Genomic DNA, 144,179 nt, shown 5'->3' with positions numbered 1-144,179 from the left:
ATAAAGATATAAATTTTTTATTTTATGTGAAGAATCACCAACAAGTGGGACACAATTGTGAAGTGGAACGAAATCTATTGGATTTTTGAAACTTTTTTAACTAATAAAAAAATGAAAAGTGGGGCGTGCAAAATTATTCGGCCCCTTTACTTTCAGTGCAGCAAACTCACTCCAGAAGTTCAGGGAGGATCTCTGAATGATCCAATGTTGTCCTAAATGACTGATGGTGATAAATAGAATCCACCTGTGTGTAATCAAGTCTCTGTATAAATGCACCTGCTCTGTGATAGTCTCAAGGTCCTGTTGAAAGCGCAGAGAGCATCATGAAGACCAAGGAACACACCAGGCAGGTCCGTAATACTGTTGTGGAGAAGTTTAAAGCCGGATTTGGATACAAAAAGATTTCCCAAGCTTCAAACATCCCAAGGAGCACTGTGCAAGCGATCATCTTGAAATGGAAGGAGTATCAGACCACTGCAAATCTACCAAGACCTGGCCGTCCCTCTAAACTTTCAGCTCAGACAAGGAGAAGACTGATCAGAGATGCAGCCAAGAGGCCCATGATCACTCTGGATGAACTGCAGAGAACTACAGCTGAGGTGGGAGAGTCTGTCCATAGGACAACAATCAGTCTTACACTGCACAAATCTGGCCTTTATGGAAGAGTGGCAAGAAGAAAGCCATTTCTCAAAGATATCCATAAAAAGTCTCATCTAAAGTTTGCCACAAGCCACCTGGGAGACACCCCAAACATGTGGAAGAAGGTGCTCTGGTCAGATGAAACCAAAATCGAACTTTTTGGCCACAATGCAAAACGATATGTTTGGCGTAAAAGCAACACAGCTCATCACCCTCAACACACCATCCCCACTGTCAAACATGGTGGTGGCAGCATCATGGTTTGGGCCTGCTTTTCTTCAGCAGGGACAGGGAAGATGGTTAAAATTGAGGGGAAGATGGATGCAGCCAAATACAGGACCATTCTGGATGAAAACCTGTTGGAGTCTGCAAAAGACCTGAAACTGGGACGGAGATTTATCTTCCAACAAGACAATGATCCCAAACATACAGCAAAATCTACAAAGGAATGGTTCACAAATAAACGTATCCAGGTGTTTGAATGGCCAAGTCAAAGTCCAGACCTGAATCCAATCGAGAATCTGTGGAAAGAGCTGAAAACTGCTGTTCACAAACGCTCTCCATCCAACCTCACTGAGCTCGAGCTGTTTTGCAAGGAAGAATGGGCAAGAATTTCAGTCTCTCGATGTGCAAAACTGATAGAGACATACCCCAAGCGACTTGCAGCTGTAATCGCAGCAAAAGGTGGCTCTACAAAGTATTAACGCAAGGGGGCCGAATAATTTTGCACGCCCCACTTTTCATTTTTTTATTAGTTAAAAAAGTTTCAAAAATCCAATAGATTTCGTTCCACTTCACAATTGTGTCCCACTTGTTGGTGATTCTTCACATAAAATAAAAAATTTATATCTTTATGTTTGAAGCCTGAAATGTGGCAAAAGGTTGAAAAGTTCAAGGGGGCCGAATACTTTCGCAAGGCACTGTATATGTGTTGTTCAACCCCTTTTCTTGAGTCCTACTCCTGCTCCATTCTGTACTGAACTTCGTGGTCGTTACAATATTGAATATTACTGGAATTTTGTAAATCTCAAAAACATGTTTATTCAGATTCAGAGAATGTTTGAAGTGTCCAACACTTGGCTTAAATAACATCTAATAAAAACTGAAATACAACTATAGGCAAAGGGAGGGTAACCTGGCTGAATTTTAGAAATAAAAATAAAGTGCCTTTATCAGAAAGCATGTAGTTCATCAGAAAAAAACTGGGAAGAAGAAAAACATCTTTTCATGTCATAATTTTGATTGTCCTTTTATTTCAAGAGGTGACAGTGCTCTTTTCAAGCAGGAAATTCTACATTCAAACATAGTTTTAATGAGATCATGAAATAACTGTCTAATTTGAGGGTTTTCTCAAATTCCCTTTTATTCCCCTTTTTCTCAGAAAACAAAAAAGAGCAAAAGCTCTTCAATCTCAAAGTCTTAAAGGTTTCAGAGAAGAATTCAAAATGAATTCGCTCAAATCAAACTGCTGTACTAAAACAACAGTCCTTGTGCTGTATACAAAATAGATTATCATAAAACATTGTGTCCTTTATATTAATAAATAGAAAATAGTAGTTAAGAAAAAAGAATGGTTCCAAGAAGTGCCATTCAGTTGATATAGCCCAATTAGCTGCTAATAGTTAAATGATCTGAGGATGTCTCGAAGGAAGGTGGGGTACTGGCTTCAACAAAATGACTGAATAGCTCGTTCCATACTCCTACAACCCTTTACATAAAGACATGCCTTCTATTGTCAGTTTTTATTAACTTATTTTCCACGTGTCCTCTTGTTTGTGGTCTGTAAATTCTGAAGATGTCCGATGGGTTAACATTAGGGCTATGTGTTGCTTGGCGTTACTTTTCTTATTAATCTGTTGATCACTGATATAATAATAATAATTGCTTACATTTACTGTATAAAGTGCTTTTTCTGGACACTCTACAGGTAATGGGGACTCCCCTCCACCACCACTAATATACATTTCAGAAGGACGTGCAATGGATAACAAATGGCATACATATAAACTTTGGTAGACGTGCACAGATTAGAAGAGTGGTTGTTGTTGTTGTTGTTTTCTTGGTGCACTAATAAATTTACAAAGGTAAAAGGTCTTCAGAACTAATCCACTCACAACTTTTATGTTGACAATGATTTACAATTATGCAAATCCTTTCAGGAGTAAGCATTAAGATCTTATCCATCCATTTTCCAACCGCTTTATCCAATACAGGGTCATGGGGGAACTAGAGTATATCCCAGAAAACAACAGGATACCAGTTGTACATTGTTGTGCAGGGTAAACAAACAAAAACACACACAGTTTTTTCACACACGCACTATTTTTGCTTTGGACTTTTGGAGGAAACCAAAGCAACCAGAGGAAATCCATAGGAACACAGGGAGAACATACAAACTCCACACAGACAGCACCCCAGGTCCAGAACTGATCCCAGGGCCATTTTAACCACTGTAACACCATACCACCCATTTTATGTTAAATAACCATTAATGTTATGTAAACCATCTCAAAAAAACCCAGAGATTCACACTCTTCCACCTTATGAATCATTTCAATCCTATTTTAAACATCATGTATCACAGCCCGAAGTTCATCCCAGACTTTCTTATGACAGCCACCTGGACTGCTCCACAGGAAATCACAACACATGGTGTTATCGTCATCTGCTCCATTGTGTTCTGCTGCTCATTATTGATTGTTTCTCTGGGTCTAGACTAGACACATGTTCCATCATGTTCCACTACAAATGTGAAGTTGCTTTACGGATGTAATCAAAATGGTTTCCCAGGAGACTTGCAGGCACACACAGCACAACAGCAGCTGTCATTTCATCAGCAGTTCTCTTGAATAACCTATACCTTCCTTGTCCAAATCAAATTTTTCCCTCTCTTCCCAGAGCTGCAATTTGAGAGAGGTATTAGTAATGTTATATCGACTGCTGTAAAACCAGTGCAGCATAAGCCCAGTTATCCAAATGTTAATCTGAGGAATGCAGCTTTTCTGTTGAGATAGTAAATAATATTTACCCCATCTGAGTTTAATCATTCAAGCACACTACACATCATGTTGTGTTAAAAAAGGTTTGAAGGGAGCTTGCAATGTCAGTGTCTGACAATAGCCAATGCTTAACAATTTCGAATCAGAACATGGTTTGTTTGTTCCTTTTTTACTTCCAAGTATTCTGTCCAAGTTAATTGACAGCCATTATGAAATCCAGTTCTTTAGGCTTTCCTGTGTCAAACAATATGAATGTACTTTCAAAGCAGGATCAACTGTATATTTTTATTAATTAAAACTAAATTAAAGGGAATTATTAATGGGTAATTCCCTTTCATCTTCCTAGGCTTGGAATGAATGATATTGTACACATACTATAAGTCAAGGGAAAAACACAACAGGTGTGGGGGTGGATCAGGGAACTGTAGGAAATGCAAATCAGCCACATTAGTTGTTGTGCACCTATAACATCAATATGACATTTTCTATTTATGTGATATTGTAAAGGCTCTAGACTTGTGTTCCAAAGTCCAGTTTATAAGGCCAACTCTTCATTTTCTTTTCTTCACTAGTGTTTCAAGAAGAAGCAGAGTGAAAATACCAGGCCCATAAATGCGAGAGCTCATGGACTTTTTAATGCAATAGTTCAAATTTCAGATTTCCCAGGATTTATGAGTAAACACTCGAATATTTCCACATGGCTATTCAAGACCATTTAAAACTGTAACAGGAGGCAATGCTTTACATTAAGGCTGAGGAGTATGGAGCACATTACCCAGTCATGTTGTTGACACTGATACTCTGGCTTCTTTGAAGAACCTGCTGGTTGAAATCCATGGATCAATTAACTACGCTCTACTTTATGGGATAAACAGGCCAAAAGGCCTCATTTTTTTTGTAACTTTTCTTTTGTTCTTATGTTATGTTTTTATTATATAATGCTCTGGATTCTTATGCTCTTATCTAAATAATGGTTGTTGTTGCTATTACAACTGATTCCAGATTCCTAAAGCAATGACTATTTTCCCTGCAGCACCATACTTCTTTTAAATTCCCAAGATTTCCCTTATAACCTGTTTAGAAAACCCTTAGGGAAGTCCGAACATATGCTCGTATCCTATGTCTTTCCCTACTCTGCTAATTCTGCTCTGCATGGGTCCACTCCTCTGTGTTTTAGTATTGGTTCCAGGACCCTTAAAAAAATCATTGCATTAAACCATATTGGACTTCAAAATAGAGAAAAATCTGACATTTATAATCCATTGCCCAGTGAAGGTCTTACATTGTTTTGGATTTAGATGTGTTTGGGGGGTCTTAGTTTAAAGATTGCACCTTTAAAGTGTCAAATATTCTGTTTTAAAAGGACATCTATTTAAAACAAACCCAGGGGTTTATTGAATGGCATTCAGTTCTGTCCTCAAATGCATTACTTCCCTCTAGCAATGCTTGATCCAAATGAAAGAAAAAAAAAATCTAAATGACAACTTCAATTAATTTCCAGGGCTTTATGTATTATAAATCAGAAAACCGATTATTTTTTTTCTATTCTTGTCATGTACTGGTATAAGAAAAGGTTAGTTCAATGATGAAGAGTAGAAAGAGAAAACATATAATTTTGGCTCTTAAGCCTTCCACAAATGTGGAAGAAAAATTGTTTTGTTCTCCTTTCTATTTTGCAGTGTGGAATTAACTTCTACATGTTGCTTTGTAGCCTACATACTGACACAGCTCCCAGCTCAAGTTTTCTTAATATGCTGTATAGCATATGTATATTATTTCTGTCTGGGAAAAATGGATCTAGAGAGGAAAATCTCTACAAAAACAATTCTGCAATCAGAATTGCAGTAACCTTTAAAACACAGGTCGAATTAACTAATGTTTTGCAAAGTGTGACAACAGAAACAAAGCAATACACACAAAGTAAAAAAAATAGGTTCTTGCTAAAAAGATCAGGCATTTATTTAATCTATCAACAGAAGACAGCACTATATTTCATATTGATTCAAGTTTGCCATTAGAAACAACAAAATGAAAAATGAATAATTAAATTGAAACATGCTTAGGGTAAACATTGTGAATCAAATAGCTTGTGACTGCAAGTCTTGTGACAATTAAAAAGCTATGAATCAGAATGTCCACAGGATACTGCAATTTCTTCTAAGGTATACTATTTAAAAAAACATGCATTTTAATAATTCCTTGTATTTGTATTGTATTGTTTTTGAAGAGCTTTTTGCTCCAAAGGATCCCAAAACATTTTACATGCAACGAGGGTCTCACTTAGTCCCCCAAAGAAGCGTAGCACCCACCCAAAGAAGTGACTTATTATAGCATTAAGGTGGAACTTCAGGAAGTCCATTGCACAAACTCTACAAGGACTTTAGCCAGGGCATTAGGGTTAACACCCCTGCTCTTTTGAAAAGTGCATAGGATCTTTGGTGAGCAAGTAGCCAAAATCCTGGTTTAACATTTGATCAGATGGGTTGTACTACCTAAGCAAAACGTCCTCTGTCTCTATACTGGGGCCCCATTTTGGGAAATTTGGTCCAAATAGAAAAGAACCATCTACTGGTATGGTTTCTTGATTCATATTTTTTAAAAATATGTCTAATATGTCTGCCTTCTTTTATGCATCAAAAGGTCTTAGGAATTAGGGAACATTTGAAGAAATGCAGTGCTAACTGATGTTCAAAGACAGGACCAGCATTAACTGGGAGGACAGTGGGCACTAATGCAGCCCACACCTTCATTGGCCCTGTCCAGAGACAGTCATCCCAAAAGCTTTAAGAAAACAACAATTTCAGATGTTTCTTATGCAAAAAGTTAGTGCTACTAGTTAATCATAATTGTAGAACTTCTCAAGTCCAGATAAGTGGAAATTTGAGAAGTGAAAACCATCTAACTACTGGCAAAGAAATCTAAAACAATTACTTTGTGAAGGTAAACAGTTTTCTTTATTATACAACAGTTATATAATTTCACTCCAGGTAAAAAAATCTTAATTTCAAGTAGAGATACAAACTCTAGATGAGGCCACCTGAAACAGAACTGAAAAAATACTGACATCCATAGAAGTCCAATCAAAACATGTGTTATGTTATTATTAAAAGCCAAACATACTTTGTAGCTTCTGAAGCTTGACTGTTACATCTACAGTATGTAATATACAGAGGTGAACTGAAGGCACTAACCTGTGGTCTAATTTATTGAACACCGTAGTTAGTAATATTGTGGCAATCAACTCAGATTGTCATAATTGATAATATTATGTGTGTTAATTAGCAAAGTCTTGTATGTTTATTTAACACCGATTTGGAGAGTTTGCCATTTTTTTATTTTATTGATCAATCTGTATTATGACCTCTTTTAAAAAATAATTTATTCCGCAAATGATGTAGCTGTTCTCCAGATAGGTAGCTTATTAGAGTGTCTCACTTACCTCCTTTCTGTGTATGGAGGAAAACCACTGCTACTGTATGTATATTTTTATACATCTCTTAAATTGGTGACGGTATGGGGAGAGGATGCGTGTGACAAGTAACAAAATCAGAATATGCATCCAGAGTCTCAATGTAATATTTAATTTCATGTTGACAAACCTATTCAACTACTTGTCTTGCTATAAATAGCATCAGTATATGCACACAAGAAATGGCTCTGTATTATACTTTATTAGATTTCTGCTCTGCAGTTAGCACCACAACTCATCTTCTCAGTTATTATAACTAAATTCAACCCAGTTTTGGAGCGGTCTTCTGCAGGCATTTATTACACAACCTGATTAACAGAATTGTACACCACAAAGCAATCAGCAAAGCCAGGCTTGCATAATGAAGTGAAGTCAGTTTGCAGTTGTTTGAAAAATTGTTTCAAATAGATAAATAAACAGTAATTGTATTAATTGTAGGAACAAGGAACTTAAATAATGCTTTGCAGTGGAAAGATAAGTAACATTTCATACAAATAAATCTGGTGGATAAATTGGAAGCCAAGTACAGTTAGCTACATTCATTGACTGATTTGATTGTTTTGGCCGACTGATTACAGAGCGGTTAATCTAAGCAAAGTGAAATGGAGCATATTTTGAGAGATAATCGCTATATTTTCAGCCCTGAGTGTCAGCACCTCTCTGTTAACAGCTTCCCCAGGTGCTGCCTGCTTCCATTTTAACCACCTGCCCACTTGCCGCAGGGGAGCTGCAGCAAACCTCCTCTTGTTTCAAACGTCTCCATGCTCTGTCAAAAGGAATGATTTGTTTTTGATCTTTCATGGCCGATGAAACAAACCCAGCCATGCAGCAGGCTGCAATGAATTTAAATGTGAATTAAAGTCAGGGGGGTGAGTGGGGAACATTAAATGAGAGGATTTAGGAGAAGCACAGTACAGTAGAAGACAGTAGTGTTTTATTTTTATCTATTTGAAAGCCTTACTTCTCTGCGGGGTGTCTATCTCATGTCATTTTAGATGTTTTTCATGAAGGAAATGCAACAATGAGCTAGGTTTGACAAAGATCTTATGCAAATCTACTGTAGATATGCAAATACATTTAGAAAGAACTTTACTTAGCCCGATGTGTCTAAAAGTCACCATTTTTGTGATCAATGCAGAACCTTAACAATAGGAATAATTGTGTTTGTCTGTTTGATTTTATAACCTTTTTTTAAATTGAAATCAACTGATCAACTGAAATTCTTCACAGAACCAAATAAATTCCAGGAGATCCCAATCACATACATTCCAGCTCTATTCAGTATTAACAAACGTCTATAAAAGTTTCCAAATCTATGGTATTTGGTAGGAGAGAATGACATTGTCAATGGGCAGGAGACTTCAGATAATAAGCTTTGATTCCAAAGTGTTATTCAAGCATGAACATGATTGGTTGCAAGTTTCACTTGTCTTCCAGGAAGAATTAAAGTCTATGGGATCTGTTACCAGGGGCCATACATATTCCTATATTTCTTTTTGAGATACAAATTTACGTTATGTGTGTCCAGTTTTGTTGTCTCCTGTTTTTTCAGCACAGAAGGGATCATTCAAATCTCTTTAACTCTCCTTATATGTGGAGTGCTGGTAAGATGACAGGAATGGACAAAATAAAGGAGGCCCATCTAGTTAAAAGATATGTAGATAAAAGATTGTTTCCTCCAAACTCTTCATCTCAAAATATTATTGAACTGTTAGACCTGATGACAGTGCTCAACTCATGGAACTCCACCATCTGCCTGCACTAAATGTCTTGTAGTTTAGCAGTGGTCAGAACACACCACTGGAGCCAGTCTGGCAAATCCATTTTTTTGTAAACACACTGGGTCCAGGTAAAGACATATATACTTTATTGTATCTAATATTTATGAAATCTAGGTACAATTTTTGTATCATGTATAATAAATATAGAATATGTATTACTATTCAATATAAACTTTCCAAACTACTGATTGATATTACTGCAAAAGCAATTAGTAAATCAAAGTGAAATCTTAAATTCAGTCACCGGTCAAAAATTATCTCCTTAAAATTTAAGGAACAAATGTCAACAAATGCACGAAGGCTTGAAGCATTGAATATCCTTGTCTCTAGTTTCTTACCCTTATCGCTTTTTATTTTAAAAGTCAGTTACTGCCTGTGTTTTACAGTCATTATCTAATTATATATTAGATTAAAATGTATCTTGGTGGATTTGGAAATTTCACTGAGGTAATACTTTAAAATGTGCCATATACATGTTTAAAGTGTAGTGTTGGTAAGAACATAAGAACAGTTACAGATGAACAAGGCCTTTGGAGCCATCTAGCTTGTTTTATTTCCAGTAGTTAATTGATCCTTACCAGCCATTTGTGTAGGAAACCAGGAACTCAAAATGTCTGTGAAGCTTGTTCTAAGCTCCCACAACCCTTTGTGCAAAGACATGGCAATGTATAAAGAAATGTTCTTAGTTTTAAATTGATTTCAGCTTGTGGAAACAGTTACCTCAGGTCATCATTCTGGTGAATTCTGTTGGTTTTACTTTACCAATGCTTTTGTTTGGAATATTTATTAAGTATTATTATACTTATTAATCAGATCACCTTGTAGCCCCCTCTGTTTATGCCTAAAATTATTTAGTTCCTTTAGACTTTAGTCTAGGAGCTCAGGAATGTATTTGGCTCTTGTTTGAAGTGATTCTAAAGCAGCAATATATTTTTTTTATCTTGGTGACCACAATTGTGCACAATATCCTAAATGAAGTCTTACAAATTTATACAAATTTAGAATAACCCTTGTTTAGTAGTTTATGCATTTAAAAATGTATTTATATATTGTTACAATTAGGAGGTTATGAAACTAAAGATTTATGTAAAATAGAGTGAGCGGGATCATAAATAATAACTTCCAAACTGTAACTCACAGATATTAACTGTAACTCTCACCTCCTTCCTTTTTCAGCTCCTTTATTTCCTTTGTAAGTCTTTGTGCTTGTTTTTATCCTTTGTTTCTCAGCTGTTGATGACTCTTGCTTAACCAGTACTAAATCAACCAAGGTAATCCAGTTGATTCCTTTGATCAGTGTCTCAGACACTAGAAAACACGTCTTGTTTTGACGCTGCTCAGAACTACACATGTTTATCTATTGTCCCTATATGCTTGAGACACCTCAACAGTCCCTTCCAACAGCTGTAACAATATCTTAACATAAAATCGATAAAAATTATGTTAACAGAAACACCTAGATCTTGTTCATAACAAGCCTATTCAAAGTCAATGTTTCCCATTTTCCCCATTTCAATTTGTAATTTACATCTCTGCTACATACATGCAGCACCCTGCACTTAACAGAAATAAGTGTCATTTGCCAGGTGTTTGTTGAGTTTTGAAATGTGGTCAAAATTGTGGTCAAAGTTCCTTTCCTTCAAATTTCCTTTACAACTTCTAGAGTTTTTGCTTTGTTTTTTAAAACCCCCCTTTCTAAAATCACAATCTTATGACAGGACTGCAGTTCAATTTACAGTTGAAAACATTCATTTTCCATTTTTATCAGTCTCATCCAAAAGTGCTCATACTTATTTTTTTAACAAGAGAAAGAAATCTAATCAGAGCCAAAAACTTCCCTAAAATCCTAAGAATCCCTAAAATTTGGTATATACTGTAAGACCAACTAAACCTTTAATGGCACTATAATAATAAAGTGGAAAATGATAGTATGAGTGCCAGTTGTAATTTTTTTAAATAAAATAAAACCACAAAGAACTTCAAAGACAGTTTTCTATATTGAGTCAACTGTAGCACTGAAAAATAATTTTAATATTCCAATTGATGCGTTATATCCTAGAATATGACAGATCTGTTTTCAGCGACACAAGAAAACATTTTCCTTTCTAGCAGAGCCATTGTAAATTTGTAGAACAAGCAGGTTCTGCCTTGAAACTGTTTTAATTAAATTTCTCTCACAATAATCTACAATTGGTAATGAAGGAAGCTGGAAAACTACTTTTGATCTAATAAACATTGATTCCATCCACCTTCCCCAAGAGAGATAGGAAAACGAGCCTGCAGAATATATTATTGGAAATCAGAAAGCAATATCAATCATTAATAACTGTAATAATAATAAGAACAATAATAATAATTATTATTATTATTGATGTTATTATTACTGTTGATGTGCACTGTTCATTAATCAAATTACGTTCTTATCTTCCTCGTCATCCCCCAAATAATATTATTACAGTATAAAGGTTTGTAACCATGTCAATAGACTTTCCTGTGTGGAAGTTCAAACCAGTAGATTTGTATTTCTTGCTATGCTGTAAAATATTCCATTGAATTATTTCCATTGTTAAACAATGGCCACTCATGGCACTTGAACTATAAGTTTGTGTTATTAGTCTCAGAGATGTACATGCCATGTGTGTGCTATTACTCTATTTACTCCTGACTCAATATTGCCCCAGTGGCCTCATTATAAGCTTCATTCATTGTTCACTCAATGCAGGTAAGGAGCATCTCTGGCCTTCATAAATCTATTACAGTAGCTGAAATCAGGAGCTGACAGTATATCACAGAGAATAACAACGGCGGGAAAAAAAAAATGCACAGAAACACACAAACCCAATACATGAGCAATGTCTATGCTGGATAAGCTGACATGGTGCTTATTTTCAGTCAGTGCAACCTTGCTTTCTAAGTATTTATTAAGGCAATGTGAAATGGTGATTTCCACACAGGCACTTGGAGCAATTAAAAGGGCCTGTCAATGAGTTCTGCTACATGGCAGATCTCAAATGCAATTAATCCATGGGTACCAAAGTGCCAATCCCTGTGAAGATGGGGAACCTTGGTGCTTTATTTATTTATTTTCTATTCTGTTTTTTGACATTTATTATTATTTAAAGCAAAGCGAGATGGACCAATCAAGAAAAGGCTCTGGAGACTGGGAACAGGAGCCTATTTGCATAATTAATACTAAAACGAGTCCCTGGTCTGTCATTATGATGGAATGGACCTGTGGAGAGAGGCTGGCTCTTGCTGAGAGATATTAATCTAGGACAGAGAAGCCATTGTATTAAACATGTAGTAAAGCATGCAGAGAACACTACAAGCAGAGAAAGTGAGATCACATACAGAAGTGAAAACCAAAGAACTGCTTAATTCCTATTTAAATAGGTAAACAAAGCACAAGATCATGAGAATTTTCAAGTGATTTAATCTTAAAGGATAACTGCAGTCCCAATTTCTCAGACCGGTTATTAAATCTCTAACAAAATCATTTCATTGACGATATAAAACATTTTTACAAATTTCTAATTAAGCACAAAATCATGAACTGTAAGTTCCCATGTTGTTACAAACCCCTGGTCTCCTTCTAGTCTAGAGCGAGAGTTCCTACAAATTGTGATGTGATATGGCCCTTCCTGCTCACTAGTCACTGTAATAACCAATGTAATGCGATGTATGATTGAATTATGTACAGGTTGTGCAGCTGACATTTCATTGCAGAAGTTAACAAGTACGTTCCATTTATCTGTAAAACTCGGAAGTCAAGAGAAATACTTCTATAGGATTAAAAGAGATATATTCACAAGCTTACTTGTTTACAATGTTATCGGGCCTTTTCACAAAGTTTTGTTGCCGCGTTCTGAATATGGTACTGTGCATACCAGGAAATTTAATCTGTTTTTAGGTTTTACAAGTTAACAAGTGTACATTTTACTATTATTACGGTTTGAAATGCACTCGTCAATGCTGATTCTTTCTAAAACCGAAATATAAAAATAACATTGCAGTTCCCCTTTTCCAGGAAAAAAATACAACGCACTGTTTGATTTTGTAGGAAAGTTTATTATATGAGGTGTACTTTTATATAGTATTATATCATACATTAACCATTTAAAAAAACAGATCTTGTAAAAAACAAACTAAAAACATTATATTATACAGAGATAATGAAATAACTCAATTCACTTGGAACAGAATGTTTTCAAAGTTGAACTAAAAACACTTTGATTTTAATGGACTGGGGAGCTGGACAAATCCAACAACGGGGCTGCCTACTATATGCCAATGGTGATCTGCACTATTACAAACTGAACAAACAAAGTCTAAAACAAGTACTTCCACAGACCATTATCCGGGTTTACCTTTATATTTCTTATCTCTAGGCAGCATATTCAGAATAGCAAGACAAGAAAAGTGGAGAAATCCGCTCTCTCACTGGCATGCAATGCTACAGCAGGAAGGTCTTTGTGGTCTTTTAAAATTTGGAAAGGTTAAAACTCTCTAGGGAGATAACGATGTGTGATTTCTTTGAGGATTTATGTAGCAAAGAAATCGCCAAAAAATCTAACCGAACACTTTCATTAAATGCTCTGACAGCTCCGATTTCATTAACCAGGTCTCATCTTCCATGACTGACAATTCACATTGCACAGCCCACAATCCTAATTATAGACAGCATAATGCTTCTTCCCTGAAAAACATTACTTTTCATTACATTTTGGCATGATTAAATTAACTTATTTAAGTAACTGAAAATTAAGTTCAAACCATTCACAAAGCACTGTTACTTGTCTTCTGAATTCTAGTTGTAATTTCTAATAAAATGGTATCACTGTATTCAAGTTCAAATGTAGTGTCATTATACTCATATACAGGTATACGGTATAAGGAAATGCTATTTAGCTAGCTCTCAGACGGCAAGAAGTACAAAAAAAACAACAATACAATTGTATAAGAAAAGAAAGACAGAGACAACAGGCAGTGTGCAAAACAACAACAGGTAACAGGTAATGTGCAAAAGAACATCAGATGTACAAAATCATACAGTACATAAACAGAATGAAATAAAGGATAGAAAATTATGGGGAGTGAGCTTCTTGACGTGGGGTAGAGGTAGGTTTCAATGTGTGTTTGAGTTTTGATAAAGAGAGAAGGCACTGTGAGGGTTCAGATCATAGGTGAGAGGCTGGGAGTTTAATAGTTTGATAGTGCGGAAGTAAAAACTGTCTCTGAGTCTGGTAGTCCCGGTCCGAATGCTCAGGTACCGTTTTCCAGATTGTAGAGGGTCAAACAGTCTGTAGCTGGGGTGTGTGGGGTCTTGAATGATGCTTAGAGTTTTCCTCAAGCCTTCCATCCTGTCATAAATGTCCTGGATGGATGGGAGAGCAACCCCAGTGATGGACTGGGCAGTTTTCACCACCCGCTGTAGGGCTTTGCGGTCAGCAGTACTACAGTTGCCATACCACACAGTGATGCAACCTGTCAGTATGCTTTCTGTAGTGCATCTGTAAAAGTGGATCTGGGGACATATCTTAGCCTTCTTCAACCGTCTTAGGAAGTACAGGTGCTGTTGCGCTTTCTTGATCAGACAGGTGGTGTTGAGAGACCATGTGAGATCCTCAGTGATATGGACGCCAAGGAATTTGAAGTTACTGACCCTTTCTACTTCAGTCCTGTTGATGTGGATAGGGGCATGTCCGTTTTGCAGTTTTCTGAAATCAACTATTTATTGTTGCAACAAGAATTGCAACTTAGAATATTATTCATGCACATATACAAAAACTTCATTTTCTTCACATCTTTGCAAAATCTTACTATAAAATAATAATATATAAAGTTTTTGAATAATTCTTAAATTAATATTTAAGCCTACAAGGTAGAATACTTTTTTTCATTAAATCTCTACAAATGGGCCAAGACTAATCCATTTTGTAATGTCTGAAATACAACAGTTTCATAAAAAACACTCACCAGTTTTACATTTAATGTGATTTTATCAGGAGTACTATTAATCCCACATGTTTTATTTTTAGCTTTTTAAAAGCAAGACATTAATTACAGAGAAAGAAGAACACACCAGTAATATGTTTACTCATATTTTATTTCTTCTAGGTGCTCCATAAGTGCACATAAAAATATAACACAGCTGAATTGTCTCACTTGCTCTTTTCTGTGAAAAAACTATTTTAAGATAAGCACTCTGACGCACAAATAAATATTTACATTTGCAGCAAAAAATAAAGATGAGACAGAATGCAGCTAAAAATAATCTAGATTTGTAGATTTAGACTGAACTGCCATAGATTTCTGGGAACAATGCCACTGAAGTTGAACAAATGTTTGTTCACAGACAATGTGAAAGAATAGATCTTAACTATTTCTCTTGTTGTTCAGTTTGTAAGGGTTTCTCTTTTGTGTTGTCTAATTTCCAGTTCCTCCTGTAAAAATATTGTAGCGTATCCAGGTTCTTTCAGGACAAAGGACTAGCAGAGACGCGATAAATTAACCAAGCGACTGCTTTATTCTTTTGTCGAAACCACACCAAACCAAACACAGGATATACACACACATGAGGAGACTGACAGAACACGTACACATATATAGAGTGGTAATTACTTAACAACAGGCTATTCACTTATAAGGCTACACAGGACACTAAAACTACTATGACACTATTTACATATGCAGGGTCAGCTGCTGGTCATCGTGCTGACCTTCAGACTCCCCCCGGCTACAACTCCCAGCCTGCTCCGCGGTACTATGAGCGCCTAGGTGAGCTTCCTCCTCGCCACCAGGCGAGGGCCCCCACCAGAGCTTCACGTAACCGTCCGAAAGCCGTCTCGCAGCCCGAGTCCCAGTCGACAAGTCCCGGCCCTTGTTGGTGAGGCGGTGCAGCGGGGCAGCAATGGTGGCAAAGTCCCAAACGAACTTCCAGTAATACAAAGCCAACCCCAGAAAGCTGCGCAGCTCCGCGACGGTGCGGAGAGTCAGCCAACCCCACACTGCAGTTACTTTACCTGGGTCTGTAACCACCCCTCGCGGTCCAACAACATGTCCCAGGAAGGTCACCTCCCGCCGCAGGAGCTTGCACCTTGAGGTTCGTCAAGGCCTGGTAGAAACCCCGGGCATGAACCAGCAGATCATCCAGATACAGCACACACTGGTTCCGCGGGACCCTCTCCATCAGCCTCTCGAAAATCGCCAGGGCATTGCACAGGCCAAAGGACATGACAGTAAACTGCCAGAGGCCCTGGCCGATGGAAAAGGCTATCTTCGGGCGAGCATCGGGAGCAAGCAGTACCTGCCAATAGCCGCGGCGGAGGTCAAGGGAGCTGAACCAGGTCGACTCAGTGATGTAGTCCAAGGCGTCGTCTATCCTCGGCAGGGGGTAGGAATCTTTCTGGGTGACCTCGTTCAGCTTGCAGTAGTTCACGCAGAACCTCCACGAGCCGTCTTTTTTTCGGACCAGTACAGCTGTCGCCGACCACGGGCTCGCGGAGCTCGCTGCGGCCATCACCCCCACTGCGGCCATCTCCCGGATCTTTTCCTCGGCGGCGGTCCGCTTGGCATGGCCATGCGTCCCGGTGGGATGCTGATGGGCCGAGCGTTGCCTGTGTGATGTCGTGTTGAACCAGGGCAGTGCGGGTGCAGTCCTCATCTCTCACCGCAAAGAGGTCCTCGTTTTGGGCAAGTAGCACCTGGAGCCCGATTGAGGCCCTCGCAGCTTCGCTGGTAGAGGTCCTCAACGGTGCGTCCCGCTTCCACGCAACGCTCGGCCCCCACTGCTGCCGCCTTGTCTGGCCCCCCGGGTGACTCAGGGGCAGAATCCGTCATGCTCACTCCCCGGCTCGCAGGCCTGTTCCGCCCCGGCGACTGCTGCTGCCGCCGCCGCCACTGCCCCTTTTTCCCCCGGCTCCAGCAAGCCTGCGTCCCTCGGCCTTTGCCGGGGCTGCCCTCTACCAGGTGAAGTCGCTCACCCTGCCACACCAACTCCCGCCGGCCCAAGTCCAAACTGGCCCCCGCCCGCTGCAGCAGGTCCAGTCCCAGGATGCAGTCCTCCTGGATGGGTGCAAGGTAGCAGGGGTGGCGCACCATCGCTGTACCCAGACGAAAGGCAAGCATCTTTTTCCCCCGGACTGCAGCAAGCTGTCCCCTCATGGTCCTCAGCCGCAGGCCGCAGGTTAGTGCCCTCGGTGTTGGGGAGTACACCAGGCCGAAGTAGGGTTACCGATGAACCGGTGTCGAGCAGGACTAGGCAGGGTTGGTCCTCGATTCGGTAGTGGAGGTACAGGCCCCGGCTACAGCCGACTTGCCCCACGGTGGCGTGTAGGGCACCGGTCTTCCCAGCGCTTTCCGGAGCAGGGGTTGAGGTGTTCAAAGGGCGGCCATCCCCACGCTGAGCCGCCCCGTTGTCGTTTCCCAACGCCTATCTAGGAGTGCGAGGCTCTGTTCCGCGGGGGTCGCTGCGCAGGCCGGCTCCTCTTCCCCCTCGCTGGACTCCTCGTCGCCGCCTCAGTCAGCAGGCAGGGCGCACTGTGTCTGCTGGCGCTTCCAGCCACCCCAAACACGGCCTCAGCCCATGTGGCAAGGGCCAAGGCCTGCTCCAGCGAGGCCGGCGCAGCCAGCTGTACGTGGCGCCACAGCTCCTCGGGTGAGAGGGCCTTGAGAAAGGCCTGGAGAGCCATCTCCTGCTGCGCCTCCCGGGGGAAAGCTAGGTATCCTCGGCAGGTGCGGAACATGACATCAGCGGCGACCAGGCCCAGTCGCTCTCCTGGTCGGCGCCGCCACAGGGCCAGCCTCTCCCGCATCAGGCCCGGCGCCTCCTCCACGCCGAAGCACAGCCAGAGAGCTGCTGCCAGCGCCACATATTCCCCTTGGTCCTCTTCCGGGACCGCTCCTTCCAGCGCCGCCACCAGGTGGCCGCCCATCTCTGCCTGGCTCCAGCCATTCGTCCGGGACACAAGCTGGAACTGCGCCTCGTAGGTTTCCCAAGGCTCTTCCCCATCATAACGACCAGGTCGCACGTGCGCCGGCGGGTGTAGGAATAGCTGACCAACTATAGCGGGGAGAGAATCTCCTCTGTGGGGCATCCACTGGGCGGGATCCATTTCTACCGGCGGGACCACTACTGGGTAGCCCTGGTAAGGGCTGTGGCCACCTGTCGCACCCAGGAGTTGTTCAGGCTCCGTATGTGCGCTGCCGGTGAGTTCGGTCTCTTTTAGGGTCAGCCGGTGCTTGACAGAATCAGCTAATGTCTGCCACGGTTTGTCCATCCTGCCCGCTTCTGACACCAATGTAGCGTATTCAGGTTCTTTCAGGACAAAGGACTGGCGGAGACGCGATAAATTAACCAAGCGACTGCTTTATTCTTTTCTTGAAACCACACCAAACCAAACACAGGATATATACATACATGAGGAGACTGAGGGAACACTTTTACACATATTTAGGGTGGTAATTACTTAACAACAGGCTATACACTTATAAGGCTACACAGGACACTAAAACTACTATGACACTATTTACATATACAGGGTCAGCTGCTGGTCATCGTGCTGACCCTCAGACTCCCCCTGGCTACAACTCCCAGCCTGCTCCACGGTACTATGAGTGCCTAGGTGCGCTTCCTCCTCACCACCGAGCGTTACAATATATAGTAGCAAATTATATTGTATTTAAACAGTTGTATAATGCTTTAATTCATCAATGTTATTGATATGGCTGTTTTCCTCAAGTAATGTAACCACTTGAAACTATGGCTGCTATGCCAAATAGCAGCAACTCTTTGAGGTAGCCATTAAATCATTCACTTTAATCCATTAAATAATTTAGAGATCATTTGAAATGAAGATCAGAATATCCTTCAGCGCCCAAGGACTGGTATTCTCTTCATTGAAACAGTCTGAACAATTCTTTAAACTACTGTTCCTGATCTAAACAAATGTCTAAACAGGTGACTGATATCAGGTGAATTAGAGTAACCTATAGGAATAACTGGATTGGTACTCTCCATTACTCCCCTGCTGTAAGGCATCAGCATCCCAGCTCAGCAGACGTCCTCCAATCAAATACCAGCTTGGAACAAGCACTAGTAGGCACTGGTAAACTAGACCAGCAAAAATATAACTAGTAGAGACATTTAAACTTAAAGGAAAAATGTTACTTTTTGCATTTTCCTATTATTCAAAACCCTGTCTTTCTTGGTTCATGAATTACTTCATATATAGTACCTCAATCACTGTCACAAACAATCATGGTTATCCAGGAATGCCCTTAATTCACCGTTGATGAAAGGCTGCATGTACAACTGCACATCATACAAGAATGTAGATCAATCATGGCCCCTTTATGTGTAGTAAAAATACTTTTGGCACGGCACAATATTTCTGGATAAAGAATGCTACATCACCATCCCTCCACATGCTGATCAGTCTCAGGACTGAATATCTGGAGCCATCTGCTGTCTCCTAGTGGCATTTATGCTTTTTCAGTACAGGTCTCAAGGTTGCAGTTTGGAATCTGCAAGATTAACAATGCCTGGAAGACATCCAAAATCAGATATCTCTCCCTTAGAAAAACAACATAAACTGGCAGTAAATACCAATAAAATAAGCCAGTTCCATGGCCAGGGGCAGAGGTAACTTCTAGAGGTTAATGCTGCATACTCAAAGCAAGTTTTTCTTCCTCTCAGACAGCACTTGTTAAATTCACATACAACTTTGTGAAATTCCAAAATCATGTTGCACACTGTACAAATATAATATTCACCACCCATCTGGCTTTATTATTTATCAATAATAAAAGGTAATTTGATTTCTTGATTTTATTTCTTATTTATTTTTTATCGCTTGATTTTATTGACTCTACTGTTCTGCTGATACTTATGTAATAGTTAAAGGTAATAGTTAAAGAAGTATAACTTAAACCTAAAGGAAAAGAAAGTCCTGATAGCAAGTCAGTCATCACACTGACTAAAGAGCAATATTGTGAGGCCTAAAAACACTCTTTAGCAAACCTGAGCTGAAGAATATTTATTCATACTGCATTTTAACCTCCTTTTGCATTAATCCACACAGCTCTTCCAAATAAGACAACAGTATTTTTACAGACCGCTGTCATCAAGGAAAGGTGTTATGAGCCAACTGCTGTCAAAGAGTAATATTTATCTTGTTACTACCTGGAAGGTAGATTTCTAGGCATGTTTGATTGTGTCAGTCCCAATACTTATTTTATAGAATTTAATAACTTTAGTCTTAATATTTCCTTTCTCATAAGTAGCAAGATAAAGAATGTTGTCTCCTGCAAATGGTGTTGATTACATTCCTACATGAAATATTTGTCATATACATTATTACTATGGAAAAATACAAGAACCTAAGAGGACATACATACAATTTTATTTTGTTTTTTCTTTTATAAATGTTCTTATGGATCATGAAAAACAGACAATGGAAAGCATATTTTCTTCCACTTACATATATAGCTGTGCACATAGAACCACCTTGTGGTAGGAAAGGAGAACTTAGAGTGTTCTTTCAAATCCGCCATTTGTATCATAAGGCATAGAGCCAGACAGCAGGACATACAAAAGACCAAAGAGGACAAAATAGTTGATAGGTGATTAATTCTAATAAATGTTGTGACTAAAATAATTAAGTTTATAATTTACTGAATTGACACAGATCTCGTGCAGTATGCGCATTTTAAGATGCATAATATCTAAAAAATTAATCTTACATCTACTTTAATACAAAACAATTCTATTTTTTAACACAAGACAAGTAGAAATAACAGATACACATTTCAAATTGTCTAACAATAATGGAAAAATATGTCATTCTAATTTTCAGAAATAAAAGCTGCATGTCACTACAGTGTCAGCTCCAGTGCTTTGGGGAAGATAGATCACACTCTTTGCCTCTGAGGTCTGCTCTACAGTACTTTAGTGTGGGTTACTGCTCTAGACTATAAATAATAACATTTTCTGAGCAGCTCAGCAAGAGTTCTGTTCAAGAACACAACACATCTGTATGTTTTAGCCTTCCTATTTTGCACATTGGAGACTTTACATTTAAAGGGATTTACCATGCAATATTTTCTACAATCAGTAAAATGGTGTTAGGGTTCTTTGTTATTTATTTTATGCATGTAATTAATAAATGTAAAATAATTTACACCAAACATGTATATCATCACCATCAAATTGTAATTAATTGTATCTGAAATATTTCAAAGAAAAGGAAGTTCACCAAGAAAACACCAAGTTCTATTATTAGTTCTACTAGAACAAGAACAAGCTTCCACTGCTGAAGTTTGCAAGTTGGCAATTGTATTACTGTTTCATTAAGGTCATATTAACTTAGTGGTTAATACCAACATATAGTTCCCTCAAAGCTAATACCAGTACTAGTACAGTTACTTTATGTGTCTAAAGCACAGAACAAAATACAATCTATATGAGGACCTACAATACAACTAAGCAGTGTTTATCCACCCTTTAGTGGCATTGTGTTCTTTTTGCAATTCATTAGCATGAAAAATGAAGAACCTTAATGAAGAAAAATGTGCTAAGTTACAAGTCTAAACGTAATTCCCTGTATTTACAAAACTTGTAAACTGTCCAGTGACCCACAGCAGATTATACAAAGCACATGCCACGAGTACCCATTTATTCCTCATCTCTGGATCCCCCATGAGATATACTGTAGGCATTTAACTACTCAATTCCTGCTTGACGTAAGTGTACTTAGAAGGGCCTTCTGGTGCATTTCTAGAAAGCATGTGATTAAGTGTTTAATTTCAGCTTCAACTGTAAAGTCACAGGAAGACAAACCCAAACAAACACAAAATGATCAGTCCACTGAAGCTATAAAGACTGCATTTCTGCACTCCAGCTTCACTGCATATTTGTTTTGCTTGCAGTACCCTCACACTGCATATTCTTTACTGCATTCTAGGACAGTTGAGCATATATACACTAAAATATATGAAGCTTTTAAAACAAATAGGCACTTCCTGAGACATTAACTGCATCAAAAACACTGAAACAGGGCTACCCTCAACTATTGTACCTCTTTTAATACTTTGCAACTTGTGAGGCTGACAGCATTTTCTTTTTGTGTGCGTATACATACAGCTTTTTTTTTAATTTGGAACACTTGTAAATCTACTTGACTGAAGCGGTCGGTCAGACAAATGAATAAATAATATATACTATCCTATCAATAAATTGAGAGTCACTCCACCTCAAATCACAGCTACAACAGGTTGTCCCATTGTTTCCACTAGATTGTCAGAGCTGTCTGTGAAGATTAGGACTTACCTGTGGTGTTCTCAAAGGCACAAAATCAGAACATACTAGGTGCTAGAGCAGCCCAACTACTTAGGGCAGGATGGGTCACTCCTAATGGAAACTACCATTCTTATTTTGTTAGGGCATCATATAGTAATAAATATCAAAACTCCACCAAATCAAAAGTACCCAATTTTAAACAGAAAGGGTTAAAAGTTTAAACTGGGAAATTTAAAACTTGAAACAAGTGAATAAAAACTATTAATGATGTATTTCAATGCCAGTCAGATCATATCCTTAAAATTATTGCTCACAGTTGAAGGCTATTATCACATAACACTTCTAATAAGTAAAGTAACAGGCTTCTGTTAGCTACATTGACTTTTAAACATAATAGCTTTGAGCTGTTCATCTTTTTGATTGCCATACCTGTTCATCCGTTGATCATTGGGGAGTGAAATTAAACCATTCATCTTTATATGGGCTAGAACTTAAATTAATTTAATTTTATGGATAAAGTTACAACACATAAAAAAGATTACAGATTGTCCTATGTTTTAGAAATGTTCTTGCATTATCATTATTGTTGTTATTATTACAATATTTTCTATACCAAATGGCATTTTAATTTTCCACCACAGCTGAAATGTGTTAATAGTTGTTATTCTGCATGCATCTATAACTAGTTGGTCTTTGTTCATATCTCAGTGACTGACCTTCATGCCAAAATATATTACAGGACTATCAAATGGAACAATTTCTATGATCGACTTGGATTCAGAAAAGGAAATAATGAGGATTAGGGCCATCACAATAAGTTTTATTTTCAGCACAGGTGAAAACACAGCTTCTCTGAATGAGACACCACATCACTCCTCACGGAATGCTTCACTCTACCTTACGTAATAAAATCCTAAATAATTTACACAAAGAGCCAGCCCTGTTGTTTCATTAAACTGAAGATGATTAAATTAATGTATTACATAGGGCAAGTGGACATATGTCAGTTTAAATAAATAGGCAGCTTTTTTCTTTAGATATACTGTATACAGAACTGCCAAAGTACAAAAATACACATTTCTACACCCTCCTCAAGATATAGAGCACTCACTATATAGAGTATATAGCAGTATAGAGTGGAGTTAACCAAAGAAAATCCATGTTTTTATGAACCCCAAGCAGTGCTACCACCCATGTGTTTTACATTTGTCTCCACAGATGGCAGTACTTTACAATGTCTTGATACTCTATGCCAAGTGCCTGTTCTATTGGCTTTGACAGATATGGAAATGCTCTGAAAAACAACAACAAACCTGTCAGTACTTGAAAACAGAATATCCAGTGTCTTGGAGGTTTCTAATCTCCCTTTGAGCTACAATGTTTCCACTTCCTAATGTTTCTATCTCCTTTAAAAAATGCCTTTGCAAACTGAAGATTATTGCGGCTCACATTTATTCTTAGGTTTTAGAAATTAACTTATTATACAACCAAAAAAGCTGTGATGGAATCACGGGGAATCACAGATGTTGGTGTGCTTTAGTCAAGACTTTACATATCTGCCCTGGGTTGATAAGCATGCACATATAAATATCAGATGTTTAAAAAATATTGTTCCAGAAATGTTTCTCTGAATCATCTCATACAGTACATCAAGCACAAACAGAAGGATTATTAAAGGAATCAAATTTAAATGTATATATATATAGGTTTCAAACTGCTCATGTGATTGAGATTTAGTTATTTTTTCACATATTTTCAGTAAACACTTTTCACGTCTTTACTTTTAAAGACAGGTGTCATTATTATAAAAGGTAACCCTGTACAGTACTAATTTATTGGGACTTGCACTCTTTCACTGGGTATACCAATTTCTATAATTCTATAATTCTATAATTCTAACTATATTTTTACATAACATTGGCTATTATAATAAATCTTGATTTCTCAGTGTATTTTTATTAACTATAAAAAAACTATTTTATAAACCCCATTAAACTATTGGACAAATGTCTAGAGTAATCTTCTCTTTTTATTCAGTTAAGGAAAATCATCTAAACATATTCCTTGCTCTTAATTATATATGATTTTCTGTATATGATATTTTATACAATTAGTCTATTTAATACTGTTTATACTCTATTGTTTTGTTTAATACAATATAAAGCATGAGGTTATATTTTGAATATTTCTGTTTCCTGAACGGCACAGTCCATAAGCCTTCTGTGAATGTGTGGGAGGTACAGAGGCCTGTGAATGCTGATGCTTGTTGGTTATACTGTACATAACAAGTATTTATATAAGCTTTATACACGTTTTGGATCGTTTTCATCGAGTAAACAGAATATCACTTGTGCTTTTTTATTGGGCTTTACAAAGTTTTTGGCACTCCAAAGCATCGTGTTGCTACTTAGAAATCAGTATATGTAAACTTGATAAACGTATGCAGTTCAATTTCGTGACACGTATCACTTTAGAAAACACTAAAACAGGAAAAATAACTGCATTCCGCAAGCTTACAGGCCTACATTTTTCGCTGACAGTGAAATACTTTTTAAAAATTACGTTTTTTTACCTCATTACTTGTATTCTTTAATGATAATATCGAAATTAAAATATCAAAAATCAATAATCCTAGACTATATAAAAGTCATTAAAATATGCACGTCTTAATTGTTTAACTGTAACTTGAATATTCACTTTCTCCGATATTTAAGATGCTGCGGGGTTGCATATTCGAAACCGTGAAACTTGGTCCAATATTAGTAATACGAGTAAACTGTGCCTTTAACTGTGCCTCCTAAGGTTAGTGGGCTGGCTGGGGGTGTTGGGTGCTGTGCACTCAGTGCGCGTACCCGAGCGGTGTGTGGACACTTGAAGTCTCTAAGCAATTAATAAACGGAGGAAATACACAAAACTGCTGAAACAACGGAACGAAGAGAACTGTAAACGAGGTATATTTTTGAGGGGTCTACGCTATATTGCAAAATAAACTCAAACTCTAAAGCCTATGTCGTTGTTGGGGTGAAAACAGCGATTTCATTGCTGTAAATTTGCCGGTGTTGAGTGTAGTGAAGAGGCCCGTGAGTGTGTGTTTAGACATGGGTTTAGGTGGCAAGAGAAGTTTTAATTTCGCGATATTTTTCAAAAATTGAAGAACGATGTTTAAGTATAACTTAAAATTCAGGAAGTCCAGCGATTTAGGGCTTTAAAGAAGTGACAGAATTCTGAGTGGCCGGGTAGGACGGAAGCTGATTTCACGGCGGTGTCTCTTAGTGATACTCACCGGGCATCAGAGCAGTCCAAGCCGCTAGAAGGATACGGGGACATCCCGGTGCGGCGTTGCGACTGTGGGGGCAATGTTTTCTGAAGAAAGGATGTAGGAAGGTGACGTCAAAAAGACTTGCTAAACAGTCAGAAGGATAAAATAAACTGTTTTCTCAATTGCATGCGACCACTTTATCAAATCTTTTTTGATTATTTTTAAGCAGGTGTTTTTATGTTTATGCTAATTAAATAAAATGCGTTCTGTGTCGGGGTTTTGCATTGTTGTCGTTAACGAAAACCGGGGACTCCAGACCGGCTGATGTTGATGTTTAGGAGGAGAGAAGACTGGCGATGCAGAGTCTTAAGGAGATAAGTTTGTAGATCTGCACTGTCCACATCGAGTCGGTATTCTGGGCTGCATGTTTTGAAGCGAAAAAATCTCACGGCAACATAAACAAAAACGCGTCTGCTAGTACAGCGCCGCATGTGACAGCTCTCCACACCTGCTGTACAATATTAGACAGTCACGACTGGGCAACAGTTTATCATTCGTACTGTTGAACTGTTTCTAAAAGAGAAAAAATAAAAGTATTATTGTCACAGGGGCAAATTTGGATGAGTTCATTGGGAAATTATTCTTGATCGTATGATGTAAAATTTGTGCCATATTAGAAGTATATATCGGCATAACGTAACTTATTAAAACTGTGAAGTTTGAAACTTTTTCGTACCGCTACAGAGCGCACCTGAATGTTTATTGTATCGGCTTAAGTTTTAAATATGAAATGTTAAACTACACATGGGGTTGTAACTTCACCATATGCTTATAGCTTTTCTCATGTTCGAACTGTGAAAGTTCATATATTATGTTTTAGTATGCATGTGTGTATAAATGCAAATGCACATGTAATAGGTAATCTTTTGTGTGATTTGTTTTATTTAGATGCGCTAATAATTCGTTTGTTAAGAACATAAGAAAGGTTGCAGACAAGAGGAGATCATGTGGTCTATCTTACTCGTTTTCCTGTTTTCCCCAAAAATATTTTCTGTCCTGTGAAGATTAGTCTTTTTTAAAAATATAATGAGTATATGCACAATTTCTCATTACTGAAGAACTACAATTATAATAATAACAAGGTTTTATTGTCTTTTTTTTTAGAATGTGAATGTATATGGACCTAGCATTCACATGTCTGCACTTCAACGCAGCCCGCTAGAATGTTCCTGAAGAATGTCCCACCTGTCATTGCTCTGCATACAGAATGGAGGTCTTATCGGTCAGCTCAGACCTTTAGCCTGCCAGTGTGCTTTAATGACTCTGACAGTGACATATCTTCCACTGGCACCCCAATCCCAGAGAAGGTCCAGATGATCATAGAAAGCCTGAGAAGCACCCAGTCCTCTCTCGATACAAACAATGACTACAGGGACAGTATGCAGATGAATCAAGCCAGAACAAAGTGTTGTGATGGGAAGACAAAGAATGAAACTCACAAGGTGAAACAGAAAATCACAATGGTGGATGCCAAGGCAGTGAATGAAAGGTCAGATGCTGCTGAAATGGAGTCCTTGTTTCGGGACTCAGACAGCGATGACTCGGTGGACAGAGGAATAGAGGAAGCCATTCAAGAATATTTAAAAGAGAGAAGTGATCATGGAGGATCATTGACAAATAATAGTGAACAGTGTCACAAAACACCCAGCAGAGGTGATGTGGTCACCCTGGAACAGGCTCTGAAAAAAAACGAAAGCTCCCTCCAGTCTCTTAACACAGCACCAAAAGAACTGGAGTCATTACACTATTCACAGGATGTGAAAGTGAATGCCAGTAAGCGATCAAGGTGTTCCTCTTCTTCCAGTGCAAGTAGTGATGATTCCTTTGACCAAAGCATTCAGGAAGAAATCAGACGCTTTTTAACTGAGAAGAAGGAAAAGACTGCAGTTGTTCCCATTGCCAAAAAACCAAAGTTAAGTCGAAAAGATCTGTCCCATCGAAAATCTAAAAGGAAGATAGAAGCAGCCTCAGGCAAGTTACAGGTTTCAAAGCAGATTCGAAAAGATGCTCCTAGTTTTGACTCAGAAAAAAAGACTAATGGCAATAAAGTTTTAACTGCAAGCAATCATTTGCAACAAATTGTAAAATCCAGTCAGTCAATGTCCACAGACAAATGCAGAAGAAGGGAGAAATCTCCAGGCAGTAATCTTAAAAAAGCAACTGTCAGCAAACCATTTGTGTCCAAAAATCCTGCTCTCTTCCAAATTAAGAAAGAATGTGTTGGCTTCTGTCCAAATCAACCCAGACCCCAGCATCATCGTTCTTCTGTGAAGGAGGAAAATGAAACTGACTCCAGCAGTGATGATGGGATTGAGGAGGCCATTCTGCGCTATCAGCTGGAGAAGCAAAAAGAGAAATGTGAGAACTCCTTGAAATTCTCAAGACCCTCAGAAACCAAACAGCCCCATGTAAGTTTGGAGCCCTCTTCTGTTGCAGATATTCAGATAGTTAAAATCCAGAAGGGATTAAGTAAGAAAAAGAAGAAACAAGAGAAACAAACTACTTTGCTTGTACCTAGCAGTTTAAACAAACTGGGCAGTCATGAAATCAAAGGAAATGATGTTGCTTCAACATCAGGAAACGATCCAGATCCAAATGTCAGAGGTCCTCTGACAGTGAATACAACTGCAGAACTAATGTGTGCAGAAGCCATTTTAGATATTTCTAAAGCCGTCATGCCACCAAACTTTGACCATGTCATTAAATTCACAGATCCCTGTGTCAACCCCACTTCTCTACCCCAGGAGAATATGCCTTATTCCTCAGAGAATAGTAATAACAGCTCAGTGGACAGTGATGATGGCATTGAACAGGAGATCCGTAAATTCCTGGAAATGAAGGCACAAATGAACAGACAAGAACCTGATACTGGCATCCTTACACAAAAGGAAAGTAGCATGGCACCACAGCAGAAGAAAAAACTTGACTCTTCCCAGACCATGAAGCATAGGCTCTCCCTGACACATAAAAGAAGACAAAAGGAAGAAGAGCTAAATTTGTGTAAAGATGTGCATAGTGACCATAGGTTGAAAGAAGATCTGCCTCAAGTTCCTGTGAAGTTGTGTGTTAGAAATGACAGTGCTATGCCACTGGCAATTAGCAGGGCTGGAGAGGTTTGTGAAAAATCTGCTGTGCCTTTAAGTGAAGAAGTTGGTGTGAATAATGAAGATCAAAAATCTTACCCTGTTAACCAGAAGGATGCCAAAGATTCTGAAAACCATGAAGGAAACTCCTTGCATTCGTGCCAGACAAAAAATGAAGTATCCAAGGCTTCATACTGGATAGAAGGAAAATTACAAGTTGGTGACAAGAGCAGCTCCTTAGATAGTGACGAGGACCTAGATGCAGCTACAAAAGATTTGCTTAAAACAAAGAGGAAGGTGAAAAGGAAGACGAGAGACTTGAAGTTGAAGTCTAAGAAAACTGTTCACTTTGGAGCAGTTCAACTGTGCTCTTTGGACCTTCCAGAAACAGAGAAGAAGAAAAACACCTTGTTACAGGAGTCAGCTGGTGCCAACCACAGGACTAAAAGTGGCATAGCAAAAAGAAGCAGGATAATGCCTGCACACCATACAGCTGATAAAAATGTAAAATCAAAACTGAAAAGAAATACTTCGAAGCATCTTAACAGTGCAAAGAAGCAGAAAGCTTCCAGTCAAGCAGAGCAGAGCGATGCAGCAAAAGGACACAGGGCTTTTGAAAAAACATCTGACAGGAAAGGAAAGGTAGCAGCTGAGATTGTTGAAGACAGCAGTTCAGTGGACAGTGATGACAGCATTGAGCAAGAGATCAGGAGATTTTTGGCTGAAAAGGCCAAAGTTTCTGTAGTGAGATCAAGAGAGGAAGAGGTTAAAAATGAAACCAAGGAGCTCAGTACCAGTACCTGCATTTCTGTGTCAGTTAGGGAACCAAAGCTGGAGCCTCAGCAGGCTGAGTTTTCAGCTAACAGAGAACCCAAACGTGTGAGTCTCTTACATTGCAGTGGACAAAACCAACAGGCGTGCAGAACAAATGAAGATGGCCAGAACAGCACTTTAGGTTTCCAGGGATGTGTTATACAGACTGTGGATAAGGGACCACAATCTCCAAAAACTGTGTTTAATAGTTTTTTTTTGAATCACCAGGCAGATAATGTTGCAGAAACCAAGCAAATGCATGAAGGAAAGAAATCATGCAGTGAGCAAAACAGGTTTCATCCCTGCACAGCTGAGTGTGAAGCAAATAGAGCTGACTTCCTCACCACATCAGTGATCTTAAGTGCAAAAACAATATCCAAACATGCACATAAGAACTCCACTTCACAAGCAGGCCAAGAGGCACTTAAATCGGAGAGTAAAAAACCATTCCAGATCAAAGCATTCACTACTAATATCATCAAGAGGATTCAACCACTGAATGCATCAGACAATTCTAATTCCTCTTGTTTTGGTCAACAAAGACAGGCAAGGCAGCTGAGTGAAACAAAGACTTATGACGCTACAGAAGATGCTTGTAACACTGTGCGTTTCTTGTCAGGACATGAAAGCAAAGAAAATGCACACACTGCCCTGGAAGTAAAATTTGTAAACTCTTCTAACAGCTCTGCAGAGCACTCCAGTGGGGGAAATTTGAGATTCCCAGGAATGGTTAGGCAGCTAGGTGAAGCCTGTACATATGAACATGTGAGGGAGCCCAGCTGTGCCAGTTTGCCATTTTCTTTTTCACAAGACAATGGTCATAACAATAAAGACCGAAGCATAGACACTGGGAGGTCCATAAGTCAGGGCTGCAGTGTTCAGGCTGGAGATAAAGGATTTGATCAGGAAGGAGCTGAACTCAGGAAAAAAAGGGGAGAAGAAAATAAAAAGTTTGAGATCAAAGAACAGACCACAGGTGATAAGAAAGATGACGACTTAGAAGAGACTTTCCTTAGTTCAGATGAGGAAAGAAGTGCCAGTAAAAGGTCAGATATAAGTGAGGATCAGCCTCGTTTGTGAGTATAGAAAATTTGTTTTAACTTAACATGCTTTATTATTTTAGGTCTTTATGCAGTGGTTAGCCATTGAGTAAGCCTTCCTCTGAAATGTAAATTCCATTAGTTTCATGCCTAGATAGCTAGGAAACTCAGCTTAGTTTGTGAGTCTGTTTTATAGAAGATTACATTTTAGTTTGCTTTCTTGTTGTACATTTTTTTAAACTATTTAAAACACAGAGCAATGTCATTAAGAAACTGAGACTGAAGGAAAAAAGTTGTTTTTTTCATCTTGTCGTATTTGTATAAAACGTTTATTGAAGAAAAGTCTTTCTCACTATGTTATGTATTGTTTTTATTTCTTTTTTTCAGCAGAGGAAGTAATTGATCAGTAGGCTTCCTGAACTTCCATTTTTGCTGTTAGTTATGCATCTCCACCAGATTAAATAATTAGCACCTTGTTAATGTTTATCTTTATTTAAAATATTGGGATTTGTAATATCTGATTTCAGACATCCCGGGTTTTTTTCACTGAATTAAAGACCCTGCAGTATTTTCATTAAATTAATCATTTTCAAAGTACCAGTCTGGCTTGTGCTGCTCTGACCTGGGCTACATCTGACTGAATATGAATGTGGTGCTGTAAATCTAAGTACTATAGCATAGTGCTGGAGTGGTTAAATGAAGATGAATGGGGGTAAATTAATACATGGAATGAATACGTGGATAATTTGATTTAGCATTTATTCATCGAAAGAGAAAGATTGCTTTTGCACTAAGTAATTCAACTTTTGATCAACAGTGAAATGCAAACAGTTTGCATTTGTGTGCAGTAGTGTTGCAGTTTTATTTTTGTCATACTTTCGGGGATAAACTCTACAGCAGTGCTTAAAACCTTTTCACATTGCTTAATCCCTTTTACAAAAGATCATTGTCATTAATCTACTTCTCCATTCTTATGAAGAACACATAATTCAATAATTTTATGAAGGTGTGGTATATAAATTAAAATGTGGTCACCCTATTTGAACCTAAACTGGGCACACATTATTTGGTGATTTTAAGATACTGTAAACTAGTTGCTTAGATTTTTTATTGAAATACTTAATTTGTAAATGTATACAGAAACTAATACATCTCAGTCTGGAGATGTGGCTGTTGTCCATTAATCTTTTTTAATATTTCTATGAAACTGTGTTGAGTGATTTATAAATGTCTTTTTTGTGGTAATCATGTTCCTTATTTGATATCACCAATCATATGTTTTTTGAAGTTATGGAGGGACCATGAACCAATTTGCATTTTTCATAAGCATTGTTTAGTTCTTACATTTAAGCCTCCATTTACAAGGGGTATCAACAGAGTTTAATTAAAAATGTTTTCCTAAGGAACTAGCTGTCTCAATTCCAATGTACATGATCAACAGAAAATGATTCATGTGAAGAAAACCAAGACAAAAGACTGCTTAGTTGTAAGTTCTTTAAGGAGAATAATTAAATGTCTTATTTTAAAAAAGTGATCACTGAAAAGGCAACATAAATGATGCCATGTGCATATCAGGGATTAAAGAGATTTCATTAGGGAATCGGTCTCATTCTTATTTAAGAGCCTTAACACGGAAACTGACTTCCAAAAATCATGATATGTTGCTCAAAAACCTATAGCATGTTTGGTTTTTAAAACTGAAAGAAAATAAAAAAGACTCACCATTGTAGACAGAGCTGTTTGTTAATAATATAGGCACCTTAAGATAAGTGGGAGCTCATGTTTGATCGTTGCACATCTAGGCATAAAGGCATAAAGCTGTTAATATCTGTTAAAGATTTGGCTTGAATTGTTCATTATTAATACATAAATATGATGCTCAAACTGTTTTCCTGTCATCATGAAACAACCTGCTTTTGTTTTGTAACCTGAAAAAAATTGATTTTATTGAACCCTTTCATCAAAGTTTAGGACTAGTTTACAGGGAAGGAAATTATGGATAGCATCCTTTGCTTTCTGGATATGGACAGATTAACACTCTTTGTTTAAATAGATCAATTTAAGGGGGAAGATTCCTGTCTACATTTAGTGAACCTGGCTTTTGATGTTATTAAAGATGGGAGCTCATACTGTTTTGCTTTTGGCCCCTAAATCAGTTGTAATATTCTTTTTTAGTTGATAACCTTTACTGCATTGATTAAAATAAAAACATACATTTCCTTTTTTGTTGCTCCAAGATCTCAGAACCATTCATTAGAAAACCTTAACCTCTTGGTCAACCCAGTGTCTGTTCTGGAAGCAGTGGGCACATAGCAGGGCCAGACCCTAGACAGGATGCCACTTGATTTCAAAACCAGGTCAAGACAAATTTACACTCTGTGCTATTTAAATGGTTTAGAATGATGAGAAGAAGTCATCTAAAATATTTACTATGTATTGAGCAAAATATTAAAACTGTGAAAATTAACTTTGGCTTCCATTTGAGAACTTAACAGCTGCACATTGATTGGACATTGGAAAAAAGTGTTTGAAAAATTAATATTTATGTTTATGAATGTCTTTCTAAAACATACAAACATGTAACACTCTTGTCTTCATTGCCCTTGTATTTCAGGACTTAAATTACTTTTTAAACTCTCTCTTCCTGTTATATGCCTAAGAAAGGTAGTAAAGCTATCATTGTATGGCATCTTTATTAATTTCAGAATTGTGAACTGCAGAATCTTATTTTAGTCAATACCAGATGCTGGATATTTCACTTGGATTTTTTAAAAGAGTAAATTGTCATTGCAGAAATTTGGCAGTGTGGAGTCAGAATAATATGGAAGATACCAATTATATGTTTTTCCATACAATTTAATAAGAACCCACTGCTCATATTATAGACCTATGCAGGTAAGGGGGCTATTTGTTGCCCTGTGTTATTGAAGCAGAAAGTATTTTCTTTTGTCTGCAAAGTTTAAGTTGTATGGTCCTTCTTCGTCTGACTTTGTACCAATGAATGCAGTGAAAGTCACACTTATAGCATCCCTAGTGCACAGCACATGTGTTGTGTCATGAGAAACAAACCATGCAGTTTGTGCTCACTATAATGGCTGGTGCAGTCCACTTTCAGGTAGGAAGCCCTTTGACAGCACATTGTTCTACTATTTCAGAAAAAAGCAGACTTTGCTTTAGTTGGCTAGTAATTATTTTGACTGTGTTTTGTCATTAATCTTACTCTTGTCTCCCTGTCAGAAATGAACATTTTAAAAGTATATTTATAAGTAGCAGAAAGTTGCTCTTTTGTTTTCTCCATATTGTCTTTTCCTGCCCTGTGATCAAATAATGAAATTTCCATTCTAGGGACACAGCTTCTGTAAGCAGTTAGGTCAATCCCTTTTGGCACACTTGGTTTTTTGACACCACTTTCCTCAGTTTCCCTTTTAACTTTTTTGGGGGGGCTTGTGTGATGTCTTTGGCAAAGTTTCCTTGAATTTCTAATGTGAAAAGAATGTTATTTATTTTTGTTTATAAAAAGACTTTACTGACTTTGCTGTGCATTGCCAGTTTTCATAAATATTTTGCAAAAAATGATGCTTCTCCCTTTTTCCTGTATGAGAAGGAGAGAATGTTTAACTGTACATTTAAAGTGCAACTGTGTAATAAAGAGTGTATTTCAAATAAAACACATCTGTGACTTTTTATCTCAAAGGGCAAAAAAGTGTGTTTGTATTTAACATCTCTGAGACCCAACCCCCAGAAATGTATGGTAGCATCCTGCTCTCACACAAAATAATAGGAAAGTATCTGATTTCTAAACGTTTTATTTAATTGAACCAAAATCCTGATTTAAAAAAGCCGTTGACATTATTCCAATATAAACACCTTAAGGTTTTACATGAACAAGAAACGCTTATATCAAAATGAAGTTCAAGTCAAGATCTGCCTGAGTAAACTTGATTTGTCTTTGTTTATTTGCTCTGTGGAGGATTTGGATGGTTAAACTGTGGGCATTCAAAATATCAAGTTAATTCAGGTAAATTACAAATCTTCTTCATGGTACATGGTTCAGAAACTGAAATCTTAATGTCGCTGGGATTTGTGCTCATAAGGAAGTTGAGAGTCAATCCATCAGGCTTAGTGGAAATATTAGATTATGGTGATTTATTTTCTTTTAAACTTGATTTTACTGAAGTACACCTGCTGCTTATTTTTACATCCTGGTATTAGTTTCTTCCAACAATAACATCAGGTTAGGATATTAGACTAATGTTAGTGAATTTGACAGAAAAACATGTAAATAAGCACTTTTACTCTTGGAAAATATCAAATTAGTCCTACTAGAACATAAAATCCAATTTGAGGAAGCAAAGATATTTTCAGAATGTAATCTTTTTTATTATATATTGAGTCTTTGACTCCCTGTGGGAAACAGAACAATTGTAGACTGTGCAATATACAAAATTAAGTTTAGATTCCTTAACAAAAAATACATTTAAATAATCTATGCTCTCTGTATACAAAGGCAGAAAAAATATTCACTTACTTATTCATATTATTTTTGCACATGTTTAATTTTTTAAGTCTTTATAAAATAAAAACATTTTAAATGGGAAAATTATACTCCCCAAGTTTGTGGTTGAAATTGTAATAATATAGATCTGTTGATATTCTGACAGAACTCAAATATTTACTGTTTTCAAAAAATGTTGTCTGTCACTTCAATACCTTTTGCACAGAAAAGTATCCTACAGTGGTCCAAGATAAATAGAAGATATTTAAAGAAATTAAAACTAGAAATGTTTACTGAAAAGAATCTAAATCATTTTAAAGGTCCTTTCATTTGCATATTTCAGCTCCCCATTTCAGCATATTTCAGCCTGACATCTTTTATGGCTGGTCTGTCTCTGTTTGTCCAGGTTGCTGTCATCTTCCATTGATCCAGGATTGATGATAACTCCGTACATTGTTTTGAATTCAGCTGAAAGACTTCAGAAATATTCTGTTCCTAGGAGGCAGATATTGAGCCAAACCTGTCAGGTACTGTCATTGTTTTAACAATAAGACCCTAAGGCAACAAGCTGGAGGCATGTGCATGTCATGTATTTCAAGGTCAAATTTAAGTATTTCAAGATAAAGTTAATTGCATAATAATACCAACCAGTGAATTAATATTTTTGAAAATGAAGACAGATATCCTCAGTTGTACTGGTATGCTGAATATGAATGTATTTTCTGTTTTCCATTGAGTTGTATTTTGTGGCTATATTAAAGGCAGCAAAACAATTATTGTAAGCAGTTGCAAAAGTGTTTCATATACCATTCAGTAAAGTTGGTCTTTATATAGTTAGACCAAGTACTTATCCCTCATTTTCTACTATTGTAGTAATTCTCATTGATTAGTGAGGTTTTAATTTGTTCAATGTGAAGCGAAAACAATGGAAAATTATTGTTAGGATTATAGGATAGTATAAAATAAATACTATACACCATTGTTTGTACCTGGTAATAGACTGGCACCAGGAATCAGATATAAAAAATTGTAGGAAATGGAATACTGTTTTTTTAAATGAATAGAACTGTAGTTCATTTCCAGATTTGATTAGGAAAGTTTTGTATTCTATTTTGCTAGCTGCCATAAAGCTCAATTTTGTTTGTGTCATATGTATTGTATTTTTCTTTTCATAGATAGAGAAGATAGAGAAAACCAGAAATGTGCAAAATATCATCCAGAACAAGCTCTCAATTGATGTTGGGATGTTCTATAAAAAGAAGAACAGACACTGGAATGTAAAGCACAAAAAGGTTAGATTATGTATAATTATATGTAGTACAATTAATGGGAGATGGTTTTGTTACTATATTGTGAAATATTATTGCTGTCCCTTACTGTCATTCCTAGGAAATATAAATAGGTTTCCTAAAATCTTTCTATTCACGTCAGTTTATTATCTTCTCAGAAAATGAAACACTGTTGTTATTAAACTTAAATATTTGGGTAGAGGACAGTTTGTAGACAACTGTCTACTGATGTACTGAGACACATTATATACAAATATATATATAATAGATTTAAACAGAAAGATAACAATATGAAATGTCTGCCTTATTTGTCACATGACATAATTCATTGTCTCATTAAATCAAAAGTCTGTCCATCACACCAATTTAAAGATTATAAATTACATATTAGCCAGCAGTCATATCACCCTGCAACTCACAACTGGCAACCCACTGAAGCTAAGCAGGTGTGAGGCTGGTCAATACCTGGATGAGGAGACCTCCTGGGAAAATCTAAGGTTGCTGCTGGAAGAGGTGTTAGTGGTGCCAGCAGGGGGTGTTCACCCTGCAGTCTGTGTGGATCCTAATGCCCCAGTATAGTGATGGGGACACTATACTGTAAACAGGCGCTGTACTGTAAACAGGCGCTGTCCTTCGGATGAGACGTAAAACCAAGGTCCTGACTGATTGAAAATCCCAGGGTGTTTCTTGTAAAGAGTAGGGGTGTAACCCCGGCGTTCTGGCCAAATTTCCCATTGGTCCTTACCAATCATGGCCTCCTAATAATCCCCATCTATGAATTGGCTTCATTACTCTGCTCTCCTCCCCACTGATAGCTGATGTATGGTGAGCGTTCTGGCACACTATGGCTGCCGTTGCACCATCCAGGTGGATGCTGCACATTGGTGGTGGTGGAGGGGAGTCCCCATTACCTGTAAAGTGAAGTGTCCAGAAAAGCTCTATATAAGTGTAAGCAATTATTATTATTATTATTATTATTATTACATTACAAATGAACCTGAAAAGGCTGAGCGATTTATATCGGGAGTGTTCACAGTTTTTAAGTGAGATAATAATCATATGTTTTATGGGTTTTCTTGTAGAAGAAGAAGAAAAAGAATATCAAAAGGAAATTACACTTTCACCCAATTCTCAAGGTAAAGAATGGCCCTGGGAGAGCCAGAATAACTAAGGAGAAATAGTATAGCATTACAGGACCTTGTTTAAAGTACACATTCTGTAAATTTACAAAAAGGGTGAGCAAAATAACAAATGTTTTTACCTAGGAAATTACTAGTACAATAACTCAGAGAAAAACAAAAATCTGTCATACTGAATCAGAGCTACTGTGTCATAGTAGTTCTGTGTACCTGAAAATATCAGATGCTCAACTGTAATTGCAAGCAGGTTTGAGAGCTTTAACCAGGTTTCATTGTCCATGAAATACTATAGTAAAGCAATGTTGCAGTAAGGTTTTCAGTTACTTATAAAATACAGAAGTGAGGCAATGTAACAGTTACAGTAGGTTTCTATAGAATGGGTGTTAAGTGTAAAACTAATCAATTTAGTATCGCCTGAGAACTGAAATTAAGTAAGACTTATAGTGAGAAATATGCATCTACTGTAGCTCATACCAAGGACATTTATTGAACCCTTACAAAATTAGACTACACTGGTGTTTAATGCAGTAATTATACTTTATACAGATATTAAAACTAATGACAAATACGTTGTAAGTATATATTGTAAACTGACACATTTCTGTTTAAAAAATGTTAACTGTTACAGTATATAGAAGAGTTGTTTTTTAAAGAGCTGTTTTTAATGCTGCAATGTTTCAATTTAATAACCTATAGAGGTCAGTAAAGACTTAAAAATATTTGTGTACTTTAAGTATCACATCACAAAAGTTCATTGTGTAATTTCATTGAAAATCAGCCTTTCACAATAACTAAAATATTATAAATTACATTAAAAGTAATTAATCTGAGGAGGCTGAATGATTCCTATAAGGTCACAGTTTTATATACAACAGTTGTCACCTGTTTTATGGGATATCTTGCAGAAAAAGAAGAAAAACACTAAAAGGAGATTTCAGTTTAACCCGAATCACAAGGTAAAGAACTGCCTCGATAGAACAAGTATAACTAAGGGGAATTAGTATAAGATTGCAAGACCCTAATAAGGTAGTTATGGAAAGGGGGGTTAGTACAGTGTCCAAAAACACATGAAGCACCAACAAACATCAGTTATCAAACAATGTAGTAAGGCAAAGCTGCACATGGGTTTCTATTGAATGGAAGATGTTTGTAAATGAGGTGTAGATGTGAAACAGCAATATTATTATGTTAATAAGCAAGTGCCTGGGATTTGGTAACTTGCTAGTTTTGTTATTCAATAATACTTCAACCAGTTTGTTTAAAAGTTTAGAATGCACCGTGTTTAAGCAGAAGCCATACACTATATACCAGGTATTGAGAGTTAGGTTTGGAGGTGATGGGTCAGACAATTGTGGACAGGAGTTAATGGTATAGTCTTAACCATTGGAGATGTATTGAAACCAAAATAAATTAAATACTGGACTTGTACTGTATCAATCTGGGTTTACACAGGAATCCCATTTTGATGATTTCATGTCTGGATTAAAATCATATGAGCCAAATTTGGAGTTAAATGTCTTAACTGTATTCGAACAGTAATAGTTTGCATTTTGATCCAATGTGGGCATTACATTTATTATGGGAACTTGTTAGGTACAAGCTGGTTTTTGTTGAAATCTGATGAGTTTCAATAGTGCAACTATTTGTAATCCTAAAACTTTTGTCATGTAGAGTAAATATTAAAGTTATAGAAACATTCAAATACTATTGTTACTGTACCTTAGGAAGACACAACTTTTATAATAACAGAATTCTGAATAATACATTACAAAAATATGCAGCTGTCAATAAAGAAATTATATGCCAATTAATGTTTTACAGTCAGACTGTTAGACCACATAGGTCTATCACCATAGGCTTATAATTTGCTTTTACATGCTACATTTTTATATTTATATGAGCATTCATCAGACTCTGTGTTAACTGCGATGTTGATTGTTTCTAAATTGTTTTTTAGGAGAAGCACACTGGGGAAGGAATAATGTTATAGATTTTGTTTAGCATAAATCAACCACACATCATTTTGATTGTTTTAATGAAACTGGTTTTAATAAATAACAGCAATTGTTGTGCTGAACATGGAGGATACAATTAATATACCTGGATAAAATAAAAGATGGATCTTAATAAAAAGGAAAAATATTAGCACTATTAGTTTGTTAGAAAAATAAATATCAAAACTCCTAACTGGTCTGTTCCATTACCTATAGAATCTTCTAAACCAACTAGCATCACATCTAGAGAACAAAAAATTAACAACAAATTCTTCAATTGTGTAAGGTATTCTGTCCCTGGTAGGGTAATTGTCCAGATATGACTAAAATCTTGAATCAGTCAGCACATAAAAAACAAAAGGCAATGAATTCCAGTTTACATATCCAAGTTTACTCCTCCCAGGCATTTTCATTTAAAACGTTGTAAAACACCTGTTTACTTAGAAAAAAATATATAAACATTGTTTATATTTTGAATATGAAGTTGAACTTGCTCCTCATCTTCAGAGGTTTTTTGTATTTGTAATCTCAGATTCCATTAGAGAATTTAATAGTCCCCAACAGTTGCTTGGGTTTCTATTGTACTTGAAATAACTGTTTTCTGAAATCCTACCAAAAACTGCAAACTGCAGCATATGACAAAATAGCATAATTAAGGGATATCATATATATTTTCAAAGGGTTTTGGAGTTATGTTAATTACTTCTGCCTTAATTGCTGTGATACCTTTAACTAAAATTGTGAGTTCTGGTTTACTTTTTTCATATTTAACATTTGTATTTATTATTGTGTTTTTGATAAGACTGCAGTTTAAAATTTGCTGTGACAGACAATTTCAAGATGTTTTTCAAAACCATCTGTTCTAACTTGCTGTTAACAAAAATAAGTTTAGAGGAACTTATTTGGAGAATGTTGTGATGTCTCTGTAAACAGATACAGATGTTGTTTCTTAGATCTACAATTCACAGTAATTGCCTTCCAAGTGTTTTTACAGAACTGTTCCAATGTTTACCATCACTTTTATGTAATATAAAATAAAGGATATTTTATTTCAGCATGTGAGACTTTTTATTAGCACATGGCATTTCCATTGGAACTAAATTAAAAGGGAAACAAAAATTATTTTAAAACATCGCATTGAATACCCATTATATGACTGAAATCTGAGAAGGTCAGTAATATCACTGAATAAATGTTTAATTGTGTTACTAGCAGTTTTGAATGAATTACCCAGTGTGAGAAGGTCCATTCATATTATAGGAAGTTTGAAAATTCAGTCTGTCATGAAATGTAATGAGGTTGTTAGGTCCAGTCACATAACTTTTCTCAGTTGATGTGTTGAAGCCATTGTCTTTGTACATTCCACATTTACTTAGGTATTCTGTAAACTGCCGAGTACTCCCATTAAAAGTGGTCTATTAGGAAAAAGAAAGAGAGGTTTCTTAGATGTAGATTTCAAATATAAACTTAACACACATTACCATATTTAACTCAGGGTTAAATTTTGAAAGTGTATTGAAAAAGCTTATTGTTATCTGGAAATACAGGGTATTGGTTAGGAATCTCGAGTGGGAATTGTCACAAATTCCAACCATGGGTAGGATGCTGCTATAAGAACATGAAAATGGCTATAAATAAGCGGATATTATTCAGCTCGTCAAGCTTGTTTGGTTGCTAGTATCTTATTGGTCCATGTATCTCATTCAACCATTTCTGAAAGGAAGCTAGACTACTGACTCCAGAAACATGGCTGATTAGCTTGTTTCAGATTCCTTTTTGTAAAAGAGTTTGTGCCTGCTGTTCTAATTTTTTAAAATATTTGTATGCTCGAGCAAAGTTTTTCATTAAAAATGCTAAGTGCCCAGCTGTTTACATGGGTCTTCAGATGGTCATTGCAAATCAGAATTTATTCTTAATTTACTTACCTGGTTCATTTAGAGATAAAATAAAATGCAGGGTTCTATTTTATATAAAATTGGTACATTATGCTAAATGTTATTTCTGGCACGAATAGTTTATAGCAAACATTCAAATGTTTAAATCTACATTTTAAGGAGCAGGCCTGCCTATATAAAGATCAACTGAAATCTCAGTTTTGCATTCATTCTGTTTATTATCTGTTTAATATCCATGTATTAGATAACCTCACCAAGCTGTGCCAAGTTTGCTGTTGATTAAATCTCATAGTAGACCATAATAATAAACTATTTTTGAATCTCTTACACCAGGCGAAATATGATAATTGATCAGTCGAGACCTTTGCCAGATACCAATCTACAGCTTACCAGAACAGAGAAGTACTGTGTATGTCTTTATACTAGTCATGCTTCTGAAATAAGGTTACTCTGAATTAAACGGTGCTTCTTCAGACAAAACATTATTTGAATAGTAAAAGCAATGCTGAATACTTTAATAAATATATGTCTGACAATCAGATTGATAAAGGACGGTAATTTTCAACTTACTGGCATTTCATGTACAGTGGGTCTCTTGCCCCCGTAAATTTGATTCGTTGTCCTGTATAGCGGGTTACGTGGCTTCTCTCTGAAATGGATTGTTACAGTATGGAAACTATAAATGAGTGCTTTAAAACTCTTACTTTTCACTTTATTAGCTAAGTACAAGCATTTAAATTACACTATTTAAAAATGTAAGTATCAAGAACACGGGCTCACCTGTACCCTTGGAACCAGTCGGGGTTATCAAATCTTTTCGGCAGATTTTTTTGCACTTTGTACACATCGCTCGTTTTGATGGAGACTCTGTTAGCTTCTTCCACTGTGTGTGTTGTATTTTCCATGTTTTGCTCAGTGATAACAAACGATGGAAAGTTGTGGGAGCCTTCGTCCACCAGGAAATATGCAGTTCAAGTTCTCCTTGACAAACAATCGGTTGCTAAGACACAGTAACCTGGTAACGTAGGATAATTGGTAAGTGATACATTCAATGGATCGCCACAAGATTGTCCACACTGTTTGAACCCGAGAGATAAAACTTGATAGAGGAGTCGTCAATACCATGTTAATTGCAAAGCAGGATTCATTCATTTCCTTAGCAAGGTAGCATAGTGCAAAACATAAATATTAATATAGACCCTCGCTGGTAATTTTAAGTGCGCCAAATCCTTAGAAGGATTACCTTAATAAAGGTATTTAATCCAAAGCATTCCGTGAATCCTCGAGAAACTGGCAACTATTATGACATATATCACCTTTAGTGTTAGCTGTTAGTAAGTATATAAAACCGTTCAACGGATGACGTTAAGAATTAGCTGATCTCTTTCGTCATACAACACAAATATAATAAAATACAATGATGTGATGATGTGCGTATTAACAACCTATTTTTAATGAGTAGGAAGTGTCGTTATAACATTCTTGTATCTACGATACACAATTAACAAGGAAACATATTTATCATATTACTAAGAAGACAGGGGCACTAAGGCGCGTGTTAATTGATATATATGGTAGTTCAGGTGGGTAGCTGCGTCAGCATGCGTAGGCTGCAAAGGAACAAGTAGGTTTATTCCATGCTGAAAAAAAGAAGAAAGACAAAACAACGTTTCGGCCGTGGAGCCTTTTTCAGATGTGAGCAACCTGAAAAAGGCTCCACGGCCGAAACGTTGTGTTTTCTTTCTTCTTTTTTTCAGCATGGAATAAACCTATTACTTGTTCCTATGTATATGGTATACGATGCTCAAACGGTAATCACATTTTTGCAACTGCTGAGTTTATAGAGATGGCTATTCATAGCCACACCAGTAGAGGACAGCATAACTCTGGAGACGCTGGACTTAAAAAAATCACTTGATTTTAATAAAGTTTTTTGAAAATACCCTCTGACCTCTACAAGGAGGAATAAGTAGGCATGGCTGCAGGTTTACTGAGAAAAGGTGAGTTTAATTGGTGTTCATTTGTAGCAACGACAATGTTCAAATTGTAATCCTCTTTCAAACACAAAAGAATAGACGTTTTTTCAGGTGTGTACTTAAATGTGTTTAAAGGATATGATAATATACTTTTTAACGTCGCAGTACGACGTAGTTGTAATGTGACTTTATTATAGGGCATGTAAGTGTAAATCCGAACCTTTCCCTTGAGCAATGTATTACATCTTGTAACCTTGAACACTAAACCATATTCTGTTGATCAATTAAGTTTTGTACGAATATGAAATAACAAAGCGTTATTGTAAATTGTAATATATTTAACGCAAAGCACAGTAACTGGGCACACACAATATGTGTTTCATACAAACATTTAAGCTTACTTTATGTAAGTATTAATTAGAATAAGAACTGATGATTGAAACTGTTTTTTGTCTTTCAGCTTTTCCCAGGCTCGGGAGTCCCGGCCTAGCGGGTGGGGTGGCGCCTGGGTCATCGGGTATCTTAGGTCGTCTATATGGTACTGCAGCTCTGCAGATTCACCAGACTCATGCTGACAGTTCAGGTAAGCCGATTTCTCAACGCTTGTTGTTACGATTCCCTCGACACAGAGTACAATATATGATCCTTTTTATGGAAAAAAAAACATATATAAATTTAGAACTATAATGTTTACATGCTGAAAAAATGAAAACTGGTGTCATTAGATAATTGCTAAAATAATGAAATGTTGTACACCCAGATTAATGGTATCAATAATAGTTATTGAAACTGGCCTTACATAAATTGTCTGTTTTTCTCCTTTTTGGTGTTTTCTGTAGCTGGAAATGAGAAATTATTAACAGAGCCCCTGAAACATCCTGACTTCTTTCGTGTATCAGAGCTGTTCTCTCTGAAGGATCTTTTTGAGGCCAGAGTTCACTTGGGTCACAAAAGAGGCTGTAGACACAGGTAATGAAAATGAATCCTTCAGGAGTAGCCTTAGCTGGATTTATATATTTGAAGTCACCTTTACTTTGACATTTACAGGGGTTCCAGGTATATCTCAGTGATTCCGTTTTATATTTCTGAGAGGTTGTACTGTACCTTTATTGAAAGTCAAACAAGATTATCTTCTAGCCTTTCATGTGTTTGTTTAACAGCAATCCTTAATTTACTTGGACAAGGCAACATGTTGCTTACTCTTTTCCTTGTTAGTTTCTATTTTTCACTTAAAATGTCAAGTTTTTCTGGATCCAAGAGTTGGCCCATCTAAACTACAAACTGAAACCAATCCTGTTTTTGCTGCAAAAGGGTTACAGTCTGACAGTCAACAAACTTTGCTGCTTTAAAAAATGACAAACAATTATCAAACTAATGTTCAAAATTGTGTATCTGTACCATTACTTTTGGAATACTTGTGTAGGTTATGGGTTCTGTGAAATAATTATAAAAAAAGACTTATCATTTTAAAACATTTTTAGTTGCATTATATTTAAAATAATATTCTTGAGAAAGTCAGAAACTGAAATCTTTTTGCAGTGTAGAATGTTCTTCACCACTTTCCTGTGTTTTTTTTCCACAGGCTGATGGAACCTTATTTATTTGGCTGTCGTCTGGAGCAGGACATCATTGATCTCGACCAAACAGTGGAGCACCTACAGCAGGCACTTAATTTCACTGCGCATGTGGCATATCGTGGGGGGGTGATTCTGTTTATCAGCCGCAACCGACAGTTCAGCCACCTGATCGAGAAAATGGCAAGGGACTGTGGCGAGTATGCTCACACCCGTTACTGGCAGGGGGGGCTCCTTACTAATGCCCCAGTCCAGTATGGGAAGGGTGTGAGGCTGCCTGACGTCATTATTTTCCTCAGCACACTCAACAATGTCTTTCAGCAACATGTGGCCATCCGTGACGCAGCCAAGATGAACATCCCTACATTGGGCATTGTGGACTCCAACTGCAATCCCAGTCTGATCACATACCCCGTCCCTGGGAATGATGATACGCCAGCAAGTATAGAGCTTTACTGCAAGCTCTTCAGAATGACTATCAACAGAGCCAAGGACAAAAGGAGGCAAATGGAACTCCTCCATAGTCTGAGTAATCAAAGTCCATGATCTATGAATTGTTTTTTAGATTGTATCAATTGACATTGGCATTGCCCTTTGCATCTATGTACATTGTCCCCCCTTTCTGCATATAAGTATGTTTTTTAATAATGTGATATTCTTTCTTTTTTTGTTTGCAATGTTCCTTTCAGAAAGTTTCTTTAGGAATCCAGAATACTTCACTTTTGTATTTCTGTTTATGGTTTCATAACTGGTGTTCTGCAATCAATAAATGGTCCACAAAGCTAAATTGTCTGCCATTTATTCAAACTTGGAAAACAGCAGCCTTAAGAGCTGCATCTAATGTTGTAAAGACTGTGAAAGGCAACAAAGTACCATAAAAAATATTTGAACCTTTATGACAGTACAGTATCTGTTTCTCATGGTTAGTACCCCACATGTAACTTTTCAGGTGGATGTATGACTGGATCTGATGGCTTAAAACTATTTGAATTTTAAAAATAGCTCTGGTTAAATTTCAATGGAAAGGCTGTACATTAATATTGTGAAATCTTTTTTGATAATTCAATTAATATTTATATAGTGCCTTTCAGAACAAGGTTGCAACAAGGCACTCAACAAAGCATACATGTGAATACAGAACAGAAAAGACCAGAAGACAATGGAGGAGAGGAACCAAAAACTATAGAATCGGTCTTATTTGTAAGATAAGCTATTGTCTTAAATAGGTAGCGAGGGTTAATTTTATTGGTTTCAATAAGTTCAGAGTAGTAGACCAAACAAGCTCTATATAGGTCTTTCTTATATTGTTATCCATTCTGACTTGAATACTTGTAGACCAGTAGACCTCCATTTGCACTCTAGTTTGCGGCACTCCTGTTTAAGGGATTGTGTGTGATCATTATACCATGGAGAGTGACTAGTGGCTTTGACTACCTTAGTCTTTAACGGGGCAATTTCATCAAGAGCCTGTCTGACCACTGCATTAGAATAGTTGTGTGATTTCATCAACATTATTATTGGAGATGAAGTTAACATTGTTCATTGTGTTAATAAAATTTAATGAAGTACCTCCGTTGATATGTTGTGTTGTAATAGTCTCCTACTTGGCAGCTATCAAGAGCAGTCAAATCTCAAAAGTAATTAAAGAGTTATTGATGAGATGGACTAGTACATGATGAACATCAGCTCTATGAGTGATAATTAAGAGTCTAGTGTATGCTTTTATACGTGTGTAGGTCCTGTTATATGCTGACTACAACCTACAGAGTCAGGAAGAGACCAGAAATATTTAGTGAAGGTGTCTGGCTGTATGTCCATATGTATGTTAAAGTCACCTAATATAACAACTTTGTTTAAATTAATAACTAAGAGAGCAGTTCACCAAATTCGGCAAAAAAAAAAATGTATATGGTCCTGGGGGTCTGTACACTAAAAGAATGTATGTAATGTGCTTCAAATGTGTGAAAGTCATTAATAGTTTTTAATTCAATTATCAGACTCACTGAAGATGGCTGCTAGGCCACCTCCATGCCCTGAGAAATGAGCTTTCTGTAAAAAAGTATAGCCATTAGCTGAGGCTTCAACTAAAAGGAATAGTGTCAGTGGGTCTAAGCCAGGTTTCTGTTACTAGGCACAGGTCAGAGTTGGTGTCAAGCACCATATCATTAACCAGAACTGATTTGTTGCCTAGTGAGTGAACATTTAACAGTGAGCATTTTACGGTGGTTTTATGTTTGAACTGATTTAGGTTTACCAGTGGAATAGAGATTAAATTATCAATACAAGAGCCCCTAAAGGAACGTATGAATTCTAGTCTAGGTCTAGTGATACTTGCAATACTCTGTCTATTCATACTCATATCTGGTTCTGAATAGTAATGTGATTGATGGGGTGCCATGTGGTAGAGAACCTGGGTAGGTACAGGAGGTGAACTAGAGGTGGGAGTAGAGACAGCATGTGATTTAAGATCACATGGCTGAGACCTGGTTGGTGCTCTTAGTAGTCAGGCAGACAATTGCTGTATTTTGGGATAGAATTAATAATTCCTCCTGGTTAAGGTGGAGATCATCCTGTTTATAAAAGTCAGGCCATTCCCAAAAAATATCCCAATTATTAATAAATGTTATTCTATTGGATGCACACCCAGTCTCTAACCAACGATTTAGGGAGTATAGCCTACTATAGGGTACGTCCCCTCTGTATAGGATTGGTAAGGGACCAGACACAATTAAATTCCGACATTTTCTTTGTGCTCTTGTGCACAGAAATGAAGTTGCTCTTTAATACCTCGGATTGTTGGTACTTTATATCATTAGTTCCAGCATGAACAACCAAGGTGGAGACTTCAATGCTGGAAAATGTCTAGTTTTGCCTCAATGTCAGAAACTCTGGCCCCAGGGAGGCATTTTACAGAGACATCATAAAATGTCATGACTTACACTATAAGCGATATATTGATGACTGCGTCGGTGCCGCCACATGCTCCAACGATCAGCTTGAGTGCTTCCTGCACCATTTCACCAACTTCCACCCATCCCTCAAATATAGGGTTAACATATCTTCCACTGCTCTTCCGTTTCTGGACATCACGTTCTCCATCAACTACCCCCGACTCTCCACTTTGGTTTATTACAAACCCACAGATTCACACAGCTATCTCTTGTATAGCTAATTTCACCCCAAACACACTAAAAACTCTCTTTTTTTCACAGTTCCTTTGGCTACGACAATTATGCAGGGACGACATCAACTTCGAGAACCAAGCCCTCAAAATGTTCTCCTTTTTCATCAACAGAGGATACCCAAGCGGTGTTATTGACAAGGCCCTTGCCCGAGCCAAAAACACCCCCCAGACCATCAACCCAATCAGGAACTCCCGCCGTAACAACCGCATTTCTTTGGTGCTTCCCTACCACCCTAACACACTTCCTATCCCCAGGACAATTAACGACAACTTTTCCATCCTACAGGATGATCCCTCCATTGGGGCCCTCTTTTCTGACTGCCCCATCATCTCATATCCCCGAGCACCTAATCTGCGCAGCCTTCTTGTTCACAGCTCCCTTGACTGCCCTCAGCAGCCATCCACACCAGGCACTCTCCCTTGCAACAGAGCTCGCTGTTTCACCTGCAACTAAACATCCAACACCACACTCATAAAAGGGCCTTAGGACAATTCTGCACCACCCAGAGGGCATCTTGTACCTCCAGAAACCTTATTTACTTTATCTCTTGCAGTAAATGCCCAGCCATCTACATTGGAGAAACAGGAAGGAGACTCGGAGAACGCTTCAGAGAACATGTCAGGGCTGTGAAGATTAAAGATCTCTCCAAGCCTATTGTTTCTCATTTCATCTCTGACGGCCACAACCACTCTAATCTCTCCGTCTGTATTCTCAAAGACGGTTTTCCCAACTCATACATCAGAAAGACTACTGAAACCAAACTTATCCTGCAGCAGGATCACACCAGCAGCCATATCACCCTGCAACTCACAACTGGCAACCCACTGAAGCTAAGCAGGTGTGAGCCTGGTCAGTACCTGGATGGGAGACCTCCTGGGAAAAAAAACTAAGGTTGCTGCTGGAAGAGGTGTTAGTGGGGCCAGCAGGGGGCGCTCACCCTGTGGTCCATGTGGGTCCTAATGCCCCAGTATAGTGACGGGGACACTATACTGTAAACAGGCGCCGTCCTTCGGATGAGACGTAAAACCGAGGTCCTGACTCTCTGTGGTCATTAAAAATCCCAGGGCGCTTCTCGAAAAGAGTAGGGGTGTAACCCCGGTGTCCTGGCCAAATTTCCAATTGGCCCTTACTAATCATGGCCTCCTAATAATCCCCTTCTATGAATTGGCTACATTACTCTGCTCTCCTTCCCACTGATAGCTGATGTGTGGTGAGCGTTCTGGCGCACTATGGCTGCCGTCCCATCATCCAGGTGGATGCTGCACATTGGTGGTGGTGGAGGGGAGTCCCCATTACCTGTAAAGCGCTTTGAGTGTAGTGTCCAGAAAAGCGCTATATAAGTGTAAGCAATTATTATTATTATTATTATTCCCCCTTGTCATAATCACAGACTACTCTTCTTTAAAATTTTCTCAATTTTCATTTCATTTCACACCTCTCTACACCTATTCTGACTTCACACCTCTTGATTGGCCTCTCTTTCTGTCCCCTGCTCCCGCCTCTCACTCCTCCTCCCTCCCAGCCTTTGTTCTCCCACTACTTTACCTTTGCCTACTGCCTTGTCTCTCTCACACCTGAAGAAGGCTCCACGGCCGAAACGTTGTGTTTTCTCTCTTCTTTTTACAGCATGGAATAAACCTATTACTTGTTCCTTTGCAGCCTACGCATGCTGACGCAGCTACCCACCTGAACTACTATGACTTAATTTTACCTAGTCTTTGTCGAGAGTGTGCAGGGAGTACTCAGAAGAACAATTTTAATTGTATAAGATAAGATCACTTTATTGGCCATATACAATTTGTTGTATTAGGAATTTGTCTTTTCGCTTACCCCAGCTTGCTGTCTATGAGACACACAGACAGGGAGAGAAGCTTAGGGTCAGATCACAGCTGACCCAGCCATTTATATGGCACCACTGGAGCAGTTGGGGTTAAGGGCCTTGCTCAGGGGCCCAACGGAGTAGGATTCCTCTGCCAGTCGAAGGATATGAACCCGAAACCAGGCGCAGATCCTTAGCCACAGAGCACCATGAAATGTTTAAATGAAAAATGTTTATTAAACAAATGGTAAAGACAAACTTAGCAAATAAATGTCACAAGATTTTATGTAGAATGGTTTTGAGTTATGATAAGTGATTTTGCATTTTGTTTTATCCTTCTCTTGAACAGAACATCCATTGTTTTAAGCAGTGATAAAAGTTTTCACTCATGGTATAATTCTCTTTCAGTTAGATAGCTTTACTAAAAACGACTGTTCGAACTGGGGCAATATGTTGTTCCTTCATATATGTAGAAGGATATTTACTGAAACTGTTTTAGGTAGTACCTCGCTCAGGGTTTCAAAAGCAGCACCATACCCCACAATTCCGGATTCAGGATTCAGGATCCCTGTTCACTACTCCATGTTATTATTTATAAGAGAGTGAAAGACGTTTTAATACAATAAAGGCGGTGCAGAATTCTTTATATCTAGCCCCCTTGACCTTAGTTGAAAATTGGGCGGTGCTTCGAGGAATATTTGTCCTCTCTGTCAAAATGTATTTAGTCCTGCAACGGCTTCCGTACTCGGCTACTGTATATAAAAAGTGCCCAACAGCGCGTTGTCTTTCTCTTTCCATCGTCTGAGAAGTGGAAAGATGTTGGGGTAAGTGGTGATCCTTGTTTTCCCCCCTTCTGTAGAAGTTTTTTAACAATTTTTTTAGGGTAGTTATAAATGTTAATTTTCCATTGAAGATTTTTTTTAGATGTTTTGAGCCAACAAGTTGTAGCCATGTTTTTTTTTTACTGAAGTTTAGTACTGCCGTGTCCATCGATTTACTAGTGCTGATGATAATTGAAAATTCCACGTGGCACAATTCCCACCTGAATCTCCGAATAACTTCTGCAATTAAGATATTCATCATAATCATTCGACTTTTGTATTTCCTTACAGTTTGAACCAGTGTCATTTACCCCCTCATTTCCTTTAGTTAACACGCAACCTGGAAATACAAAATATTAAGGATTTTTTTTAACGGAATATTTAAATTATGTAGTTGCGAGTACGCCACTAACGCAGTTCCAAGCGGTTCTCTTCTGATCGACTCGTGTAAGGTTTTATAAACTCCATTATAGAGCTGTTGCAGTAGCAAAGAAAGCTGAGCAGAAGGCGCTGCAACCACATGAAACAAATTGTCATATAAGGTTTATTTTGTTGCGTTAAGCTAAAAATAACACCTTTAGCACAGCAGCTGACCATAGGAGTCAAGACTCTGGGATGTGTCTTGGAAAAGGTAATAATAGAGAGTAAAACATGAGCTGTGGAAATGAAAACTACTAGTTATTAATGGCAACAAAGAACAACGCTTAACTTGTGGAATAAATTAATTTTCTGATATTTCACACAAGCCAAGTTATGAACTTCAGTCGTGACCCAGTGGGGAAAATAAGGACCAGTTCTTAATGTGAATTGATCGTCGCCATGTGCTCCGATTAACAAACGCCGAGGTGGAAGTGCTGCAGTGCCCTTAGAAGGCTCTGCGTCGCGACCGCATATATCGTTATCTGCCGAGTAAGAGACTGTTTTCTGTGGTCAGTATTGGAAACAGCTGGGTGGTAGGTGTGGTTAATACCCTGGTATGTGTCGTTTTGTAAAAATATGCGTTGGTGGTTATTCTGTCATCCGTTTCTTTTAGGTTGTGCAGGAAATTGTGTAAAAAAGTTCCCGTTGAGGCAAGAGGATTAATCCAGCTTCCTTTATGGGTAAGTTTGTACCTTTTGATTTTGACCAAGGGTGTTGGGTTAATTGCATACATTGCAGCTTGCATGCAACCTTCAGGACAGATTACTGATGTCCTAAACTGTTAACCCTGCTATCTCCCAGCAGAAGATATAAGATTTGGGTGGGGGAGTCCCAAACAAAATTAGTGTTGTAAGTGATGCAGGAAATTGAGTCTAAGATGTTTGGCATAATCAGTGTTGTCTGGAATCCACTTGTGGAAATCCTAAGTCAAGCACTATTTTTGCACTGTGCATAAGTACTGCATACACTTGGAAAGTCTCTTGTGACTCAGAAAAGCACCTCTAGATGTACAGTAGCTGTGCTACAGAATGAGTGTTTTGTAAATATGATGTGATTGCAGACCCTTTATTATATAGACACATCTGTGTCATTATCTTGGGTTCAGAAATTGCAGTATATTCGCCATGAGCATGTACGATTTACTTGGCGCCTTCACTTTGGTTTTTTTAGCCATTACCATATTTATTTTAGTTTGGGTGAGAATCTTTAATTCACAGATTATAATCTTGCAAAACCATATCGAAGGAAACTATCAAATCTAACTCTGTCAAGATGGGAGGTAGTGAGAGTTGGTATTGTGAGACTGCTACCTGTTAATGGAAACAATATCTGTGCAATAAATGATTGCATAATTGGCATTCAAAGGGAGGGAGGTGCCAGGTATGAGAAAGCAACTGATCTGATAGGCTCATTTGGAACTAGGCACTCCTTTGTACTAATTGAGAGGCTTACAAGAACAGTTAAGAAAAAATGTTTCAGTCCGTATCTAGACTTTAGTTGGTTAGGAGAGAGTGAAGGACAGCTGTCCTGGAGGGAGTTCTCATTGCACGGTTGCAATCGGACATAGCATCTGAAATTTTGGCAGCAAATGAGTATGACTGGAGCGTGCTATTCAGTTTTCAAGAAGGAAATTTGAAGACGGCACGATTTCAACTTCCAAGGGTGTTGCGTTAAAGAATAGAAAAATGTGCTCAGCCATGCTTAATGTTATGAGGACCATTGTGTAACTTTTCTGATTCCTTCTTCCGTAGGGAACTTGCAAAAGAACCATACAGGGACATGTACAACAAATGAGCAGGTACGAAAGGTTTGAGGTAGTGTGGTAGTGGAAACTCAAGTAAATGCAGTTTGTGCATCCCGTAGTCCGCCTTTGTCTTTAAATGTTATTTTCCATTGTGGCCTGCCCCTAGAGGCGTTGCATCACGACTGCGAGTGTCGTGCTTGTGTCAGTAGGTGGCAGAGAGAAACGGGCTATGTCTGCACTCGGTGTTCCAAATAAGTGGTTACTCAGAATGATTATTGGCCTGACACTAATCCTGTAAAATGTAAACTCCACTGGTACAGTCTTCTACTGTACCAGTAGAAGACTTAAAATTTGTGTGGGGGGATTTCCTAAACATAAAATTAGTGCAACTCCTAAGTGATCTTCTTTAGTAATATCTTTACAAAAGCTTAATATGGGAAGATTTAAGGGTTGTGTGACTTAGTTTAATGTTAGTGATTATAAAATGACTCAACAGCCTTCTTGCATAGTCAGACTTGGATTAACCCTTGTCTGTACATAATACATCGCAGAAAGAAGACGTGATCCAGTGAAAAAGCATTGTTGATGTGACTTTTGCAGAATGAGGTAAGTACTCCCTTTTAGAAAGCAATGTGGTCTCTTACCAACTTGTAAACCACTGCCATGCTATCCCCATAAATACCCCAAGTTAAGTGTCATTTGAAAGCTTAAAAGCTTAGTTAAGAAAAATAATTTATATTAAGGTTGAATGGTTTGAGATGAAAGGAGCTGTACAAATGTTAGCTGCTAATTATGCAGCCAGTGCCTGAGATGAAATTTGCCCCATGAGACGTAATCATGGTTTGAGTGCCATGTTTATGCCATAAGAGGGCAAACAGGAACTGGCCATAAATGGCCTTGGGCTTCTGCAGAGTGAGCTCCAAGGACGGTACGTGGCCAGATAAATTCCAGAGCATTGTCTCCGTTTTTTTCTTAGTGTCTTCAAAGGGAGATAATGTTCTAGCCACACTTATACACTGTAGATGGAGAAATTACTTTCTGTGTTTGAATTGGGAGGGGTTTACAAGGCAGCCAGACTGAAGAAACACAAAAAATAAATTGGTTTGGATACCAACATTCCTTTCTTATTAATAGTGCAGTAATGTTTAATGACTACATACTGGGGTGTTGATTTGATTTAATGTCTCTCCCAGAAGAGTTTTACAGCTCCAGTTGCCAAACAAAGGCATTGATTTTGAAATTCTGAGAGGGTAAAGTGTGCCACTTGCTGGTAGATTGTCAACAGAGGTCTCCCATCTCAGTACAGACCAGACCCAGGCTTGCTCAGCTGTGGACATCTTATCGGGCTATAAAATGGTAGCAGTGTTGTATCCCAGAATCCCACACTACAATCTGAATATTGGGCAGAGAGGTATCAAGAGTTGCTCCTGATTAATGAGATTGGATACCCCATTGACTTTATGTAGCCAGTTTTCATACCAGCATGTTTGTAATTGAGCAGGAACTGCATTGCTCAGTGGCAGTCTGTGTGAACACCAAAAAACATTAAAATTCCACATAGAATAGAGCCCATAAACCCAAGAGGCAGTAGTACTCCTTCAGTCTGCTTGGTACAAACTGTAAAAACCTGACCAGTTATGCATGCTGTTAGTGAATCTCAAAATTAATTATACTTGATATAGGGTTTGCAGTTGGTGCTGCTGGAATACAAATTCCAGCTTTTTGTCTAGGACCTCATACCAATGCTAGACTACAGACCGTTTTCTTTGCAGTTCCAGGTTTCAAATTTAAGAGATATTGGTGGAATGTTGTCATGGAAGTATTCATTGTTAAAGTAACCCATTAAAGCTTGGTGACTGGGTTAATATTCTTGTTGAACTGTTTTGTTATGGATAAAACATCCAAGTTAAAGTGTTAGAAATATGTTTGATTTCCATTAGGTAATTTTAAAATTCTCTCCTTGGTTCTAAAAACATGTAGGTGCTTAAATTCCCCTTGTAGTCTCCAGTAATTGATTTGCCTTCCCTTGGAGTGACCCAAATCCTGACATTGCTAGACTCACTGTTTTTGTCACTTCTTTGCCAAACATTTACAGGTAAATAAGTGGTCATAAAGATACAAATCGGGCAGAAGATCTAGATGCTACCTGGTGTTTGGAAAGAGTGAGTATACCCTTTGTGGATTTTACTGTGCCTCGGTTTCACCATAACATCCTAAGCATCTGTTCTTGATTGCTCTGGGTTCCAGCCCCTAGAGGCGTTGCATCATGACTGCATGTGTCGTGTGTGTGTCATTAGGTGGCGGAGAGAAATGGGCTGTATCTGCGCTCGGTGTCCCAGACAAGTGGGTGCTCAGAATGATTGATGGCCTGACAAAAAGCAGTACTGCACAATTAACATTTCTTTACACACTTCCAAGAGTGTGCTCCCTTTTTCTGTAAAGTAAATGACTGCTAAAGTTCCTTATGACAGGTGATCATTTTTTTTTTTTTTAGAGGTTATCTAGCATGCAGGTGAAACAACGTGCAGATTCTATTTTAGCATGTTAAATTTACAGGCTTGAAGTTAATGATTTGTAGTCTAACTAAACAGTTGTACTAATTATGCATAGGCCTGTATTAGGGTTAATTGCATTGATTTTTTTTTTTAGTTACGGTCATGTAGTCTCAGTTCAGTTTGTCATATGCACAGGTGCAATAAAACCCTTGTTTGCATGTATGCTCCAATACAAAGATGGTAAATGTACCATGCTGAAGCAAGTTCTGACCCACTTCAGTGGGTATCTATTGGAATTCCACTCCTAAAACAAGACATTCATACATCCTGCTGTCTGAAATCTATACACAGTGCCACACAAACTGCAGTGAATCTAATGTGATTTTATTTTATATCAACATGCTCCTTGTGAGTATAGAAAACAAATGAGGAAAATGCCCATTTAAGATCGTAGCCTTTCACTCCTCCCTCCACAGACTGCAAAAGTTATGTTAAGGCGGTATTAGAAAGGGTCAGATGTCCAATTTACAGTACTAGCAGGAAATCAGCTCAACTGCTATTGGCACACCTCTATTCTTGAGGTAGAATAGCAGCTGGAAAATGAATTCTAATTATTCAGTTTCACCATGGGCTATTTTGGGTGTAAAGCTCAACTTCATCTGAGTGAATCATTGCTTTTTGTTACCTTTTACATTGAATAGGCACTGGTGGTAAGACAGATGTATAGCATTGATCCTTTTCTTGAAGGAGTACTGCCAGTTGTTGTCCAGTCCTGGCTTAATGACCAGTGATTTTAGGAACTGTGCCAATGAGGGCTTTGTATTACAACAGCGATCAGCTGAGCTCAGGGCGGTCCTCTTCACAAACACTGCCCTTCAGAGAGGGGAAAAAACATTGTGTACCAATAGCTGTCAGTTAATTGTCAAGCCTGTACTTCCAAGACAAGCTTGGTTCAATTAATGAAAATCAGATGCTAAAAAAATGCAGGTGCTTTTTTTTACTAAATTTTCAAAGGGTTGTTATTCCAGTCTATTTTTGCAAATAGATGTGTATTCTAATTAAGAAAGAAATTGGTTTGTTGCACTGGATTAAAATACTGTTGATTTGTCACTTTGTAAGTTTTGAAAATTGACTCATGTAACCATGGTGGTGGTAGTGTGTGAGTATGTCAGTTGATGGAATAGGTGATGTGACTGCTTTTTCACTATCTTCATTCAGATTGTTCTGTTTTTGTAGGTTTGGACTGGCTGCAACCTTGTTTCCTGAGAAACCTCACATCTTGACTGGACAGCCTTTGACTACAATAATTGCAGAACATGTTACACACAGCCTTGCTTGTATAAGTAGCAGATGCAGATATAATCCTGATGTTTTGAACCATATGGTGAAGGCTTGAACTGGCTCCCTAGTAAAGAAGTTAACGTGATGACCTATTTGCCCAGTGTAGCAAGACTTGTTTGATCATTGAGGGATCTGGCTAAATTGCTGTACCCATTCCCTAGAGAAAAGTTGAGAACAGCTAAGCCAAAAGCAGTGGGTGAAGAGGTTGTTCTGATAATACCCACTGGATTAAAGCCAGGATTGTCAAGCATGTTTCTCTGCAAATTTCTGTCATTCACTATTTTTAAAGATGTACTATAAATTATTTTGAATTTTCAGATTTCTGATGTAAAGACCTCATCAATTTATGTAAACCTCTGTTAAAGGAGATTTTGTTTTGATCTATATTGTAAGGCATTATTTTATAATGTTGGTGATGAATCTACCTTAATTTAATGACGGCAAAGGTTAGCGCCATCGCCTCATGCAGTGAGATGGCCAAGCAAATGGACATGAGTGTCTAACAATGATGTACTTTCTGCTGAGGTTTTATGTGCTGAAAGTAGGTAGCCATTTAAAACTATGTTCTGTGACTACAAAATTGCAGCTAGATTTTCTTGTGGCAATGCAAGATCTGCATATTTGACCACTTTCAGAATTTGTTGCACTTACTATGTTTTGGTTTTTTTAAGAGGTTGAGGTACTCGAAGTTATTCAGACCGAAAAGAGTTTGTGTTTACGGATGAAAAAGGCCATATGTTTTCTTAGCCTATGTGGGCTGGGAGGGAACATGCTGTTCAGGTAAAAGAAAAGTAATGCTATGCAAGAACGTATACTGGTGGGGAAAAGAAATGCAACTTTTCTGGAATGAGAGCTTTTTTTACTTTCACAAAAAGTTGGCAATTTGTTTTAAGCCTTCTGACCAGCAATACAGCTTGTACAGTGAGACATTGCAACTTGCCAATCGCACAAAAGTTTATTAGGTGCACTTTAACCCAACGAGGTCCAGGTGGAACAATGCCAGATCCAGGTCACCTTTAAAAAGACCTTAATCAAAGCTTAGGTCACTGCAAGAAAAGGGCCACAGTCAGTTTTCTGTGCATTCCATAATGCCTCAAATGTCACCAGAAGCAAGGGAGAAGGCCATTGGCATGCTGAAGGCAGGAATGTCATGTGCCAGCATGGCCAGACACTATGATGTAAGCCTCTCCACTGTGTTCCAACTGCAGTGAAGGTTTCAGCAGACCGGCAGGACAGATGACTGTCCAAGATCAAGTCACCCATCTGAGAGATTGTTTCAGATCTGCTACCCATACTGCTGCCAAAACTGCCACCAGACAGAAAGCCTGCATTAGTGCTGGGGCAGTGAGGCTCCATGCTGCTGCCCTTAGAGCAAGGCGACCTGTCAGAGGCCCTCTGCTCACAGCTCCTAGATGTGACACCCGACTGGCTTGGGTCAAACAGAGGCTGCGATGGACTTAATGTGGCATCAGTTCCTCTTCACGGATAAGTCTCTCTTCAAACTCTTCCACACAGATGGGACGGCCAGAGGGTGGAGGAGGTGTTGTTTCTTTTTTCTATCGGTATATTTCAAATGAGAGTTTTGTATCTGGAAAATCTGTAGCTTTTATTTTGATTTTTTTGTACAAATTTCCTATGAAATAAATAAGGGTGGCCTTACACTTAAGATATTTGTCATTCTGTAAATTGTAATTATGGTCAGTGGTATTGAACTGGCCCATGTATTTTTCCTCTACCCAAGCTTTTGCATACCTGAAATAACTAATAATCAAATCACCAAACCCTTATCAGGTGTGCAAGAGTTGGGTTAGAGGAAAAATGTGTAGGCAAGGGGCTCCCAAGGAATGAAATAAATACCACTGCACTAAATCCCACAAATTGTAGCAATTGTAAGGTCAACGTATTCATGAAAGTGCATAAATATAGTAATGGACATTTGGTTAGAAATCATGAGAAAGTTTTTGGATTTTGTTGGTAAAAATGAGTGGGAACCCTGTGGTTTTTCAAGATAACTTCTTGCTCAGTTCAAGACTGTGTAAATCATAATTCAGATATTCCTGGAGACTGCAGTATTGATGCATTTGTCACATTTACTGCATATTTAAAGTTTTATCCTTGAGATGGCCATATTTGAGACCGTTAACAGATAGAAGTAAAAATCTTTAATCTTATGGACCCCTTAAACTGGACCTGGCTTTCACATAAGTGTATCCATATGTCAATCCCTTTTCACCAATTTATAATCTGACACCTTTGGCAAGTGTAGTGTTTGCAGAGAACATCTCCTTTGCAAAGCAAGGAAAGAAAAGACCAGAAAGTGGGGTAAGAGCCAAACAAAAGCATTAAAATTGCTTGTGTCCATTTAATACAGCAAAGGGAGTAACTGGGAATGTGCACAACCTTTACAAATGAAGACACTTCAGAAAAGCATAATGTATTTAGAAGAATTTCAAGTCTTGCATTTGAACTACAAATTTTAAAAACTGACCAGTGGTGAGCAATCGTCGTGCTGTGGAAACGCTGGCTTCATTCTTGCTGTGCTTGGTAGTCCTGCTGGCAAAGACCATATTTAATCATTTCAGTTCACAAAAAAAGATTTTAAAGTTGGGTGGCCCACTAAAACAGGAGAATAACTGTTCTCCTGTTTTAGTTAACAGGACTATTCAAATATGTTGTGAGGACAACTCTGGGGAGGAATGAAACTGGGGTACTCAAACATAGTGTTGGGAGGGCACCACATCAGTTCAATATGCCCACCATTTGTGTCCAGCTGAGCCTGCATACATCCTCTGGTGTGTACTATTGTTTTATACAAAATCTGTCCTTTTTTTTTGTATTGTTCTCTCTGCTGTTTTGTACAATATAATTGTTGGAACAGGCCACTTACTACAAAATCACACTCTAAATGTTTTGATTTCATAAACAATGGTCATCAGCATTTATAGCAGGGATGGGCAACACCAAGTCTTCAGCCTTGAAGATCCTCTGGTTTCTATACCTCTCAAGATCTTAATTACTTAATTTACCTAATTATTTGTTAGTGCTGATTTGGAAAGGTAACACCTGCAGGACTCAAATCTGGGGAAAATGGATTTGCCGATTCCTGCTGCAGCTTTTTTTGTAGAGTTAGTTTCATGAAATGAGAATCACGGTTATATTTACTAACAATTATTATTTGTTTACTTAAAAATCCGCAAAAAAGTATTCACATTTTCTTGAGATTGTAGTTTTCTGTTAATTCGTTAGTGCCACCAGAACAGATTTGAGAGTGGATTGTCAGATGTATTTAAGCCTCCATTTTTTTAATGAATGCCCATCTGAGCTGATGCTGATGTGCAGAATAGTGCGGCCAGCTTGTTTGTATAAAGTAATCTTTAAAAAGGTTAGTTCTTAATAAACCTAACCTCTATTTAGGTTAAAATTAGGTTAGGTTAAAATTAATTAACATCAATGCACTATAATACAAGGGTAGTTGTTTCTGCTATAGAATCTGCTTGGAAAAAGAGGTTGTAATAATTGCATGTAGAAAGGAAACCCCCTTCTGCACAATACCATGAGGGACACGAAAGATTACTGGATCTTCTGACACACCCAAATGAGAACTAGAAATCCAGTAGAACATTACTACTTAAACAGTTCATTAACAGCTTTCTGTTGGGGGCAAATGCAGGGTGAATTGGTCTATAGTGCAGGATTTATATGTGAAACGCTTTGACATTTAACAGTGATCAGCCCCTAGTTGAACAGGTCTATGTTTTGTCTTGTCTCCTTATGGTAATGAATGCTTTTAGACGGCATCCTGCTATGGACTAGCATACTAGTATCAGGGTGTAGTCCCACTCTGTCAGAACGGCTGACTCACCATAACATTCTAAGGATAAAGAAGTGACTAAAAATGCATGGATGTCTTGAATTTGTAAATGCTTCACAAAAGGCAGTTCCATTCCATAACTCTTAACCACCTTACAAAATACCATGCTTTTGTCTCTTCAGCAGCATACAACAGACCCTGAGAATGTGAAGGATTTAGCAAAAGAGAACCAGCTTGAAGGCAAAACAAAACTTGAAAAGCAATCTATTTAAGGACAATAGATGACACATTTGTGGTCTGTCTCATACTTCCTAGAAGTTCCCTACCAGCCAGATGCAATACCTCCTTCAGTATTAAACAGTACTGAATAAGACTGGCCACATATAAATCAACAGAACTTCAGCACTACATTACTTTTAAAAAACTGTTCAAATAAGGGCCCCAACAGCATTTAGTCCTGAGCTAGAAAATTAAACTGGGCCTTTGAAAAAAAGCTTGGCTTCTGGAGCTCTAGAACCTCAAGAGAACATAACTAGTATTAATGAATATATCTGCCCACCCCTCTGCAATAGAAGGAATCCTTCAATATTCCATGACAGGTCCCTCACAGGCCTTCCTTCAGGAATACTTGGTATTGGAAATCTTCTTCCATAGCAGGGTTTTGAGATTGTTGAGGACCAAAGAATGATGCACCTCCATCTGGCTGGCCAGGCCACTTAGGGTGACACAAGTTCTTAGCTGCTTTTGCAGGTCTTCCCTGAGGTCAGGCGGAGCGCCAAAGAGCAGGAAGTCCTGTAGGAGATGGCATACCTTGGCCAGGTTGGGCTGCACCACTTCCGTGTTGCACTGTTTGACCAGCTTGTCGCAAGTGGCCATGCAGTCCTTGCCATAAGTGCAATCACTGTTATGCTCGCAGCGCCGGCCCTTCAGGAATCCCCGCACAGACATTTCAGAAGCCACACTTCGCAGGTCCGCCATCTTGCAGTCATATTTACTGTTGTAGCCAATGTGCCGGGGGCTAGCATCACACATGAAGAAGCTCCCATAGGAGCCGTGGAAGACCTCTTCCACAAATTCCAGCAGCCCAATAGTGATCTTGGCCCTCCGAGGCCAGGCTGGAGCCAGCCACTGGTTAACACTAGAGTGCAGGGCTGAAGGGACTAGTGGCTGCAGATAGCGGGGAACCTCCAGCCTGTAGAGGGAGCTGTGAGCCACTTGCTCAGTCACATACAGGTCACCACAAAAACCCAGCAGCCTGGGGGTGTGCTCTTTTTCCTGGAGCGCCACCATGAGTAGGAACTCGTTGACCTGCAGTAGCGCCCACACTGACTTGGCCTCAGCCAGGGACACCTTCCCATCCTGATTGACATCTGCCAGAGAAATAACGCGGCCCACCAGGCTCCCCAGAGATGGCTGCTCACCAAGATTGGACTGGAGGGGAAGAAAAAAGAAGTGTGTGCACATGAACTCCAACTGACAGACTTTGGAAAATCTTTTAACAGTTCCTTCTCAATGGCAAGCCTCTCAATTGTGCTTAGTCTTGTCATTTGGCTTTCAAGGGTTAACCTTCCTCTTAGTTGATTAAGCATTACACTCAAGGCTGGTTGCAGTCTGCTGATGCCAGCCTTGATTTATTCTAGTTGACTCTATAGCTATTTTTGGCACTTACTGTATTTCTTCAGCTGCAATGTCCTATTCCCAGATTTAACACACAGGTAATTTCTGATTTATATGCTATTAATTTGTGCTTTTTTTGGTTTAACAAGGCTCAAGAATATATACTGCTTTCTAATTAAGGACAAATTAGTTAACAGTTAACAAGCTCAGCCATAATCTGAAATAGGCCACTGCTCAAGACAACATACTCTGCAAGTATTCAGTTGCCCTGGGATAAATAGTCACTTGGGTGACACACAGGCAGCTGGGCAGTCTTTGTGTTCTTCCAGCCACTGTTTACCTCCATCATCCCACATTGATTAAATCAATCTATAAAATGTCTGTATTATCTTAGTCTGTTAAATTATGTTTAAATTGTAAAAATTCTAACATAAACTTCATAAAGTCATCAAACTGATTAAACTACTTTGAAACGTTAATGAAATTCAATAGAAAACATCCGTAAACAAAAAAAACAGATCACTTTAATATACAATAAAATGATTAAGCAAAACAGTCTATTCAGTCAATAAAAAATCAACTAAATATTATTTTTAGTCTTAGTTAAGAGACTTTTAAATACATTTGTGAACAGACAGAGGAAGAGGACCTAAAATATCTGCACTGTGTATCTCAGATGTGTCTATGGGTTACATGACTCATGTATTTTTCTTAGCATTCACTACCCACCACTAACAGACTTTCTTCACATTTTACTATAACTATATAAATATCTTACATGAATAAATATTCATATTTTTTATTCAGGAATTTAATATCCAGTTAATATTCCAGTTAAGAATGTATTCAGAACACATCCTTCCACTGAATCTGGAATCTATTCACTTGCATTCTTACAGGAAATTAGTTTTCAATTTACATATTTGAGTTAAGAGGCATTATTTACATCAGGGATTCTTAACCTGGGGGTGGCGAGAGTGGTGCTATAAAGACGTGAAAAAAAACTAAAATAATTTTGATGAGTGTGTACAAGCTCTGTCTATTACAATGGCACCACCTGCATGCCACGTAATGTCTTTTATTAATTTCTATTTGGTGGGCCACGATTGCATTTATATTTGTAGCATTTTTTTCTTCCGCGCAAGGTAGTCTTGATTAGCCTAGTAATGGAGCGTTTTTTACTAGGTGGTACTGGAAGAGTGAGAGCTAAAGACAATGTGGAGAAACGCACAACAGAAAACTCTGAACAGAACAGATTTACACAGACAAATGGAGAGGATGCAGGACCACTACGTGTAGTTTGTGGCAAGGTGTTAAGAACCCCTGATTTACAACATATCCATCCATTTTCTATCTCCTTCTTCCATTTCAGGGTTGGGGGGAGCCAGTCTATCACAGGACAAACATAGACACTCACACCAGGCCCAATTTTCCCAATTAATCTTCCAGAATCTCTTTAGACAGTCTGAGAAAACCAGAGCGCCAGGAGGAAACCCATCCAGACACAGGGAGAACATGCAAACTACAGTACATGCAGATAGCATCCCCAGAACTAAACCAAGGCCCCAGCTGTGTGAAGCAGAAATGCTAACTACTGTGCCACTGTGTCCCACTATAAACAGAGAACTACTTGTATCTCTAAGTATATCCATTTAAGCCACAGAATGGGCAGATCTGTCCTATGAAACAAAGCCAAGTTCATTTCCCAACTATTACATTCTCTAAAGTAGATGGCAAACTCCAGGCAATCAATTAACTGATAGGCTGTTTACTAAGGTATGCAGTCTCATATTATCGGGTCATGTATAAAAGTGAAAACAGACCCTCAGGAAACTGTGGAGCATTTCTCGAAATTCATCCATGGAGGTCCCTCTGGTTGGTTTATCAAAGAGTGTCATCTCTTTCCTGGGTACAGAATCAGGGCTGCCATCGCCCCTTAGAGTCTCTTCAATACCACACTTGATAATAACCGGCTTCTCCTTCCAGGCTCCGCTGTAGACCTGTAAACCAAAAAGGACTGTCAGCCAGCAGCACAGAGTAGGGGCTAGAGAGGGTTGTGGGTTCTCACTTGAACAATCATATCTTCAGTCACTGTAGGATCTTTTTATAGACTGACTGCCATCAATTTTAACATGCAAAGATATTCACAAACCTAGGCATTACAGTAAAAAAAAAATAGTAATATTTTCATCTCCCCTGATGTCTCTGTACTTCCAAATTTCAAAGAGCAATGTAAACACTCAATTAATAATACTGTCTTATTTTGTGTAGCATGCAGTAATAACAGTTTGGCAATGTAATTTCAACTCTTTCTAGGATGATTATTCTGTTTATTGGACTTAAGCTGCAAAATGGGTTATATTGATCCCTTCAAGAATTGACTCGATTAACTGGGTGTGAGTAAGCAAGGGAGCATCACTGAATTGCAGACTCTTGTTCACGAACTGCGATGCGCCTGTACCTGGTGTGTGGGTGTTGAGGATAGGCAGTGTTGTAATATCAGCGTGTTTTCCTCACAGAGAGCTTTGCAGGAGGACCCAGAGATGATGCCCCTTCTGTAGTGGTCACACTGAAAGAGAAATGCATTATGTTTTCTCAAATTCTATTGCAAGATGACAGACATGGCCTCAGAAGTCCCTTTACGTGAGTATTCAGGAATAATTTTGTGGAATACATGACACATATATAATGTAAAACATGTAAAAGGCATGATAATCTCAATGTGTTCTCACAGACATTGAAAGATGAATTACATAATCCATAAAATATTTTGAGTTTGATAAGATTATAAATGTTTATATGAATACCTGTTTTTAATTGTAAAAATCAATTCACATGTTATACACATATTAAAGCTCAGAAATTAATTCACGGTTTCAATCATTATTTTGACTCGACTGTCTTTTTTTCTTGAAATCATTTATTCACTACATTTGTACGGAACTGCAATATCAATGTCACATAACATAACATAGCTACTACATGAAGGATTCTGTAGTTAGAATACAGGGAGGACATTTCAGAGGAATAATCTAACCTGGAAAAAGTCACTTCCATTGTAACATTGACATAAAATGTAACTATTTGTAAATAATAGGAAACAAACATCTTTAGAGTAAGAGAATGTAAAAAGCATCCTGAACAAGGCCTACTTAAAAAAAGCACATGCCACATTGACACATGGCCTCGAGTTTGAAACAAATTTGAATGTACAAATATTTACTCCCCAAGGAATCTTTGTGGTTATTTAAATTCGTGTCATGTTTATGAAACAATCTGAAAGGTGCGTACAGGAACCTTTTGACATCTTTTTCTATCGTTTCTGCTACTGAGTGAGAGGACAGACATTGTTTGCCACACAAAGTGTACTCTTTGACTTCCTGCATTGTGTTCACTGGTTACCACAGCAACATGCTTTTTCTAGCTCTGCTGGCGTTTGAGGCTTTAGAGCTAACTATCCAGAGGCTGTCATCCAATAGAAATGTATACTTTAGCCCTGCCCAGCACAATGAACAAAGCCTCAGTAGTTTGTTTTATCTGACTCTCCCTCAAGGCTGTTTGCAGCAGTGACAGAAAGCTCTGATCCCACTCACCCTGCAGTGCCACACTTACCCTAGCACAGAGTTCCCTCATCCTGAAGGACCCTGTCTCTTTTAATTATGAATCCAGCTGAACTCTTAATTTTTACTATTTTCTTCACTTAGGTCTCTTATGGCTCTCGAAATGATTATCAATTAATGAACAGAAACAGGTGAGATATTTTTTGATGATATATAGAACACCATCTGGTCATTTAAATAATTGTCTTAAATGTAGGGAGTTGTAAAACCTAGCACCTGGCAATTTTTAAAACCCTCCTTCTAGCTGAAACTATTAAAAAACATAATTTAATTAAGAGTTTGATAAAATTAATTAAAGAAAGCTAAAATGGGATGAAAACCAAGAGGGACAGAGGTACTGGGAGCGGAATTGAAAAATACTTCCTTTGCAGATTAGGATCATTCCACTCTTTTGCGTTTAAATCACAAACCAAGTTCAATTCTTGATATTTGTTATTGCTTTGAAAAGAATTTAGGGCAAAATGCAAACTTCATCAGATAAAAAATGAGCTTTTCCTCATGGACGATTTCCCTATATGTATTACAATATTGTCTCTATGAATCTCTTAATTGCATCAGTTTTTTTATTGTTTTACTACATGTCTGCTATGTTGATTCCACTTTTGATTTAAAAAGTCTTTTTAAGGTCCTGAAAACAAGATTAGGGTAACAATGGAGGGAAAATACATCATTAGCATCACATAAAGTCTCAGAGCCCAGTGGTGAAACTGGGCTTCAAGGGCTTGAAACCAGTTCCTTTCATTGTACAGGGATGCATTGCCTCACTAGGTGAACGCTGTCTCTAGGGTGTTCACCATGAGTAAGGAGATTTTTAACCACCATTGAGCTTCAGCTTGGTAACCATAAACACACAGCAAAAAAGTGATGTTTATTGTTTTGGGATTCGTATATTGTAACATGATGCAAATTTTTGCATGTTTATTTGCATTCAATTTTTTATTCCTTTATAGCATTATATAGCATAAAAATGAAGCAGACATTCACCGTTTAATCTGATTATTTCCATGAGGAATCCAAACAGATTGCAGAATGAATCTAACCTCTGTGGTCACAGGACTGCATGCTGAATCTCTGGCAGGTGATGAATGCCTTGCAACATACTGTATGCATCAATATGCAAAAGTAACATACTGTTCAGATCTGAGCCCCAAGCATGTAACACTGGGAAATGACAAGAAAACACTTTTTCCTTTGTTGTGATCCATTAAATATTAAAGAAAATACGAGACAAGGTATTAAAATTAAGGGGGAAAAAGCTACTAAGTAAAGATACATGAACTCAAACTGATATCTAATATTCAATTCAAGTTTTAGTATAAAAATGTGAGGTATTTAGATATGATTAATAACTCAGGTCTTCTTTGAAATCAGTGAATAAGTAGGTGAGCTATATATACATATATACAATCTCCAATTGGTTGGAAATGCATGCAATTTTTCAAACTGGGAGTGAATTTGATTCCTAGTGTATTTTTGTTAAGAGAAACAAATGATAAAACATTTGTTTCCGTTTAATGAAAAATACTACCTTACCTGGAGCAGTTATGTTGGTAAACCAGAACAAGACTCTTTTTTGTTTTTAGTGTCAGGTTTCAAGGTCATTTCCCCTAACGTGGCAGCTAACACCAGGAGTATGACTTTTTACTGTTCAAAATCTCTCTCAGGCAGAAGATAATGTTGGGAATGTCATTTAGGAGCAGAAAAAGAAAATTCAGTATGACTTTCCACAGCACAGTCTGAGTGACAGGAGTAATTGGGGGCATTGTAAAGTTTTAAATTAGCTGACATTTTAAGCACTAAAAGCACTGAGCTAGAAGAAGCTTCAGTTATACAAGAGCTACTCCACTATGTTGTTATACCTAACACATTTGTCAATAGAGACATCTTTCAAACAAATATCGGGGATTTTTCTTCTTGAAAAAAACCAAACCAACTATAGTAAAGTGAATTAAATAAGTTACTGAGATCTAATTTTTAATCATTTTTGTGATTTTAATGTCCTATGTATACAGACTGAGTTCTAAAATTCACAGATTCAAAGTAATATTATTTCTGCCTTCATTTTGTTCAGTTTCTAAACGCGATACGTTGAAGAAGATGTATTCCACTTAATCCTAAATTGTTTGGTAGGGCACAATTTGCTTTATCATGGAAACTAATACTGTACCAATAGATTTCAAAATATTAAATGGGGGTCCTGGTTATTTATAAAGAAAATTTAATTAATGCCAACTATCCCTAAATTAATCCCAAATAAACAGTAAAATAGACTGTAGAGGCATATCCAGCAACTGAGGTACTTCCTAATATAGCAAAATCTATTGTGATGCATTGAGAAAAAGGTCTTTATGCCAGATTTCTACATGCACACATGCTTTAGAAAAGACTATGCTATCCTATGAATTGTTCGTGCATGCACAGGATATCATACAAAGAGCTACTGTATATTTCTAACTGGCACATCTGAAGATACCATATTAATACACAACTGGGTTTGTGCACATCTCACATCTGAACAAAATCCCCTACCCCCCAAATACTTTTCAGAGTCTTTTTTGTTCATTTATCCTGCGTGATACTGCCATGGACCCACTGTAACTTAAGCCCACATCCTGAAAACCAGACTGCCTCCCCAGCATGAGGACAGGAGGTAAAGGGGAATAAAACTGTAATAAGAAACGAATGAGGCGGACAAGCCTGGCTATTAAATTTTTCATGATACACTATAATGACCACTGCAAAGATAAATACCAGCAATTACATTATCCCAAGCTGAGTTAATGGCCTTTTAAACATGCACCATCAAAATTCTGTGACCCACAGCAGACCTATTCAGAAAACATTTACCCAAGTCCTTTTGGTTCATCATTTTGCTTCCAATAATATATATTTAAATATTAGGGGTGCACTGATAAGGATTTCTTTGTCAGATGGCTATACCTGATGCATTTATGATTCGTACAATTACCACTTATTTCCTAAACATAATTTAAACCCTGGCTTATACCATGGGTTTTATACAGTAGGTTGTCATTTAATCACAATTTAATTAATCAATTTAGAGATTATTTTTTTTCAATTTCTGTACATTTAAATTTACTAGTTTAAAAAAGCAGGTGATTCTTGGTCACTGTATGAATAACTAGGCTTGTGTTCTCCAGACCCAGGGTCAGAAACCCCTCATCTAAGTTGTGTTGAGTAAAGCTATCAGCCAAGTTACTGAATAATAATGTTACACCTGCTTTGCAATGCTGTACATTTTAACATTAGTCTCCATTATTTTATAATGGAAGAATAATGTAATTCACTTAAATTTAAACTGGCTACTTCAAAAATCACAGAACAGCTTAATCACATCAATATCTGCTGCTTCAGCCCAATGTAAATACACCCACAAGCACTGCCAATTAAGACAGGAATTACTGTATTAGGCTTGGTAATAATAATTATGTATTTATTTAGTGGTCATGTCAAAACTTGTGACATTGTGTTACATTTGTGCCAGGAAGCAGGAAGAACATTCCAATAATAATCACAATTTGCTGACAACATGTCCTTACAAGAGGTCACAGAGAAATTCTGGCCAAAGGACACATCTCCTTCACTTACAAACCTAAAACAGCATGAAACAAAACAGGTTCCCCCCAAAAAATCTGAATCTGCCTCATTCAAAACTGAAACATGTTACTTGTTTCTATGCTGCTGGCACTATGTTTTGTGCATTCCTTACTAGGTGGGCTCCATTGCCTAAGAATTCTCATGCTCTGCACAACCTAGAAGAGCACCTAGAAGATGGCATTTAAATGAAGCATAGTCTAAATATCAACCAAAAGTTCAAAATCTACTTGACTGTTCATCATGTCAAAAATTAAACAGACACATGGATATAATATATACAATACTATATCTATCATCTATTATGTATACATGAAAGAAATCAAGTTTATTAAACAGGTCATGTTATACTCTTTAAATCTGAAGTTTAATCAAATAATTCATAAGTGCACTGCTAACAAAGTGCCATGGGTCAGTTTTGTCCCTTCTCTATAAATGGTGAAGCTAACATTAAAAGGCAGCGTGTCAAGACACATTTCGCACCACTGTGCTTTGATAGCCTTGTCTTCACTTTCTAAGGAGGTACACAGAAATGAAGGGAAGCCTTTATTTTGGCTTGTGGCCTAACTTTTTTAAAGCACAAACTGTAAATACAACAGGGACTACCTGCCATTAAATGTATTCCAAGTGTTTTGCCACCACGTACTGTAAACTAATGTGGTGCCTTGCCTGAATAGTACATTACCAAACTACACAATTTGATTCATTTTGTAATTTTCCTTTACTTCTTGAACTTCAGCCAAATCTGGAGATGACAATGAGTGAACCTCACTGATAAAAGAGCCTCCTATTTCCAAGAACTAAGGTTACATGCTCTCAAAATATAGTAAGCAGTATAGTAAGGAACAGGTTGGGTTCTGCAATGTAACAGGAAGGTTGCTTTAATTACAAAAGTGTCTCTTTGAACATATAAGAAACAAGAAATGAGTTTAAAAACAATTAGGCAAATAAAATGAGAAGCTCATCTTTGTCATATGATTCACAGCCAGTTCTGCTTGTGTCTTCCAGCCACGACACTGCTCACGTATAGGTGAGAGGGTGTCATGTGAAGGCAGAGTAAGGACATTTTAAGAGTGGCGTTATACAAACAAGAAAGTTTAACTTGGCCAGATGGGCTGAACAGATTCCTCTTATTTATACCCAAAAGAGCCATTTCCTTTCCCCCAAAAAAGCAGAAACCAGCACAGCTGTTGTTACTAAACTAAAAGACAAAGTAAGATGGGTTTATAGTCTCTAGGGAGGTGGTGTTCAACCTGAAGTGCATGTGATGAAGTGAGCAGAATGCATGGCCCTGCTAACTGACCTTTCTATCAAGGGCAATACCATAACACCACTGCAAAAATCCCTCAGGGCTCAAAGTGGGCAAAGATGGAGAGTGGGCTCCTTCAGTGTTCCAAGTCTTTCACCATTAGGCTAGTCTGAGGTACAGTAAATGACTGAGGTAGAGCGCTTAAAATGGGGGAGAATGAGCAGAAGGTTCACACTGGGCTCGTGCAATAGGAAATACACATCTGTAAGAACTGAATAAGGGAAATTACAGGTGAGGTGCAGCCATGCCTTAAAGGGCAAATCCACTTACGATTATCATTTGACAGACATGGCCACGGCAGAGCTCCGAGTACGATGAATAATGCATGTAGACAGCCCAGCTCCCGACAAAAATCCCCAGCCAGGCCAGGAAGAGGTACTTCACTTTGATAGCAGGCAGGCGGCTCTGGAAGAGAAAGACAGATATACAGGGAATAAGGAACTGAGTCTGCTGTACTGTGTTCCAGGATAGGAAGATTAATGGCATTGTTATTTAATGTCCTCGTGCAACACCATCATTCACACTTTTACAAGCAGCATGTCAAAATCACTATTTTATAGAAATCAGCTACCAGAAGGGAGGAATCAAATAGAATCCACTGTAAGCTGTATCATTGTATGTTCAAGACTTCAGCTTCACAAATACCAATTTCTAGTCATGTTTTTCTTCATTAAATGTAGAATGATCTCCAACTCTGTCATACTGTATATCACAGTTTTCATCTTCTGGATTAGATTGCATTGAAAGGTGGGGCATGTAGCCTTTGTTGCTGGGGCATCACCAGCCTTGTACAGATGGGCAGGAGGCGAAAACAGAGTAGGTTTTGAAGACAGTTGCAAGTTTTTTTTTCCTGCCAGAAGGGGGTTTTCTTCTCAGGTTTTTTATAACTGGGAGGGATCCCCCTGAAAAAATTTTTGCTTCTCAAGAGGAAGTTGGCTTCCTCTTCGCAGTCTTTCACTTTCTGGGCAAGGCAAAACAATGCCTATTATGGATACATTGAAAATGGGGTAGCTTTCTCTTAAACCAGGGGTGCCTTTCCTTTTGTTGTGGATCTTCATAAAAGCTCATAAAGCTCCCCTGAGCCTTATGGCAGGACCACTTGTGCTTTGAACACCTTTCTTTCCCTAAACTCTAAATCCCTCTCAATCAATTAATAATGTTTCATGACCCACTCTAATGTAAGCAATCATCTATAATATCAAAGCCACCTCTGCTGGACTAGAGTTATGGATTTAAGTGCATGACATTTTTGACTTGCCCCATCTTAATGCAGTTATTTCACCATAAAGAACAAACTGGTGTGCACTCCCAGTGGGTGGTTGTTAAATCAACCAAGCTTCAAGTCGATATAACAAATAGTTCCCACGATACAAGCAATTCATTTTCCAGCATATAGCAATAACCTTGTGATAGATGCCCTCTAGCCTGCGTCCTTTGATGAGATCCCGAACAAAATCTAATCAGCACTGCTTGGTATGAAGGATAATTAAGTTTGGAGAAAGTCAATTCAGCTGTTTCAGCAACCAAGGTAGAAGCATTTGGAAAACCATCATACATCTGTATCAATAGCATGTAGAAGACTGTATGACAACTAATGTACCCTCACACAAGTGAATTGACATGCTGTTCCTGTAGCACAGCTTCCCATTGATTAGACTAGGAAAAAGTGCTGAACTATGTTCTAAAATTCAATGGATAATTTTTTGTAATAAAATGTCAGAGTGTATCGCAAGAGCAATCGCTTGTGAATTATAAATAGGTAATTCAGCAGGAAACAAATCTGTGCTGTTAATGGACCAAATTTCAGTTTCCTCATATAAAATCAAACAGAATGCCCATTTATGTTACACAAAATGAGAACTGGAATAATACTAACTTACATATATTTCACAGTAATAAACATTCCTAGACAAACATTTGCACACCCCATGAAATCAAAGAACATCTATCATAATTGTGGCTGAGCTAATGTCTAAAACATTATTACTACAACATTTTTTCTGTAAAAGTGTGTTTAAAAGTGTGTGTAAAAGTGATCTGTTTAAAGAGTGAAAAACATTGAAAGATAAAGGTTAATGGGCAACCTTTACACTTCCTTTTCCTTATCATTGTAAAGCCTAATCATCTGACAGAGAAAAAAATCACTGATAAGAAAAGAAACAAGGAGACTTTTTTATTTAAAATCCACAAGACGTTTGACAACTGACTAAAAGCACAAAATAGCTAATTAATTTATTGGTGTTCACAGCACTTCAGTGCAGGTTTTGTTCAAGGGTTTATTTTTCTTTAAAAATAGAACAGAGGATGCTAGACTCAATCAAAGATAAAACTTAAAAAAAACTTTTTTTAAAACTGCAGGAGCATAATAAAAAAATGAAAATGGATTGTGGTCTTAAGTGTCAGTAGTAATTAAATGAAACAATGTTCTGCTGCAGTCATAATTGCAGCTCAAAACTCTGCAAAATAGTGAGTTGATTTCCAAATCTCAGCTATACTGTAGCAACTCATCAGGCCAGAGCTTGTAATTGGTTTCTGTGGCATTAAGCTGAGTTTATTGGAGCAACTGGGATAAAGTACTTCGCTCAAGGTGCAACTGTAGTGTCTCCATCACAACACACTAGTTGTGAGACCAGAGTCAATACTATGCTACATCCATGCTGACAATTAAGTTGGTTATAATCACATACATTTAAAACATTATCCAAGCCTGTTTCTTTAAATTTTAAATCTTCTTCTTCTTCTTCTTTTTCACAGCCTTAGTCCCAGACTGTCCTGGGGTCAGCTGCTTTGGTTGCTCTTCTCCACTTGTCTCTGTCGAGCACATCTTCCTCACTCACTTCACATACCTCCATATCTTTTCTCACACAATCTATCCATCTCTTTCTAGGCCTGCCTCTTCCCCTGTTACCTTCCACCTCAAATTCCATTACCCTCTTTGTTACTTCCTCAACGTCCCTCCTCACGATATCTCCATACCACCGTAACCTCGCCTCTCGCATCTTCTCAACCACATCCACCACCCTACATCGTCTACGGATTTCTTCATTTCTGATCTTATCCTTCATTGAAATCTGCAGAATCCATCTCAACATCCTCATTTCAGTTCTTCTCATCAAGTTCTCTTCCATCTTTCCAACTGCCAAGCATTCAGCTCCATGCTTTCTAGGAATTTTCCTGTCACAGATTATTCCAGTTATTTCTCTCCACTTGTTCCATCCAGCTTTCACTCTTTGTTTTACTGCCTCCAGTCATGAGAAACTCCTCCCTTTACCAGTTTTGATCCAAGGTATTTAAAGCCATCAACCTGTTTCAGTTTTCCTCCATTTGTCTCCTCAACATTGGTCATAGTATCTCTCTTCTCTCCATTACTATTATTTCAGATTTTTCTGCATTCATTTTCAGTCCACCCTTTTCCAGACGCCTCTGCCATTTGAACACTTTCTCCTGTAGTTCTACTTCTGAATCTGCCATCAGTGCCACATCATCAGCAAAGATGAGTTCCCAAGGCACTTTAAATTTTAAATGACAAACAAAATTCCAAACCATTTACAAGAAGATCTTAAAAATGAGTGTCTTACTTTCCAAAGCTGTGCTTTATTCAAGCAGACAGTCCAAGCCTCTGTTGTTAGAGCATTGTTGTTATAGCAGTATGTGTCTTCTGGGAGTGTGCTCAGGGACATCCTGATGAATAACTTCTCCTTCAATGAACGTCCACTCCAGGGAGATGAAGCGGAAGCAGAGGGCACAGATGCCACTGTACACATGCCATGCTCAACCATGCAGAAGGAGCCATGTGCATCTCTTCCTCTAATTAATCACAATTGACCTGCACTTTGCTTAGAAAATGCTACCACATACTCTTACAATACCCTATGTCATTGAACCCCTTGCACCCTAAACAAATTCATTAATTCCCACACCTTCTCCATTCATGTTAAAATTCTCATCTTTTTGTAGGATAATCAATAATCCCGGATTATTGCAAATGTGCGTTATTTTTATGGTGAATCCATGAATTTAGATCATTTCTATGGCACGTAAACTAAATCCCCCATTTCAATCTAGCTAATTTCTAAATAAAACCAAAGACATACAATATCACATGCAGGAACTCAGACAACGTCAAAAGCTAGAAAATTGTACCTAAACCCTATTTCAAATCAAAGTTTTAAAAAAATAATGTAGGAGGAAGAGGGAGAGCTGTTCCAAACATGATTATAGCAGAAATGAAGATCAACCAAAGGAACTAGATAATCTGGACAGCTACTTTTGCTTGGTATAACTAAAGCTATAGTAAATGTACCAAGCAAACAAACATCTTCAAACTGCTTTCTATATCAGGGGCTACAGTATGTCTGAGATGTTGACCACTCCAATGTCTAGCCTATGGAACACAATTTCACAAGCTGTTTCAGTTTAATTACCGGTTCCTGGAACTACTGGCAAGGGCCTTTTTAATATAATTTACTGTCTGATCAAAGCCTGAGAATGACAAGCAGATGTTCCTTATCATAAAAAGCAGTGTATTTAGTCACTGGTAATTGTTTACCAAAAAACAGTCTGAATGTTTTTACTTTCATTCTTTTTGGTATATTCTAAGGAGAGCCATTTCACACTGATCACCAAACCCTGCTACATTAACCTGGCTTTGCTTAGTGCACAGTATTAAACACATCAGCAATGCAGTGGGTATGAATACACCTAAGATATTTCAAAAGGCTGGAATGTTTATACACTTGCACAGTGCAATGAGGATGAAAGACTGAGAAACTTATAACTTAATTCGAATAAATAATGAGATAGGACTATCCATGTGTATTTTGTGTGCCGAAAGATAAGAGTAACTTATAATTTATTGCTGAGCAATAAAAGATCTTTTCTAATTTAGAACCTCAGATAATGTTTTTGTCGGGAATACCAGTTACGTGTCAAGGATTGCACTAGGAGCACCTGGTTGTACCCTATGTAGCGCTGAGACTGTAGGTAGCTAGTGATTGGCTTCCAAAACCCAAAGGCAAAAGGCAAAAGTCATATTTGAGGTAGAAGAGCTAGGTCAGGTATCACAAGAGTAAGGTCAAGAGTATCCAAATCCAAACAAGAGGCGAGACGAAGTCGAAGCAGAAGGAAAACAAGGCCAGGTAGCCAAAAATCAGGTCCAGAATAGTTTAGAGAAAGATAAGAGTTATTCTCAATAGTGAGCGGGAACTGAGTGGAGTGAGAGGGAAAAAATAGAGAAGAGCGTGAGGAATGACAATTGATTAATTAGTGCGCGGGTGTTGGCAGTGATAGGTGCTCGTAGGAATGCAGTTTGTGACATTGCGTCTATACACCTCACAGCAAAAACCTCCACCCATCCACCCAACTATCCACCCATTGAGCCATTCGATTTCCTACTGAGCAACAACTTCTGCAGTGACGTACCAGGTGATCCACTGCTGACTGGGGGAGTGACATGTCCCTTGCTGATGACACAGTGAACCACACAGGAAGTTCTTTGGGAACGAAGACAGCCTTGGACAACTTATCACTCAGAGAATCCTGGTGGTTAAGCAATAAATATTTCTTTAAAAAATGTACCCATTTAATCAGCGTGGTTTTGCCTGCTGTTATTTTTTCCAACACAAAGAACACTTATTTACTGGGCATAGGCTAATTGCAACACTGGAATGTCTTCAGTCTATGGAATATGGTACTATTCTCTCTCAGAAGATACTCGGTTTCTAAACAGCACAACATACTGTACATCATGGCAAACAAACCAGAGTTACACAGGCATGGAGTATACAAGCTCTCCAATTGCCAGGGCACATTTTAAAATCCAGCCTTTCCACATCAGTGACAACACTTGGCTCCATAATGGATGGGTAATTCACAAAGGAAAGCACTAACAAGAAAGGAAAGCAAAAATCACAGAGTAGCCTCAAAGACTGTTAGCAATCACTGGGAAAAAAGTGCAAGAAGCTTTATCTTTTTTCTTTATTCTAAGCATAAAGTGAAATCCATTAGAAAAGCTCACCCTCTTTGACTGGAAAGGTTTACTTACAATGATTATACCATACATTTAGGTGGCTTTGTCATAGTCTGCACTGTGATTTACCTTTCCTCTCCCTGTGCTTTGACACACTTCTCCACACTTTTACCAAGTTTTACCACCTTTTACTCTAAACATCTACCATTGGACCTTTCGGACTAAAGAAAGCAAGATCTTCTGGTCAAATTTAAAAGTTAACTTGTCTTCAGCTTGATACTTATTGACCATATAATACCATAAAATTGTGTTACTATAATCCTTATGTCTTAAAGTCCAAAGGCTACTAAACCACTGTTTAGTGTTTTGCTTTATGCTAATTTCAGTCACAATCTGGTACCACAGAGTTTCAAAGTGTAAATGTATACAGTGCCATATTTGCTCATGAAAACTAAACTAAATTTAGAAAAATTAGTGCATGAAAACTGTGAGCATTCTTGTAATTAACATAACAAATGTGAAAAAAAGGACATTCTGACATTTTGTTCCAGACACATACAATATGTTGGGTAAGAAATGCCTCCTGTTGTCTGTCTTGAATGCAATGTTTGTGTCTATAGATCCTTTTAGAGCTTCTTTTTAGATTCCTTTTAGAGCTCTGAGTAATTTACTTTAAATTGAATGCTTAGATTTAACAGTCAGAGGTACGCATGCAAGAGTTAAGCTACATTTCAGAGCTGTTATGTGCAATTTTGCTACCATATATTTAGTGAAGTCTTTGGCTCTTTAAAAGAAGAACAGTGTCAAAATACCATGCAGTGCCAAGGGGCTGAAATTGTTTTCTTTTTTTCTTTTCTTTATTAACCTTTCGTCAAAATGTCCCTTATTTCTATTAAAGAGCCCAGTCTAAAAGGTCACACTACATGAAGTTAAAGTAATTTAACATTAAATGGAGTGCCTGCAAAAATAAAAAAGGACAGGTGGTGCTTCAAGCGACATTTAAGAAAAATCTGTGCTATTAAGGGTGTGTTCTGCTATTACGCCTGCAAGGTCATTTCTTCTTTCAAATATCATAAGCATTTCTAATAAAAATAAGCATCTAAAAAAGAAGTAGAATTGTTATATAAGTGCTAAAATTTAGAATCCTGACTTGTTTTTCTAGTTTTCTACCTCTCAACCTGAAAACCGATTCAGAATCTGGCTGCAAAACCACCACCAAATTCCCAAGCGCTGGCCTGTAAAAAAATGACGACACACTTGCATTGTTTGAAACACACTCCTTGCCAAGCCAAAAACTTCTTGTAATACTCTGAACCTAAAATGAAACAGCAAGGCCTTTGTGTCCAGAAAAGCACTGATACAGCCTTTATCTATAATTTGCAGTCCCTCAGGGGTACCTAAATGCAAGAGATAGCCAAGTATCGCCAACAGGAATCTGTCTCATCCAGGCAGCATTCGTCCTACTGTTCACTTCAGACAGGCTACAGAATTATTTTCTCTGAAAATTTAAATAGTTTATTGCTTATATTAGAGTATTCTTGCAATGGTGATATGTAAAAAAAGATTGTGATATTAAAGATTATTCTAAATTTTGTTTAATATCAAATATGCTGCAATCCTCTTAAATTAGTGTACCAGAAATTGATTTTGTTAAGGAATAATAGGCCAAACCAGATTCAACCTCTCTGGCCCTCTAAATGTGCCTGATCCAGTAAATAAATACTTTAAACTGGCCAACAGAAAGATGTGTTAGAAGAAACATAATGCACACAGGCTGGCAAAATTTGAGGATGCCCAAGACTAGAATGAAAAATTTCAATATGGTAATCTAAAAGCAAACACTGAGCATCTTTGAGACAATAAGACTAAGATTGCAAAGCTATTTAGGGCTGGTACAAAACAACTTGGCTTGGCTTAAATACAGAATTTTAGTGACAGCTCTCCCCAAAGAGTATATTGCTGATTTATTGTATTGGCACTGAACAGCTCAATGTAATAAAATGCCATAGTCCTTGCATTGTTTTCACATACCTAGAACATGTTCATAACCCTAATCCTATTTCCTCCAGTCCTACATTAGGTGAGTCAATCTTGAATAATGAAAATGAGATATAGTTCTTAGCCAGCATGGTGTGTGGTTACAAATATACTGAATGCTCTAATACAATCAGATTCTTGCAATCACAGATTATTGAAAGTAAAAAAAAATAGCAAAAACTGCAAGTAATGTCTGTATGATCCAATCACCATCTTATCCAATTAGGACATTTGATTGTTTTAGCCACCAGTTCCAAAGATGTACATGATGTCAAGCAAGCTCGCACTGAATATGAACCCTTCTCACCTCACCTTCTCACAAACTGAGAGAAGGGTGGGGCAGGCCCCTAATAAGGAATGAGACAGACCTTTAGTGAACAGTTGATGCACATTCACACAATTGGAAAAGAAAGTTATTGACAGCAATTCCAGTTGCATTGTTATCACTTTAGCTTGCATTACCTCATATCAATAGCTTGATTTCTGCATGTGCAGTCGGGTGTTTGATCAATGTGTTTCCAGTGAACAATTTGCTATCACATGCTATGTACAGGAGCCATCTCAGGCTTATAAGAATTTCAGGTAAATCTATATATTTATACATCAGTCTTACTTCTTTAATTCCACTACTTCTTTAATTCAATACTATTCTACAGCACCAGCAATAAATCAGACACCTTTGAAGTGAGAATCATACTGGGTCTTTTTTCAAAACATGCACATCTACAGAATAAAATGCTAATTCCAAATGCAAAATTTCAGGAAATTACATCAGTTTGTATTTTTCCAGTTTTCCTGCCTCAATCAGATTGTGGTTTTGTGATGTTTAATACATTTGAAAGGAGTTTCAAATGTATAACCATGGACTATTCTACTGTATATGATTGATCTAATTTAGATAATGAACTCACATCACAAGCTACTAACTCACAAGTGTACTGTATGTGTGAGATTGTACAAATGCATTAACACACAAATACAATATGTTATTGATAAACTTGTCCCACTTAAAAGTTTGAACACACATACAGGCACACAAATTCATATGTAACTTCTTGGCCTGGGACATTTGAAAAACTATTATAATAAAAACAAACCAATCACCCAAGATAACTGAAATGATCTAGCTACCTTGCATCTTGAATAACGTTATGCTCCCCTGTAACAAAACATTAGCAACTTAAGAGAGCACGTTACCATCCCTGTAAAAAAACATCTCTTAAGAAACAATGTATTAAAAGAAGGAATATTTTCTAAAGATAAAATAGAATAAGCTTTTTTATGAAACGTGTAATATTGTACACATTTGAGACATTAAGCTTTCTAGCGCTATTTTCGAAATATTCCACCGTAAGGACAGGTTGACGAAGACTCTTAAAATAGTCTCCAGTAAGGTATGTAATGCAGTAAAAAATCAGACCACATCGTCACTAAAACTACAGTATATACGGAGAACTAATTCCTGTCAAGCTGGCATAAACCTTAAAATGGGTGCTTAAAAATTGCCTTCTGACTGCCTCACTTCGATAATCATGATGATGCGAACACTGGAAAATATCTCCGTTTTAGTGAGAATGAACAACAGGGCTGTTGTATTTTTAAGAAGGACATGCACAAGGAAGAAAGACAATGATGTCAACAGAGGAAAGGCGAGTTTGCTTTGTTCAGATTCACACTTTTTACAATACAGCGTCTACAGTATATTCCAGGATATTTGGCCACAATTGGTATAATAAAATATCCGATTTTCTCTGTCATAGTAAAGCACTTTTTTCATTTAGTCATTCATTCCTTACACTGAAATGCGTTTGTTGGTCTGCTGCTTGTGCGTCCTGAATACATCTTATGTAAAACAGAAAACACGATTTCTTATGTAGGCTATGACAACAGTTGCTTTAGATCGCATCACCAGATACAGTACAAATGCAGAATCATTTCTGTATGTAAAGTAAAGCTCCTGGTTTAAGAGGTTAAATAAACATAGCTCAATAGTTTAAGAAGCAACGACACACTTATTAAAACTAGCCAATTTCGAATGACTAGACAGGGACATCCCTGATACACCACAGCAAAGAGGGGTGCTTACCTGCAATCCTTTTGACATGGGGCAAAACAGAACCAAATGCACCAGTCTTCGTAAACTCCTCATCATCTTTGGGGTTGGGAACACATGGAATTGTCTTGGGTATAGAAATGATGGATGAGATTGTCAAATCAGTGTACCTTTAGTATTCCCCTTGTGAAACATCTCGATGCAGAGTCCACAGCAGGACATTGCTTCCTATCATTCGATTCTTCTCAGATGTTCAAAATGTGTACGTTTAGGAATGTAAAGCTCATCTTAGGCATGCATTTGGCTCACTATATATTCAAACTAAAAAAAAAACAACACGAAATGCTAAATTATTAAAATATAAAGGTTTCAACACCTTTTGTTACATCCGAGGTTTCGCTCGAAACGCATAACGCAACTGTCTGTCACTGCGCTGCTCAAACAACTACAACAAATTGCGTTCAATTACACATTTAAAAATCACTGTGAAAGTAAAAAAGATCTTAAGTGGCGCATGTACACTCCGATGCAAAAGCCCAACGTTGCGGTACATGGGACACATTTTGTCCACATCGGTAAAATCAAACAAGATTATTTTAATGCTATAGATATCCTGTATTTTTTAAGCACTGATGCTCCACAGCTCCGACATACAGGGTCTACGTTGCTGAAGAATAAGAACCGACTTTGGCTTTAATTAAAGGGGAAGTGATACCAGTGTTATCTTGTTTTCTGCCCCCGACATAAAAAGAGAAGTGGGTATCTTTGATACTTAATGTGTTCCTTCTCGGTATTTAAATATAGGTGAGTGTAATATTATGGTGCTTGCACTGTAAAGCAATACCATTCACATTCTACAGCTGCAGGATCAAATTAATGTTATTGTTTTATTTATGAACCAAGCAAATACACTATTAAAAGCATCTTCAAACTACAATATACTAAATAGGTATGTCTTAGCTATATAATAGTATTAGATTTATTAACGTTCCTGAATAAATGGATTAAGCTTAGATCTATCTTTGTTTTTCTTCTAGATCAAATTACCTTCAGCAACAACTGCTTCTTTTTTTGGCTAGGAATAGGAATAATTAATGACAGTATATAAAAATAAGACTGTGATGCCACCAATTAACACTTTTTCCTGCTGCAGGTAACATGAAGTATTAATTCATAGATGTAGAAATCGGGGCCTCATTTACTTCTGTCAGAAATTGTACCTCATACCTCAGTTTCATGGGTTTTGTGCAAAGAATATATTCTCTTCACTGACTTTGCTCTATGCAAATATCCTGATTACAAATACTAAGGTCCTTACGTTAATGCTTTTGTAAAGTTAAAACACTTAAGCTAGAACTTTGCTAGGGGAACAAAGTTAAATACTTGTGGGGACTGGGATAGGGAACAATGATTAAGAGCTGAGGCTTAATTGCATTGAGAGAAATACCCTAGCCCTTACTATGGCAATTTAACACTAAAAATGGCACAAATTAGCACTGAAAAATGTTGGGGGGCATAGTGATAAAGTAAGGTGCAATAGTGACTGGGGTCACTTGCAGCACAGTCTTAACCTGCTCCACATTACTCCATTACTTCCTGGGGAACCACTGTTATTTACCAGACTGGTAGATAACAATTGCTACTGTTTATACCACTGATGAAAAGAGCTATACTATACTGTATATACACCTTTTTGTGGTGTGACATGGGTTATTACCCAAAAAGATATGTAGAGTAGTAAGTGCATCTTTCTTTTCTCTCAGTTATTTTCAGAACTTTTCAGAATCAAGCAAAAAGAAACTCAGGAGACCCCCTTAATTAGCAAACCAAGAAAAGTATGAAAACACTGAAATAAAAGGTAATGAAGGTGAAATTGTCACAATATACAGAGTGGTGAATATGGGGTACAAATGATGTGAAGCCAAGCAAAACAAGCACTGATGTAAGCACAGTTAAATGATTGGAAAAGTGCAATAGAGTGCAAATTAAACATGCTAACTTCCTTACTGGTATTGTTGATATATATTTGATATTTATCCAATCCATAATGTTAACCTAGACTGTAATTTCCAATTTTAAAATACTCTGAAGTTTTTATGAATATTTTACCTTTGTTTTTTATCAGAAGCTAGGAGTTTTACTGGGAGCTCTGCTGTTGGAAGAAAAGACTGAAAGACTGGGTGTGATCTGAGCATGAGGATCCCGATGCAGAGACCCATAGTGTACAGCATTCAAGGTTTCTCCTCAGCCTAATCTTCTCATCTCACTCTGATTCTTGAGCTCGCTAATGCCTCCAGATGGATTAAATCAATCGCCAGTCTTTCTCCTCACCTCAAGGTCAGTGGAAAAGCCTTGTCCCAGTCATTCTAATTGGGAGAGCACTTGTACATTACTGGAAAGCTTGATAAGTTATTAAGGAGACAAGGCTGCTGTGCTTGAGTCCCCAGATACAGATCCTTTGAGAAAAAAAGATTAGAATATGTTCCAACACCTTCTGATAGGGCTAAGGCAGTTGAATATGTTCTCACAGCATGTTAAAATAGTTTGTGTGTGTGTGAATTCTAGAAAACTGGATGTGTTGAATGAATCAATTCCCGAATTTTATTTAGGATTTGAAAGTGTGAAGAGTTTTTAACAGTAAGCACATCCAGGGCCTTCACCAATGCTTACTAGAATATAATGTGAATAAATTAAACTGAACTGCCTTTAGCTATCCCAGTACATCAGAGGACAACAAGGAAATGCTTGTTGTGGTGTGTGGAAGGGACTACATGTATGTGGATAGCTTCACTGAGCATCTGGCTGTTGAGAGTCATTTTTGCTTTGAAACAATTCTGCATCCAAAGCTTTGAATGTTTTTACAACTGCATGGATTTGTTTCCAGTAGCTCTCAAATGATCCAATATCCAACAATTGTCTTTTGGAAAACCAAATAGTTTTCTAATTTGGAAGTTTGTATGTCATCCCCACACCCACCTCTTACGAGAAATAAAATTGGCCAGACCTGGGGCAATTTACTGTTATATTTAATAGCAGGCTAGGGCTTTAGGAAAACATCTTTTGGTTTACTGCTTTAAAACAAATATGATGCAAAGAGGATTCTATCAAAGAAGGTGATAAGGTGAATCTTGGCTTTGGTAATTGTTGGAAAAAGAACAAATAATACCCTCTCTTTTTCATCCATTTATATACAGTTTGTTATGGTTTCAGCTGCCTTCCCAATGTATAATTTAATATGACCCCAGTCTCCTAACAGAGAGTTCTTCTTTGTTCCTTGTGGTGACTTAATAATGGCATCCAGAAATAAACACAGGAAACTGGTTGAGAAACATGTTTTTCTATATATAGATACAGTATGTATGGATAGAAGCAAAAGGAATAGGAAATAATCACGTGGGTGGAACAGCTTCAAGCCTGATAAAAGAGCTTCGTTCGAAAAGGAAAGAACAAAGCACATTAGGAGGAGAAAATAAGATTCATTGATGGACTGTAATGAAAATAAAATAATCTAAACCAAGTAGACAATCATTCCTTCTGTTAATTAACTCCCAGACAAACTTCATTCAAATCGTATTCTAGATCTATCTTTTAAGCCGTTAAGATATATATCACTTAGCCTCTCAATGTCTTTTCCCCTTAATCCTCTGCTCACAGATCTGCTCACTTGTGTCCTTTTGCTTGGCATTGTTCAGGAATGCCGTTAGCAAAAGTGAATTTCAGTTTGCAGCTTTGAGAATTGCCTTGGGGGAAGATATCTCCAGGGCACAAAATCACCTGCCAAAGCCCTGAACCTATTCTGTACGTTCCCTATGGGCAACCTCTCCAACAGGTCTAAATTCCATTGACTTGCAGGTTATGGCATTCATGTATGTGATTTTAATCAAGAGGAAAAAAGCGGAGACCAGGAAAACAACTCTCCCACAAGAAACGTATGTGTGAAATGTGAGTTATTGATCTCCCTTACATGTCTCTGCATTGCCCCCAGTAAATGAGGCATTATTTCTCAATGTAGAAAGTAGAAATCAGTATTAATATGTATGTCTGCCTTGAAGTCTGTGAGTGGGTTAGTAAAAATAAGCCTGTACTCTGTTGATTAATACAGGTGGGCTATTGATCTGAGGTTAAAACCACTGCTGTCACCATATGCTACTGTATTAACTGACCTCTTAGGTTCATTTTTAAATTAAACACATTTAACACAAATGGAAAAAAATGGCACCAGTTTAAAAGATGTATTGAAATATGTATATGTAGTTTTATACTTTACAATACCTTACAGCTGTCCTATAATGAGGTTATATACTGTATGTTCAAATACTGTGGGTTTGGGATATTCTCAGTTGTTTTTACATCTGTCTACTCTCAGTCCAACAGCTTAGACAGAGGACCATAAGTTAGTGATCATGTCTCCTGCCCACCTTTAAAATGGTTCATTTAAAGGGTTGTCATATTGAAAAGTTAAGGAATGGTCCATCTATTTTTATGGTGATTTTCTTGCAACTGCGTGAGAACTTACAGTAGGTCCTGAAAACTGTGGGACTCTTTCATTTCACCTCCACTGACGTGTTTTACGTTCAAAAGCTCAAGTAAAACATGTCTGGCATTTCTTCACACTGTGACCTTGCCTTTACATGTTGGACACTTATGAAATGTGCCAAGAGCCAATTTTCAGTTTTTTTTTGCTTGCAATATCTATCTTGAAATAGATGTCTCATGTACTGTACATATTAAGAAAACACTATCCTCAGACACAGCTCTAGATAAATTATATTGGCCTCAATATCTATGTGTTTATATTCTCTGAGAGAACTGCATGGTCAGGCATATAGTACATATTGAGGAGGTAAAATAAGTAAACTACAGTATATGAGAAAGATAAGAGACTGTGAAGGCATACCATATAGTGCATCAGTTTCTTCAGGGAAGAACACAAAGCTATTTAAATGGATTCATTTCTGACTGTAGTTTTCAACCCACCCTAATTTCCCTCCATTGTAGGAAAAATGCCTGGATTGTTTGTTGATAAGAATCTGAAGTTGGGTTTCTTCTGTTGAGAATTTAATTGTTTGGTTTTTGTTCCTGCTGTAATGATTACATTATTTAAATTTAAATTAGGTTATTAAATTGTAAATATTTCAAATCTGCTCTGATGTGTATTTAAACTCCATTTAAACTTTGTAAGATGGATGTATTAACATAATGGCAAGGGAAACAGCTGCAACCAATCCTTCATGAAAAAAAAGAAACAAAAACAAAGGAAATCATGCTTATTTAAGACATCAGAAAGGTCAGACTTCCAGCCACCACATCCAAGCTGACAGATCTGAAGTGCTGAGCAAAAAAAGTAGAATTTTGCTAATTCTTATATTCTTACTATAATTGACTTAGTGGTAGAGGACAGGGTTCCAAGCCCATTAGCACAGTTCTGTTCTCTACCTCCACATCAGAATAAAACAGAAAGGAGTTCTGAAATTAAATTAATCAGGCTTGGACTGCGAATGGAAATTTGGCAGTTTTTACTTGTCTGACAGCCAGGACAGTGTTCCTGTGTTTATGGAATGAACCCCAGAGAATTTCTTTATAATTCCACCACTTCAGAAGGAGAAATCAGAGGCCAAGTCAGAGTCTGGCATTATTTTGACAATCAGGAGAAACCGCAGCAGTGCAGGATTACCACTGTGATGATGAGGGGCGCCACAATCCTCAGCCACTGTCTCTGGCTTCATAATCATGCTATTCCATATGAAAGTGGGGAACTCATTTGTATGTTATAATATGGAGCTGAATCTAAGAACTTCTGTCATATGGCTAACAGTATGGGAAATTAGCAGAGTGGGATTTCTCATCTCTTTTGTCAGCCCACTTGTTTTTGTTACTGTTGCCTTCAAATGAGAAAAACGTCTGTCACTGTTAAGTCAAGAAAAATCGAAGTCTATTCCCAACTCATTATACAGAAATTGCTTTGAAAATATGCCAAACAATGTTAAAACAGATGCAGGCAACGAGGTACAACTGCCCATTAAGGCATTGAAAAAGTAAATAGTGACTGTGTCCTGACACTAATTTGATTTTCATAAAATTCAAAACTCATGAACAATGATCACATCAAACTTTTATTTCATGAGATATACACTGTCATTTTTTACATCTCTCTCTCTTCCTACCCTAACCTACGAGGACCAAAGGTGTCAAGTGTTCTTTAAAAGTGACAAGTAATTTTAGACATGAAACCAAATCAATGTGCTTGGCTCCTCTGTCCTCAGCTGAAATGCATTTCTTTTACTTTTAATTCAACAGACAGCATGGAAATTCAATAGTACTTTTAATAAAATACATTTATTCAGTCTCGGGCTGTTCTTGGATGTAAAGCATACTCTATCAATTATTCATAAAAGAAATGAGGAGATTTTCATTCTGCATTGATCTATCAATGCCTAACATTATAAATACCTTACTCAGGACAGTAACAGATGTCTAGGCAGAAGCTTACCTGAAAATAATGATGACAGTACTAATAATAGTAATAGCTGAAAAATAATGAGGTGCTGCAGATTAGTTATTCATCCTGAGCTATGAACAGGTTTGTATTTCATTATACTGTACTATTCATATTCATTTATTTTATTCCAATATATCACCTTTGTTATATGTGGTCAGCTTTTGTTAAATTTTGACCCTAGGCTGATTGATTTTATGTCAGTTAGAGAGCTGACTTCTAAGGATAGCAAATACTAAAATCATAAATGGATACAGTATATGCTTTCATTATTACATTATAGTTACTGATCTGTAATATGTTATACAGTATTAAACATGGTATAGTCAAGGAACATTAGAGAAGGATATGATGCTTCTATGTTTGTATTAAGTTACATGCAAAATCCATAATTTCATGTTCAATTTTATACCAATACAATAGAATGAAATGACAGTATGGAGTATAGCAAGTATGGAGCTCAGCTTATAAAATGTTTTTTCTTTCATTGGTGCCATTATGTGTGTACAGTCTGTCTTTTCTGAAATACCACATGTTTGGATAGCATGTGACAAGATTATTTTAGTTTTATTTCACATTTTAGGGTTTAGAATAACAAAGGGGAGCATTATCTGTTGTACAATACAATTAACAGGAATTAATTAATCAGCAAGCAGGATTGTGGAAGATGCAGACTGTAAAATAAAAGGGATTTGGTGCAAGCCTTGTTGTTTGTGTCAGATCCCAAGGGACAGTTATGGTCTTGATTGCCAGCTGTGCTGTCATCAGAGTTAGGCTGAGTCTTCTGTCCCTTGCCAGCTGCTACAGCCTGGGCTTTAGATATACTGTATAAATGAAACACCTGCATATGGAGTCCCAAACATTTCATGTTTTGCAAAGACATAGCTGTTGAGTTGACCAAAATTCTCCAAACCTCTTAAATAGTTTCCACTTCATTTTCCATAGATATACTTTGCAACTTTTATGATCCTCCTCTTTCTCTGCAAGATATCTTAGGATACAGTTTGAATTAGCAGCACTGTTTTCTGTAGAATTGTACTGTGATTTCTGTATTTAGAGAGACTAGATATTACTACAGTTTTTACAGGTTTTCCAAATGAAAAAGGCCGAAGTCAATTTAATATAAAAATGTAAAAATAATAATAATTAATAATCGCTTACACTTATATAGCGCTTTTCTGGACACTCCACTCAAAGCACTTTACAGGTAATGAGGATCCCCTCCACCACCACTAACATAGTCACTCTTCAGACTCTTCAGACCATCCTTAATGATTAAGACTCAATATTTTTTATCACATGTTGGAGGTGATATGCCAAGCCCATGCTGTGTAGCAAGAAATCAATTAGCAGTCAAGTTCTGTCTCATGCTATGGAAAGGATTTCCTTTATTTTTTAATTGTCCTTAGTAACATTTGTATTGCGCTAATATTAAATTGATTTTCATTATTTTCAACAGCAGACAGCATGAGTCATCTTAGCTCATCCTATTTTTTCTTTCAGTTTGAATAATATAATGTCCTAAGAATTAAAACAGCAAAGATAGACTGGAAATTAAGCAATATGTGATCAATTCAGGCTCCATTGTGCAGTTTATATACAGCACTAATATGTGCTCTTGCTCCTCAGATAACACTGCAACTTCTGTTTTTTCATTCCATTTGGACACTAAATGGCTTAGCTTGAATCATTGTACCCTTAAGTGGTCACTGTTACTACTATTACCAGGTCTTAACACATGGATAATTATAAATTACCTATAAAACCCTGGTTGAGTGTAGCCTTCCAGAACCTGGAATAAACATCACTGTCTACAAAAGGTGTGGGGAGTCCTGATTCTGGAGGGCCAATATCTGCACGTTTTCATTGCAACTCTGTCCTTAACCTACATTCTCATTATTGACTTAAAGGCATACATTTAAGAGACCTGATTTAAAGAGACCTGCAAACCCTTTAGGCACACTGGCACTATAGGATTTGGACTGCCAAACCCTGGTCTTCAGGAGAAATAAAATAGTCAAAACAGAAAGCTTCCCTTTGTGAACTCCTACTGAATGACCCAGGGGTCTTTTTTCCATCCACAAGCTTCTTCCAGTTTAGGATCAGGGTCTGGAATTGAACCCAGGGCTCTAGGGGATCCTAAACTAGGGGTGGAGCGGTGGCTCTGTGGCTAAGGATTTTCACCTGTGGCTGGAAGGTTGCCAGTTCAAATCCCACATCCAGCAGAGGAATCCTACTCTGTTGGGCTCTTGAGCAAGGCTCTTAACCTCAGCTGCTCCACAGGCACTGTACAATGGCGGACCCTGTGCTCTGACCCCAAGCTTCTCTCCCTGTCTGTGTGTCTCATGGAGAGCAAGCTGGGGTATGTGAAAAGATGAATTCCTAATGCAAGAAATTGTATAGGGCTAATAAAGTGATCCTATCTTACCTAGTGTTGCGAGGGAGCAATGCTAACCACTGTCACCTGGGCTCACTATTATTGTGCTTAACATCAGGAACCAAAATTCATAGCACGGTCTTCATTTTGTGGTTACACTCTCCTTTACTTAATCAGTATCATTATTTCTAAAATAAAAACTATATAAAAATATTTCAAGGTCTGAGTTTCCAATTTAAAATGCTATTTTGATTCAGTTAAGAAACTTTAGAATATTATGAGAAATTACTTAAATCTTTCATTTCCTAATATACAGAAAACCTCTGGCCCTCCAAGATGTGAGTGTACTGCTTTTGTCAGCCAACAAATGATTATTGATCCAGCCAACTGCAGTACAGGTACAGTATGTTAAACAAAACTTGACTTGGTCTACTATTTATCAAATACTTCTGTATCTTTAAATTATCATAAACATACAATACCCATTTGCAACACAACAGTCTTTTCACAATATTTCCTGGATAATTACAAAACATTTTGTGAGCAGATACATTATTTGCCCCTATCCACCTTTAATAGCCAGGATAAGGCTTTTGAGGCTTCTTAAGGGTCTATTTTTTGTTAAGACTGAACACGACTTTTAATCTGGTCTGATACGAATAAGGAAGCTTCAAAAGCCAAGCCTTATCCTGCACCTGTAAGGATCTGCACCTGTGACTGAAAGGTTGCCGGTTTGTATCCCATGGCTGGCAGAGGAATCCTACTCTGTTGGGCCCCTGAGCAAGGCCTTAACCCCAGCTGCTTCAGGGGCGCTGTATAAATGGCTGACCCTGCGCTCTGACCCCAAACTTTTCCCCGTTCCTGTGTGTCTCATGGAGAGCAAGCTGGGGTATGCGAAAAGACAAATTCCTATGCAAGAAATTGTATATGGCTAATAAAGTGATCTTGTATGATGCACAGTTAAAACTCATGTGCTTATTAACTTAGCAGTTACTTACCTGCCAACTGAAATAAAACAGCAGCTCCTTCATTAATCTTTAGATGGCTTTTTTATTTATTAGGTTATCAAAAAGATAAAAAAACATCTTGGGAGAAATCTATGAACATTAGGTAAAGCTTAAAAGGGCTACTTGGAATAGAAGCCATTGTAAATTCTTTGCTATTTATTTGATCTCCGTTGCTGTAAGTGTTAATAACATTCGTGTCTATACATTGTCAGTTTGGATGCATTATTTTTTTCTAAATAAATAGTGGCTGTAGGTAAGGGAATTTTTTAAATATTAATCTCTACAGACTTTCAGAGTTGTTGTTACCATGGTGAAGCGAATCTCTCTCATACTAAGAGCAGAAAGTAATCTATTTAATAAATTTTGTCTCTTAACTAATTATGCAATGATAATTAAAATAGCCTGGATAGCAGCCAAGTTAATTAGAAATGCAGTTTCAAATCCTGATCATTTTATAACCCAAAGAGATCAGATAGGCCCCATAAAAGCAGTCTGCATTATACAACACAAATAATTAGAAGCCTATCGAATCCACTTGCTGAGGTCAATGGTTATGAAGATAATTTGTTTGTATTGAGAGTCAACAAGTAGCTCTGTGTTCAGAGCATTAGGGTTACTGTCCCATTTCTGTGACCTTAAAGCTTCAGCTGTCAATATTCACATTTAAATTAAATCAAATAAACATGTCTGAAAAGGAGCCAAATCACATGCTTTTTTATAATAAAACAACTGCATTGCATTGGCACTCAATCTGTCCTACAGCTACTTTTTATAATACCTGATGCTTTTTAAGCACAAATGATTTTACAGCTTTGGTTAATTGAAATATTACACAATTATTTGTACTATTCTCATTTGTAATACTGCTTTTGTAGTTAATGAATAAGAATTCACCTTAATACTTTGCATTTAAGATTGTTCTAGAGAATTTACTCATATAAGATAGAGAGTGCCAGTTCTTTGTCTGCTATTGTATATCATCAACTTCACAAGTCACAACTGTAACATAACAATTAATTGTTATGTCTGTAGGTTAAGTGTGCACACACATAATTAGGTAACGTAAGGTTTTCTGAGGGAAAAGTATTAATAAAACATAATGGTGCTGTAATCTACAGAATCTCAGCCTTCATTTAGGTCTTCATAACTCCACCATTGACCAGGCCAGTCTTACATGCACCACACACACCCATTGAACATTGAGCATGAATGGATTACCTTGTTCCATTCCCTCAGAAAGATATCTAGGAAATCCACCCTGTTATGGATATTGTGCACATATCCATGTCATTGTCACAATATCCACTATGCCAAGAATGGTGTCGACCCTTGAAATCCTTGAAGGAAGCACTTCACTGCTTACAGCATCACAAAGCATTAACTCCACACATGGTTTGCAGTGTGCTTCTGTAATGACTTTGATAACATGTGAGACTGGGATCTGATCCATATTTGCTCCCCTGGTGAGGGGCTGGGGCTTTTCCTGTTTCTTTAGCCTTTCATAACAATTGCATAGATGGGGCTCTGGCCTGCTTTGTCAGTTGGTGCAATGTGACTCAAATAGAGAGATTTATGGTTCTAAAATACACAAGATGTATGAAACCCTGGCAGCATGGTACCAAGAGAACAACCTCTCTCTGATCAGTAAGACTAAGGAGATGATTGTGGATTATAGGAAACACCAGGGAGGCGATCACACACCTGTCTATATCAATGGGACTTCAGTGGGGAGGGTCAGCAGTTTTAAGTTCCTGAGAGTTAATATCACAGAAGACTTAACCTTGTCTCACCACACCACCTGTCATGCCCTCACCAATCACCACATTCTCACACGGAAGCACACTTGCACTAATTACACTCCAGCCCCGAGCATTTCTGCTAAACGACACCTCTCCTGCCAATCAGCCAACCATTACACTCGATCAATCAGTGCGCCAATCAGTGCGCCTTCTTCCTCGCACAATACTTAAACCCTCCAGAACCCTTTGTTCTTTGTCTGGTATTGGTTGGTCTTTGGAGCGCCTACCTTGCCCTTGTTTACTTTGGAAGCTACCTTCTTGCCTCTTGACCACCTAAGGTACCGCACAGGGTCCATCCTCCCATTTGCACAGCAGGTCATTCTTGACACCAACATTGTGGTCAAAACAGCATGGCAGCACCTTTTCTTTCTCTGCAGGCTAGAGACGTTTGGCAAGCCATCACATATCAAGGCCTGCTTCTACAGGTGCACTATTGAGACTATCCTGACTGGTTGCATCACTGCCTGGTATGGGAATTGCTCCACCCGGGATCGCAGAGTACTGCAGAGGGTTTTGAAGTTAGCACAGCTCATTACCGGCTGTGAGCTACCAAACATCCAGGATGTCTTAAGAAGTCCAGGTCCATTCTCAAGGACCCCTTTCATCCCAGTCACAAACTGTTTTCTCTCCTACCATCCAGTAAACAGTACCGATGCATTTGGTCAAAGTCCAACAGATTACGGAATGGCTGCTACCTCTAGGCAATAAGACTGCTAAATAGCCAACCTGCAGCTCCTTTAGCAAATCACCCGTATTGGCTACATGGACATACTGTTTTCACTGTTCTGTGCATATTGCACTACTTGGGCATAATATATTGCATACACCATGGACACATAGCAGCTCTATTTATATTGAGTTTTGTCTCTGTTTATTTTATTCAATTTCTATTACATTATTATAATAATAATAATAATTGCTTACACTTATATAGCGCTTTTCTGGACACTCCACTCAAAGCGCTTTACAGGTAATGGGGACTCCCCTCCACCACCACCAATGTGCAGCATCCACCTGGATGATGCGACGGCAGCCATAGTGCGCCAGAACGCTCACCACACATCAGCTATCAGTGGGTAGGAGAGCAGAGTAATGTAGCCAATTCATAGAGGGGGATTATTAGGAGGCCATGATTAGTAAGGGCCAATTGGAAATTTGGCCAGGACACCGGGGTTACACCCCTGCTCTTTTCGAGAAGCGCCCTGGGATTTTTTCTGACCACAGAGAGTCAGGACCTCGGTTTTACGTCTCATCCGAAGGACGGCGCCTGTTTACAGTATAGTGTCCCCGTCACTATACTGGGGCATTAGGACCCACATGGACCGCAGGGTGAGCGCCCCCCGCTGGCCCCACTAACACCTCTTCCAGCAGCAACCTTAGTTTTTCCCAGGCGGTCTCCCATCCAGGTACTGACCAGGCTCACACCTGCTTAGCTTCAGTGGGTTGCCAGTTGTGAGTTGCAGGGTGATATGGCTGCTGCCTTATTATCTATTATTATGTAACCTTATTTTTTGTAACCTTAATTTTGTGATTTTTACAGTAGATAAATAATTCCTAAAACAGTCTTGTGCCAGTATAATTACACAGGGATACCCGGAACTAATCCTATCACTGAGTTTGCAATTAACAAATTAAAGTCTCAGAAGTGCACTGATGGTGTTTCATTCATTCAATTGAAGACTGCCCTTGAATTGAATGTGGAAGGCCGCTGGCCCTGTGGACGACCATTTATGCACTGGCTGGACATGCGCCTCGCAAAAGTCACCTGCCGAGATGCCGCAGACAGTATGAAGTGGAAAAATCGGTGCAAACAAGCAGACCCCACATAAGTGGGAAAATGCGAAGAAGAAGAAGACCCAGAACTAATCCTATCACTGAGTTTGCAATTAACATATTAAAGTCTCAGAAGTGCACTGATGGTGTTTCGGTGACATCAGAAGAGGTTTGCTGAGATATTTCAGCTTAAAGCCCATGCTTGATTGGGCTCATCATTGGATAATCAGGTCATTACTGCGCATGGAATAACATTGTTCATGTTATGAATTTATTGATGCTAGACAATGTTTTCTTAAATACTGCACATTTTCAGCACATATTCAGCTTTTGGATCTGCGACATATCATGCTTGAGTGCGATCCTTTCCCAGTTGTCAAGTGAAAAATGTGCTTTTGCAAATTCTTGTCAACAATGTATGAATCATGATGTTTTCTAATCATGGATAGATGGATCCAATGTTTGAAACCCAAAATACTCACAGGTTCTTTTTCTAGGCAGTATTTACATGAACTCTTTGTGTCTGAGTATAATTAATGATTTTTCATATAAGGTTGTTTCTTCACTTCTTTGTTATGTCTGGTAGCACACTGCTTTGGATGGAACATGATGCCCCCCCCTAGTGGTCCCATTGAAGATGACGTTATCCTTCTCTTGCAAAAATGAATTTCTAAGGAAAAAGTACCAAAGAAGACTTGGAAATGCATTATTCTTATTGTCCCTTAAACAAAATCTTTGTGTAAAGTTGAAACAGAGACTTCTTTTCAATGCTTTTTCAATGTTTCTATAACTTTCTATTTTATGAAATGTTTCTATAATTTCATAAACCTGTTTTTTTTTTTAGTGTCTTACCTTTAAAGCATATAAACAAGATTGGAGAGATCCTCTACATCAATGTGGAAATATTCTCTTTCACAGACAGAACTATTTGCTGTTTGCATGTTTAAGAGCTTCAGATGTACACAGAAAAAGTGTTAGACTGGGTGGAGTCTTGCACAGTTCTTTGATTCAGGGTGCAGCAATGAAACACTAAGCAACCTGCACTTTGATCAGGACTGATACTCTGTGAGAACACAATTACCAGCTCTCTGAATGATCAGAAGTTTATCAAAACTCCACCTGTTTTCTCAGGCAATTTAAAATTGGAGAAAATGTAGGCAAGCCTTCTGTAAACAAAAAAGTCTAACTCCTACATTTTTACTGAGCCAAGATATAACTACTACTGTATATTGCAATACATGCCTATTGCCACACTTCTTTACTCTGCTCAAGGTTTAAGATTAGTCTGTGGGTGTTTGGGGCTGGGGAGTATTGGATTACACATAAACCAAAGTAATCTCATTACAGATTGCTACCTTAATCTCTTATAAAGATAATCTCATTTAAAAGATACATTTAAACAAAGTTAACATCACTGATTGTTTGAGAGATTACTTAGCATTGTATCTACAAAAGAAGAAACTTTCAAAATAATATATTGTACTCTGTGTGTGTGGTGGAAGAGTTGCATTAAAGAGAATTATGGAGCCTTTACCCCTGCTTGCATCATTGATTTATAATTGCTGATAAAAACTCTACAGAAACAGTGATTATCTGCTGGTATACATGCTGTTAAGGATTTAGTATGGCAGTAACGGAGATGTCAGTCTGTGTGGTGAAACTGATAGGGAGTAGGGTTGGACATACCCTCCGCTTTCTAATAGCAAGGTCTTGAAAAACCCTGTTCAAGACAAGCTATAACAGCCCAGCTCCATATTTCTGTTTTGCACTGGTAAATTTTCTATTTAGTTTCTATATCCTAGCTTCATATCTAGGATTCCTGTACACTTTATAAATAAAACTTCATATTTATAAATAAGTGGGGATGTTTGCTGAGATGTAGGCATTTCAGAGTCTGTAATCAAAACAATCATAAAGTTGACCTCAGTTAATTAAGTTTTGGGTAAATGATAAGTGTCTATAAACAGTACAGAAACACACAACATAAGATCAGAGCAGAAGGAAAGGAGAGAAATGAAGGATAACAAGGTCAGACCATGAGAGAGAGGAGAAGAGGAGAGGAAACTTGAAGCTTGTGCAGGCAAGAGTCCCTACTTTATGATCATCCAAACAAAACCTGATTAGAGTTAGGAATAAGAACTTTGTTAGAATGAGCTTATTCTGTGTTTTTAAGGAACCTGGGTTTCCTGAGTCAAGAATATATTTGTTAAAGATGGCCTTTCCTTCTTCCGCATGCATTTTTAGAATAGGGAGATACTGTAGGCTCCCATTTATTTTGTGGCATATGGGTTTGAAGAGAGAGACTTAATTGCAGGTTAGTTTAGAAGACAGCTTATCTCTTCTTTGGCCTCTATACTGTAGGTATTATTTAACAGCCTGGGATTTTCTGGGAAATTTAGATGTCGGCCTCTGAACAGCCTTGTCTGTACATACTGTATATACAGAGTAACTTGTGTGTTGTATGTTTATGTTGTGAGTAGTGTAGTGTCACTGTCATTGTTAATAAATAATTGTTTAACCAAGTGTGCCTGAATTATTACTCTTTTCAGCCAAAGCTGTACCAGAAAACAAATAATTCATATACAAGCTCCTTATATTCTGGCAAAATCCTTACAAGTCAGGGGTTATGATAATTATTTATTGACTAATCTAATTGGTCAGTTCTTGATTTTCTCCGTTTTTGTAACCCCCCATTTGTAACAACATTTAATATCGTATCCAAGATTAAATTTTTTCTAAACAATATGTCAAAACATAGTTCAAGGGAGTTATAATAGAAGTATTTAAATATATACAATTATTACAATTATAATAGTAACTTTGATTTAAATAGCAAATCTCAAAGTGACACAATATACAAAAAGACACATTTCACAAGGTTTATTAAAGAAATTTGCAAATCCAAAAAAACAAAGCAGATACGTATATTATTTAGCTATAACCATCATCATCACCCAAGGCACTGATAATTTAACTGCATACATTTAGTGTTGCATGTTCCTATTATGGCTGATGGCCGATAAAGGTTTGTGAAATTTCAGGGAGCAGTTCTCACTTGGAGTGAGTCAATGCATCATCCTCATGTAACATCAGATCAAAACCTATTCATCTTAACATCTGGCTTGAGAACTATTTTGCTAGTTATCTGAGATGCATAATAAACTGCAGCCTGGCAGCATGACAAATATCTATTCTCAGCCCAAGGCAGTAAGACAGTTTCCAAAAAAGCAGGAAACTACCAGCAAAACATGTACACACAAATGGGGGATATGAATGACATCGCTCCTGCCAAGTGCACAGTCATTCTTAAAGGGGCTGCTGCCTATCTAAAGTCTGTACTATGGGCAGAAACCAGAAAGATACATAACTGCATTCCTTCATATCATCGAAGTAACAGTAGTAATACTTCCAGTCCAGTAGATTGCACCAGCAATCTACAATGGCAGTACCTGACGTTGTTCAAACCTGTTCACTCAGATATATACTCTGGCTAAATTTGCATTGCATGCAAGGTAGGTAAGTAGATTCATTATCTAGGCCTATCAGTCACTTTGGGCTGTAGTTAAAATAAAACAGAACAATTAAATCTAAAGAAAATGTAGTGGAGCTAAGGCAACTTAAACTTAAAAGCCTTAAAAGGCTTGAGGAAATAGACTGCAACATTGTATCAGTATCTCGTTGTATTGATTGGTTGTGCAAGGTATTCAGTCAGGAAACTCACATAACTGTTGCATGATTATTTTTAATAGCAAATGAATGGCAATTCTACCCAGTACTAGTTGTGAATATCCTTTTGTTTAAAAATCCATGGAAATATACTTCAACAAAATAACTAGGCAGATTGTTCCAGACACCAGCAGTCTTTATTTTCTTACAGCAATTAGGTTGTTTTTGTCAGTAACTTTCAAGAGTGTGGGTTTGTGATAGGAATGCTGTACGTTGTTGTGGTGAACTAGTAACTGGCACTCTTATCCCTAGACCAGAATTTCAAAATCTATGACCCAGCATCACCAGGGACACAGTGGTGTTGGGGGTATCTTTCGGACGATACGAAACATGATGTTAAACCAAAGTCCTGACTAAATGGTCAAGATCTCACCGTACTGATCTTAAAAGTAAGGATGGTAACTCTGGTGTCCTGGCTGAATTCCTCTCTGGGCTCATAGAGTCTCCTCTCAGATAATATGCTATCGGAAGCCTATTGAAGGTCTGAACAGCACACAAACAGAATCGGAAAAAAAAACCAAGGCCTTGTCTTGTTTTGTAAACAACTATGCTTTTAAAACACACGTACCACAAATATACTAAACATAAATTTTACTTCTACAACACAAATTTGAAAGTAGCACTTCTATTAATACTTTTGCTTTACTGTTATCTTTTATTTTTTCCAAATGCTTTATTGTTCCCGATTTAAATATACTAAACAATTTAATTAAAACCGCATTTTCGACTATTTTATAGCTGCAAAGTAGCATAGATAAATTTTGAAATAAGTGCATATTAAGTAAAGTATACCGCAGCTGCACAAATAGCAGTCGTGCTTACAAAAAATAAACTTGCAATGCAAGACTTGACGGGAACTGTTAGAGAGGCACGTCAAGCACCTTTACTTTTAAAATGGTGTGAAGAATTATATTTGAAAAAATCGCGATTTTTTAAATTGTCGTATAGACTAAGAGACTTGGCTTACCACCGACTAAAAATATTTTTGTAAATACATCGAGGAAATAATTGGCGCAAGAACCGGAAACAGAATAAAACATCGTGTTTTTTCAATGACAGTTTCCTCTTGAAACAGGCCAAATGAAATAACCACTCGAAAAACGCTGTAAATACCGGCCTTGAAAGTCTTCTGAGACTGGCGACTTGATAGCGCCGTTTCAGGATTGCGTTATCTTTTCAAGGAGGAGGACGAGACCAATTGTGCAAAACAAAAAGTTACACAAGTTTAATGTAGGAAGTTGTAATGTTAGCCTGGGCTGGGGTGCCTCTGACACTAGGAACAGTACAGTAGAACGCTGTGTGGATTGGTACAGAATGGATGCTTTCTGGTTGTTACTGCTGCTGTTCCCTGTCCTCTTGTGGACGAGCAGCACGTTTGTATTTTATTTTAAAAAGGTTTTCTACGTTGTCTGGATGATGTTTCTGGCGATAATTGCAATCCCGATTTGTATTTTGAAAAGCGGGGGCAGGGATATTGAAAACATGAGGTAAGCTGTCTTTTATTTGGATAAATGCTGTGTGTAACAATGGAAATATTTGCAGACCACAAGTGTAGCATTGATACACGGTGGCTGTTTTGTAGAAGGATCCTAGAACTGAGGTCTGGAGAGTTGCAGTTAAAAATTCGACTGAATATCGCAGCTTTATGTAAATCAGTTTCGAAAATATTACATCAGATATGTCCAATGGGAAAGCATTTCAGGTGAGAATTATTTTCTTCGTTCACATTGGAATGCTTCAAAGCCTGGCTGTTTCATATATACAGTATAAGACACATGTGTAACGGTGTGTTATTCCAATCTGAGATGGCTGTAACGGGCCCAGAGGGTGGACATTTTCAAATTGCGTGAACACGTTTCGTAGGAATTTGATTTCCAATAGTTAATGCAGTTCACAGCACTGCTTTGAAACGAAATGTTTTAATAGAAAAAAACAATTACCTTTGGTATCGCACTACATAGTGGTACATGTGTCGCAAATTTCTTGTTAAATTACGTTAGATAACGTTTTCTGATGCAGTAGCACTGTGCTACACACAGTAACCAAAGTTTCAAAAGACGTTTCCTAATTTTTAGTCTATTTAAACCCAGTGAAAATTCTTCATCCCAAAAACCCTTCTCATCCCTTTTAATTGTATAGTGATAATACAAATAATGACAATTACAATTTCTAGCTGTCGGTAGAAAATCAGGGCTTTTTTACTACAGGAGAAAGTTTGGCTTCGGATAATTGCAGAAGTGGTTGACCAAGACAATGATTGTGAAGTTTGCATTGCCTTTACAAGTTCTCCTGACAAATACTTTATTAATCACAATTGAAAAGATCAAACATTTGTAGTACTTCCTTCTTGGGAACCTTGGAGGATGAACGTTTGATTTACAAATTAAGGATTAGATGCCATCTTGATTTGTATTTTTTTAAACACTAATCACATTTGGCGTGGTCCAAACAACAACCAGTTTCTGATGTCATATTTAAAAAGTGCTCACCCCTTTAATTATTAACAACTTCCAACTTAAGGATTAAAGTTCACAGGCAGAAATACGACATCATATGTTAACAACCTGAGTCAGGAAGGATAATGAAATTACTGACGTGATAAGGTGAATTGTAGTAGATGGAGACTGAATTATAAATAATCGGAATCCTGCCCTATGGAGGAAAGGAACATAATTTTTTTTTTCCATTTTACAGCAATCACAAAGGTTCATTTCCAACGAGTATCACATTAGCACATTTCAATTCAGCTAGTGAAAAATATAGTGGAATTGGTGTTCAGCAATAGAAAGAGGGAGGCCTCCAAGAGTGTAATAATGGAAACACTGTGCACTGAACTGTGGAATTTGCCTTGTTGTGACATGAACAGAACCCAATGCTGTATGAGAAATATTGTTTCCAGTGGAGTGGAAACAGAGCGATCGACTCATTAAGCAGTCCAATCGTATAATTGTCCAATCCTCTTAACTGACATTATGAATTATTAATCTAGCCACTTCATTTTTATTTTAAATAACCTTAACACTTGCATAGGGTTGTTTGTTAGTCCATTAGATATGATTGATTGTTATTAGAATATTACATTGACAGGTCTGACAGGACAGTACAGCATGTGGGGTTATTGCATTATTTCTCGTGACGATTGTTGTCCCTGTTGCCTTGTCATTTGGAGGTAAAAAGCAAACCCCAGGAGCCAAAGCGTCTAGTATCTGGTAGGCTCTGTGCTGAGACATTCTGTGTAAGAACGTAATGTTTCAAATATTTTGTGAATCCTTACTTGTGCCACTACAGAATGCTAATTGATTTTGAAGGTTATCCCAGAGATGCTATAGTTGAGTCCTCTAAAAATATAATCAGAATCATTAACATGCCTCCATTTTATTTGGCAATTGATGTATCTTTTAATTTAGTGAGGTTACAGTTTACTTACTATACCTATTGGAATTGAGACGAAGAGTCAAAGAGTAGTGACTTTATACGGTAATTACACTAAACCGTCAACAGCTCAGATGTCCTTGTAGATTAACATTACCGAACACTTCAGGAACAGCAAAAGTCTCAAGAGGTCTGGTCTTTTTCTGTATCTTATTACATTGTTTTCTTTTATGTCTAACAAAATAATAATAAACTTTGGAACAGCTCTGCAATGATTACAGTTTTCCTGCAGTACAACATATAAAACTAATTAATATTGTATATTATTGCACCAAAACGGAGACGGTCTCTGGGTGGTTACAGGCACCAGACCTCATCTAGTTCTGTGTAGCAGAAATTGCAGTATTCTTTTAAACCCTGAATCTACAGCAAAGCCAGTATGCAGTAACATTTTCATTACACCCACCAAATGTGTAGAAAAGTGACTCCATTATTCTCTCTTCAATATTCCTCTATTTATTTTGCCCTGATACTCGTTCTGCTCTTGCAAGCAGAGCAGAGTTTGAACAAAGTAATAGCAGGGCTTTTCTTATCTAATGCTTTTAAGCATTTAACACATTAAATCACAAGATTACATGATGGGTGCTTTGGGCTGCATTAAAAAAAAACTCCTAAGATGTAAAATTTAGCTACCATGCACCCTTTGGAATACATTCTCCACCACTGTGTCATTTATTTTAGTTGTTTTGTGTTTACTGTAGGAATTTTTTGCAATACTAACAATTAATGCAGAAATTCCTTAGGTTTTAGCCTACATTGAACATTTGACATTTAGCTTACTTTAAGATGCAAAGTGAAGTCCAATGACGGAGATAAATAATCTCTTTGCCTAATCTCAGACAACAGAACGGTGTCAGTTTCACTCTTCCTACTCCTAACTCCTTTTTGAAATGAACAAATGCTGATCTCCTGTAACACAGGACCTTTACCATCTTTGTTCATGTAAAACAAGTGGAAAGACCGCCGTGAGCTGCAAGAATGTGCCAGCAGAATTCCACCATTGATTTTGTCTTAAGTCTGGGTTCTCAGCTATAGAACATCAGAAATGCTCAAATGAGACAAGGCCATTTGAGGCATCGGGTTCTATTTATTTATAGCCAGTACTGGTTGTACTGGGAACAGACACTCCCAAGTATGAAATCTCTTTAACTTGGCACAACAGGTCTCAAACGCTCTTTCTGGAGGGACACAATTTCATCCTGCTTTCTTTCCATCTGAGCTTCTGTTTTCAGTTAATTGCTTAATCAATTGATGAATGGCACAATTTTAATGCTATTTTCCAGACCTACAGCTCTTTAGAGGTGCTACACCTGTAATTCATTTTTTTCAGTTATCACCTGTCAGGGAAATATTACAAATTAATTTCTATCTGTCAATGCTAATTATTTTCTCACTAGGTTAATTGGTAGGTTAAGCTCAGTTTTTAAAAAAGGAAGGTATTTAGGCCCTCTGGAATTTTAGATCCCTGCTTTACACGCTAATATATTGGGGTTGAGTTTAGCATTATTTCTAATAGTAGGTACATTTTGACTAAGTGTATGACATAGTTGTGGGGTTGATGGTAGTGAACAAAAGGAAGGGATACTGTATGTTGAATTTGTGAGATAGTCTGTATTTATGTCTCATTAAATTGTCTCATTAAATTTGTGTAAACATCAGTCATTAAAATCCTTTAATTTACTTGGTAACAAGAATTCCCCCCCTTTGGAAAAATGTCAAAGTTTTGCATTGAATTAGTTTCTGTAGTTTCTGAATTAGTTTATTTTCTTTCTAAAATAGGTTAGATGCATCCACAGTATCAGGAATTGAGATCAAAGCAGTATTGTGATCCTGAATTTGTTAGTGGGATATTGGGAATATGAGGTCAGTGATTTTATCTGTGTGTGTTAATTTTGCCTGCTGATTATGCAATGCTCCACACTGGCCACTGCAGGCAAACTTCTTTTTGCAGTATGCAGACTAATAAAATAACATTTAGAATCTCCCATCACAGGCCTGTGCCTTGACTAGTTGTGAAAATTATATGACAATTAAATAAAAAGTTTGTGGTTGTAATAATGTATAATGCAGTTTGGATGATGGAATTGCATTTTCGTAATTCTACTTGAGACTCATGCAACTTATTTGTTTTCCATGACAGATATGTTACTGTACACTTGCACAGTCTTTATCACAATTCCAACTAAATTTTAGTCAAGAGTTTGATAACATTTCACAACTTTGTTTTAAACTTTTTTCAGTTACTCAAAATATGAATGGTTGCAATGTAAGGTATGAGTGTATGACAATATTGTAAAATTAATTTGTTCATGAGTAATTGTTCTAAACTTTTCTATGACGGGAAAGTAGATGTTATTACTTCGCTTGTGTACTGATAAAGATGTTGCCTTCAGTCCATATAAAATCCAGCAAAGAGAAATCAGATCAGGCATGCTGGTCCTGAGACTGCCATCTGTTTGCAGCCTCCCTAGTGCTAGCATCACACATGACAACTGTGATTCTAGCTCTAGGATTCAACCCAAGCAATCCTTTAAAGCTCCTATATGTTAAATTCATAATTAAATCTGATATATACAGTAGGTTGGGATTTGTTGGCCAGCTGGGGGCTTCTCTTAGCCTTCCAACTAATACATGCAACTTCCCAAGTGCCTACAGATGTGGGTGATGTCACTGAGGGAAACATCACCCCTCCAGTTGGTGCCAGCTCTGCTGTCAGGTGCTGTAAAGCCTACAGTGTGTGAAGGCTTGATGGGTGTGGGGTTGGAGGAGGCTGTCTGTAATTTCTTGTTCTCCCCAAGCAGTGCAAGAGTTTTTGCTGTAAACGTAATGCGAAAACATAGTGTAATGTTGACATAAAGAAGCAAATGCCATTTCCAAATTTGCAGCATTCAGTTTAGAATCACTGAAACAGCTTACACTTGAGAGGCATAAATTTAAAATATTTTGTACTCCAATTTAGCATCTTTAGTTGTCTTCCCTTTAACTCTGGTAATCATAGGTGTGCATGGATGGTGATGAACAGGAGTGTTTTACTGCGAAACAGGCACTGTTCAGCAGCATCCCTGTGTTAGCTAAAAGATATTGAGTTTGGATTTGTTTTTCCTCTTAAAACTGCCAAAAAGATAAATGTTAAGTGTAACAAATATGGTGTTTAAAGATGAAAACAGAAGCACCTTTGGGTTTGTACGCGAAACCACATTTGATATTTTTCTTATCATTTTTACCTGCAGGGTGATCCGATTTCTAGTTAGACACGTGAAGTATTTCCTCGGACTGCGATTCAAGGTGAGCGGCTGGAAACACTTACAGACTGAAGGACCCTACGTCATAATATCCAATCATCAGAGCTCACTTGATGTCCTGGGTAGGTCTCTTTTTTTAATTTGCTTTATTCTAGATGTTTAAACGTGTTGTGAAGCCATGAGGCATGAGACATTAAAGTGGCATGTAAATGTTTGCTACAACCCTCTGCAGATGCTTGTGGTTAACTCTGCAATCCATTTATCATCATAGATGAGTTCTGTCTGTAAGTGCTCCCAGCCGTTCACCTTGAATTGCAATCATAAAACTGAGATCTTATATTGTGCCTAAACAGGCCTAAACAGGCAGGCTGAACTTATCTCTCCATAATTCCAAAGTTCACAGTGAGGCAGAACAGCATTAAACATTTTCCGTTAAATTTAAAGAAATTAACATGTACGTTGGAACTTACTCATTTTCTGATTTTAATGTTTAATTGCAGTGCAAGACAAAGAAGTTACTCTAATTGGCAGTTTTCTTTTCCTGTTAGCGATCATAATGAGCAGCTGATCAGTGTTTCTGATGTGATAGGTAGAGCTGTTGAAAATACTTTTTTTATTCACAGAAGAAAAGGTGTGACATTGGGGTATTTAAATTAAATGTTTAATAGACTGTGGAAACTGCCATTGTTTTTCATGTTTCAAATACTTTTGGAACATACTAGGAGCGTAGACTGTTCACAGTAAATGACAAGTAAATGACAATTTATCTGTCATATGCCTGAAAATGATATTTTTGATTCCGTGCATTATTGTCCAAAAAACATTAAATCGTTAGCTATGTATATTATGCTCAGAATCACAAAAATATCACCTCTGTCAAGTCTGAACAAGTTATGTGTTTGGTTTAAAATTGTTGTCATATTATTTGAGTGCACTGATTGAAGATACTTGTCATTCAAGAGCAAAACACATTTATTCTCAGTGATCATAGACTTAAATATTTAATATAGACCAACTTTCAGTGCCTTAATAGATTCAACCTAAAAGCTTGTGTGCCATGGATTTACTATCTGTCATTTTGAGGGCAATAATGTGATGCACTTTCAACAGTTGTTTTGATTAATGGATAAATTTGTTGTAAAAGAGTGGGGTCCAACTCCCATTCTGTAGGGCCACAAGCCAGCAGGTTTGTAGGTTTCTGTTAATTAGCTGCAGATTAAGGGGTCAGAAAAGCAGTTCCTGTAGTCCCCAGGTAAACCAAATATTGGTTTAATTAGGTCATCAAGAGTTGAGGTGTAATGAAAACTTGCTGATACTTTGCCCTTCTAGGCCTGGAGGAGGGCACGCCCATCCCTTTTCTTAATTTTTACCATTTTATTTTATAACAGAAGACCTTATCATTAAAAAATCAAAGTAGAAATATATGCTCCTTAAACTAATGTCATGTATGATGATTTGGACTGTTGGATCTTCTTGATGGAAGTATCATGGAAATTCTTTGAAGATACAAAAGTTATCATTATAATATATAAACATATAAGCTTTACTTTTCAGAAGTCTGTTTTGACAGTCTTAACATCACCGTGTTTTTAAAAGTTACAAACAGTACAGCAAAGACTTCAATTATCACTTTGGTTTTATACCTCATGAGGTATAAAGGTTACACCCATTTTTAATTTGTAGTATCTGATGAAAAAAATTGTTTCATGCTTTCTTAACTAATTTAATGCTTTCAGTTGCCATTTCTTACACTACAAAAGCCTGGGGGCAGTAATATTTTTCCAGCTTTCTTTATTTGCATTCATATACAGATGGATGTTCTCTGCTTTATCTCTCTTCCTTTGAAATAATAAGAATTAATTACCCTTTTAGACTTATTATACTGTATGTACTTGTGTTCCAAGTCTGAATTTCAAAACTTACTGCCTCTATGTTGATTTAAATACTCTGCATTACTCTGAATAGCATTATGTACGACTGTGTTAAAAGTCAGATGGTAGAGACCATATAAACTTGTTTATATTTCTGTTTGTTTTCTAGCATTAAAACTGCCATTTTACCATCATGACAGTAGAAGTCTGGATGTCTTCATTGACGTATTTGTTTATACAAACTGCTGATATCCAGTTACTGTTTCATTTCAGGAAAGAGATGCCATTGACACGTTATGCATCAGGAAATGCCAGGTCATGACTAGATACATAAACATGAACAGGTTGACATTTGTAGAGCTGCGAGTTGATAACCAGAGTTCATTGGTCTCTACTATTTAGAAACTACTATGATTGGTATATACGTGAAGTGGAAGGACAGACACATAATACTGATAAGTAGTCAGATAATCACTTTGGGATTCTGCCCAGAGTTACCCTTATCTATCAAGGCCTCTCTGACAGCAGCACCTTGTGTGGAGGAGACTCAGCTGACCACACAGCATGTTGGACACTCCTTAAAGTTTCATTTGTTCAGCTTTCCAATGTTCCAAAGAAGGGCAGAAATTCCCTTGTGAAACCAGAAAATTAAAACTCCGACCTTGTGCTTTATTAATGGCTCTGGTGAAGCTGGCTTCAAGGGATGTGTGAATTTCATGTCATGGCAAAATAACACAGCTTCTTGATTCTATAAAAAGAAAAGAAATATTTAATTGGTATTGTTTGTTTTTTTTTCGACCCACTGATAACTGTTTCATTTCTACAACAAATTGTAGACGAGCCAGCTTTAAAGTACTGGTCACCACTGTGTCTCCCCATTCTTGGCCATGATACCAGTATAGTTATGTCACGGCTTGGAACACAAGATGGCAGTTGCTCATATTCGGGGTAAACAACCCACTGAAACAGGTTCAGTTAACATGGAAATTACATTTACATTAAAATTATTAATTATTATTAAAATAATAACTCCTGCTTCCTTCACTTAAAATGTACCTGCTTTCACAATGTGACACTTCCTTAAAACTCACTTTTGTGAAACCTGAAACAGTAACACACCATGATATTGCACAAGATATAACTGAATGCAACATATTGGATTTATAATTCATGCAATACAAGAAATCATGTGGAGGTGTCTCTGCTATACATTTATTTTTGGAATTTGCAAACCTATCCAAAAGGAATTAATGATATAAGATGTATAAAGCATTTTTCAGAGTGTAAGTTTATCTACACTTAATTGTTTGCAGCGAATGAGTAATGTACAACGGAACTGAAAATAGTGTGGTTTATAGTCAGGACCATTAATGCAATGTTGGTATTATGTTTTTTTTCCTTTGAGAACCAAAACAGATTTTATAAGGAGTGTTTAATAACCAAAAACTGTTCTGTTCATCAGTTTTGCTTCTAGTGCATCAACTCAAATTATTTAAAATGCAAACACAAAACCTGTACATTGAAATAGTATAGTATCAATAAGCAATATAGGCTTAATGGCTTAACCTTTGTTTGTTAGATGATTAATAAAGACAAAACAATTAACATCAAACAATCAGCTTTTGGCTATGGGATGATTTTTAAATATGGCATTGATTTTAAAATGAAAAATGCTGAACCTCTCAGCTCTTTGAACTGAAATTTGAAGGAAGCACACAAGGGCTTGTTGATTTCAACTTAATTCCTGTCTACATTAGAAATACTGGCACAAATGAATATTGTATACCGACATAGTTTCAAGCCCAATTTTAGTAAGGCTTCATTCTTAGGCTCATGCCTCTGCCTAAAATAGAATGAGGAACGCAACGCAGACATGCACATCATACACACCCAGCTGCAGAGCCACTCGCCATTTCGCACAGTGTAAGCTTCCCAGCACTTGACAGGAGAGGTTGCAGTGACTGGAGGAATGGTGCACCACTTACTGATGTCACGGTAAGCTTGCAGGTGCCTGACAAATGGCAGGAGCCACTTGTGCAAAGATGAGACAGTCCTGTTTGACCTATACCAACCCTTCTCCCTAGCTCTACCAGTTGTTCACTACTGTGTGGCAATCCCAGTTGCAGTTGTCCAGAGGCTTGAACTTGTAACTGAACTGAATCATAGAGCAAAGCCCCTCTGAACAGGGTGAGGCGCTCTAAAGCTCCAGCTGAATCTTTCAAATTCAATCTTACACCATTTTTGGCTGGGTTACATTTAAGTGAGATTAATAGGTGAGATAAAGATTTTTGGTGACTATTTTACATTAGAGAGCTTTCTGGATCAGTTCGTACAAAATCGTACTGGTTACATTTTGTGTATTTATTTGTTATAATTGTTTAATAGAATTGCATTATCTCTGAATTGTTAATGATGTCTTCATGCATCCAGAGTCTTCAAAAGTGTTGACTTTCACAAATATTGATATGCTTTTTAAAGAAAATCCGCAAACACTTCTTGCAATTTTTACAAAGCCTTTTTTAATAAATGGCAGTTTTTTGTTCTCATGAATTAACTTTACCAAAAAAAAAAAAGACGCAGCTGTTATGTGAAACAAACTATTTGTCACATCTGTGTCTGTACCCACTGAGCTGCCTGATGCGTTAGATTACAGATAATCAAGGCTGATTGTTTGTGCAGACCAATGGGGAAAGCTCAGTAAACAATGAGAGCTTAACAGAGGGTGAACTCTCCCGCCTCAGGGTGCTGTACATCGCAGCTGCATTGTCTGGAAGAAAACCAGAAGCTTTATCTAAGGAAGACAAGCAACATCATGTAATGTGCACACTGTTGCCACAGCTTCCTGTGACTCAGCCTTAGGAAAGTCAGCACAGCAGTGTGTTGTAGAGCTTTGCTATTTATTCAGGCACTCTAATCTGCTCATCCAAGCTTCAACTAAATGATGGATTTAAAAAACAGTTTGTCTGAAAGATTTGAACTGATGTGAATCAAGCTGTGATTCTCCAATGAGGGTAACTACTATGTTTTCCTTAACTAAAATGTTCGAATTTGAATCTGAGAAAAAAAATTACCCCGCATATGCTTTGATATAGTGCGAGGCATTTTATAACTTGATTTTATTAAGCCAAACAGTTTATTTGAATACATGTGGTCAGACCGTAACTTTTTTGTGCCGCAGTCCGAGATATCAGATAACAGTACAAAACCAACTGGGCTTATCATTCTTTGAAACTTGAGTATTAACTTAAACTAGCATGGTTGTTGCTATGACAGTTTAAGACGGAGAATATTCCATCTCTTTTGGTTGATTTTTCCTATAAATGTTTCCTAAATCTCTGCAGGTCTTGTTAATTCAGGCCTGGTAGGTACTTGGAAACAAGTTAAGTAATAGTGACGGACTCAACAAAACACAATGCCGGAAGATACAAAAATCTAAATAGATATAAAGATATTTTAAATAAAAATGTGTAGATATTAAAAAAAATCAGAAAAAGATATCTGTCTGTAATGGACCTCTACCTAAGCTAGCGATTCGTTTTTTCAAGAAGGATTGTGTATTACAATTTTAAATTGTAAAATTTGAGACTACTCTGAAACCAAGCAGTGTAAAAGGTTTTTAAATCATAGTGCATAAACCACCATTAGCTATCATCCCAAATAGCACCTCTGAGTTTAATTAAAATTAGAACAGGCATTTCACAAGAGAGAATCTTTCAACACTTTGAAATGAGGTCACTTTTGTGATCCTGGTGCTTTCTGATTTCTGTAGAATTTTCCTGTAGAATGGTCTGTAGAAAAATTTTAGATTTCTATTTCAGACAGGAAAAAAAAAAGATCAGAAGGATCTGCTTTTTTAAAAAAGATGTAGATGCTGTTTCCTTTTCTATGCCTAAGAAAAACCATTAGTGTGCTCTGATAAACTGAGCACACCTGATGTATGTGCTTATATGCTTTAGCCAGTGTGGAAGGCTTTTTTATGTTTTTATTTAATTGGTGGTTTTTTTTTTACCAGCAGCATACAGCTGTTATCGTAAAGAAGCTAACTTCCTCAAACCTTTACTTTTCATGTCCCTGGTACAGTCATTTTCAGAAAAAAAATCACTATAGGTAGAAGTGGTAGTTTAGAGCCAATAATGGGTCTATGATTGAATCCATGAAAATCCATGTAGCTTTTCTGTGCATCTTTTATGGAAAAAAAACATTTGCCTTTTTTATTAACACCATCCCATCTCTTGGAACTTTTGTTAAAAAAACATCTAACAATACGCAGAATGAAAATAACAAATTAGAAATTTTATAATGTTAGGTGAATGTTTGACTATGCCATATAGTCATATAGACTATGACATGAAGCCATCTGGAACAGTTGTTCAAATATATTAATATTTTACAGGAACACTGCATTAACCTTATGCTATTTCTGTCTCACTCAATATACACTAGTAGTGAATGAAGAACAAAAGGATGCACAAAAGTATTTTTTTAAAAACTGGAAGCCTTCTTCCTAAAGAATGTTTTGGTATTACAAACAAAATACAAGAGAGAGAAAATGAACTCACTGGGGGAAAAACACTTTTATCATGCTTATAATAAATGTTTAACAACCTTTGATCTGAGATTGCAAAAGAATTACCAGATGTTCGGACATTAGTATGCACATGAGGGAATGGAAAAGCAAATCATACCGTTGATGTATAATTTGAATTTGGCACTGCAGGGTAAAGAAAGAAAATACACGTTCGTAAAGCCATACACATTTTTATCTATGATGAATCTATTTATAGTTTTATTTATTGAATTCGGTTAAGTGAGTTGTAAATTCCTTACTAATCTCCTTCTTCTTTTAAGCTAAAATAAATTCCCAAAAATGTGCGAAGTGTGACGAGGTGCAGACTGGACTTGCACAGTGCCCTGCACCCCATTTGTGAAATTCTGTTAAAGTGCAGTATTTCTGTCCCTACCCCTACTTTTTTTTTCCTGTGACAGGCCTTTTCCTAAAGAGTTTTTGCTGAACAAAAAAAAGATTTAATTTAGGGTATCAAGTGAAACGGACAGTTTTCAAAGACTGTGCACACTGAAATAGTGGCCACTGCAAAATGAAGAGCAAAATAAATGCTAAATTATATCATTTAAGATAAATGATAGGTATTTTAGTAACCCCTCTCCACTAATGGATGTTTCACTAGTATGTATGCCAAGCTAATAGTACAGAAGCCCAATATAATTTTTGACTGTCATGACAACCCCTTGCACACTGAATTTGAGCATCAGTTTAGGTTGCCTAGATTAAAGAGCAATAGAACGAATTGATCTTTTCTTCCCATAGCTATTAAACTGCTTAATTTGGACAGTTGATTGTATATTTTACTTCATTTATATATTTTTTTTTTCTCCTCATAAATGTATGTCTCTTATTTTTAAATGCATTCATGTTGTGTTAATTGTATTGTGTAATGTGTTATCTCTTTTACCTGCCTGAAAAGCAAATTTCCCATCTGGGACAATAAAGTGAATTAAGTTTACTGACTGTTTTAAGGAATGATGGAGATTCTTCCTGACCGCTGCACCATGATAGCCAAGAAGGAGCTGGTGTATGCAGGCACTGTGGGTCTAGTGAGCTGGCTTGGTGGGATTGTCTTCATAAACCGAAAGAAGACCAGTGATGCCAAGAGTGTAATGACAGATGCTGCAAAAACTATGCTGCAAGACCAGGTACTGTAACTTCAGTTTTCCATTAATCTGCCTACGCCCCAGGTCTTTTGCCAACCTGTACATCACATCCTGCTCTTTAAAACACTCTGAATCAAGCATCTTTAAAATATTTTCTTAATACTTGAAGAAAACTACATCAAATTGCTATATAATCCAGCTATCCTGCTATCCTGGTTACAGAGCACAGCATTTGATTGTGCATCTCAAATAATGAATGCAGTTAATGACGCTACTTTTCCCATGTAATTACTTTGCAAATACAGTCATCATTTAAATGTCTTTTCTTCCCCACTGCTGCCTGTATAAATCATTGTATTAGTATGTTTTTTCCTTTTGGCACATGCTTAATTATTCCTCTCTTTCTATGATATTTCTGATATTATACATGAATTTGAATGGCTATCTTATGAGATTCCACATTCCACATGTATGCTCCTACAAACCTCTGAAACAGCTTTTTTCTGAAGTGACTTACATTTGTGTTCTTTATACAATAGGTTATTTTAACGGGAACAGTTCAAGAGACGTACTATACCTTGCTCAAGGATAAAACAGTACTGTCCCACCTGGAATTTTAACACACACCATCCAATGAAGAGTCCAGAGCCCTGATGCTCCACACTGCTCTGATCAGCATTCCATGTTTTGGGGGGCATGGGATGCTCTGTTCTGTAACTGCTGTCTGGGCTCTCCTACAGATTCGTCTCTGGGTTTTCCCCGAGGGCACACGGAACCAGAAGGGAGACCTTTTGCCCTTCAAGAAGGGAGCTTTCCACCTGGCATTACAGGCACAGGTATGTTCTTGCAGTCCTGGACTGTTTCTTCACAGATCCTATTGGTAGAGGCAGGACAAGCTGTGATATCAGATAGGCTCTGAAGGAGAATGCAAACAGGCATAAATAAGGAGTGGGATATAATGCATGTGAAACAAATATGTTGTGTATGCTTCTATGAAGGAGATATGTGCCATAATGGATAACAGTCTGCCTATTTAGTACTTCTGTGACCTGAAACAATCCCCCTGTACCTTATTATGTTGTTTTTTTTCATGTCAAAAATAATTATCACATGGGTGAGCGATGACGGAAGCAAAGGTTATGGTTTGCAAGGCTTATGAAATCTGCTCACTGAATACAGATTAGAATGTCACTGGGTGAGAATCTGTTTTGTATCTGCCTTCTTTTTATTGGTAAAATAATAGGAAAAATAATAATCCTTCAGATTTATATTACCTGTCGGACTATGGAATATTGAGTACTCAGATCAGAAGCCCTTATCCCCACATTGAGACGATGCTAGTATTCCAGTAATGGTTCATGATAGTGCATGTGGGTGTGTGCTTAGAGAAAGAATGTCATTCTCTTGTGGGGAAAGATGAGCTAAAACCTTCAATTTGAAAAACATAATTGTGCCTCTGGGGGAGGAACATTTCAAATTACAGTTTGGTTCTCGTGTGGTATCACCATTAGAGCTTAGTTTTTTTACGTGCTCTCTGATAACACATTTAGTCTTGTGGTCTTTATGAAAGGATTCATGATACAACTGTATTGTTCTTAAAAAACGTATTTCCACTTTCCCACTCTGCATTCCACTAATTACAGTGGTCAACTAAGATGCATATTTCCCATGGGCAATTACAGCAGATAGCTGACAGTTGTGAGGAATTTGTCAATGTTATTGTACCAATCACTTGCAGACCTTTACACCAATTTGTCCTCTCTTTATGCTCTTGAGAAACTAATTTGAATTCAGACTGTAGGTGGCGCTATTGTTCTGTCAGCAATACATAGGTCATAAACTAAATGTGGAAAACAAGTACATTTATGCAGTACTTTTTCATGTCCTGAGCTTACTTTCAAGAAGGTAAAGGTGTATTCAGGCTTGTTTTTTTAATGCTTTATTCAGTCCTATATAAAAACTGCGTTGGGGAAAGATGTAGGATACTTCTATAAGATGAATAACAACATTTTTCTCTGACGTGGAAAGCACAAAAAACTGTTTTAGAATGCACCTAAAGTCTTTGTGTTTGACATTGTCTAAAAGCCCAATGCACTGTGGCCCTGAGGAATTGTGTTGGCAGAGTCTGTTCTGGAACATCTGAAGCACATTCCACTGCAGTGATGTGGTAGTCTTTTCAATCAAGGAGCAAGACCCATGGGGGGTCATTCTCTATAAAAAATGAAGAGGAATGAAACCTTTATTCTTTCATGATCAGCATTCTTATCAGAGCGTGCATCTCTGTTGATTACTTGTTAAAATAATTTAGCGTATTAAAAATATCATATGAGTGGGAAAACAAAGTACTGTTGCTTCATGTGCTGCATGTTCTAGTGCCAGGTCTGCTTGGATACATTTTCTACCATCGCTCATTCATACATCTAATTGCAGTACTTTCACAGCATTTTTAAAATGCTAATTTAGAACTACACCCAGTTTGCAGCCAGGCTTTGTCTGATTTAAATTGCTATAGTGTCCTTTATGGGATTTGGTAACTGAGTTGGCTTTAAGCATTAAGAGCTGGGCTATTTTCCTGCCTTCCCTTCCAAGTAAAAGTGAGATTCTGGTGAAAGCATCAGTGTTGAGTCTGCAAAGAGCATTTTCTTAATGCTATGTTGAAGATGGTTGCAGCAGTAACTGTCTGGTTTGGGTTTAGGAAGACTGAGCACATTATTACAGTGCAAAACAAGACTGGGGACAAAACAGTTCTGTTGGAGATCTGCATAACTTGAAGCTGTGCTTTTTTAGAATGAGCAGAAGTGACTTAAATAAACATGGCTAAGTTGGAGGGAAATGCGGAAGTGGAAAAGGGGACACATCTGGTGGTATATGGGTGAGAGGACCTGCAACTCATACCTTTCAAGGTTTTCACAAATGAATACAGGTGTGCACACCCCTGTTTGAATACCTGAGACATTTGCACACACAAAGTAAATAAGAAAGAGGGAAAGAATGATGTGGGACTTGTTTGAGTGGCATTGTATTTTGTATTTATCATTACTTATAATGGAAATATATTTATTAATTTATTTCACTGAGATCTACTACTGACGTACAATAGATTTTTAAAGATCAGTAGTAAAGAAATAAATACCTGGACTTCTCTTTAGTCTAAGGGAAAGATTCCTTTAATGTTTAAGCTATCAGAAAACAAAATAAATCCATATTTAACTGTATTTCACGTTTAATTAGCCTGCTAACCTGTGCTTGGGTCTGTTTTTTATGCAATAATAACAAATGTTCTGTAAGGTTGCTTTAATTTAAAAAATGAATGGGAGAAACTTTTTTATTACCGTGTACATCATATCAAGTAGAAGGATTTTGCATACACTTAATTTTATATTTTGGGTCTTTATTTAAAAAAACAAGGAAAACTCTGGAAAAAAACCTGAATTTCCACAGGCGTGAATCATCAAAATACAGAACCCCCATTAACTCAAAGCTAAATGTTACAGGAACTTTTTGATGTGTATATTAATGACTGAGGTCTGTACACTGCATTTGGGGCTCCAATGTCTTTAGGCAGTTCATGTGCTTCTGAAATGATTAAACCTCTGTTGTGTTTCCATTATCTCAAAATGGAAGGAAGGGGAGGAGCAGTCTACTTGCAGCATTCTGCAAAGCTCAAGTTCATTAGTCTGAGCATGTGGTGACCTCAGGGCTTGGGAACTGGCTGAGAAACTAATGTACAGTTACAGTGCTGTTCCACCAGTAGATCCCTGCGAATCCTGCTGCTTATATAAGGGAGTCTTCATATGGTGCCAAGACTAATGGGAACACATCACAATGGGGCTAAATTTAACAACATGCTTTAGGGATTTTTTTAATTCATGTGCATGCAATTGCTCAGCATCTGTCCTTGTCCTTATGGCAACTATTTTTGTTCCGGACGGGATGTGTTCTGTTAAACTTGGGAAGGTTTTATTATTAGAATGGCTATCTAAAATGTGTCCTTATAAAGAGGTTTTTCAATGTTGAAGTAGGGTTGTTTACCTTTTGTCTAGTCTGTAGTACAGTATATCTCTAGCTTTTGTTTTGTAAAGCAGCTGGTGTGAAAATTGAAATGCAACAACTACCCCCATTCATTTAAGGAAGTTAAACTTAGCCTTTAAAAATTTCTGCATCTTATTTTATCTTATCTTCTTTGCAGGCTCCAATTATTCCAGTTGTGTTTTCCTCCTACAGCAACTTCTACTTGCGAAAAGAAAAGCAGTTTAAATCTGGTATGAATACTTCTCTTTTGTTTTAATTATGTTTAACCCCTGAAATTGGAATATTGAATAGGGTAGGATTGGGGTCTGTATAGTTACAGAGATCGAACAGAAGAAGCTGTTCATCTGAAAGCATAGGGGAGATTTGCATTATTACAAGAGGAAAGTATTCAGAAAAATTAAATTGCTAAAATAAAGTAGTATCAGGCATTAATTTCATTTCATAGGGAAGAACAACATTCAAGTATCAGATGCTTTGTAACAATTTGAGATTATAAGGAATGGAATTAACCAAAGGGCAGCTTTAGTTGTGGAGATGCCTGAAACAAAATGTATAGAAGATATATTTGTGTATTTATATAAATAGTGAATATTTGTAGTGATAAAGATTTAAAACGGCTGGGTGGAACTGGCTTGTTTGTCATCATCCCACCCAGACTTGAATTAAGCACTTCCATTTAAAGATCTCAAGTTCTGAATCGGTCTTAGGGTTTGGTTACTTATAACCCTCAACCAGTTTACATCTGGCTGTCTAGTTTTCTTTAGTGTTTACCATGATAAAAATTAACTCTGAAACAATATTTTATCTAAAAGGTAACTGGTTTAATTCCATAAACCATTTTGGTTTGTGTTTTTGGATTCAAAGTTACCAAAGAAGCATGCAGAGAAAATCTGAAGTTACTTCCCATGGGTGTGGATCTGTGGCATCGGAGACTTCTCAGTTGTTTCACATGGCAATGGGATAATTTTATTAACAGTTTGGGATTTCCCATAGTTTTTTTTTTCAGTTCAAGAAACTTTGCCCTGTAATGCAATCTGTGGTTATCATGGCTTACTCAGGTCTTATACCAAGTGTTTTTATTGGCAGCTGATGAGACTGCCAACAGAACATCCGGCTCCACAGTTTTGCCTCTTCTTTCCTGTTCTGCGTTTGGCATTGGCATCAAATTGTATTAACTCGGTTACTTGACTGGTGCTTTTATTCAAAGCATATTGCCTTTTTTCTTTTTGTATTTATTTATACAAATGGGCTTGCTGCAAAAATTTGGATAGAGGATCTTAATCAAGGGTCCAGCAATAGTAATCCACCCAGGATTTTAGCACTGTCTCCAGATGGGGGTCCAGATCCCTAGCCTTTGCTCCAAACTACAGTCTTATTGGATTTGTATACTTGGCTCCATTCTTCCTGAGATCTTAAGCTTGTGAATGTGTGAACACCAGTAAGGAGTCTGTAAGATTGACCGTGGGGGATATTCAATGCGGGGTGTTTGCTTCTGTTTCTCCTAGGGACGATCACCCTCAAAATCCTCCCGAAAATTGAAACAAAGGGTATGACGACAGACGACGTGTCGGCTCTGTCGAACAAATGCTACGAGATCATGCGTTCCGCTTTCATGGAGATATCGGGACAAGACCGCCAAGCCAATGGGCCATCGGGTCACTGAACATTTCCCCCAGCATACATTTGACGCTTCCTGGGCACAGAGCCATGCAGTGGGACCTCTGCTGATAAAAACAAATAACTACACTTGCTCATGTTTCACCTGTTGTGGCATGCTAGCGATACAAGCATGTTATGGGTTCTTTCATTGGCGTTAAAAGAAAAGGGAAGTAGGGGGGAGGGGGTTGAAAAGGTTAGGGGTTGACTGTAGGAGTTTGAAGTATTGTTCAAATTCCTCTCGAGCCACTGACTTGCTCTGTAAGCCTATCGACTATCGGAAGCACCCATCCATGCTTCCGTCTGCCACATCCAAAACCCCAGAGGGATTTGATACCGATCAGGGTAACATGGACTGTAATCTGGCTGATCAGACTGTACCACGTGCAGTCATGCATGCAAGCAGTGGGTCACTCGATCTAAGTTATTGTTTTCTCTTTATTAATCAGTCTGCTTTCCCCCCCAGTTTCATGTCCTAGCCAATTCTGATCCACGTCATTTCCAAATGGAATATGGTATATCAGTGGATTATTTCTTGCTTTCACCCTCCTGTTCCAGTCCTCCCTTTGTCCCCATCCACTTCTGAAATACATTCCAGTTCTTATTCCTGTGCAGGAGGAGAGGAAGATTAAAATTTAACCTGCACATATCCCTGTGATGTGTTCTCAAGCTTTTGTCCAACAACAAATTCCAACAAGAAAAAAATGACAGATTTAGTAAGACACTGTGCAAAGCACGTGTTACATGCTACTGATATTTCAAAAGCCTAATAAGATACTACATGTAACCAAAACAAGTGTTCCAAGTTGAATACTTCCAGATTTATTTTTATGTATTTTTTTCTCTCCCTTTGAAGAACCTTCTCAGTCAAGCTGTATAAAAGTGTCAAAAGGTCAATCCAAACAGTGAAATGTCCAAATGTTACTTATCCAAAATGCAGTTTTCATTTTGTGCCACATGAAATCTCTAGATGTAGAAGTGTCAGGTGATTTGAAAAGGACTACTGGAATTACCTCGTGGTACTTAGTTTTGAACTGGTTTGAAAGGTTGAAAAAAATGCATGTTAGGTTAAGATGCAACAACAAAAATATCTTGCTCAGTTGAAATCCCAGTTTGGGGCATGTCAGCAGTGTTGGTGGGACTAATTTAACTATTTTATTAGTTCGTTATTGAAACGTTTATTGGATGACTCTGGACGTCATTCAGTTTTTTTTTTAATTTCCAGGATTTGAGTGGATTGGCAGAAGTTTCAGAATGTGTCATGTGCCATTTCCACTCCCCCCTGGTTGCTGCAAATAAATTGGAGTTGTAGTTGATTAGTTGATTATTGATGAGGAATGGGCAACCAAAGAAACAACATGATGCTACATCCTGTCCAAGTGCATAAAACCCTGTAAGATCTCCCTGAAAAGGAGTGATGCATAGGATGCAACTAAATTATCAGGCCTTTGTTCCAGATAGCTAATATGACAATTAGTTAACTCACTTTCTTTGTATTTCAAAGTACATATACTGTAGTGAATATCATAACACCTAACATTACAAGGAAGAGTTCTCTCTCTTAACAACACTAAAGTTATTTTTTGAGAGAATACAGTAGAGCTATTGAAGCTGCTTTGTGCTATCAAGGCCAGATGGGAGAGGGACAGACTACAGTGTGGAGAATGATACTTTTTATTCTAATACCGATGCTGTTAAAAAAAGAAAATTAATTGTTACAGCAGTTCACATATTAAGATTTTTATTTATATCAAAAGGTTAAAAAAAATCAAAAGAGGAAAACTATTCGAAAGGGAAAAACAAACCTGTCACTTGAAAACATCTCCATGTTAGCTTTTCTATAGAATGATCTAATTCTGTAAGTGTCCTTCCACAAAAAAGAATAAATCACCCTGTACTACACACATTGGTAGTTACTGTGGAGAATATTCTAACAATTATGTTGATTCAGCTGTGCTTTGCAGTTATGTATCAAAATTCTTTGTGCTGGATGGAAATGTTTGGTATGGAAAAGTTTCAAATAAACTGGTGTTTTTGGTGAACATAGTAAAACATTTGAATTGATGGGATCTGTATCTGGGATAGTGATCTCGATGAACTGCTTGTACTTTAATTTGCAGAATTGAATGATGTCTTGGGAGGCTGATTATTTCAAGTAAAATACATGGCAGGGTTTTCTTTATTGAAGAAAAAACATTTCAAGTTAATGCAAGTTAACTTTTTAGTATTCGTTTTATTTATAGAGCTTTGCAGTAACCCTCCTGAAACATTTCTTCATGTACATTACTGCATTAACATATTTCAGTTAGATAATGTAGCTTAGACTGCACTTAAATGACAAATAATCCTCCACTGTGACAACTCATTTGGACATGGGGATCAGGGTTTTGGAAAAGATCAGTTCCAATGCCAATGATTTGTGAGATACAGTTTGAATTGGGAACTGTGCAATACTAAAGGCATAGTCTTTGTATTGCAATATAAGTTTTGGCACGTTAATTAGCATGAAGTACATTTTCAGTTTCGGAGCACAAAGCTAGAGGTGCTTGGAACTGACAGTACTGTATCAATAGTCCATGGTCCCTTGGACTTGTGAGGAAATCGAGCAAAGCTTTTGAAAGCAGTTTTTGCTCTTATGACGCCTGCTGGGAGCTTGCTAGTAATGCAGCCTCCCTCAGCACACCGATAAAAAAAAAAATGAGTTTTTTTCTGGCTGGTGACTGCTTTTGTTGTCCATTTTCAACAAAACGGTTTTTGTTTGCAGAATATGTTAAAGGAGGCACTTATTCTAGTATTTGACTATGTTTGGTAAAGAGAAAAAGAATGTTATTTTGAAAATATGTTGTTTGCAAAGTATCCTACAAGTTCACCAAAGCTATTTAAAATGTAGGCTTTGTGGTAGCTTTAGAAAATGCTGAGAGTATCTGTATTGAAAATACAGTGGAATATGTGCTTGTGTGTACGTGTATATATAGATCTGTGTATATACATACACGTGTATATGTTTATACATACACATGCATAAACTCTTGTTGTAATATCTCATTATGTTCAACATAATGGTGTTGTTTTCACAGAATCTGGCTAAACCTGTTTAAAAATGCCTTGAAAAATAAATTTCATTTTTCCTATGGGAAGTCCTCTTTCTGTAGTATTTTTTTTTCAGTTTTCTAATGTCTTGTCTTAATTACTAAGTGTTAAATTAATGTCAAAAGTGAACCAGTTTTGATAAAGTACCAATACCAACACAGTGATTGGAGAAAAAATAAAAAGCAAATTTTCAATACTAATGCAGTGAAAAAAAAATTTTTTTTTAGGGAACAAGGGACGGTGGCTTCTTCCTGTAAACATATTTTATTATAAAAAAGACAGTAGCAATACATGTATCTCATATCTACACAAGCACATGAAATTATAACTTAAAAACATAAATACAAAACTTCCAAGTGAGAGCTGTAGCCAGTGCTTAGGATAGACAGTGGAGGACCTTGAAGCAACAGATCAGTAAAGTGAATCTGAAATAGCAGAAAATGAAATTAAACTCAGATTTATGTTGAAATTAAATTGAATAAGAAATGTATTGTGCCACTGGAGGATTATTTAAAGATTTGTTTTAATATCATGTCTTAAAAGGATGGAAGCATTCTCCTTAGACACACCTAGTGCTTTTTTCACTTTTAAATATGAACATAATTAGTTATTTGAATCTTCCCTCGGAGTGAATCAGGAAAGATCAAACAAGTGAGAAATATGTTCTTTGATCTGAAAGCCTATTGATATTCTCTTCTGCAGTCAAACATAATCCAAAAGAGGAAATTGCATGTTTGGTTTTTGAGCCTTTTGCATTTTCCCCATTATCTGTTGTCCCTGCAGGAACCTAAAATCAAAAAGAAAAGAATAGCTATTAATAAATCAGATCTTTGAGAATTGTTTAAATGTCATTTATAATTAAGATGCACTTTGTACATCATATTACATCGGGTTCTGGGCCTTTGCTTTGTTTTTTTACCACCATTTTCACTTTCAAGTTTTTTTTATTCCAGGTATAAAATCCGCCTACAGTAAAAAATAAGAGGAAAGCTCTATATCGCATTTGTACTTGTCCACAATCCATGTATTTTGTATAAATGTAATCCATATATGTTGTTGTATCCTTGCTGCTAGCAAACCTTTAATCCTGGCTAGTCCATAATATCATCTCAAATACTGTAACACAGACCATACAAAAGATATTGTTTTGTATTTGCACATTTGTCCAGAATTAGGGCTGTTTTTTTTTTATATGTCATTTTCAGTGTTTCTTAAAACTATCCATCCTAAGACTATAATTTGTGGTGTACTGAGATGATTAAGAATCTTGTTTAATAAAAGCCTGTTTCTGAGTTATGCAACTGTTTTAACCTTTGCTGTTCACATTCAAAGGATAGTATATCCTTTGGTGTGGATGCCAATATGCTTCTCTTGCCACAGGCCATTGATCATAGTTTTGAAGGCTAATACACACAGAAGACAAGATGGTTAAAGATAACCTTTTCTATGTCGAATGTGGATGATTCTAAAACACACTTTCCCTATCTTACATTTTTCTTTACCTCCTGGCTTGAAGGCTGAAAAAGGATTCAGTCTTATATTAAACTATTATACTGCAGCCAGCTTAATACAGACCAAAGGAAATTGTAAGATGCAATATACATCACCCTTACATTGTTAAAGGTGACACTGAGGTTAGGAAGAACTATAAATTAACTTTTATTGGGTTCAAACTGGCAAGCATGTGGAACAACAGACATTATACAGTATAATCCCAAAGTTCTTCCATCATTTGTGGTGTCACCCTCTCTATCCATTGTGTCTGCTGCTGCACCAGCTGCCTCCAGATCCCATGGCCTTTTCTTCCCAGCCGTGTTAATTCACCTTTTTAATGGGACAGGTCTATTTCACATCCCCTCCTCCTTTCACACTCACACACACACACGTTATTTGCTCGTTTTCCCCAACCACCAGACTGATGACCCTTCAAGGATGTGAAGGATGCGAGAGCGGAGGGCTCCATATTACGAGAAGAAATTAATCTTTTTTCTTCTTTATAAACAAGCTAAGAGGAAACTTGAGCAAGATTGCCATACAGGTAAAATGGAGAAGGTGCCACCTGTCGCCTTTTTCATGACTTTTTACTGCTGCTTTGGCAAACAGTGACTTCATAAATTACACTACAGTTGAAAATGTATTTCCTGAATCAAAGCCTTCTAGTGTTGGTTCATATTCAACACATTATTTTTTTTATTTCATGGCTGTTGCCTCTCAATGGAAATTTTAATGGGTAAACTATATTTAATAGTGAAACAATTACTGTAGGTCAAATGAGCTTGGGATGAAAAAGAAATACCACAACAATTGCTAACTTGGTCCAAAATGCTGCTAAGAATGGCATAATTTTTTTTAGAAAACAAACATGCTGTGGTGTCAGTTAAAAAGGCAGCCAGTGTAATCATTGTGCATTATACAATAAATGGCTTAGCTGTTTATTATCTTAGTCTGTTTTTTAAATGAGGAGTCCTAATGTCAACTATAAAATAACTGAAGATAATTTTTTCATTGTGACAAAATGCTGCAATACATAAACCTCATCCACAAAGCTATGGGAAGTGCCATTTTCCCAGCCAAAGCCTGTCTGCAAGTTAATTTCCTCTAAAGCCACAGGGACGAGCCACAGCGGATCGCGACGGGCTGCACTGCCACCACACCGGTTACTCACAGGTCTCCAGCCTCTCCTCCAGGAAGCCGATCTGCTCGCTGAGGGAGTCGATTCGGTCCAGCTGCTGAAACGAGTGAGACAGGAAGCTGGCCCTCTCAGCCACCCCGTCCTCTGGCATGAGGGAGAACAGGCTGTTGAAGGGGGCGAGAGCCAGCTGCAGTTTCTGCCATTGCCCACCAAAACAAGACGAGAGAGGTACAAACTCAGTGAAACATTTCTCACTCCTAGATCCACAATCCAAAATGAGAAGCTAGAACACTTCCACTGTGCAATCAGTCCCTGGGTCATATCTCAGGAGCAGTGAATAAGAAGCACAGCTTGGTGGCCGTTCTTCATGTACTGTGTCTGGACACAAATCAGTTTACACAACTAAATCCTGTGATGCAACACATTAACTTCAATATTTTTTTTGTGTAAGATGTGGACATGCATGTTATGCATGCTTTAGGTTATCAGCTAATAAATATACCTGCACATGCACCCTGCAAACAACTTTTCTTCTCATTAATGATTAAAAATGTTATTGACAAGGCTAATCAATTATCAATTATTTGTCTGCAGGGTGTTTTATTCTATATGTTTGGCACGACTGGCATATTTTAATAAGCTTAGCAAAGAGGAATCCCCACTGACTGAACAATTACAATGTTCAGTCAGTAAGGAACATAGATGCAAAACCTTAATTTCTGATGGTGCCAATGATATGTGTGACAAATGCTGTTTGCAGGAAAATCCTACCTGTTCCAACATTTCAACCCTTGTCCTCAAATTCTGTACCTCTTCAGTCATTTTATTTGAATGTCCAGCTTCTTCATCTGAAAAACAGTGCAGTACATCAGTCACAATGTTAAGACAGAAATTTCTTCTTCATGCTGTATTTCTGGTCTGAAAACTTTACTGTACAAAGCCTGATTATCTTTTTCCATTTGCTCACAGTATGTGAAGCACAGAATTCAAAACGTGGATGTTGAAGAAATGACAAAAGGAGCTGGGGAATTTAGGAATTTGCTAAGGGTCACACTGGAAGTTCTGTCTGTTGATGGCCAAGATGTATAGAAAACACTACCAAAATAAAACCAGTTCTAAAATGTCTACAAGACTATTTTTTAAAAACTGCATGCGACATACACAAACCCATTGTAACATATGGTTCCTGGCTTTTCCACAAATGCCACCAGGCATTATTCTGAGCATTTCATTTTTAGAGCAATTATTGGTCACATTAAACATTCTTAAACCAGTCACATAAATCTGGCTGCCTCCAATGGACCGATGTCTACCAGATGTTTGCTGTTAGTGAGATTTTGGAGAAGGGTGGGTGACCTCAAGCAAATGGGGTCATTAGAAGTGCATAGCTGGCATGTGAACATCAGCTCTGTGCCAAGTTAAAACCTTGAGCTCAAGAGAGGTATAGTATAAGTGCTTTTTCTTTTTCATTTGTGGCTCTACACATTAAATGTATGCACATCATCAGGTCTATAATCCAAGCTTTTAAACTCCTGACAGGAACAGACCGCTCTTGTCTTGGCTTGTGGAGTGATGCATCTCTTTTTTTTTGTCTTTAACAAAAATGTGCATTAGTCATCTGAAGTATCTATGCAGTATAGTTGTCCATTGATGTCGAACCCCAGTGGCACTAAGACTAGGGAGCAAGTGAATATACTTAAATGGCTAATCAGCAGTTACAGTACTTGTGCCATCAATGTGCATTGCTGTAACTGTTTAAATATGAACACTGATATAGCCTTTCATAGCCTGCTTTTAGAATTGTGTCTATAAGTTGCTCTAGCAGTCTTTAGTAATTACACCATATATTAAAAGCAGAAAAGGAGAAGAATAAAAAATAACTTATCTAATTATTCAAAGTACTCAAAGCACTAAATCTGGAAGCAGTAAATTAAAGCATTGCACTGATGAATTGGAATGTACAGTTACTTCATTAATGTGCTAGAGTAAAGAAAAAAGGTCTTCAGCTGGAGATTTTTAAAGCTTTTTGCTGCCCTCATTAACAACTGACATTTTATATCAGATCTGCACATTTGACACATGGCAGACTCTTTGGTCCTAATCAAGACTGATAATTGGGTAGGGCTGATATGTAGCAGACCACTGAATCAAAGTGATGGTCACTGAGTGTCAAGGATACATACTTGAAGAATACTGCTGAAATTGGAAATGGAAAACCCAGTCCTATAAATGTGTTATTAGTAAAACCACAGTATCTACATTTTTTGGCAAATTGTGCCAAGACAGTTCTCCAGTCTCAATCACAGAGCCTTTTCCTTTTTTAACAAAAAAGCTTCTACCCCAAATTGCCAAAATTCCTCTATATTACTTTTTCCCATGTGGTATAAATACTAGCCCTTACCGTCACCACTAAAGGTGCAGAAGTGAGACATTCATATATGCTCCAAATACGAGTGTCTCATTTCTGGTCCTTCAGTGCATTGCATTTTGACATAATTGCCTCACCTTTCTATCATCACTGCCTTATTAATGCGTCAGAACACTTGAGCTTTGTTTAACCTATACTCGCTCTCTGGGATTTGCAACAATAATTCAAATAAATTCTTGAAGGGTTTTGACAAGATTCGCTATAAACTGAAATTGTTTACCAGCATGTTATGTTGAATGAAACATGCAATTAGACAGTTTCAATTAATTATTATTCAAGCTTTACTAACATGAAGAGGTTACAGTTGTGCAGCTGGAAGAAAGGCCTACTTTCGCACCCGAAGTACATAGCCAAGAGCTACGTTTATATTGTGGATTTTAAGGCACAATGGTTTATTCATTTTAGTGCATATTTAGTTCAGTGACATGAAGATCAACAATTTACCACAGACATACGAATACAATACTCCAATTGTGTTAATAACTTTTATCGTTTTTATAATGATAATATCAAAGTACTTTTTACTGGAAGGTGCTGTATATAATACCATGTAATCAATCACAGTAGAATTTTTAAAACAGATCATGCTTTAGTCGTTCTTCCTTAGTGCAGCTCACACATCAACAACCACTGACCATATGTTTTACTTGAAAAAAGATCAATAACCCAGGACCAGGACAATCCATTCAAGTAGGAAACATATGCCCAGACTGCAATAGACTGTCTATTCCTCATTGGTTAATCACTGGAGCTACCAATTAGGTGATCATGGAAGATAATCCCTCTCACCTGTGGAGGATACCAGAGAGGGAAACCACAGCCCAGGGTGAGCATGCACACTGGACAGAGGTGATTTGTTCAAAAGGGGAACATAATTTCTGAGTTTGACCATCTAAATGCATGTCTCAGAAACAGATCTGACTTTACCCAGAATTCTGCATCAGAATGTGAAAGTTTTCTGTTCACATGTTTTTTTTTCATTACGAACCTTTGAGAAATGTGCTGCTGTTTTCAATAGTTACTAGGATACACAACACAGTGCTGTATTCCCAGGATTCCCAGTCACAGCATGGCCCATTCCTGCCTCTCCATAGCACACATGCTTTGAGTGGTGGGAACTCCACACAGAATGTCGCTGTGTCTCATGGTCTCCCTCGCAGGCTTTGCTGGCCACAGTGCATTATTACTCACGGTACGAGTTTGAGAGTGGCATAGCGCGTACCAAAAGTAATAATGGACTGTGCAACCAGCACTGCTCATGTCTTCGCCTTTTGAGCTGCAGTGCAAAACAGGAAAGGCACACGCACAGCATCTGGCTTCACAAGCTTTGATACAAATGGGACCCAACATCCAGAGAAAACCAGAAGAGATGGAAAGCAGGAAAAAAGTCTGATACTTGCTGATTACCTTGAAGACAAACTTCAAGGTGATTTTGGCATGCTATTGGTGGTTTCAAAGAGTTTGATTAAATCTGATCTGGAACTTCTAATGTTAAAACTGAAAAGCATGTTCATATCTGGTGCTAACAGGTGGTGTCCCTTACCAGCAGAAAAAAAGAATTGAGCCTGAAGGTTACAAGAGCATCTTCATGAATACATCTGAAGTCTAGACAGATGCATGTGGTTTCAAATTTATTTTTAGTGCAGCACATTGGTACTTTTGCCATGTGTCCTCCTGGAATACAGTACGAAGGTTGATTTGTAGCTATCCTGTGTGGTGGCTTAAGATAGGTCACCACCCTACCCTTTACAGGTCATCCACACAGCTGTCAGGGCATCAGGCACCGTTTTGATTTCATTTCTAATGTGACAACCCAATTGATTTTGTAATCAAGATACTGGTGCAGATATAATTCTCGCATTCTGTTCAATGTTACATTTGTAGTAAAGTGGGTCAAAAGAGTCAAGGTCACTTTCTCAGACACCAATAGTAATGAAACCCAAAAAATGCAAGATAAAATTACTGAGAAATCTACTAATATGAATATTATTTAGGACCTTTTTCTTATGTGCATTGCCAAAGATCCTTTAAAGGATCAGATTTTAAAAAATCTGTAGAAAAAATCCACCAATCGTACATGTATTTATTGGTACTAAACTATATAAATGTATTCTAGTACATGTAGTATGTAGTGCAAACAAAAGATTATTTGGCTCTCAACTTTTGAAGGAAAGTGTTTTAGCACACAAAGAGATATCAAGTTTTTCTACAACTATAGCATTGATGATGCAAATCATAAAATCTGCTTTTAATTATTGCATCAAGGTGGATACAGTACCGTTTCTTAAAAGATCTAATCTGTTATCACTGATCTCACAAATCATTATTATAAACTGCAGTAAAAATGAGTAGCCTACCTGCGGTAGTTGAGGAAAGTTTTGGAATATTGTTGACTTTGTTAGGACTAGACAACTCCAGAGCCTCACAGGAATGCCCATCTCTGTCCAACTGGTATCCCTCCTGACATCCACACTGGTAACTGCCCACAATGTTGATACATTGCTGGGCGCAAGAATGTGACCCATTACACTCATCAATGTCTGAAGAATAAACATGGAAAAAAGACCATAAGAACCTCCAGGACTATAATTGCAAATGTCTCACAGGATTTCTTAAAAATGTTTGAACAATCTTCAAGACTAGGCCTGGATTTTCTTCTACCACCAAAGGACATCTTTCTGCCTGTGGAGGAAATGTATGTGAATTTTAAATCCTGAAAGCAGGCTGCAGAAAACCTACAGAATCTAGTCAAAGCAAGTGTTTTACTGGAAAAGACAAATATTTTTGTTACAGACCATCTTTTCTTCAGAATGTAAACTGCTTAGGTCTATAAATGCAATTTAATGATAATAACAGAGTTAAAGAGGGGAATATCAACACACTGGTGCTGAAAGTATATGGAGAAAATGACTGCACAGAAGCAATTTCCATCAAAGGAACATTTACCTGTCTGGCAGTATCTTCCAGTCCACCCTGCGGCGCAGGCACACTGGTTAGGCCTCACACACGTTCCTCCATTCATGCATGGCTTCATGCAAACAGCTGTTGAGACAGAATACATGCCGGTCCGTTTCAATCTCAGACCACAACTGTGAGGTCTGGTGCTTATTCCCCCAAAATATTCAGGCAGTCAGTTTGCAAAGGTCATTCTAACCTCTAGTAGAAGGTGTAGTTTATCCAGATTTCTATGGATGTGTGTGGGAGTGTAATTTTAAAATTGTGAGTTTTACTCTTTAATTTTTAATTGTCAATTATTAAACAAATTCAACTCATCACTGTAACCCTCAAACTCTAATGAGAGAATGAGATGTGGATAAGACATACAGTATGCATATTCAGTGTACACTGGCTGAGGCAATGTGCTTTGTTTCACACTACGAGTCCCATAGTGCCATTGGCTGAGCTAAGGGAAGATAGAAATAACTATCACTTCTAACACTGCACTCCTTGTGCCTGGCCAACTACAAGAGGTCTCTATTGCATTGTGGACTAATGATACAGTGGTTCACAATTGCTAGTGCTCAGCCACTTAGAAAGCAGCAGTTTGAGAAAAGAACCAATTTAAGAGAAAATGAGATGTGAACATACTTGCTTAACAGAGCTGACAGCTTAGCAGAGCTATTCGGCACACAGAAGATCCACAGACTGATCTTCTAATCAGTTAACAGACTAGAAGAGAGGAACATCCCTCTCTGACATCACTACTAACCTGCCGATGCACAGCAAGTTAGGGGACCTGCAGTTTTGCCAGGAAGTTAAAATTGACTAGTCTCATTGTATATTACTCTGGTGGATCTCTGCCATTTGTATGTTGCTGCTTGGGAAATCCCAGTCAAAATGGAATAGTGACATGGCCCGGGCTCAAACTAGCAATGTATTAAATACAGAGTTCAACCTGCACTTCAGTGTTGTTACTGTTCGCACCACTCTGCAGAGCCCCCGAGTTACTTTTTCATAGGTGGGATTAACAGCTATCTAATCAAGAAGAAATGAGGTGGTTCAAATACAGCAAAGTAACTGAGTGTTAGGAATACAGTATATGCATTAGCCTTTCTCTTCCCTCCTGCCATTGCACAATTGAGCTTCTCTTTTGAAATCCATAGTCATGTGGTTATTCAATTGCGAGAATAGGTGTGTACAGCTTGCTGTGCATGTATCTTTATAAAAATTCTTGCCTAGTTTTCACTTTGGACTCATTTGTCTTGCTCAAAAGATATTATGTCACAAGCACTGAATATCTCTTGTTTAGTGTCATTGTGTTGTTTAAAAAAGATGGGGTTTATTCACCCTGGCAGTTAATGGTACGGGTATGTGTAAAAATGCTTGAGATCCCATATCCAAGTCCAATAAGTTGAACTTATATTTAAACAAATACCTGCTCTATAAAGTATTGCAAGTGTTTTTCACTAGGAAAAAAAAAACATTATAATCTCAGCTTTTTGGAAGTGTCTTTGGATAGAAATGACTTGTAGAAAATAATGGTCGTATATGTACCTAAATTGCGTGTTTGTCCTCTCCTATTTTCTGTGTTTCCAAGTTAAACACTGACTGACTGACTGAAAGTCTGAGGCATCTGTCTGTGGAAAGAGGATGATGTAAGCAGTGTTACCTTGGTTACAGTTGTGTGAATGGACTCTCCGCCACCCAGGACAGCACTCAGAATAGGAAGGAGGCTCAGGTGAGGTGACCTGACGGTATGAGACTCTGTACACAGTTCTATAAGGAACCAGCAAAGAGAAACATGTTGTAATGTTTTTTTTTCATGCTAGACAGATTTATTAAAACAAGGATTGGGAAAAGATCAACATTTTTGAAAGGAACAGAAACTCGTTTTACTTTGCTAATGAGGCACCATCTCTAATGAGAGAGTTTTTTTCTGGCAAAGCCTTTAAAAGGCATCAAAATTGCCAGAGAGAAACTTCACAAAACTGCATAATTTGGTAATAATGTGTAGCTGATGAAAATATTGATAAAAAAATGAGATTACTATGCAGCAGGATAAAAAATTGTGAAAGGTACAGAAAAAAATAACAGGCCCAAGTTGCCAGAATAAACAGATGCTTGATCTCTGTGGGAAACCCTACATTTCCCATAGTTAAACTTTTTCCAATATTTATATTCCACCCAAATCTCCATCATTATAATTTAATTCTGTGTGAGAGTCGTATCCCAAAAGGGACTGTCTCGCTGTGTCCCATTTCTATGCTCTGACAACCTTATAGATTAAATAGTTAATACAGGTTTTCACAAGCAGTTGTTCCCTATCCACCGGGTACCATGGTAGACTTATGAGTCAAACATGTTTCATTATTGTGCCCCTGTCTAGATGTCAGGGTCAGGTTGGTCCATCCTGTCTTTTTTATTATACTCTTGTTGTTATTGCAACTAAAAATAAATACTTAGAACAGAAGAAAAATGATCAATGAGACATTGCCATTACTAATGGAAAGTTTAAATGATGGGCAGGTTTCTTACCTGTGCTCTAATGCTCACAAAACATCTTTGCTGTCTTTTAAAATGCCACACTACACACAGACAGTACTGGTCAATATCAAACACAAAATGACTGAACTTTAGACTGTGTACAATTAATACTTCAGGTGTGTAGTGGAGAAACCTAATTCATATTTTAATTAGTTATTTTTAGTGATTTGGGTACAGAGCGAAACTTAGAAAGCATTAATAAAGAAATGTTTTTGGGGTGTGTCTCACAGTGTAGTTTGTATTGGCCTTACTTGTAGGTACTGCAGAGCCTTTTCCCATCACAGAGAGTCATGTAGGGCTTATGCACAGCTTGCACGAAGGATTCTGTGTGAGAAACTGGAGTGAGCTGCTGACGTACATCTCTGCTACACACTCTGCGCCTGAGAAAAAAACATGCAGAACGACAGCACGTTAAATGACTGTGGTATGCTATTTTGTATTAGACCATACTGCTGCAAATTCTACTATACTGTATATACACAGTGAATTCTAATGGGTTTCCACAGACATGTTGCTATAGTGGGCAGATTGTAACTCTCTTTGATGTAGAAATCTGTACTGTATTTATAGTGCAATTTGTTGGTGCAATCCCACGACAGTCAGTACAGCCCTGAGCTCATACTGTAGTACTGTGGACAGAAGCATAAACACGAGCTTGGTGTTTCTCTGGAATCCATTCAATTAAGTATAGAATTTTAGAGCTACTATCCCATTAGTATCCCATTGGACTACTTTTATAGTTAAAGCTATGTATAGTATGTAAAACATTAAAAATGAATAACAGGAAACCTGTTAAATGGGATGGACCTATTATGGAGTGTTAAAAGTTAAACTTACAATAAACTTTATGGAGAAATTATAGTAATTTATCCCTATTACATTTCAAGTATGTTGCTTTGGCTTTCAGAACTGTTGTAACTATTTAAACCATATTGACCATCAAAGCCAACTATGTGGTCTTAAAACAGAAAGTAAGAAGGCCTTGCAAATAAGTACCAGATGAGGACCTTGGACTCTTAACATGTCCAATAATTGTCACTCTGTGGCGGATCCTTTTGGGATGTGTCTGCATCAGAACAGACCTATTCGTGAACTCATTCAATAACCTTCCAATTCTGGAGGTAATGTTCAAACTGTGAGCATCTCGGAATAAACTTTGTTTAAAAAAAGTTCCTTAAAATTGTGAGTAAGTCTGCCAGGCATTTTAATTCTTGGCCAGAATTTGTTCTTGAATAACCCAGGATCCTTTATAAGTTGTAAAGGACATGTGTGTAATAGTCTTGAGAAAAATATGAAATGCAGAAAACTCTGCTGATTTTCAAGGTAACTCCTCATCAGTTTAATTGTAGTCAATTCATTTCCATACTCAAAACTAGAGCTTTACTATAGGATACCTTAAATGTGATGATTTTTGTATTCTATACTACGGATAAGAATAATCTGATGCTAGTATTATAAGACTAAATAGTCTTACTTCAACCATAAGACATAAAATAATATGTAGCTTTAAACTAGTCCCATATTATTAATTACAATTAATTATTAATTATTATTCTTAAATAAGAACTAGATAAAATGGCAAAAAAGACTTGACAAATGAAATCTGACTTGAAGCACAGTCTTACCCTGGCTGAATGAAGTGATAGGTACAGGACACTGGGAGAATGAGCAGAGTAAAGGTAAGGAGTAGGACCACTGGGTGCATGTCTGCCTGCCACTCTCCGTGTGTCTCTCTCTCTCAGCTGCGTGTCCAGACAGTCCAAAAGTGCAGAAGTATTTGCTCTTGTACCTTTCCCCGTCTCTTCTGGATGCAGAGCAGGAAACCCTAAATGCCTAAAAAAGATACACAGATAGCCCATGGGTTAATACTGGCCTTTCACTGGCTTAAGTACCACTTCTTCTATGCAAGATGCTTGTTTGCTATTGGTTTCTTTGCAATGAATAAGGAACAACAGCCAGTTCAAATACTAAAGTATGTTATGGACTGATCCATATTTAGAATAATCTTATAGAATTTTCACCAGGTGGTGATGTGGTGTGTGATAATGTTTGTGTAAATCACCATTAACGAAGCAGTAGGATATGCTGTACTCGGTTACCAGCTTCACTTTGCTGCTTTCAACGACCTCCAGCTACAACCAGGCAGAACAAAGCAACAATAGTGTAACACCTCAGATTAGGTATTAGTAAATATATATACACTGCATTGGTTAGTTTTTGATGGATTTAACTGCTGTGCTGTTTGAATTTGTTTATAAATGGTAACTCCTGACTCACTCTTCTGACTCGGTCCTTGTGCATGTTTAAAGATCCTGACATCCATAACCACAGAACAACATGTTTCGAACCCATGGCTCAATCATACTGGAGTTTTCCCAGCCACTCTATTTGTGCTACCCAAAAAGACCATTAGTTGATCATTTTGTGGGAGGTAGAATATGTCTGAAACAGAATCCTAACTCTGACATTAGCCAGAACCAATACACATTGCACTTGGTTAAATATGTCACTTAGATAATGACATACTCTGTTATTATAAGGATAATTGTGATGCTGGTAATAATTATGTTAACTGACAGTATTGACTGTGCAATTGCCATTCCCTATTGCAGTTTTGTGCCCCCTTATATTTAACAAGCTGAACAAACTTATACTGTTTTAAAGTTCCTCAGCGTAGAAATTCTCAGTGCTTTTGCAGCTTCACATTAGGACATGGTATTTTTGTAGTTTTACCATTCATTTACTTTTCTTTGCTGTGCATTCCCACATTTTGAATAATGTTTTACCACATATTCTTGTTTTTACCATGAGTTTACTTTACTAAACATTTCTGTGCCATTACAATGATACACAACAGTAGACATTGGTTTTCAAGCAGCGATTACTCAAAGCTGAACAGCAGGTTTATTTTCTATTAATCTAAAAGATCTGATCATCAGATATTAACTTACACATTCTATACAGGTATATTGTACTTCTTTTCTCCTATATATAATAGGAAACATTAAAAGTAAAATTGTGTTGTCAAAAGTGAAAATCTGAGCTCTTCTATTAGAAGGTTAATCCTGGCAATTCATATACCAGCTCAGCTTTGAAGATGCTGTCAGTCTTTTGTATTTACTGTACACTGAGAAATGGGTCTGCAAAACTGAACATTGATATGGAAATCGCATATACCCACTGTCACAGTCTTAACAGGAGCAATGTCCACATACTTCCCTGTCAAAATGATTACCTTGGGGGATATGGTCTATAAAAGTTTTCCTGGGAAAGTCAATGGAAGTTTTGTGCATATAGCACACTTTAAATCATATCCAACTATGAACATCTTGTTGTGGATTAAAAAGAAAGTTCATTTATTACCAAAGTGACAGAATGGAAAGATGCCATCTCATCTGTCCTAAATATGAGGGAATAATGGTGAAATGTGGGAGCTTATAACAGTTTAATCTCACTAGCAAATATCCTAAATCTGGTACTCTTTTAAGTTATACAGTGCCTATGTTTATCTAAATTGTTTTATGCAAGTTTTGATATATTGTATGTGATTAAACTAATTCACTGCTGTCATTAACCCATCACATTAAAATATTCATTATAATCAATGAGTTTATTTATTTGTATTATTGTTCTAAATCCAGACTGTTGTTAAAACAATCAGTTTGATTACGTTTCATGTTGAGTAGAAATAAAAAAAATGAATAAACAAAAATTGCGCTTCTGTTTCTCAAATATACTATTCTTTCTGGGGGAAAAAAGCTTTTGGTTCTCCTAGATCGAAAATAAGCCAGCCTTCCACACTCTCTTATTAACACCCCGTGGAGATTGTGTTTTCTAAAGGACAATTACTGTACACTGGCATCACCTCACCGTAGCTATAAAGCCAGCTAGGGCAGCGCTAATGGTCTGGTACGAGGAAGTTGTTTATACTGTAACTATCAGCCAGTTCTGGGCAGAACAGTAGAGAGGAAGCGATTCCATCAAAAAGGTAATGAGCAGTTTATTTAAGGTTCAGAAAAAAGTCCCTAAAGCTTATTGGCAATAAGACCTGACCTCTGTCCTGTGGGTCTTTACAGGCAGCAATGATAAAATACTTACAAGGGCCTACAAGTCTTAATTTTCTCCTAATGTCTACCCTTTTTAAGGCTATTTTGCTATGCCACATGAGACAGGAGTATTTTTCAGTAGTCTGGTGTACACAGTGCTCTGATCATGTTTGTACTCTATTCCTGTGCTGAACTGGTGTTTTGTTAAACTAGCTTGAAATGCTTTTTTGAATTAAGCTCTATTTTTTATTTCTTTCAGGAAATCTGCCATGGAGTAGCTGGTGAACTAATCAAAGGAGCAAAGATAATTCATTGAGGTTAGTTCTCCGGCACTCGTACTCCTGTATGTCTTTGAGATAATGGCCATATGGTCTTTATCTGTTTCTATGTAGCATGACAAGACCTCTTGTAACACTAAATGTAGGAGATAGACTGTAGCCAGTCACAAGCAACAAATCACACAAATGGTCACTGGAAGAGTATGTGAATGTTCTACATCCCTATTAAAAAAAGATTAAATAGACCACATAAATTGGGACAACTTCGTGCTTTCTACAAATTTCTTTTGTATCAATCTGTACTGTACATCATTTGATAATAAACTATTTATAAATAAGAATCTTTTGACTGAACAGCAGTGCTAACACATTAATGCAGTGGACTGTAACGTCCAATGGAGAAATACTTCACAGAAGAGAATAAGTTTCCTTTTTTAACATCTCTGGTCTAAGACATTCTGTACAAAAATATATATAATTCTTTGTAAATGCTTGTTCTTCCCCCGTTTTTCATAAAATGACCTTTTTATAGATGAGCGGCAACATTCCAAAATAAAGTTATAGTTTGTGTCTATTAACTTAGTAATTATTATTGATTAACTTATTGAATACTGACTTAATTAATTATGGTTAGTTGTGGAGAGTGATAGTGAGATAGTGTGCCAGAACCAGTGAGCACAGTTTTCTGTTTTCTCAGAGAACAGAAGTACATGCTGAGGATGAGTCCTATTCTGGAATATCCCTTTGCTTCAGTCACATTTTTCTCACGCTTTTATTGGCTTCGTTTGAGATTTCTGGATTGCTGTGGTGACAGCCTTCAATAGAAAAGGGCCAGGTTCTCAGAGGCTTGGTGTCGGAACATTACGGTAGACCTGCTTCTGATAACGTAAAGGTGAAACTAAGTACTGGCCGACACACATGGATGTGCATGTGACTCACAACTGGCTTTCTGCCCAGAGCACACTAAAAACTTGGTCTGTGTTCATTCAGAAATCATCTCACATAGATTCTACGTCAATTCTGTGGTTTGGCTGGGGGTAAAGCCAGCATAGAATCAGCTTGAATATATCGTCTGGGAGTTTATTTTTAACCAAACACAGGCAAGATCTCAAAAAGAAATTGGATATTGACCAGACAGATCTCTTTCTTCCTCATAAAGCATCATGTCTCTTGCTGTCCTTCTTTAACATTTACTTAAAGCATGGGAAAATTACACATTGGTGCAGTTCACCTATTCATGAGATGGAAATTAACTATTGAGATTTTAAATAGAGATTTCTTCTTTAATGTTTTATGGAGGATGCAATACTTTTCAACACAGAACGAAAACAAGGACACCTGAAAATAGGCAATGTTTTTCTAAAAAAAAAAAACCCAATAACTTTCAGGTTAACAATTCCAAGTCAGCAAATTGTCATATTGTATCATGTAGAAAATTGATATGTGTATTTGTTCCGTAGCCCAGACAGTTGTGCTTACAGATAAGAAACCCTGATTTAAAAAAAAAAACAACTCAATCCAATTATTTGCTAAAATGTGTTCAACCCTCATAATCCACGTACAAACTGTAACAATATATACCATGTGAGTATGAAATGCCTCTTTTCTTGATGGGATTACTGTATAATTCTCCAGAACCCCAAACACCCACATTTAAGATGAATACAGGATTGTTTCTGACTTTTTGTTCCGATATGGATATAAATGACAGTCACTGCAGGTGGTCTTATTTTAAGATAGGTTGACTAATACTCAATACTCATAACTTTCACGGACAGCGGATTACAGGCATTGTATGTGTCTGTTTTGTTGGTCTCCCTTTCAGTCCAAGAACATTGTACGGGAAAAATAAAGTAAACACATAAAGGCTTTTCTGTGGAGACTGACAAAAGCCCGATTGCATTCTCCTCAAGAGTCTGCTTTTCCTGGCACAAGAGAGATATCCAGAACGACAACCAATCATAGGGAACAAAGTCTGTGAAAAGTTATATGGATGGTTTGCTTGAGTAAGCCTTGAATTGTGTGTCAGCTCTGTTACTAATCACAAGTGACACTCAATCAGGATCTATTATATTGGTTCGCACACTTGGGTGGACTTTTGGAGGTGAGTGCCTCTCCTTATGAAGGCTCTTGTTCCCTGACAGGGGGCGGACAAAAGTTGCTTCAGTTTTGACAAGTGGAGGCAAGTGGTTGTGTACTTCCCAGAGACTTAAAAAGGGAAGAAGACCAAGGAGAGTCTTTTATACAAGAACTAGACTTCCTGCAAAAAACATTGTTTACACACAATACTGGCCACTATTGACTAGGACAAAGGGAAAGAAGAAAATGCATTCTCCTGCACTCTCCTCTATTTCCCTCTATTTTGTGAAACCACGTTTTGAATAGGTGGCTGGAACAGAAAAACATAAATGTTAATTGGGACAGTCTACAATCGGGATGTATATCTAAAGTCACCAAAATTTTTTCCAGAGGAGAAAACCTGAACAGCGCTCAGGATCGCAATCCATAGTCGATAGCACATATGAGACATTTCCTTTCATGCACTAAAAGTACAGAAAAAAATGATTGATTTGATAAGACATCTGTATAGGAAAGAGATAGGCAACAATCCTGCAGCAATTTTCTTCTTTGAAAAGATATTTTGAAAATACACCTAACTGAGTTCTGTTGTCTTCTGCCTCCTTATTTGCCTGTGCTATATCCCAGGGCACAACCTAACACCATAAAACACCCAGCTCATATTTCAGAACTTTGCCTTTTTAATTCAAATTATGTATTGAAAAATCTCACTGATTTATTTTAGAATGTGAGAACCCACACTATTTAAGTGGCCCTCAAGTGCTAGAATTGTGTTATATTTGTTCCTATGTAAAAATGTAAGCTTCTAAATTTGTTTTTGTGTTTTTGAATTTATTCTTTTGTTTTGAAATGTGTTTTTCACTAGAGGGCCACTGTACTTTAAAGACGAACGGTCTAATTTCAGATATTTCAACAACAGTCTACAATGATGACTGCAGAGTGGATTTTCCCCTAGGAATGCAGTCACCTAGACAAATGACAGCTGTCTAGTTAAAATCTGCAACCAGAGAATTACTGTACGCTATCAAAATGAAAGTCGTTGTCATTCTTTTCCCTGCATACCGAAGAGAAGCAACAAGTATGAAAGTCTCTGAAGAATAAAATAGATTCTGAAAACAAAGCAAAATTCCAGTGTGTACTCTGTGTTCAGTTACTGCACAGTGGTATGAGATATATCCCTTATACAGTAGTTCCACAATGATATCATGTGACAAAGATATTTGATTTGAGCTTCTGTATTGTAAAACATAAAGCCTTTTAAAGAATTAATCAATCATCAATTTAGTTACATGTTCTTTGAATGATCCAATAGTTAGTCTGATTTGCAGATCACTCTTATTTGCCCAGTGCAGCAAGACTGTAAGGTACTGTATGCTAGTTATGCTACAGACAAGGCTCATTATTCTAGATAACCTTAGAAATATGAGCATTTATCATATTTCACCACTATTGCTTGTGCCCCATGTGACCTAAAAACCCCACAGGTTCTGTTTGACCCTGTGTGGCAGTCTGTTTATTTGAACATGTATATAAGAAATTGCTGCCTTTTTAAAGTTTCATGACATCTTCTTGAATGACAGTCTTTCATGTTTATGTCCCAACTGAGCCTCATCTCATTTATCACATCTTCAATCCTGTCTGCATTTCACTTGAGGTAAAAGACAAAAATAAATAGGTGATACCTCAGAGGGACAGAACGCAGACACTGCTTGTTTTGTGAGGCAAATCATCCTACATAATCCTTCTTGTTCCTTTATGGTTTTGGCTAAACATATTTTTATCTGCATTTAAATCCATTGATTCAGTTTCTATTTCTGACTGGTATGCCATAGCATCTTGTGTTCATATCAGGCAAAAAACAAATCATGGAAAGGGATAAACAAATTTACCTTTAACAAAGTTGTTTTTAATTACATTTTGTGTAAATGTCATTATATTGTGTGTTTGTAGATTTTTTATCAGTTACTCTGTGAATCCTCAAAGCTTGTTGAGGTCAGTGCTAAACATTGTAATCCCTGTTTTAAGACCTAGATTAAAATCCTTAGCACTGACTGAAACCAACTCAAGGTGACATTTACATTTTGTTTTTCTGGTGTAACTATCCAATGCCTCCCATTTTTTAGGAAACAAAGTATAACACTTTAAAGGTTTTAACACAAGGAAAGGCCAATTTCATGTAAAGTTATAGAATGTGACCCACGGTATTTTTTAAGCATTTGAACCCTTATTGACCAACAGAGGGCGCTCCTTTGCAAGAATCTCGTGGCTGGAAAGAAATTCTTTTCCCTAATCAAAACTGTATTTTTTTACATTTGCTGACCCTATCGGATAATTCCAATGAGGATAAACTGGACCGCAACCGTTCTTAAAAACGTTAAATGCTGCATTCATTATGCATCAAAGCGTTTATATAAATCAAATTTTATAAAATTTTATAAGATTAAAGATTAGGACATAGCAGCACTTCACGGGCATTTGTTCAATACAGTTAATTTACAGAGAATACAAAATTAAGTAACGCACCTGTGTATCACGTTATTAATCTTTTCAGTGATGCAACACAATTCAAGTGTGAAGTTTCAGGCAACAATGTGCATGTTAAATTATATGTTTTAATACGAAGAGCGCTCTCACTTGAAGCAAAGCAAATGTACTTACACTTTGTACGTTCCAGACACGGAGTCATCGTTTAAGAAGCGTATGTTAGACGTCTTCTAGCGAACATAAAAAGTAAATCTCGCAGAATAGTGCTATTGGTTACTAAATCCCGAGAGCAACTGCTGTTAGCATCCCCTCTGTCTTTCCAATGTCGTATTCCCGCTTTGGTGCAGTAGTTTGGAAGTTACCGGTTTGATCTCTCTCGTCTTTTGCAGAAACTGACAGAACTCTCAGGGGCACCCCGCTCCCGCCTCCCCGCGAGCCAGCTGGAACCCCCGTGACCACAGCAACAGGTCTGGGAAACACCCTCACATGACGTAATTAAAATGGGATTCCACATAGAGCGAAATCGCACCTGAACTGACCATTTGGAGCTACACGAAAGCCTTTCGAAAAAATCTGGTAATGTTTCTGCACCTAAAAAAATATTTTCTAATTTTATGCTACGATTTAGCAGTAAAATTCGATAGTCTTAATTTATCAGAAATCATTAAATATAAGTCGTTAGGTTTTTAGAGTGGACCCTATGAAATTAATTTTCCATTTGAATAATACTTTATAATCAATCTTTAAACACCAGTATATTATTGATATTAAGTTAATAATAACATTACACGAAATGTCATTATTGCATAAAATATTTAAATAATTTAATCTGATTAAATCTGGCAAGCAGTGTCCAGTTGTACCATATTACAGTATTTTATAGAAGAAGTTGTTCCCTGATCTGCATACTTACAAATTAAGTTAAATAAGATAATATTTCATGAAAAAACAATGATCGAGTACGTTTGTAAAGATCGTTACAAACACCGTCACGTCCACAAACTTTACAAGGGGAATGTTCAAACATTTGGATGGGGCGACTCTCCACTCCTTCGAGGAAATATTTAACCCTAGGGGGCGCCATTGCGATAAGGACATTCTTCTGAACCTCGGTTCTGAAGATCAGAACAGCCGTGCGCTTCCAAGATTTAAAACCATCTACTTTAGTGCAGCGTAACATATAAGTCCGCTAACAGAAGTATTGTTTAGCAGGACCACTATATTGTAACTACATCTTGAGTTTAAAACAATATAAACGGCACGAAAATATTGAAAAACGCTAATGTTTAGCACCTTTTTCAATATTCGTACCCATTGCCAGATACTGTAGGTTTTACTAACTGTATACTGGATATCATTACTTCTGTTGATCAGGAACTTTTTAAAGACTTTCTGCTGTGAAATTGCAGTATAATATATAAATCGGCTAACAGAAATATTTAGCAGGACCCCTATTTCTTAACTACACCTTGAGTTTAAAACTGTATAAAGGGTAAGAAAATATTAAAACATCCAAAAAGTTTAATGCCTTTTTCAATATTGGTACCCGTTTGCCTGGTAGATGCTATCAATTGTGTACTGGTTACCATTACTTCTGTGGAACGGCTGCCTTTTTCCGTCTTTCTGTTAAAACACACCGGAGTCCCCTAGAAGGCAAAGGGCGCGCGTGCTCCATAGTGCTTCTGCATATTTTGTTCTTATCACATTTGCAACGATGTTGACATAGCGTGAAGAAAAAACGAGATCTGTTGTGATGGGCATTTTGTTAAAACCGAACAAACGGGAAACTCCATTCCAAGCCCTGCACATAAATCTTACCAATTCCATCTCCTAGCGCTCCTGCTCTCCGTCTGCTAATTCGCTTTGTGCTCTGTGCCCTACAGCGTCACGCGCACTTGATCCACTTTCGGGCGCTCGTCTTATCACCTGCCTTTAATTTGTAATTTCTAATGTTAAAACGGAGCAGAAAAGGAAAACGATTGAATACAGACGATGAGAATGCTCCGTATTATTTCATTTTACCAAAGTGAAGCATATTTAGAAAAATAAATACTGTAAATTAAAATATCTCCTGCTTTATTTATGTTTTTAGACAGAAATATAAAACCCGTGTTTAGCCACATTAATCAAAATGACAGGTTATATCTAACTGATACACATTGAAATCTAATTTTTATCCATATTATGAATTTAGAATAAGTCATAAAATTGTGAATGCATATACCATGATTATAAAACATTTGAAAAACTCATGGAAGTATATATATATCACTATATATAATAAAACGATACATTATCTTATATAATACATTATATTAGTAAAATAGAATATAATACCTCGAACTTTGACAAATGCAGAAGATCCTGTTTTCCACGGTAGTCAGAGCTGCAGCCATAGACACCAACGCTGTCCCTTTGACAGACGCTATACCAAACTTTTCCATAGTTTCAATTTCTTTTAAACTCGTCCCAAAGTTTTTACAAGGATACAACCCACGGTTCATTTTCAGTGCTCCCTGAGACCTGACTGAAGCGAAATGAAATGCCTTTGGAGGTTTCTGAGTTGCTTTTTATGCTTGCCTTCCTGTGGAAATCAGGAATTGGATGGACAATCCCAAACCGGAATTCCTGTGTGTGTTTCTAACTGATAAAACCGTTTTTTTACAGAACAAACACTCTCCATCCTGCTCAAACTGCTTAATGAATCACATTTTCACCATATCCTATCCCACACGTTTCAGGCACTTACACTAAGAATTATTATTTTTAGCCTTCTTAGAAATTCTTCGCATGTTAGCTAAATCATGAATAGACTTAACAGCCTGTGGCCCAGTAGGTGTATTTTCTAGAATAAAATGCAATATAAAACCTGGAACATACTTAAAAGCACATATTTCAATACCTGTATTATACTTATACCTGCCTGCATGTTGTTTACATAATGTTTTCTTAGAATACTCACAATTGTATTGATCCTTTTTATCCCATAGGTGATTGAAATGTGTAACTATTGCAAATCAAAATCCTATACAGCATCTCATGAAAGTCTATAATTGTTTGGCAATGTTCAATGACCACAAGGAGAGAATTACAGGAAATGCATTCCAATAGTAAAATTGAAGCCTGATGTTTTAATTTAACAAAAGTACACATCTAATTTGAAATAAAAAAGATTTACGTTGCCACGCGCCTCACATTTTACAGCAACTGACTTGGCCTGTCATTCAATTATTCAGTATTAGGGCTCCAGAACCAGTGTATTGGTGCCTTACCTTGCGTGATTCAACAAACTTCCTAGTCAAATGAATCCCCAGCTTGCTTTGGGATTTTGCACATTGAAGTTATAAAACCCAAAAGCACTTGCTATAATGATTTGCACTGTACTATTGCACTTGGTGTTTGTAGGCTAAGTTTGTGCATGTACGTAGAACACAAGAATATAAAAACGATTCCATTTTTCTGTGAGACTGCATTGCAACCATTCCTGTTTTTACCGGTCAGAGTTGTCACTATTGTCATGGGCCATATGATCATTCTTGAATTCTTTGTTGTTTTATTTTTTATTTGGTGGAAAATAGAATGGATTCCCTAAATCTTTATTGTTCCTTTAAGGAAAGCTCCACTTTGAAATGAGGGTTGACTGCATTGCTTGCACAAAAGGTACAATAAAATGGCAATTACTGGGAAGCTGTTAAATAGAGAAGCAGTGGAATATAAAGTGTTTTAAAGGGTGTTTTAATGAGCGGTATTGTGGAACATTATAAAACCATTCATTTAGTTCTTTTGTGGCTGTGCACTAAATAGTTAACTATGTTAGATTGTAAACAGGTGGTCCGTAAATTAATGGATAAAGAGCTGCAATGCCATTAAGTACACCAACCTAATTTCTTTAATTCTTGAAACTCTAGACATTCAATTTT

The 144,179-nt window shown here is 37.5% G+C and overlaps 6 protein-coding genes, 1 long non-coding RNA gene and 3 other non-coding genes across 13 annotated transcripts; 7 read left to right on the top strand and 3 right to left on the bottom strand.

Annotated features, from left to right (window-relative positions):
- Positions 1–25,017: 25,017 nt before the first annotated feature.
- On the top strand, positions 25,018–39,409 carry ppp1r26 (protein phosphatase 1, regulatory subunit 26). Of its 2 annotated transcripts, XM_015366808.2 has the most exons (7): positions 25,018–25,136; positions 26,609–30,476; positions 35,342–35,462; positions 36,111–36,227; positions 37,307–37,360; positions 38,269–38,319; positions 39,321–39,409. In XM_015366808.2, the coding sequence occupies exons 2-7, from the start codon at positions 26,668–26,670 to the stop codon at positions 39,351–39,353; spliced, it is 4,185 nt and encodes a 1,394-aa protein (XP_015222294.2). In that variant the 5' UTR covers positions 25,018–25,136; positions 26,609–26,667; the 3' UTR covers positions 39,354–39,409. The 2 variants fall into 2 exon arrangements, with proteins under 2 accessions (XP_015222294.2, XP_015222293.2); XM_015366807.2 differs by having other exon boundaries at positions 38,269–39,402.
- pierce1 (piercer of microtubule wall 1) lies at positions 39,385–42,266 on the bottom strand. The gene is made up of 3 exons (XM_006640639.3): positions 42,033–42,266; positions 41,823–41,901; positions 39,385–40,772 (listed from the first exon to the last, which is right to left on the bottom strand). Exons 1-3 carry the CDS (start codon positions 42,155–42,157, stop codon positions 40,584–40,586), a joined length of 393 nt encoding a protein of 130 aa, XP_006640702.2. The 5' UTR covers positions 42,158–42,266; the 3' UTR covers positions 39,385–40,583.
- An 877-nt stretch (positions 42,267–43,143) lies between these two features.
- Positions 43,144–45,589, top strand: mrps2 (mitochondrial ribosomal protein S2). The gene is made up of 4 exons (XM_006640638.3): positions 43,144–43,252; positions 43,689–43,811; positions 44,068–44,197; positions 44,811–45,589. Exons 1-4 carry the CDS (start codon positions 43,228–43,230, stop codon positions 45,346–45,348), a joined length of 816 nt encoding a protein of 271 aa, XP_006640701.1. The 5' UTR covers positions 43,144–43,227; the 3' UTR covers positions 45,349–45,589.
- A 4,956-nt stretch (positions 45,590–50,545) lies between these two features.
- On the top strand, positions 50,546–58,293 carry LOC107079795 (uncharacterized). The gene is made up of 6 exons (XR_001480708.2): positions 50,546–50,630; positions 51,661–51,727; positions 52,799–52,845; positions 53,343–53,397; positions 54,887–54,953; positions 56,523–58,293. It is a non-coding gene; the product is annotated as an uncharacterized lncRNA (long non-coding RNA).
- On the top strand, positions 52,947–53,079 carry LOC138225025 (small nucleolar RNA SNORA17). The gene has a single exon (XR_011183569.1). It is a non-coding gene; the product is annotated as a small nucleolar RNA SNORA17 (small nucleolar RNA).
- LOC138225027 (small nucleolar RNA SNORA17) lies at positions 53,608–53,736 on the top strand. The gene has a single exon (XR_011183571.1). It is a non-coding gene; the product is annotated as a small nucleolar RNA SNORA17 (small nucleolar RNA).
- LOC138225026 (small nucleolar RNA SNORA17) lies at positions 55,035–55,167 on the top strand. Its single transcript, XR_011183570.1, has one exon. It is a non-coding gene; the product is annotated as a small nucleolar RNA SNORA17 (small nucleolar RNA).
- A 657-nt stretch (positions 58,294–58,950) lies between the features above and the next one.
- Positions 58,951–81,324, bottom strand: dipk1b (divergent protein kinase domain 1B). The gene is made up of 6 exons (XM_006640541.3): positions 81,034–81,324; positions 80,691–80,784; positions 70,870–71,004; positions 64,517–64,624; positions 63,879–64,055; positions 58,951–61,869 (listed from the first exon to the last, which is right to left on the bottom strand). The coding sequence occupies exons 1-6, from the start codon at positions 81,066–81,068 to the stop codon at positions 61,057–61,059; spliced, it is 1,362 nt and encodes a 453-aa protein (XP_006640604.2). The 5' UTR covers positions 81,069–81,324; the 3' UTR covers positions 58,951–61,056.
- Positions 81,325–98,865: 17,541 nt separating this feature from the next.
- agpat2 (1-acylglycerol-3-phosphate O-acyltransferase 2 (lysophosphatidic acid acyltransferase, beta)) lies at positions 98,866–122,124 on the top strand. The gene is made up of 6 exons (XM_006640637.3): positions 98,866–99,322; positions 104,498–104,631; positions 111,917–112,092; positions 112,791–112,886; positions 116,240–116,312; positions 117,588–122,124. Exons 1-6 carry the CDS (start codon positions 99,150–99,152, stop codon positions 117,743–117,745), a joined length of 810 nt encoding a protein of 269 aa, XP_006640700.2. The 5' UTR covers positions 98,866–99,149; the 3' UTR covers positions 117,746–122,124.
- On the bottom strand, positions 121,074–142,796 carry egfl7 (EGF-like-domain, multiple 7). 3 transcript variants are annotated; one of them, XM_015366744.2, is made up of 10 exons: positions 142,597–142,796; positions 142,078–142,205; positions 132,998–133,205; positions 131,624–131,752; positions 130,498–130,604; positions 128,835–128,930; positions 128,246–128,428; positions 124,232–124,308; positions 123,494–123,656; positions 121,074–121,615 (listed from the first exon to the last, which is right to left on the bottom strand). In XM_015366744.2, the coding sequence occupies exons 3-10, from the start codon at positions 133,075–133,077 to the stop codon at positions 121,593–121,595; spliced, it is 858 nt and encodes a 285-aa protein (XP_015222230.2). In that variant the 5' UTR covers positions 133,078–133,205; positions 142,078–142,205; positions 142,597–142,796; the 3' UTR covers positions 121,074–121,592. The 3 variants fall into 3 exon arrangements, with proteins under 3 accessions (XP_015222230.2, XP_006640699.2, XP_015222229.2); XM_006640636.3 differs by lacking the exon at positions 142,078–142,205; XM_015366743.2 differs by lacking the exons at positions 142,078–142,205; positions 142,597–142,796 and adding an exon at positions 140,434–140,655.
- Positions 142,797–144,179: the final 1,383 nt, after the last annotated feature.

This window comes from Lepisosteus oculatus, chromosome 24 (assembly GCF_040954835.1).
Source record: "Lepisosteus oculatus isolate fLepOcu1 chromosome 24, fLepOcu1.hap2, whole genome shotgun sequence".
In the NCBI taxonomy this organism is placed as follows: Eukaryota; Metazoa; Chordata; class Actinopteri; order Semionotiformes; family Lepisosteidae; genus Lepisosteus; species Lepisosteus oculatus.
This window is presented reverse-complemented; position numbering and strand designations above follow the sequence as displayed.

What these genes read in the sequence shown, in the direction of transcription:
- egfl7 (XM_015366744.2), bottom strand. Translation starts at nt 133,077, where the DNA reads ATGCACCCAGTGGTCCTACTCCTTACCTTTACTCTGCTCATTCTCCCA. An exon ending in AGGCTCTGCAGTACCTACAA is followed by an intron (nt 130,605 to 131,623) that starts GTAAGGCCAATA and finishes GGTTCCTTATAG; the next exon opens with AACTGTGTACAGAGTCTCAT. An exon ending in GGAGGAGAGGCTGGAGACCT is followed by an intron (nt 121,616 to 123,493) that starts GTGAGTAACCGG and finishes TTTTGATTTTAG; the next exon opens with GTTCCTGCAGGGACAACAGA.
- ppp1r26 (XM_015366807.2), top strand. Translation starts at nt 26,668, where the DNA reads ATGTTCCTGAAGAATGTCCCACCTGTCATTGCTCTGCATACAGAATGG. An exon ending in AGTGAGGATCAGCCTCGTTT is followed by an intron (nt 30,477 to 35,341) that starts GTGAGTATAGAA and finishes CTGTTTGTCCAG; the next exon opens with GTTGCTGTCATCTTCCATTG. An exon ending in TATTGAGCCAAACCTGTCAG is followed by an intron (nt 35,463 to 36,110) that starts GTACTGTCATTG and finishes TTCTTTTCATAG; the next exon opens with ATAGAGAAGATAGAGAAAAC.
- agpat2 (XM_006640637.3), top strand. Translation starts at nt 99,150, where the DNA reads ATGGATGCTTTCTGGTTGTTACTGCTGCTGTTCCCTGTCCTCTTGTGG. An exon ending in ACCTGGCATTACAGGCACAG is followed by an intron (nt 112,887 to 116,239) that starts GTATGTTCTTGC and finishes TCTTCTTTGCAG; the next exon opens with GCTCCAATTATTCCAGTTGT. An exon ending in AGAAAAGCAGTTTAAATCTG is followed by an intron (nt 116,313 to 117,587) that starts GTATGAATACTT and finishes TGTTTCTCCTAG; the next exon opens with GGACGATCACCCTCAAAATC.
- dipk1b (XM_006640541.3), bottom strand. Translation starts at nt 81,068, where the DNA reads ATGCGTTTCGAGCGAAACCTCGGATGTAACAAAAG. An exon ending in CCATGTCAAAAGGATTGCAG is followed by an intron (nt 71,005 to 80,690) that starts GTAAGCACCCCT and finishes TTTCTCTTCCAG; the next exon opens with AGCCGCCTGCCTGCTATCAA. An exon ending in ATGTCTGTCAAATGATAATC is followed by an intron (nt 64,625 to 70,869) that starts GTAAGTGGATTT and finishes TTTCTCTTTCAG; the next exon opens with TGTGACCACTACAGAAGGGG.
- mrps2 (XM_006640638.3), top strand. Translation starts at nt 43,228, where the DNA reads ATGGCTGCAGGTTTACTGAGAAAAG. An exon ending in GACTCATGCTGACAGTTCAG is followed by an intron (nt 43,812 to 44,067) that starts GTAAGCCGATTT and finishes TGTTTTCTGTAG; the next exon opens with CTGGAAATGAGAAATTATTA. An exon ending in AAAAGAGGCTGTAGACACAG is followed by an intron (nt 44,198 to 44,810) that starts GTAATGAAAATG and finishes TTTTTTCCACAG; the next exon opens with GCTGATGGAACCTTATTTAT.
- pierce1 (XM_006640639.3), bottom strand. Translation starts at nt 42,157, where the DNA reads ATGGAAAATACAACACACACAGTGGAAGAAGCTAACAGAGTCTCCATC. An exon ending in GACTGGTTCCAAGGGTACAG is followed by an intron (nt 41,902 to 42,032) that starts GTGAGCCCGTGT and finishes AATCCATTTCAG; the next exon opens with AGAGAAGCCACGTAACCCGC. An exon ending in CCACTGTACATGAAATGCCA is followed by an intron (nt 40,773 to 41,822) that starts GTAAGTTGAAAA and finishes TTTTCCTAATAG; the next exon opens with ACCACTTTTAATGGGAGTAC.